At 50.8% G+C, this 140,866-nt stretch overlaps 4 protein-coding genes across 7 annotated transcripts; 1 reads left to right on the forward strand and 3 right to left on the reverse strand.

Moving 5' to 3' along the window:
* Positions 1-2,488: 2,488 nt before the first annotated feature.
* On the reverse strand, positions 2,489-40,644 carry RAB40C (RAB40C, member RAS oncogene family). The gene is made up of 7 exons (XM_049791195.1): positions 40,535-40,644; positions 40,007-40,329; positions 19,840-19,900; positions 17,575-17,635; positions 7,810-7,887; positions 7,182-7,404; positions 2,489-5,623 (listed from the first exon to the last, which is right to left on the reverse strand). Exons 2-7 carry the CDS (start codon positions 40,158-40,160, stop codon positions 5,343-5,345), a joined length of 858 nt encoding a protein of 285 aa, XP_049647152.1. The 5' UTR covers positions 40,161-40,329; positions 40,535-40,644; the 3' UTR covers positions 2,489-5,342.
* A 5,352-nt stretch (positions 40,645-45,996) lies between these two features.
* On the reverse strand, positions 45,997-83,725 carry PIGQ (phosphatidylinositol glycan anchor biosynthesis class Q). 2 transcript variants are annotated; one of them, XM_049791218.1, is made up of 11 exons: positions 83,715-83,725; positions 78,630-79,330; positions 73,416-73,547; positions 72,089-72,209; positions 66,482-66,608; positions 65,305-65,458; positions 62,628-62,739; positions 60,650-60,730; positions 59,517-59,631; positions 55,641-55,702; positions 45,997-51,253 (listed from the first exon to the last, which is right to left on the reverse strand). In XM_049791218.1, the coding sequence occupies exons 2-11, from the start codon at positions 79,301-79,303 to the stop codon at positions 51,101-51,103; spliced, it is 1,731 nt and encodes a 576-aa protein (XP_049647175.1). In that variant the 5' UTR covers positions 79,304-79,330; positions 83,715-83,725; the 3' UTR covers positions 45,997-51,100. The 2 variants fall into 2 exon arrangements, with proteins under 2 accessions (XP_049647175.1, XP_049647174.1); XM_049791217.1 differs by lacking the exon at positions 83,715-83,725 and adding an exon at positions 83,447-83,528.
* Positions 83,726-96,034: 12,309 nt separating this feature from the next.
* On the reverse strand, positions 96,035-121,296 carry PRR35 (proline rich 35). Of its 3 annotated transcripts, XR_007504566.1 has the most exons (4): positions 113,885-114,129; positions 100,464-102,175; positions 97,411-99,407; positions 96,035-97,044 (listed from the first exon to the last, which is right to left on the reverse strand). XR_007504566.1 is itself a non-coding variant. In XM_049791740.1 (3 exons), exons 2-3 carry the CDS (start codon positions 102,083-102,085, stop codon positions 98,474-98,476), a joined length of 2,556 nt encoding a protein of 851 aa, XP_049647697.1. In that variant the 5' UTR covers positions 102,086-102,175; positions 120,958-121,296; the 3' UTR covers positions 96,035-98,473. The 3 variants fall into 3 exon arrangements, 2 of the variants coding, with proteins under 2 accessions (XP_049647697.1, XP_049647696.1); XM_049791740.1 differs by lacking the exon at positions 113,885-114,129 and adding an exon at positions 120,958-121,296 and having other exon boundaries at positions 96,035-99,407; XM_049791739.1 differs by having other exon boundaries at positions 96,035-99,407.
* Positions 113,290-117,534, forward strand: LOC126034262 (uncharacterized). The gene is made up of 3 exons (XM_049791741.1): positions 113,290-113,606; positions 116,214-116,441; positions 117,131-117,534. The coding sequence occupies exons 1-3, from the start codon at positions 113,541-113,543 to the stop codon at positions 117,458-117,460; spliced, it is 624 nt and encodes a 207-aa protein (XP_049647698.1). The 5' UTR covers positions 113,290-113,540; the 3' UTR covers positions 117,461-117,534.
* Positions 121,297-140,866: the final 19,570 nt, after the last annotated feature.

Here is a 140,866-nt window from a genome sequence, read left to right on the forward strand (position 1 = left end):
CCAAGGGGTCTGGCTGGCCCTGGACGTGGAGGGAAGGTTATGCTGCCCCGGGACACTCATGGGGAGGTTGACGAGATGTTTTGCAAACAGGGAATTGCATCAGGACGACCTGGCCTGGGAGCTGCCCGGACCCATACCCTGCCTGCCCCAGCAGCTCGGAGCCCCCCGCATCCATCCAGCCGACCCCAGACATCGGCTGCCTGCAGAAGCGTTAGGCATGGAGATAGATCCCCAACACCCAAACGCACCTCGCTCCTGCTGGGAGGCAGCGTGGCAGGCTGTCACGGCACCTCGCTCCCCAAGGATGCAGTCTGGGGGCGTAGAGCCACTTCGGCGTGCCCCAGGGTCCTTCCGAGGGTGCTGGTGCAGGAGGAGGGGAGAATATCTGGAGTCCAGCTTTCGCCCATCCCCACACCGGGGTCCATGTGGTCACAGCAACGTGGTCTAAGAAGATGCCGGTGGTGGGGTTTGGGTTGACTCCTGCCCCAGCGGCCCCTCTCCAGAGCCGGAGCAGCAGTCCCTGAGGGGTGACCCAGGTGTCACACCAGACCCCGAAATACCTCATCCCCACATCACCGAGATTAAAAGCGGTGAGGCCGGGACAAGCGCCTGCCGGGAACTTTTGCCTCAAGCAGTACGAGGCCAGCCGGAGGGATGCTGGATGCCGTGTGGTTGGAAATACAGCTCCCAACGACTTGGCACCCCTGCCCGGACTCTCCTAGTGCTTCTTCAGCAGAAGATGGGAAAAAAAAAAGCAACACACCCCACTCTGGATCAAGCCCACGACAGACTTTCACCATCTAATGGCTTAAAGCAGCCATAACTTCAGTCTTTCCCAAACTGTTCACCTCCCTGTGTCCAAGCACCCGCTGCACACCAAAACAGGGATTTTTGGGGGGTTGCTTTCAAAGGTCCCAGGCACGGATGTGTTTTATGGCCGATCCTCTCCCTTCAAGACAAGGGAGCACAGGAAGCAGCTCAGTACCTCGTCCTGGAGGGAAGGGCACAGCACCATGTGTCCCCCCGCCCCGATAACACCCCGCACCCAGGGAGCACTCCTGTCCCACCAATGCACCCATGGGTAGGTGCATCCTCATTTTCAAGGATCTGGGGCGCAGTCAGATGAAGGTCACCATTTCTTCACAGCCTGCATGGTACAACCCCACAGGGGACAGCGGGACCAACCCAAGACACCTTAAAATTAGGAAGGTGGGTTCAGAGAAAACACATTCAACTAGGAGAGACCTGAATCAGCCCAGAGCAACCTGCTCCCTCCTCTTTCTCCGAGGACCAGGGACCCCTAAAGCTCTTCCAGCCTTTCCCCCGATGTTCAGGCTGTGCAGCGTGTTTTCTTGCCCCGCTCTTCCCAAGCAGAGACAGCTGCAGCAAAGGCAGCCCCTGCTGCTCCAGCGTAATGGGCTCCGGCTGTCCGTACCCCACCTGAAACCACACACAGCCTTTGTTTCAGCTCTGCTGGCGAGAGGGAACAGATACTTCCAGACCCCCCCCTGAAAAGGAGAAAGGAAAAAAAAAAAAAAAAAAAAAAAAGTAGTCTCCACGACTCTTCCCTGACCAGGCTTTCACCTTAGCTCCAGGGTTTTCCAGGCTGCAGACACTATCTCATTTCCCCCCTGCCCCCTCCCAGCCCCAGCAATTACTACTTAAGCTGTTAAAACAAGCATGGCCAGTCTGGTACGAAGTGGAAAATCTGATCCTAGGGAAGCGAGCAGGCAGGGGAAAAGGGAGGTCAAGGGGAGGTGGGCTGGGAGCAAGAGAGAAAAGGATCAGGCAAGGAGAAGTTTCCCTCCACCCCACGAGCAAACCCCCCTCCTTTGGGGCTCCTGGCCCCAGCCGATGCCTCCCAACACCAACCCCAGGGACAACCCAATGTGACACGGATGCTCCGAGCTCCCTGCGGCATCATCTCCATTTCAAAGTCACATTTATCGCAGGCTGACTTTCCGCTTGTTCCAGTCTGGGTAGGAAGGGTGAAAACTGCCGCAGCACTCAAGTCCTCACTCCCCAGGATTACCCGGACCCAAAGAGGCAATTTAAGGCTTCGACTGTACTTGCAAAACCCATCCCCCTGTACCAAGGATTACGCACAACCCCACGTGAGCTGGTGAGGAGCCTGGCTTCCTACAGCCACCTACAATACTAAATGTGTTGTAGTCTGTGTTTTCTTAGAGCTCCACCACCCAAAGCCCAGCAATTCTGTGAGAATCAAGACTTTAATAAGAACAGATTTAGCTTCTGCGTGTATAGAGAAGGGCAAAAAGCCACCAGAGCCAGGAATCATGACTTCTAAGACTCCCCAGAAAACATAAAAGGAGTTATTTTGTGGATGATCTGGAAGTGGCAATACGCACCTGCACCGCAAGCAGCCCCAAATCCCCAGTTTTGGGCAAAACTACCACCTTTTCCCTTCAACCTCTTCCCAGCCCACGCAAAAATTAACAGAACTTCTCCACCTTTCAACTGGTAGTTCAAAACAAAAAAAAGACTTTAATTTATACAAAACAAAACCATGTGTAATCAGTTGAACAACATTGACTGTACAAAGGAATAAAAAAATAAAAGGATAGTCCAAAAAAAACAACTCAGGAATGGTACAAGTGTTGGAGAGCAGCTACAGACTAGTGTTGACATCAGATGCAAGAATCTTTTCCTTTTAAATTATTTAAAAAAAAGAAAAAAAAAGTTTTTTGCTGAGCAATTCCTCTAAGTAAATCTTTCATCCTCACTGGAGACTGGATCTGTTGAGACCTTGGGGAGGGGTGTGTGGGGGGGTGGAAAATCAACTGCAGGGAAAAAGGCATGGGGAGGTGTCACACATGGCAAAGCCAAACCAAGCAGAGGTACATCAAGTTTTTCTAGACATGCAGCAGCTTTGTGATTTCAGAAAGGAAACCTTCGTCCCTCTTCACCCCACACACCGGTGCCCGGGAGCAGCCCGGCAAAGGGACCCCGCGGTGCCCAGATGATGTTTTTCCAGGAGAAGTCGCCTTTTGCAGTGCCGATCACCTGTTGGCTGTATATCCCCAGGCTGCTGAGCCAGCGATTGTCTTCTGCTGTGTGTTAAGTGATGGGAAACAGGTGCCAGCCATCCCAGACAGGTTCTCGAAATCCCCTGGCCTTCGCGCCACCGCGCCGAGCTCGGCTGCGGCTTTGCTCTTGAGCCAAACCACCACTACAAAGGATTCTTCTCCCCCCTCCATCTGCCTGGGGTTTAATTCTCTCCTCGCTCATTTGAGCTGGGCAATAAAGCACGCTAGAGATGAGCCAAGAGACCTACCCCTGTATTGTATTTTGTTCTGCAGGGCGGGGAGGGGGAAGGCTCCTTCACCTCCCAGGTCGGCTCAGAAGCAAGGGGAAGGAGATGTCCCCCGTGGAGGGATGCGCCCCTCTACGCTGCCTGAACAAAGCGGGTCCGTCGGCCGCGCGGGAGCCGCTGCGGCTTCATTCTGCCCATGCAATGCAACAAGCTGCTCTGGGGCGTGGGGGGAGAAGAGCAAGCCCAGGCCTTGAGGAGTTGCTAACAACCAGGAGGAAGATGGCAGCACTGTACCGGCTGGTCTCCTCACTGAGGAGACCGGCCCAGCAAAAGCAAAAGCAGTTCACTTTCTACTATGCTACTCAAAATCTACACGTCCTGGCCGCCTATGAGAATCTGTCAACATCGCTTAGTGCCACCGCCAAGGCCCGCTTAGCTTTTGGAATAAAGGCTAGGTGTTATTTCTAAGTTTCCAGGTGAATTTCCAGCACAGATCAGCCATGGGGCAAAGCCAGGGAAGCGCGTGCCCTTGCTCGACAGATCTTCTCCCAGAGCACATGCACATCTCAAGCTCTTGCCGCTGAGCACGCACGCCCCTCTAAAATCCAGGAGCGGTCCTACAGAGCAAAGTGGTTTGCTTTCCCAGTTTCCTGGTGCTGCCACAAGAGCCGAGAGCATTTGCCACAATGGGACCTGGGGTCCACTGTTTCCCCACACAAACCTCTTCCACCTTCCCAGTCCCTGGCTCCTTCACGCTCCAGTGGGAAAAGCTGCTCGTGTCCTTTCCCCACTTTCATCTAGGAGAAGCCACAGCAATGCTAGCTCAGGCAGAATGTCCTTGGAAAAGCAAAGCAAGAAGCAGCCAGGATTCCGGGGCTGTCACGCGGGATGGCATCGCAGATGGAGGGCTCTGGAAGCGACGGCCAAGGTTTTGCAGCAATAAGGGACAAAATTCAGCGTTCTTCCTCTGCTTTAGGTGCGACGCTTCTACCTTCTGCTCCTCAGTCCCCCATCAGCCATGGATCAGAAGGTGCGAAGCGAGCAAGGCATCAGTCTGACCTCAGAACTGTCTCTTCGTCCTGCCTGCCGAAAACAAACCCTGAGACCCTGGCCTCTCCACTCTGCCTCTCGATCCACTTACGTCCCGCCCTGCCTTCAGCACTCACAAGTTTTAGCAAATGATCAGAATAGAGCAGCTTGGGGTATGTTACACACAAATTGTTCTTTCCTTCTGCATACGTAGTATTTAAAAAAAAAACAGCACAAGCCCTGGTGGGGATTGAAAGTCTCTTAAAGCATCTGTATATTTTCATCAGAAAATCCTCCACTTCTCCCCTTTGCTGACACTGGGAAAGTTAATCCAGTGCTTGTATTTACATGGCTGCATAAAATTTTCCCTGACTGCTTCTTAAAAAAAAACCTTAAAAAACAAGTGATATATATATATGTATAATATTTACATAAATAAACGAAGAAGGCAAGCAGACTGCTTCCCTCCCCTTGCCTTGTTTTCTTTTTTTTCTTTTTTTTTTTTTTTTTTTTTTTTTTTGGCAACAGCAGGTTAACATCCTGGTGAAAACTGTCATTAATCCCCTGTCCCCATTTCTTTTTTTTCTACATCCAACGATCACTATTGCACCAGCAATCTGTTCAGGAGTCCAAGAGTTAAAGTTGCAGCAGAGACTCTCCTTGCCTACTCCCTTAAGCCTCTCAATCTTCCATTAAATCCATTTCTCCATTGAGACTGGATGAGCTTTTTTTCCCCTTCCCCCCTCCCCAACCCGGCAGCTGCTGAATTTTCCACCCCAGGCCAAGAGGCAAAGCCCAAAGCATTCTTGGAGGGTCACTTGGCAGAGTCCTCTCCCCGCCAGCGCTGTGAGATCCAGCCAGCACCACGCTTCCTATGCAAAGCCAAAACGTGAGCCCATTCCTAACGCTTGTGCGTGCCATCGGAAAAGCAACCGCGGCCCATCCGAAAGGATCCAGTCGAAAAGGGTTAAGTGTGCAAACAGCTGTACATCGGTGGGTGGGTGTGGATACGTTAGAAGCTCACGGCACGTCCATCCTGCTAAGAGATCTTGCAGTTGTTGCGTGAGCAGTTCTGTGGGGGGCTCTGGGGCGGACGAATTGATTTGGATCTCTTCAAGCTGTTACCTTTGCTGCTGCTCCCACCCCCACTGCTGGCCAAGGAATACGACCGGCCATGCATCATCACCGCGTTCATCCCGTTGGCCATCGAGAAGGATTTCAGGTGACTCTTGATGGTGACGGGCAACGGCAGCTTGTCGATGAGGTGGACTGGGGTGCAGGAAACGATGGCTCGGCAGCACAGGTCCTGTAAGCTGAACACTGGTGGGAGAAAAGACAAGACGGTCAAAGGCCAAGAGATTTCAAGGGCTGCCTTCTCCCCGCAACTATTCCTTATGCTGCGCAGCTCCTGCTCCTTTGGGGAGAGGCGTTAATAACGATTGCATAGGCACCTTGAATAGAAAGCGGATTAGTTAGGACAAAAACTTAGGAAACCCCAGGTAAGCTCTGCTGTTGGGAGGTTAGTGGTTTGCGAGACACCAGCTTTGGTGTCAACACAGGGCTTAGACACTGCCACCCCTTCTCTCTGCAGCAGTGCCTTGCTCACATTCCTGCCAGACACTTGGCTTCTCCGGCCATCGTTTGGCAACCAGAAGGATGTGCCCAGGGAAGGAGGCAACAGGGTCAGCAAGCCCTGAAGCAGGACAGTCTCACTTGGGACCTATTAAGAGAGCAGCAGCCACAGGGCTGGCTCTCTGCAGAAGACCTGCAGCAACAGAGATCCCACCAAGCCAGAAGACGACTGCCCTTTCAGGCTTCCCAGTGTCCTCTTAGTTCAGCGTACATCATGTGAGCCTGCTCTGGGAAGTCTACTTGGAGAGGATTTCCCAGCAAGCAACCACACGAGGGCACGCTTTCACCTCCAGCCTGCCGCAAAAGCCACGCTGCCTTTCCCAAGCAGGCAGCCCCTATTGCCAAGCAGGCAGCCAGCAGGTACAAGTCCTGCCTCGGGAGGAGGTTCAGGAGAGGTCTGCGAATGCCATGCAGCTCCTCCTGCTCGCCATCTGCCCACGATGGATGACCTGGAAGCCAGGTCAGGGGCAGGAGCCCAGGCAGACAATTTGGTGACTGGGGCTGGCAAACAGGATTTTCCCTCCCTTGTGAGCAGGAGATGAGGATCCATATGAAGGCAGGTCACCCCAGGCGCGCAAGTCTCCTGCTGCTCAGACTCCCAGTGGGGCACACTGCTACCTCCACCCAGGAACGTGGGACCTAAGACTATTTTGCTTCAAATGCAACAGGCCGAGACATAATGTGGAATCTGCTTGCAGTATGCCCCACTGCAGCACATGTGCCTGGATATACGGAATACCCCAGCCCACTGGTGCACGCTGACAGCAGGGACATGATTTAGTCCCTTTCAGCTCCTTGGGCTCACTCTGCTTCCACATCCCTCCAAAACAGGAGACACAGGCTCAGGCAAGGGTAAGGACAGAGGCGCTTACGCCTGGATTCATCCCACACAGCCATTTGATTGAAGTACTTTCAAGTTGTGAGCTTAATTGCCCTCAGCCTCATCCAGAATAAGTGGAGAGGTGTAGGATGCCCTGGAGCAATTCAGATCCTAGACATGCTGAACTGCCCTCTGGAGCTGCCCGTCCCACACCGCTGCCTGCTGGGTTCCTGCAGGCGTGCAGGCAGCTTGCTGTGGCTCAGCTTCAGCTTGTCCATCCTGAGGCATTTCACCATGTCAGGTGCTTTCAGATCCCACAGTTACTAATAAACACACCTCCTACCTAGGCAGTCAGTCCTATCCCTCCATTTCAGCCCAGCCAGCTCTCGTGCCTTCCCCATATGGAGCACCTCTCTCGCTACTGACCTCTGTTGGGTCTCCAAATCTTCTCCATGCCATGCCGCATGAGGACGATACGGGACAACTCCGTAAAGGACTCTATGACGTTGAAGTTGCACAGGGGGCTGACTTCAAAAAACGTCATGCAGTTCTTCTCCGCGTAAGCCCGGGCTTGCTCCGTTGGCACCTGCCGCTTGAAGGCGAGGTGAAGCCTGTTTCCCACCAGGATCCGAGGGACACCTGGGGCATGCTTAAACAAGGAAAAAAGTGGAGAAATCATGGTTTGTCCTTAGCAAGGGCAGCCTACACCCAGTATTCTGCTTACCGGCAACAGCAGTGAAGGGCAAAGAAATAGAAACTGCTCTGTGACCGACGGGGACTCCTACATGCCAAGGAAAACTAATTTATCCCTGCCACAGTCTGATTTACAGGGAAGCTTCCTATCTTTCTTGACCACTCCCAAGCCCTTTCCTACTACTCTGGATTTATACAGAGGTGGAGGGCAGACACTTGTCTCCTTGCTTATTAGTGGACTGCCATCATTTCCTCTCCACAGCAGAACCATTCTTGTCCCTGTATCAGAGGTGGCATCTCAGGTGATACCTCCCCAGATTTTTGCTATAGACCACTGCATGTGTTCTTCCATTCAACTTACCTCATCTATTTCCTTTATCCATCGGTCTATCCCATCAAAGGACCAGCGATTAGTGATGTCATACACCAAGAGAATTCCCTGGTGGAAGAAAATCAGGAGCAATCAAGAAGTTTCATAGTAGGCAAAATGAAAGGGAGACACACCTGAAAAACCGCCTCCATATGCAGAAACCAAAAGGCCAAGAGAGAGAACATTGCTCCAGCTGCACTATTCGTATGCTTGCTAGGGCAAAAATTGGGACACCAGGCCTGTAATAACTCAGTCCCAGACTACTAGGGAAAGTTCTACTCCTGTTTTGGCTTGAACATCCACCAAATCATTTCCAAAGGAACAGTCTCTACGCAGGAAGAGGAACTGCCTTGGTGACCGTGTATCTGGAGGAACAAAACACACCCTCCTCCTGCCACAAATCTGATACAAACTCACTGAGGCAGAAACATTCTTTTTCTTTTCCCCTTACACAGAACCAGCTGCATTCAGTGGTAGGATGGTAGCAGAACATGACGAAGTTCATGAAGCATGTTTTCAGCATGTTTTCCCTCTCCAGAACCTGTCTCATTCTGTTGCCTCTTTGCTGGCAAAGAAGAAGTTGGGTGATGCCAATAAGCAACACAGCATCTCTGCAGGACTGAGACCTCATGACCAGGATCCACGCTGGGCTTTGCTGAAGGCAGCCGGTGTTGTTAATTGTCACTGCTGCACTGGCAGAGAACGAACATAGTACAGCGATACCGGCAAACCCCAGAGGGTCAGATCAAAGGTCTTGCTGTAAGACGTTCCCCCAGGCCCTTTATTCTGGCAATAGGTACCTACAGCATCCTCAGGCCCACTTCCATCTTCCCTGAACACCACCCACATCCACAATTCACTTCCCAGTCACCTCTCAAGGTGCAGCACAATGATGCTGGCAACCAGGACAGGCACAAGTCATGTCAGGGAAGCTTGTGCCTGCAGCTGTGATGACATGGAGCAGCACCTCAGAGAGTCTCCCCCCTCGCCCTGAGCTCAGCTAGCAGGATGCAGGACCACGACCAGACTGCTGGCCACCATTCTGGTCTGCAGCAACTCCTACCAAGTGAGCTTTTTTTGAATCAAAGTATTTCTGAGGATAGACACAAGGAAAGTAGGCTATGCACGGCCCTGCAGGCACACAAGTCAACACATCAGGAGCTGCCTCTCAGTACCGGTTGGGCACATACAGCATTTAGAGAATTGTCTTAAGCAGCAGCCTTTCCGCAACTCTCCCATGATTTTTTTGACTTCTTGTCACTCTCTTCTTTGCAATCAAGGACATTTCAAGTGACAACAGGCACTTCAAGATTACTTCACAGAATTGCAGTTGAAGATGCCCTGAAATGGGAACTACAAAGGAACAGATGATCTCGCACTGCGAGAGGAGGCACCCCAGCTGGGAACGCAGTGCTGAGTGAAAGGTAACCCAGCACCAGTAAGACTAAGCTAAAGGCAAAACAAACCAGTCCGAGCTAGACTCCAGGATTACAGATCATTTAGCAGCATGCTCAGCAGAACCAGTCTTCTCTGAATCAGGGGTGTCCTCTAGGAACAGCCGTCCCTACGGCAAGTCCCCAGCGCAAGCAAAAGAGATCTCAAGTTGGCAAATGAAAGTCTCAGCTGGCAGCCTAGTCCTCCCTAGGAGATGCCTAGATACAGGACAGTGAAGGAATAAGCTGACAAACCGCCTAGCATCTGTCCCGGTACAAGTCAGAGACCATCAAGCACCCTCACACACCAGTGGAGTTGCTCTTTTAATTCATTGAAATGGCAGATCCACTACACAGATGGGAAACACAAATTACCCAGTCCTCCTGAAACACAGGTTTACAATATTTGCTGCTACCAAAGCCTGTGATGAACTGGGGGAAGCCTGTACAGAAGCCGTGTACATGATATATCTCAAGTTTATGAAAAAACAATCATCAGCATGAGATCTGGAGCACACGGGCATCATAAATGCCAAGACATCTGAGCAACAAAGGCACTTGAATCCTTATAATAAAGTCCTATCTTGAGCCGACACTTGAAGTGTTCCCTCCACTTGGAAAAGCAGCCTTTCTCCGAGTATGCTGGGTGTGCCTCGACTTTGTTTGCCTTTCTCCCACAGCTCTTTCAGAATAAGCACCTCTCAAAAAGCCTGCCCAATGTCTTAACTTTTAAAAGTCTCGGTTGGAACAATTTGATTCTTGAGCTTTAACCCCAACCTCCTTACACAGCTCTTTCACCCCAGGCAGTTGCTCTCTGGGAAAAGCTTACTTTTTCTGTCCTTGCTGACCCTCCAACATCTAAGCATCTGTGTGTGTACCATTTGCAGAAAGGCCCAACTGTACAAAAAAAGGGGAGAGAGTACAAAAGGCAAGTCTTGTATGGTGGGTTGGTTTTCACGTTTGACAGTCCAACATGAAGAGCGAGCCCTTCAAAGTTTGGTTGTTCTGAGGGACCTGACGATGAGTTTTCATAATTTCAGAAGTATTTGGCGGAAGGGGCACATGCATCTTCAGTTTCCTCCAAGGAAAGTGTGGAGCTCACGCCTAGACTCTGTAAATTTTTACAGTGTCATTTTTAGAACAATCAGAAAACTTCATACTCAAAAGGAATTGGAGGTTGTTTTTGTTTTGGAGGAGAAGAAAATCAGTTTCTCCTAGGTTTAGGTAGGAAAAAGTAAGGAGGAACTAATGATTTTCCATAATTAAAAAATTCCATAAAACCAAAGATACTGCTTTTCAAGAACCCAATCAAACAAATACCTACTACCAGATACATCATATTTTAAGTGCCTTTTGGGGGGGGGGGACAGGAGGGACACGGACAGACACTCCTCCCTTTTTGGAGGGAAGAGACTCTGAGCTTTCTTTTTTTTTTTTTTTCCTCTCATTTTTGTTATGTTTGTTTTGACTTCTAGCTTCCAAGGCCGCACGTGTGAATGAGTGAGAGTCAGGAAATAACAAAGCAAAAAGTTTGATGACCCCCTTCCAAGACAAACTGCCAGCAAGTTAAATGAAGTCTACTTATTTTATTTCTGGATTGACAAATTCCTTTAGCCAAGAGAAACAGACCCAAGATCTAGTTTGTGAAGACTGCTTCTGCCAGAAATATGCTCTAGGAGGAGAGAGTTTTTAAGCTTGCTGGCAGCCCCAGCCTGGATCTTCTTTAAATATGAATAAGGATAAAACATCAGCAAAAATGCAGACCCAAGTTCTCAGGAGCCCGGTGGAAGGTCAAGACCATGATTTCTAAATGCAACACAGTCTGCCAGCTTACCCTCCAAGTCATAACACAGCTCCATGCATGCACATTTACAGTTAAGACTGTCAAGGAAAGCTTCCAAAAGGTCAGAAGACATCAAGGCCGAGCTGTCTAATGCCTTGCTTCTGTCCTCATCCTCCCCAGCATGGGTATTAAGACCAGCTTTATTGTAACTCAGCAGAAGATGGAGGAAGCAGTCTTAAAAACCTCTGGCCAGCTCATGGTGCTGCCAGATAACCTCGTGCTTCTTCCAAGTAGCACTGGCATGCTCCAGACACCACGTTTCTAGAGCACACATCCCAAATACAGTTTGTCATTACCATTTTCTCCCCTAGAGAGAACAGTACACAGACATGCACGCAGACAGGGAGCTGGCTCCATCTCTGCAGACAGTTCCAAGTAAGATCTGTCGGTTTTTTCTTTTTTTTTTTTTTTTTAAAAAAGTCCTCTTTGGAATAATGTGCAGAGAATTTTAATTTACTCAACTAGACAAATGTACAGTTTCCCATTTGCAGCCTAAATTGTTCTCTAAGTGCCTAGATGGCTGTCAACACCGTAATATCTCCATACTTCTCAACTTTTAGTTTCACAAAGCACCTTTGTAAGTGTTATGCACCCCAGGTTCCCACAGCATGAAGTGAAAAGCTGCATAACTCAGGTTCTCAAATCAAGAGTATTCTGGACCCCTCACCAACCCTCCAACAGCCTTTCTTCTTTTTCTCCTCAACCTGCCTACAGGCTTCTGTGTGAGGTGGAAGACAACTGGACTCATCCCCAGACCTGTCTCAGGGCTTTTCACAATTGATTTTCAAAGTTCATTTCCACTCTGTTTTAGTTCCACACTACTGGGATTGGCACGACCGTAAGCATACCAGCAACAGAAATTTCCACATGAGTACGTTGTGTAAAGAACAAGGAACACAGAGAGATCATCTGTTATTGTATTGAGCAGCACACGTAGACACTTACTCTGCCAAAACCCAAACTTGTTTTCAGCAGGAGCTTACACAAAAATCTGTCCACATAACCGAGGGGGGGGGGGGGGGGGGAGCAGGTTTGAAGTATCATCTCTCTCTGCTTGCTGCAAGTTTAGACCAGGCTTATAAGCAATAAGCTTTTAAAAGTGAAAGAGAAGCAGCATGCTCACCCATCACTGCAAAGCAGACTCCTCCAAAGAAGCTTCTCATATGCTTTAGGATCTGGATCTCCAGCCACTTGCACAAGCACACAAGAACACTGCTGGGAGGAAGCAAGTGCTCACACGACTGCCAAAGACCTCAGCTTGGTGCAGTGCAGGCAGATGACAGGGTGGCCAGGAAAGCATCACTCGCTGGTATTCTCCATCGATGGAAAAAAACTATTGCTGAAGAAGGCTAGAAGATCCCTCAGACTGCATTTCTCAGGCCCACAGGACAAAGTAAACCATAAACAAAACAGCAACCAGAACACTTTGTCTCTCCTGCCTGCTCTTTTGGAGCTACTGTTGGTCATGGCTTTCCAGCAGGCACCTCAAACCTTGACTCATGGGCAATTACATCCTGCTGCCAAACCATTTCCCAACAGCATAACACACTGCAGGGGGGTTATTTATCACCAAGCTTTTGATAAACATTTTGGCAGGTAGGGCAGACTCCTCCAGCAGCTGGACAACCCCATCAAAATGACCTGAGGCAGGTAAGGTATTTGCAGCGATCAAGCAAGCTGTAAGGTAGAGCAAAGTCTACATCTCAGTCTGCTGAGCTGCCAAAAAAAGCCACCACCTTCCTGAATACTAAGAAGCCCTGAACAGGAGAAACGGCAACTACTCAAATCACCTGCCTAAGCAGAACTCAACAATATTTATTATTCTGTTAGGGCTACAGCTTTGCTGTAAGATGGGAGCATTTGTCAATGTTGGTTATGGCTTCCTGTAGATGATCTGAAACTATTCATGAAGGATCTTCAGTATCACACTGTCTCGGAAGAGTTGGCAAGCCACATTTCCACTGGTACATGAGGACATCAGGAATGATACTGGCACTGCTTCTTCCTCGCTAGATCAGAAAGCGCCACCACAACTCTCTCTCCCCTCCGTGATGACTCTTAGAATAGCTAGCATTTGCTCACAGCAGCCAGAAGAGCCACAGCTGCACACAACAGTTAAGATCAGCGTGCCAGCTCTGCTGTCAGTATGATTGAGAACTTATAACCAACTAGAAAAAGCCAAAGAGCAGAAGTCCAAGAGCAAAATCAAAGATTTCTGAAGCACCTTTAAGCATCACTAAATGCCTTTCACCATATGCTATGCTGCAACAATTAATATAAAAATCCTCCTGCAATACAGCAAGCTCCAGACTCCCCAGGTTTGTTCTGCAGGTTGCAACACTACTGGGTTTCCATCTCTACCCACCCCCAGCCCTGCAGTCACCATGACGTGGCTTGCACACTCTCCCTGCCTTACCAGTGCCTAGAGGCCAGTGCTCTGCTATCCCAGACACGATTGCTCCTCTTTTGCCCCAAAGTGAGACCCTGAAGCAATGTGGTCAGGACTTGCTGGCTCAACAGACCCTATGAGGGAAGGGATGATGAAAGCAGCTGCGAGAGAAGGGCAACTCAAACCCCAGGCAAGAAACAAGAGGGGGATCCCAGGCATACCAGTATGCCACAAACCTCCACCTTGAGCCAAAGAGCATATTGCATGCCTAATGAGATCAGCTAGGCAGGGAAGGAAAGCAAGACAGATCTGTGATCCTCAAAGCAAATCCTGAGGCAAAAGCAGCTGGTCTGCCTTGGATGAAAGAAGGGACTGGTCCTCATCTGAAGCCAGCTCATCAAGGACAGTGAAGCTATTTTACTTCGTAAGTTTTCAAGAGGAAGAAGTTCCTGCTGAATATGAAAGCCATATGGCTATGTATCCAGGCAAGTGGTGCGGAGTCTAAATTGGGGAAGGCATTGAGGTGCTCAAGAAGAGGCCTTTGGGGAGGGACTAGCCTGAAGTCCAGACTGAGCAATGCATGAGGCTGTGTTGGGGGGGAAAGGAAAACTCCTGAGAAAGTCTGCTCCCTATTTGGAGACTGGTTTTCCACTTTTCAACCTTTCCAGGGTTTACTTCAGAAGATTCAATTCTTATCACTACACTTGTGAAATTAAAAGGTGTGGGGGGGGGAAAGTCAGGTGCACGTGGGGGAAAGTTGGGTGTGCTTCCCTTACTTGAAGGCACTTTTCATACCAAGTATTCTCTTAAGCACTGGCTATTCAGATAGTCTCACCCTGTTCTCAGACACCCCTGTAAGGGCTGCCAGGTTGCTGGGACCAGCCTCCTGCTCTCACAGCTAACCTGTCAAAGTCCTCTTTGGAAACTCATTCTTCAAGCTCCCCTTGTGCTCTTTATGGGAAGTGCAATTCAGAGTCTCAGTCCTCTACTCAGTGAGAACCCTCTGCTAATTTTCAGCGAGAAGCTGCTCGTGGCCAGTTTATACCAAGCTGTTCTTGTACAAATATTACACTCCATTTTAAACAGTGCTTTTCCCACCCTGGCATCTCTCTTCTCTGCTGCATTAAATCTTCCTGTGCTTTTGGCTTGTTAGGTTCAAAAGCTGTTTCTCTTGCCTCCGACTGGTTTTGCATCAGGGTTCCTACAGCAGAAGTCTTGAAGTCTGATGATACCAAGAGAGGAAAGCAGAGAGCTGAAGCAGAGAAGTCAGTACAGCACGCAGCATTAGATACATTTTGAAGAAATAACAGGGCTTGTGAGCATTTTCTCTCTTTTCCCCTGAGAATACACTGGGTTAAATTGTCTTTATGCTAAGGCTATGCCAGAAGAGGTTAGCTTCTGCACAGTGAAAACAACTGGAGGTGTTGAAGTCCATTCTCACAGTCATACAGGCATTTGTTATTCAAAACAAACAGTCCTCTTGCTTTAGTTAACCATTAAGAGTTTAAATTAAGATACTTTCCTCTTCCATTGAAAGATGTGGTGAGTTATTTGAGAGAGACAGTATCTGTACTCCTGCTAATACAGGAATATTGCTGCATCGCCACATGGCGGCCAATCACTTGATGCTGAAACCAATCTAAGTTCTTCTCCAAGCTACCTGGAAAAGACTGTACAAGGACTCTAGTCATTAGTCTTCAAGAAGCATCCACTTTTCACTGTGCTTAATCTCATGAACACTTTCAGATGGCAATGGAGCTATTTCACTTGGGAACTACCCCTCTTCCTACTGGGCAGGCTTGCTATTTTGGGCTGTTTTGTTGTTTTGAAGGGTAAGGGTTGACTATTTTGGCAGATCAGGATTAAGGCATCACAACAGTATTTTGGAATAGGCATTTGTTGCACAAGCAGAATGCAGGCCTTGAGGAAAAGGTGTAAGCTACACCTTGCTGCGCAAGTAAGCTCCATACCCCAGCATTCAGCAATAAAGCACTCACATTAAAGGTCCCTCTGCCTGGCTGATGAGGTTTGTTGTCTCTCAGACTCACTCCTTGGAAGGGGTAAGCAGATAAGATGGATAAAGGCAAGCCTTGCAGAAGTTCCGGTGAGAGTTCCTAAAGCAATACTGATAAATACAGCAGAAGGGCAAGACATTGCCTCCAAAGCAAAGAAAGTCAAGAACTTCATTTTGAGAAAGGTAGATGAAAGCAATCTTCAATTTCAAACTTAAGGTCAGCCAGATACACAATACTTTATGGCATCCACTGTCAAACACTAGCATCTAGGGAAAACAGGCTACAGGAACCCAAAGGATGCACTGTGCAAGTGCCTTACGGTTCCAGTTTCTAGACAGATGTGTACCTGTCTCTCCATCCAGTTCAAGTATTCTTATCGCTACTTTTTTCACCCTTCCCGTCTGCCCCAGTTCGCTATATGGTGGCAGCAGCTACGAGTTCTGGCATGTGGGTGCAGGCTCTGCTGGGTGCAGACTTGTGGAGACGCAGCACTTGCTCCGAGGAGCTCACAGTCTACACGAAGGGGAGAAAGTCTTCTGTACAGCAGCCTGGAAAAGCAGGTCACGCTGCAGACAGGGGTAAAAGCTCTCAAATGATATTTCTGGACACATTAGTTGGGAAGCTTGCTGCTTTCTATTACCAGTTTGATCTGGGCATCTGACACAGCCAGGTCTCAGAAAAAGACTGACCAAAGCTAAGTTACGTGGTTATCAGAAAACCACACTGACTGATTCTGAACCTTTATAACTGGTAAGGGAAGTGACACGATGTCAAGCCCACCGGTTATACTAGGATTGAAGCTCTAGACTTTTCTCAAGTGTAGTAAGGGCAAAGGGAAGCTTGAAGATAAACTCAATCACACGGGACTGAGCATGCGAACGGGAGATCCCGTACTCTCCCACTGAAGGAGGCACGCCCCAACACTTCTTGCCTTGCACCTCTGCAAGCACCAGGAAATTGGCCTCCGCTTCAAAGGAGCTGCCTCAAAGCATCCACAACCCCAGAGATTGCACAAACAAGAATAAACATGACACCAGAGGAGATATCAACAGCACACCCCAGGCAAAGTGCTCTCATGTGTACAGCACAAGTGAATTTGCAGGGAAAGAGAGCATGACGGATTTTGCCAGTTAGCAAAGCAAAAGTCTACAGACACAAGGAGCAAAAAGCCAAGAGCAGTAATGGCAAGAGCTTGAATAAAAGTGGCAAAGTTTCCCAAAGGCTGGGAAGCTGCCAGGATAGTGGCACAGTCAGGAGGTTGATATATAGCTTCCGACTCTTAGTGCCTAAGAGAGGAGGAATTTTCTCCAAAGTTTTCCAAGTTGGAAACAAAAGGAAAAATACAGTATTTCATTTAGCTTAGGGAGACTTTATCCTGGAGGGATCCTATCACATTACTAAAAGGACGACAATAAAACAGTAAGAAAGCTCTATTAACTAACTGCAGTTTTTCAGAGGACCACAAGATTTTTCTGCTGTTCAGAATCTAGATGCTATTCTGGAGCAGGGCCCAAAGGAGAAACTCAAAACGTAATGCTCTGTCTCATGTTTTAAGTAAGGTACTTTACGATCCAATTGAGCTGCTCTAGTTTCAAGTCTGCTTCAAACATGCAAGTAGGAGCCACCCTATTTTTGGAACTGACTTGAAGACAACACAGACTGGAAGAACTCCACTGGGAAAGCCAATGTCATATTTAAACAATTTTGACAAACCTCAGAAAGTATGAGCTCCCACATTAAAGCTAAGGCAGATCCAGAGCTAGAATTGCCTTGTCCTCTATAACGCCATCTTCTCAGCCCTTTTCTAGAAACTAATACTGAATATAGTCCGTAACAGACCTTTTCTGTAAGAGTCTAGGAAAGTCTGTCATTTACTCCCCTCTCTTCCAGCATTTTATAAAAACAGAATACCAGGCAGCAAGATAACATGCAGCCCCTCTTGGCATTTACATAGATCCCATGCTTTTGATGCTTGATGCATTCCTCTTCAGAGCTCTTTACTGTGGCACGAAAAGATTTTTACAGCCTAAAGGAAAAGCAAGTGTGCCCCATCGAAGCACTAAGAACAGCACTTACCTGGGCTCCTCTAGAGTAGGATCTGAAAATGGTGCAAAATCTTCCTTGCCCTGATGTGTCCCTGCAACAAAGAAAAGTTACAGCTACGAAACTTGGAGAATTGAATCCCACACTGCGTATCTCCTGTTGGACCTAAACAAATATAAATAAATATCAGCGTTGATTTTATTAGATCTTTAGAATATGTGTGGTACCCACACTGCTCTGCATGGTGTTTTTGGGGGAGAATTGGTGCGTGCATCACCACCTCTGGTTACAGTCAGACACACTCCAGAGGTCCTTGCTGTCATCGTGCTTCCCATGAAGAAGGTACAAACCAAAGCCACTCAGCTTCAGTACTAGCTTATGATGTATAAGGATGTAAGTCATTTTACTCCCTTGGGCAAAGGATTTTCTCTCTAGTTCCCCACAGTCCATGGGAGTTCAAAGAGTGAGACTGCAGACCTCTTCTAGTCATGGAGAACAGCTGACCTATCGTAAAATGAACATAACCACTCAAGATATGAGAAACTGTCTTGCGCTGCCTACTTTCATTTATTTTTCCAAACACATTTTAACCAAAAATGAAAGGAAGTTATCTTTATACCCAGATCTCTGACAGACTTGGTTGATCATACCCTACAGAGAGCTCAGGAACAGGACTAGGGGACAGTGTTTCTAGCCCACTGCAACAATAAGGGACTATTCAGTCACTATCATTTGTCCTGACGGCAACTCTTGACATGGTATAAATAAGTCTGACTACATTACCAGCACCTCTCAGTGCCTGCGGGAACATCTGGGACAGTAAGCCAAAGCCCAGCACACTGATTTAACCAGTATATACTAAAATACATCAGGGTAATCAGAGACATGTTATGATGTTTGTCATATCTATTCACTAGGCCAGGATAAAAGACACATTAATGACCACTGAGAAGCCTGATGAATTCCTCAGCCCCAGATTTGCACCAGTTATATGAAAAGGGCATTAACCTCAAGTTCAGAACAGTCATTCTTCAGATATAAAGCCTTCAAAGATCATATTATTGGTCCTGGACATCAATCTAACAGTCTGTGCTTACACCTCCTTCTCCCCCAACAATCAGATATTGGGTTGCATGAAAAAGATTACACTAAAGCATCATAAACTGATGCTACCAGCTTTTCAGGTCCTGTGCTAGTTCTCCAGCTCAAGAATTACAATATAAAAAGGAGAGAGTTTCAAGAGGGAAGCAGTAACCACACATTTGGGGCTGGAGCATTAAAACAGACATCTTACGAGAGACAGAAGAACGTCAGTGGCACATATAAACATACAAGCTAGAAGAGATAAATTAGCTGCTTCTGTTCTTTTGTAAGAAAAATGAAGACATTCAGCTTCAGAGAGCAGGGGTATAATTAAACCACAGAACCACACACTGCTAGAGTCAGTCACTGAGGCTGAGAACATGGCGTTCATTCCTATCTAACAATTCACACAGATTGTTAATACTCCTGTTACTTGTCACAAGCGTTGGTAAAGGTACTATTTAACTTCATGTTTTAGGGTCTGTGTCATTCCCTACTAGATCCGAGTGAAACCCAGAATAGGGGCAGGCTACCTATCCTCCTTCTTTCACCTACAGAATTGCTGTGTCAGCTTCCCAGCAGGTTAAACCTCAGACAAAGCTTGGCCAGAAGGACTCCAGATCTCTCTCTGGTGCTGGCAGATAAGGCAGGGATCACCCCTCCCATGCAGTGTTGTCCCATCTCCATCCCAGTGTCAGGTCACTCCAGTAAGTCCTGCTCTCCAGGGATTTACCATACTCTGACAATAACTTTGAGGTCTATTCACTGCTCCTGTTTTTATTTTCTACTCAAGTCATTGAGAAATACCCAGCTTCTGTAGGGATTAAGGGCTTCACACATTTTTCTTCTCCTCCTTTCCTATTCTTTTGTTTATATTTCTCATCCTAGGATATCAGGAAAATCCAGTATTGCTTCCAAAATAGTACTGTTCCCTCAGCAATTTGAGAGCTGTATGGGAACATGGTCAGGTATGACAGAGAAAGACTGAAGTTGGACTATGCCAGCAAAGAACAGTATGCTGTTTGTGCTACTCAATCGATGGAAAGAAGTCTGGTTTGCTAGACTAACTCACTGATAAGAACAGAGAGCAAGCCTCACCACATGCCTGGGGATGCTCTGTGCCCTCCGCAGCTCAGTACCACATCCCACTAGCAGCACCACGGCCCCTGCTCACTGGTCCTGCGCTCACAGCCAAAGCAGCTCAGAAACACTCACCACAGTTCCAGCTTGACCCTTCTGCCGTCCAACAAGATAGTAGTGGTCTTGTAGTCAATTCCTGAAAGGAAACCAATAAAAAGCTGAGCAAACATTAAGCAGGTCTTCAGAGATGGACAAGAAATCTGCTCTGCCTAGCCAGATCTATCATTTCATGTTTACAGAAAGTGATGTTTTCTCCCACTTGCTCTATTGCGTGTTTGTGGAGGGCTACAGAGACTTCATACAAATAGACCTCTGCTTTAAGGCAAAAACTACTCTTGGGAAGCTCTATCCCTCCTCCCTAAAAATATAGTTAACCCCTAGATTGCTTCTTACTTCTCCATTGTTGGATAAAACATGCTAGGACTCGAGCTGTATGAGATTCAGTGGTCTGTAGCATTATCCCAAGTGACAGGGTTACACTACAGACTTTTGGGGGGCGAGCAATTTAGAAGCACGTCTGCTAAGTCAGCCTGCAGACTCACCATCTCTCAAGAAACACCACTGCCTAAAACAATCAAAGGACATTTTGGGAGGTGGGCGATACTGAAAGCCTGTCCAGGCAATGCTGTTTCTTCTTCTGAGCAGCTCTCAGCTGTGTATCATACACGGTCAGATAAGGCAGAAAGCACCCCCCCTTTATCAAGGGCTGAGAAGGAAGCACAGATGACTGCTTTTCATAGAGCCACAGGACCAGAGCAGCAGAAGACCCTCCAAACTGCAACACCAGGCTGAGCTGACAAGCAACTCGTTCGCACAAGGGGTGCCCAACATCTTCAGATACACAAAGAGTTTGTTAAAAACTGGGAGCCTGTCTCACATTCAGAGAAGTTTAAAAAAAGGGGCAACTCCACTTGCAAGCAACATGTCCAAACTGAGCCGAACACACCACTCCCCATGGCCCCAGGCACAGGAGGGAAGAGGCATGACCGTACCTCCCACCTCTTCCCCCAAAGCCTGGGCTCAGGAACGGCCAAGGGGCACCAGGTGTCCAGGAAAAGCAGCTTCTCCGCAAGCTCCAGTTAATAAGCTTCAAGTGTATTGAAGTTGCTTAAACAAAGCACCGTACACCATTACTGCACACCCACTAAAGCATAAACTAATTTACAATTGCCTTTAATAAAGCAGAGTCACTTCACTCTGATTAGATCGACTTTATTTTTTCCTCTTGCCAATAGGTATCAAACTTTGAATCTATATTAAAAACCCACCATTGTGTTACGACCTGTATTTCCCTGCTCCTGCAAGAATACTGCCCCGATAACCAAACAGACAAGTTTGTCAATAAAGCAAATGGATTTTTCTGAGTCATCAGCAGGAGCTGCCTGTTAGTGAAAAACAAATTAGATTTCAGCCTTCACAGGGTGCTATAAAAAGCAATAAAGATAATTATCTTAAATTCAAACTATTTCCAGTGCTTTATCACAGAAAATAGGCAGTTTACATTTTATGTTCCTCCAGAGATGAGTGAATGATCTGTATTTATTTTCAGGCGGACGTAAATCTCCCTCATCCCCAGGGATGGCAAGCTGTAGTGGGAGAAAGCCTGCCCTGCAGCCAGGAGGGAGCATCCAGACATCTCGCCCCCAGATCCTGAACCAGGATCATCCCCCTGGCACAGGCTGATGGGCCATTAGGGAAAGGGCTAATTAAGCCCACTGCCCTGTTTCAGCAGCAAAACCCGCAGAGACTCTGCTCCACTCCTTAGGCAGAATTGCTCCCTGCAAGCAGGAAGCCCTCAGCATCCTCTATGCCAGCAGCCCAAGCACACGGACGGAGCAGTTGCATGAAAGCACTGAGGAGGGGGAATGGAGACAGTTTTCAGGGCACAGAGGCCAAGTGCTTCCAAAAATGCCACCGTCGAGGTGAAATGATCACTTGACTATCAGCTTTTAAATGTGAGAGAGGTTCAGCTTGACTGGAAAGAGAAGAAAACTCGTTAATTGAAAGCCAAACACACAAACCCAGAAATACCTTTGTTAGGCTCCACACTCGCCAACTGCCCAGCCTACATCCCTAATGTGAGGAACATGGGTTCCCTGTCACAAATATACATGACTCAGTCACCAGAGCAACGCTTTAAATACCCATTCTCTCCATGCCCATCTGAAACCATACCACATACTTTAAACTAGAGCAACACCAGTCTTTGGGCAGAACAATACGGCCATGACCAAAGCAGGCAACCAACAGAAAACAGCACTGGAAAACTTCCTGAGCTCCTGGTCCAACTGCTCCTCACTCCAAAGATCCTCAGGGAAAAGAAATAGGCAAAGTAGAAGTCCTTCATATCCTTCATAGTGATGTCTATGCTCAGAAGAGAAGGTATGCGACATGGAGGGAACAAGCACGAGGTGCACGGTTGTACTTGCCCCTGCAGATATCCTTTCCCAGGGGACAGGGAGGGATGGCAGGGATTCCCAGCTTGCGTGGGAAATTAATAGAGCTCACCATGATGGAGCAGTTCTGGCAGACTCTCCAGGCACCTGCTGCCCACCACACTTGAGGTCAAACGCCAAATGCAAAAGCACAGAGAAAGGAAAGTACCAAATCTCTCTCTTCACATTTCCAGACAGCTGCCAGTCAACTGGTTTCGCTGCCCGGCCTCAGGGCAGCCCGTGTCTTTGTGCAGAACTTCTCTCCTTGGCATCAGAGCGCTGGAGGTGAAGGGTAAAGGCCTTTCTGAAGATTACACCCCTGCAGTACTGCCATGAAACCAGCCTGAGGAATTCACATACACTCAAGTTAAAAGCAAAGCTGTTTTGACTTTTTATTCTAGGCTACAGTCAGCATTTAAGCAGTATCTGGTAACACAGGTTGGAGGAAAGCGATGCACTTTTTAACTTGCATACACTCAAATTGGGACTAGAGACTAACTTACAAAAAGTTTTTGAGCAAACTCTACCTGCAGGCTCACTGATAATGACAAAACCTGGGCAACTGCAACATCTTTGAGAAAATGTCAGCTTCCCTCTTGCATAAACACTCAGCGCATCAGGACAGGTCAAAGGGTCTCCCTTTAAAGCTTGCACACAGTATCTTTTTTTTTTTTTTCTGGTCTGGTTTTTTTTCTTAGCTGGTTTGCACTCTGAGCAGAACACAGCTCACAAGCGCAGCTCACTCTCTTCACTGCGCAGTATGGCCATAGCTCACCAGTGCTAGAAAACTTGCATCCATCACAGATGCCCTTAAAATCGCGGGACTCGCCACAGCGGCTAACGCCAGCACTGGCCACCTCACAGCTGGTACCTTTCTATTTTAGTCCCAGTGACACACAGCAGTTTCCCAAGCTGTAGCCCAAATACGTAGTCCCTCCATTTACAGCTGACAAGGAAGCAGAGCAGCCCAGCTCGTTTTCCTAGGCTCAGCCTCCAGCTCAAGCTCAGCCTTGGCTTCCCCCTTGTCCCAGGGACCTGGGGACAGAGGGTCACAGCCCCGCCAGCCGCAGCAGCCACTAGATGCCACCATTGCACAGAGGCTGCTGGCAGCGTGACAGCCGCTGGCAGAGCCTGCCGTGGCTGAGCCGCACCAGGGCTGCTCGCCTGCCCTTTTATTTCAGGCAGCTCAGACACCAATAAGTTAAGGGAAGTTTTTAAAATTTAATTTCTGTAGTTGAGAGGGTTTTCCCCACCTGAGCATCACCTCTGCTTGCAGCCAAGTACAGCTCATTTCGAGACTGACATTTATTCTCTGCCAGAGTGTGCTTTGATCCCCCAGAAGGGATGCGCTGCTACAAACCCCACACGATGCTCCTGCGGCGCACGCAGCACCAGCAAACCAGCCGACACCAGCAAACCAGCCGACTCGTCGCCAGCAGCTGCCTCCGCCACCCCGCCTGGCCCGCGGGGCACGCAGCACTGGGGGAAAAGAAAACAGTCTCATTTAAAGCTTATTTTATATCAAGTGATCTCTTTCTTGACCAATATCTAGCATGGTGCAACAAAATGAATGAGGCTTGGAAAACAAGTCTGGGCTGCTCTCTCTAATTTAGCATTCAGGTCGACTCCTCTGCTATTTTTCCAGTCCCGCTTTAGACTCCTACTTACGCTGACGCCATCTCAACCCCACTTCTCGAGCAGTGAGCCGACCTGGCACAGGGTGCTCTGCAAAGCAATCTGCTGTTACCAAGCCTGATGTCAGACAACTGATTCCCCTCCACAGAACCGGGTTTCACGCTCCTGGGCAAGACTCCAGGGAATTCCAAACCTTTATTTCTTTTGCTAGTCGGTATAAGGAAAACCTAAGAAAGCAAGCCATTTTCCCATGAGAATACACAGGATGTGTTATAGGAAACTCTGACCTCTTCCAAATTACTCATGCAGAGCACAGCACACTTTGCATCAATATGACCTGAAAAACTCCACACCCAACCTTAGCTTGGTTAAAAATTTCACCCACAAGATTACACCTGATGTGAACAGGAAAAGTAAAACCCCTCCAAGAGAAATGACAATTTTCTTCCAGCATTTGATACTACTTTGTATCAGGCTGTCAGTCCCCCTTCCTCTTGGGAATTCACAGCTCAGTAAAGGCATCCCTCCGCTCCACCAAGGCCCTGAACTGCATCTGCACCACCAGCAGCACTCTGAAAACACAACGGAGGAGGCAGCAGGCAAGCAGATAAACGGAACTGGAAGTCGCATTGGAAAAGGTAGAAAGACAAGGGAGAAACGCATTTCATGCTACTCTTGCGCTCTCCCTTTAAACATATTAAGATCTCAGGTAAATTGCTTTAAATAGCTCACGTGAACAACGCTCCATAAATATTTACTACTGTAAGCACAGCAGCTTCTTGGCTCTGTGTAGGTCTTTGTTTTAGAGAAAAGGAGACAACTTTGCAGTTGCAGACTCTCAAGATGACTACCCTCACACCTCAGCAGGGGACCAGAAGGGTCACCTCCCCTGAAAAAGGCAGATTTGTGCAAAACCTTACAGCAGGTAAGAGCAGCATGTGCCTTTTTCCTCCTTCAAGGAAAAGGACCACCTTCCTTTCTGAGGTGATCCTCAGTGCTGGGGTGAGAGCGATGCCAGCTCTCAGTGGGATGCTAGAGCCAATTCTGCATTTTAGGTTATTGGTCCAAATCAAGTGTCCTCCTCCAGAGATGCTCTAATGATCCAAGCCCCAACTAACAGCCTCACTGCACCTATACAAATATCAAAAAGGTACAACGAGGACTCGCCCCGTGACAGAGGGATGAAGGGACTTGCCCGAGATTAAAACAAGCCATCAGCAGGTTTTCCTATGACCTTCCTCAAAGGCTGGGCTGCAGCAGGCTGGCAGCAACATCTCCAGTTTGCATCTGCAGTGTCTTTAAGAAGAACATAATTTATTCACAAATCTGGGGCAGAAGACATTCCAGGTGATGTTTAAAAAATTCTCTTCCCAAAGGAAAAAAAATATATTAAAAAAGTAAAATCAATGCACTCAAGTGAAACATTGATACAGTTCTAAGACAAGCTTGCTTTCCTTCCAAGAGATGCTCTACTTATCACTTGAAGTCATTTACAGTTTGTGTGAATCAGATTGGCCAAAGATGCTTTTGCCACCTCATTTCTTAAACGAACTGTTTTCTGCTTGTGGGAGCTTGGAATCCACCACCTCACTTTCTGTTAGTCCACCCACAAACAAAAGCCCATGCACATTATTTGAACTTCATTAAAAATATGATCAGTTCCCCCAGCTTACAGACATGTGCTGTATAATGCCACCTCAGATTTTTTTCTTTCTTTTAAAATAAATTAACCTGGGTTTCACTTATTTATAATTCAAAAGAAGTCAACGAATCCATTTGCAAAGTGATATATAAGGGCAATAGGCAAAACTTGAGGTGTACAACGATGATGAGCCGAGGACAATCCTTCACTCAATGCATTATATAAATAAGAAACTAAGATAAATCGAGTAGACTTCTGTTACCTATCTAACAAATGCTGCTTTTTAGCAGATTGTTATTTCATCTATAGACATAATTAAGCCAGTTCTAATAACAATGGCATTTGAGTCCTCAGAGGAAGACTGATAAGCGAGATGTGCCTAATCTGTTGGCACTCCTAGAGAAATGCTCTGCTCTACTGGGAAATTTTAACACTGGCTCACAAGCCACCAGCAACACTCGTCATGCCACCACAACACCTCAACCAGCAAGCCTGGCGACAGACTTCCACTTGTGCCTGTTGTTAATACAGTCAAAGACACCATGCCGCAACTGTCCAACTGAAAGTGCTGGATTTTCCCCCAAAGCACCCCCAGCCTCTTCTGTTTTCCTACAGGTCATCAGCAATGCTGATTCCAGAAAAAGGCCTAGGACTTCTTAAAAAGGTCTTCTTAAAGGTTTGTAGGCTTAATGCCACACTGACCAGCGACTGCTGGGAAGAGGGGAGAGCAGAGGGCTGGGATAAAAAAAAATAAATAGAGAATACACATCAAATATTTAACTTACTGAGATTTCACAGTGAACTCAAGTAACCAGCTATGAAGGGCTGGTCGTGCTGCATGGCATTCAAGAGGATCCTCGGGGGGAATCTGTGTAGGTCTCTGCGAGCAGCTGGCAAATAAATAACTGAAAAATTTAAAGGCATGCCATGATTATAAAACACTGTCAAGAGTATCAAGCAAACTCTGTTTCTCCTGGGGCAGCACTGAGAATACCTCCCAATCAGTGTGGCGGACTTTGCAGACAAATTGCAATGAATTCGTAATGCAAGCGTTGGTGCAATTCTTACTTAATACACAAGGAAGGATGCGAAGCCGTAATAACCCAGTGTGCAGCTGGTCTTAAATGATTATTTTCACTGCCACAAAAGTAGATAAACACCAAGAAACACTTTAGAGTGGGTCAATAGATTGTAAATAATTTTTTTCCTTCCGTTTTGCAAAAGGAAAACGTTAAGAACGAATCTCCAGTGAAGCTTCTCAGCAGCAAGGACTCCAAGACCTGCGGCTAAGCAGAGATGGGTAAATTTTGTTTTAAACCTTTATCACCAGTTCAGATAACGCTGTGGATGCCAGCAAGAACACCACAGCCAACTGTGAATTTTGAGGAGAACATAAACTACACGAGAGCCCTGTTCCCTCCTTGGCAGTCCCTTACTGGCCAGTCTCATGGGTAGCTGGGCCAGGCTCCCCGGGAAGGGTCCAGGCAGGGTGTCCCCTCCTCCAAGACCCTCTTGCAGGGCTGGCAGAGCCTTGCTGGCTATCACTTGGGCTCCTCAGCCTGCCACCGTCCCTCGGCACACCTTTGGGGATGTGCAGGCAAGTTTTTTATCACATAAGCTAGCAGTTGTCTTACTTGCATGTGCGCAAGACCGAGCTGCTGCAAGGTCCCTCCCTTTTCCTTCAAAGGGCTTGTGCAAACCTCCCAGCTGGATTAAAAGAAGAAAAACCAACCAATTAATCTATGCAAAACCCAGTATGGTGACCGCACCTCTGCTTGTACAACAGGCGTCATAACTAGAGCCTTTCTGTGCTCTGGTAAGTTCAGCCTAAAGCCATTAGCGCAGAACTTTATTCCAAATGCCAGCAATAACCGAGCAGTGTCCAAAGACGACTGTTTATTCTACCAAGTCCCTGGGTGTCACAGATGTTAACTAGACCTTTCTAAGCCATAACTGACATGGCTGGGTTTTAAAATGGAAAGCCTTGCCCCTGTGTGCGTAGGCACTGCATGAGGCTGCCCAGCACCCTTCAGAAAGCCGGAGCGACTGCACCATGCCATGCACGCAGGGAGAGCGGCCAGCGGTGGCACCGGCCAGCAAACCGACCCTGGCCAACGTTTTCATAGGGGCAAGTTAATGATGAAAAGCAATAATTGTTTCCTACAGGGCAGCAGCACCGCCACACATCTAACAGCTGAGAGCCTGAGGGGCTGGTGTGCCACAGTTTCCCCAAAAACAAACGAGTGGGGATGCCCCCATCCCTACCGAGTGTGGAGAAGAGGCAGAAGCAACAACAAGCAGCCAAGTCCCGTCCTCACCAACAAGCCAAAGAGAACAAACAAGGGAAGAGAAGTGCTGGGAGGTCACAAAATTGAGGCCAAAAGTTGTGTGCAGTAGCTCCAGGTCTGCGTTGGGATGTGAGCAGACCAGCTCCAGAACAAGAGCATCATTCCTACTTCCAGGCCTCAGCATGCAAAAATCCCACCCCAAAACCCCAAGGCAAAACCATGCAGACCACCCCCACCCCCATAACCAAACCGCCCTCACTTGTGCGGCTGACAGCAGGAATTTGGACAGCAAGGACACTGGCACAGCAGCTCACAACACCGCCTGAACCAAGACCCTCCCCATCAGGTTATTTCAGGGTGAAAGAACCCCCCACCTGCAGGGTGTTATCCACAAGCAGCGTTCCCAGGAGCAGCCCTCTCTAGTGCCCAGCTTTGGGGGTGTACCGGGAGCTATACACAAGGTCAGGCCAAGAGGGACAGAGCTACTCCAGAACAGTTTCACAGCACGTTTCTGCAACACAACCAGTGCTGTACAAACTCACCAGCTTCTCCACAGACTCTTTGCTCAAAACAAAGTAGGTACTGGCCTCCTGGGATTCATTTTCTGGCAGAACTGTACTCCATAAGAAGACAACAGTTATTACCCCCCCCCATCACCATGTTCACACGTTCCCTCTCATTGCATCCCAAATCCTGCATCTTTTCGTTTAAGAATGGTTTATGGCAGGATGGTCGTTAAATGGCAACCTACAGCTACTGAGTCCAGCAGCCAAGCTGCTCCAAGAAGCAGAATACAAAGCCAGGATGCATTATGAGCGTAGTTCAAAATGCCTTATTTTGGGGTTTTGAGGGTTTTTTCATGCTTTCACCAGCCTATGAGTAAAACGGCAACCAGGGCTGAAGAGTCATATCAGAATTGTTTGCTTGTGGGCAAAAGTTGATACAGAAAGACTTGTCATTTCATTTCTAGTCAAACAAGGCAGAGGGGTACAGAAATTACAGCCGGCCAGGAGTTGCCAGCTGTTGAACGCACATTCAAAGCAAACAGGTTTTGCACTGCAGCGTGCAACGGACTGAATGTATTAGTCAAACACCAAAATCCACTCCTAGGCAGAAGGCAGCTGCTGGGGCCAGCACCCAAGTAACGTGTGCACCAAAAGACGCAGGTATTGAGATCCTCTGACTTGAGTAATTTAAAAAACAGGCAGTAGAATCTGTATGTAGAAGACACCACCAGTGCACTACCTTCCACTGCAGCTCCTACTATTAACTTAGTTATTTTCTTCGTCATCTGTGATACTAAATCATTCAGAAAAAATGTGGTATGAGCACATAAACACTAGCTGATGAAAAAAGTGAATTCAAGCTATTCAAATAACAACTGATTAAGTCATCCGACCATAAAAAGTGTGTACAACAGCACATTAACAGCAGCAATTTAGCTAGTCAGCTCAGAGCTGTAAGCCACAGAAGAAATCCCTTCCAAACAACACATGAGCTCATCAGTTTGAGTCATGCATTCAATTACCTACTCTTTAGATAGACAAACAACAAATTATCTCCATCAACAACAGGGGTCAACAAAACATATGCTTCAAAACAAAGGTGGATTCATCATAGGTCTGCGTCTTTTGGTGTTAGGATTTACCTCGGCAGTATTACTACTTTGTTTTAAGCAGGGTGGTAAAAGTTTCCGAACAGCATGACTGCAAAACACCCCCAGCTCCTGCCTGCAGAGCTGGAGCTGAGGGTCAGAAAGCATGTGCTTTTACCACTGTGCTCCTGTCCTGCGTTGTAACTGAGCAGCTGCCTTGGGAACAGGATCAAGAGGTCTCAGTTCTTACCGGGCACATAGGAGACCAGTGCTTCTTCTGCATGGTGCTGGCTGGGGGACAGGGGTAGATAGAAGCCATCTGCTCAAGCCTTTGTCATCTCCCGCTCACACAGCAAATAAAAGATCCACTCTTGGTGCAGAAGTCAATGGGAGGTAACGAGGAGCTTCTGGTTATTTAACTGTGCAGCAGATGAGTTTGAGCTGTTTTGAGCTGAGGAGTTCAGCCCCCATGCACACAGCCAGGAGCCCACGTCCCCGAACGAAGCTCAGCACGTCACACGAGCTGCTGCCAACTCAAGAGAGCTGCTGCGGCACTTGGCAGCTCTGCGTGATACATCCAACAAGCTGCCGAGCACCTCGTACAAAGACGCTTGCAGAAACAGAGAGAACAAACACCTTTCAATTATTTGAAGTTACCCACATTTGTGGATTTTCTCCAGAAAAACATACTCCGTCTTCCACTCATATCTGCCTCATTTCAACTGAGAGTGCTTTCGATTTAGACTGGAAGCCTTCCACAAAAAAGCTGCTCAAGTCAGAGTTTGTTCCAGGCATCTTCATCTACAGCTAAGGGATTGTAGGTGAGGATCTCGAACAAATAATTGCTTGTTTGGTTTTGTAACCAGCCAAAAGCAGAATACTTATTTGGAGACCTCTAGGAAGCCCAGACTAGCAGAAGACTTCACTTGTCCGCTGCTTGCTCCACAGCCCAGCAGTGTTCCGGCAGCTACGTGGTCCTCACACAGAGGAACTCTGTTCTGGGCTCATTTAAGGATGACAACTGCATCTGAAAACAGCATTTGAAGCCAGAAGCAAATCTGTTCCTAAAGCTTAAACAATTTCAGCAGACACCCGGGAAGCCACAGAAACAGTCAAAAGTCAGTCCAGAATTGGGGATGTTAAGTGGATTTGTGCTTTAGAAGAAAATCAAGAATGATTTTATGCACAGAAGCAACAACAAACAAAAGAGTTTCTTCATGCTTTGCAGTTCAGATCTCCATAAAAACTATACAGCTGCACGCAGAAACAAAGACAGCCTATGAGGCAAATCAGAGGGCACCATAACAATCTTCATTGTTGCTGGATTACCATACAAACACCAAGATACCCTTGGAGGAAAAAAAAACCCAAACAACCCACAACACACAAATCCAAGTATTTGTCCAAAATGCCTTCAATATCAGGATATTGAAGAGGTTCACCTTCCACATTTACACCTCTCAACACTGTGCACATTAATACACGGGAAATGCTGCTCTACAGCACCAGAACTTCGTGCGGTCACCACCAGGCTGACGTGCACGCCACCACACAAGAGATGCCGGGCTCACACGTACGGCTGCACACCTGCTCCAGGATCCTGCACGTGGATCCAGACACACATGGCAGCAGTCTCCAATCGGTGGGACACCCATCCGCAGCCCCTCCTGCCATCCACATCCTGCTGCTCAACGCCAGTTGGCATCTGCAGGTTTTGCCATTTAAAAGGTCACGTTGCAACACCACGACAGAGGTAGCCAGCAGTGACGCAGCTGTCTCCAGACTGACGTTGTACACCCAAACGCCCAGAAAGAAGGCTACAGCATTTTAGCTGGGTGTAGACAGGTTAAGCACCACGTGCCTGCTGAGCACAGGTACTTACAGAGCTCGTGGAACAGCTATGGAGAGACCGCTCACCATTAATTTCACCGGCTCTTGAATTTGGTCTCACTCCACCAACTGTGAGCCCCACACTGGAAAGGGACCACTCCATGCTGTAAACATCAGGACAGCTGTTAACAGTAGTTTCGCATTTCAGTGTGCTGTTTCTGGCGATAACAACAAATGTCCAGGGACCTGACCTACAACACATCGCTGTGTGCACTCACCAGTCCCTCCCTGTCTTTAAAGGATCAGCTGGCCCTGCTAGCAGAGCAAGCACCCCTCTACACACCTGTACGAAGTATGCCGCCTCGCAGCAGCTCCACAGCACCTCTCAACAGCCCAAAAGTGTGTTTTCAAACCCTCCACTCTCAGCCCAAATTGGAGCCTCCTAGGGTTGCACCCTTCTCCTGACCTACAGCTGTTGCAGGACAAAGATCACACCCCAGCTACTCTGGCAGCAACTCTGAAGCATGACTTTTGCTGCTAGCAGAAGAAAGCAAGCATTTTGCATTTTTAAAATAGAAAAAAAAAGTATTGAACTTCAACCTTGTAATATAGATGACACCTACAAGAACACAAGCATGTCTCAACCTAAGGAGGCATTTCACAGCAAACACACGTTTGCTAGCATGATGAGCAGCACAGATAAGGTTCTCGAGTAAGATCAGCCCCACAGAGTTTCATCTCCTTGTGCCATAGCACGGACCTGCACACTGTCTGCTGTACAGATTTTACCATCAAGTTACTTAAGCAATTTGACAACAGAAGAAAAGTAACAGCTCTTGGGACAAGAGATGATTTAAGTAAGCAGGACAGGCAAAATAGCGGGGTTTTTTGGCTGTTTTTTTTTTTTTTGCTTGGTTTTTGTTTGTATTTTTTTTGTTTGGTTGGATTTTTTTTCATCTAGTTAGGTCTCCTGTCCACTCGGCCTCCAGAACCATGGGCAAAAGGGACTACAGCCAACTGCTTTTAAAACTGGTACAGAAGGAAACAGAAGACGGTAATTTCTGTGTACGTGACTGGTGGTGTGTGCAGAGAGCAAAGGCAGGAAAGATAAAAACCCCAAATGGGCCAGGGAACTCAGAAGCCGGGCTGGAAAATAAGTTAAAACGGCACCTCTAAAAAGAAATTAAAAAAAAAAAAAAAAAAAATCTGCATTTACTTGAAAAGGAGGTTATTCCAGAGATGCACAGCACCTTCTATTAAACTGCCAGTTAAGTACAGCCTTTCAGTGTCCCCTTCTGTCTCCTCCTTAACCACTGCCAGTTTAAACAGCAAATATTTTGAATTGCATGACGATTTTTGTCCAAATTCAATGCCTGATATTGAAATGGCAGCAGCACTGCACAGCACATACAGGACATTAATCATTTCAGGGGTTATATTTATAGAACAGGTGTCAACGTTTTAAAGTGATAGAATATTGTCTAGTTTCCCAATGGGGTGATGGAAATGAGACAAAGAGGAGGTAAAAAAGAGGAAGAAAAATCTAAAAAGCTATGGCTACATAAAAATGCTCTCAGCAAATAGAAACTCTATAGGAACAAACAATCCCTGAGCTAATGTTGCAACCTTACTATTACTACAACTTTTACAGAAACAGACAGACCTCTTCGATGGGGTGTCCTAGTCCTGAGCCACAATCGTCTACACCACAGGGGAATTTCCCCTTCAGGTGAGTCCCAACTCACAGCAAAGCTTTTAGCAAAACAGAGCCGAAGATTTTCATATCGGAGCTTCCTTCCTCCTCCTCTGCCTGCAATCAAATAGAAACCCATATGACATAATGCTTTTGTATGACTGCTCGTTTCGTGCCAAGCCTGGGCTGCCAGAGGAAGGTGAGGGGTAAAGGGAAAGAAAACGAGATTTTAAAAAGCAAGGTTATAAAACCTCAGCTCCAAATCCTAAGTTCATAGCACAGCTATTTTCAAGTGCAACAGAAAGATGCTCTGCTCTTCCGAGAGAGGGAGGCCGCCGGAGGAAAACATGCCAGGGAACAGCTGGAAACAAAAGCTGAAGGAGACGGGGCGGAGGAGGAGGAGACATTTTCCATGGGCTTTCCTATGCAGCTTATATACCCAAACAACCAAATAAAAAAAAACCACACACACCAAGGGAAGTGGACAATGCCATTGCAGGATCTAGGTAGAGCAAAACCTACTTGCTTTTCAAAAATAAAAAAAAAAACAGAGAAACTTTTAATCCCAGTTACTAGAAGAACATTCCACCCATTTCAGATTTATACTGCTCAGTTCACGTCACCTTTTTGCACTCAGGGCTCAGAAACACATTAACAGCCATGTAAAAGCAAAGCTTTTATACAGGGGATTAGAGGTGGTGAGAATTGCCCAGTGCAATTGAGAACTTTGTAGAATAAGTCCCCCCCCAGCTTTATAAAAACACAACAAAAGCACAACCCTCCTGAAGAATTATACATGCACAACAACCTATGGTGCTGTGCATCCTTAATCCTGATTTGAGAGTGCTGAAGACATCAAAACCTGCTAGGCACTCAGTTTGGGGTTTGTTTTCTGTTTTGGTGGGGTTTTTTTGTTTGTTTGTTTGCTTTGTTTTGGGGTTTGTTTTGTTTTAAGTTTAAGCCACAGCTAGTTAGTCCCACATCAAGCAGAGATGGGGGTTCAACATTGTACGTTTGGAAATATTTTTCACACAAAGGATAAGTAGTAAACAATGGAGAAATAAGAAATGCTGGAGTTGCTTCTGAGCCAAAGCCTGCTCTGGCGAGATCAGTTTTGTTTCCCTGATGATAGGGAAGCAAACATCCCTGAAGGACACTGATGCAAGTGCTGGCAGACACAGGGAATTGCCGCAACAACCACTCTCCACTCTGTGAGCCATTGAAAGAGATTTCTAGCAGCACGACTGGTGTGGTCCAGCTGAAGCATTCCCTGCAGATCAATTCTGCGACCACTACAGGGTTGTGATGGCAAGGCTGCACTTAGAACATTTTGCCTCAATCCCCCTCGCATCAGAGTGCTAAAACCTCAAAAGAAAACATTATTCCAATTAATACAGTCATGCCAGAAAACAAACAGCAGTTTCCACTGGCGTGCAACATCTGAAACAGCAGGCCAGCCCAGCCGGACGGCTCGTGTCTACCACCAACAGGGACAACGCTGCTCCGGCAGACAGCAGGAACGCACCCGGTGGCACGTGGCCAGGCAAGGAGGAGGAGGCAGGAGCAGAGAAACAGCACCAGGATCAATGCTTCCCTCCCCGCTGACGCCAAAGAGAGCCCTGACACACTGCAGCAACACCGTGATAAGCACAAAGCTGCAATCTCAAGCTCATGGTCAACATCTGTAGCTCTCGCGTCTATGCCCAGAAGGTGCCACCACATCAGTGCTGTCCCTGTCTGAGGTTTTACTGCACACAGGTACACCCAGCAATTGTTTCTTGTATGCTCAAGAAGGGAAGATTAGATGCTGTCAGGTATCGAGAGAGGTCCTGTCCTTACAGAAGCTGCAGGAGTTTAAAGCAGAGCTGCTCAGCCACACGCTTTGTTAAGGCTTGGGAAAAGTCAACCAGCGATGGCAACCTCTGCAGCAGCGCAGCCGGACCTCCAGCCAAACATGGCAGCAAACGCAGAGGCTGTGGACAAGAAGCAAGAGACCATCTCCCTGGTCAGTCTTGGAAACTCAACAGGCAAGGAGCAGAAGCATCGAGAAGCATCACCTCGCACGCCCTCTGTGGTGGTGAGGAAGACGAGACAAGGCATCGTCTTTCCTCCATCCCTGCGTACGCTGGTTGTGGTACAGATGGTCTCCTGGTTGGCAAGTAACTAACTTGAGGACTGCTACAAAGCAAAGCAGAGCAGTTTTACAGGTGATGTTCCTGGATGCACGCTGGTGACCGAGGGGTCACAGGACATACGGAGAGAGTAACTGCTGTAAAGAAAGACTTGAAAGGGACCTCCAAATTTAGACAGCTGCACAAAAACAACCAGAGGGAAAAGACATCCAAAGATGTGGGTCACTGAAATAAAGAGCATGGCAATTAAACAGCAGTCATGAGGTCCCCAGGCAAACAGCACCAACTGGGAGGGTCCTGGCCACCTCCAAGGGCTGAGCAGTGTCTTCAGCCGCTCTTCGTAAATGCTGCCTCTCCCTGCCCTCCCGGCCAGGGAGAGGGCACAAAGCTACACCGCCTCAGATCTTGCTCCTTGCACAGACACTGACCGTGGTGGGCCCACCACCCCTGCCCAAAAGCTGAGTTCCTTGCACTTCTGCTACGGGGGAAGAGCTCTTGGGAAAGATCCAGTTTTTATCGGAACCATAAAACCTGTCAGTAGCTATTGCAGCTGAGCACTTAAGTTGCCTTTTTCCTAATGTTTCCTTAGGTCTTTAGATAGCAGCGGGGTAACAGAGCACCTAAGGATGGTGCTCGAATAAAGGCATTAAGCCCCAGCTAAGGGACGAGGTGGAAACAAGGCATCGGGGCTCACTGCATTAGGCTGGTCACAGCACCAACCCTGCAGCAGGGCAATACTTTCATTTTATCTTTCGCATACTCTTTGAAAGGAGATCAGACTACGGACATAAAGCTTCATCCTCAACGCTTTCTTCATACAAGCTGAGGACAGGGAAAAAAATAAAAATAAAAATCCATCCCCCTTCCAATCAAAGCCATCTGCTCAGAAACATGCTCTACTCTTTCCCTAACACGTTTCTCCTTTCCTATGGGAACAGCAGCAGGTGAGGGGGAAGGCTGCCGCAGAAAAAGCCCTCCATCACGTGAGGAGGGAGCACATCATATTCACGTCTGTGTGGTGAGACCAGCCCCGTCCCTATTTCTGGTGCACGCAGGGCACCGTCTTACATGGCAACAACGGCACTCATGCCTGCTGTGTGCTCCCGTGCAAGGAGTCCTCCGGACTCACCCCGTGTTGATGCAGCCAGAGCAGGGCTGCCTTCTCACGCAAGCCAACAAACCAGCTAGGCAAGATCGCTTCAGCACAAGCACATGAACAACTAGATACATGAACAACCAGATATGCCAGAGTGGCTGTATGACACAGTAGTGACGAAGCCACGAGTCCCTCAGGTGAGGAACAGCCTTGTCTTCCTTTTGCAGGGCATGTAAGCCACCCCTACTTTCACAGGCAACTCCACCACATCTCGTCGTCCAAAACCACCCTGTGACCGGAGACATTTCTGTCCTGCTTCGGTACTTGGGGAAGGATAAGGACAGACTCCAAGCAGGCGGTTTAAGCACCGAAGTGATAAGTGATCTGTGTAGTTGACTTGTACCTGTGAGGAAGGCATGCAGTTTTGCTCTGAGTCAGCTGTAACACTGCAGCTCACAGCAAAGGGGCCAGAACAGCCCTCCCCTGTACCTCAGGAGAAGGAGCAAGTGCCAAGAGGAGAGGGCATTTGGGGGGAAAGGCAGTATTTTCGGTTCCCGGGTGAGGTCCTCTAGGTGTTAAGAGTAGCAATGGGGCTCTGAAAATGGCACCCTACCTCCACCACTGCAGATCTGGGGAGTGAGGTGGGTGAAAATTGGGAAGGAGGACAACACTGGAAGCCCAAAAGAACATTAATGTTCTCCCAAAAGCCCACATTTTCACCAAAATTCTAGCAAGGTGGCTTAATTGAGGGCCATTTGCAGCTGGCCAAGAGAAAGCAAAATGTAAGTCCAACTCAGCTGCAAACCTGCCTGGCGTGGGAGGTGACAATATCCAGCCATGGGACATACACAGGACAAACTCCCTGCTCTGCGCAGGAAGTGCTTGGCCTGATGCTCCTGGAGATCTATACACTTGGTAACTTCAGCATGAACCTAAGAAACACACAGGTGACAACTGGACCTCAAATTCCTCCTCAAAATGCTGGTTTTTTACGTCTCCAGAAGTTCTGTACCCAGTGCCCTTGCAGCTTGGGTGCAGCAATGATCAGGGGCATCACTCGTGCCTCTTACTGCAAAGGCCGACGACATCCAGGGAGTAATAACCACCTCTACTTATACAGACCAGCTTAATTTCTAACAGCAATTTAAATAAAGGACATTGCTAAGGTCTCGCTATACACAACAGGAACTCTGGTGTCTAGTTTAAGATGTGCCTGATTTAGTGAGAGGCGCCAAGCTATAAGGCTGTGTTGAGAAGCGATGCTTCTGCTCAGGGATGCTGAACATGGATGGACAGAAGCAACTACAATGCTTTAAGACAGACACAGCTCATACTGCGTCCAAGGCTTTCAGATACTGGATGCAAGCAAGCAGAGGCTGCCGACTGCTTACAGCTTGCAAAAGCGATGCTGATAGAAAAAGGGCTTTCTCATCTCTTGGTTGCCTGCTGTTCCAACACCCAGATGCCCATGGAGAAGAGAGGAATCCCTCAAACCCTTTTCTAGAGGCCAGGTGTACAGCAGAAGAGCAGCAGCAAAAATACAGAGCTTTAAAGGTATGCCTTCCCAGAGCTGAAAGGACAATGCAGTTCACATTACATTTCAAAAAACCTGTGTCAAAACAGTTGTGATTGGCCAACACAGTAAAAGCAGCAGACCCCAACGAGACAGAGAAGGCGCAATGGCTTTAGCCCTTCCCACTGGAGGTTAGGGATCTGAGCTTGACACGAGATGTCCCAATCACAAGATCAACCTAAAACATACCCCATTTCACACTGGTAACAGCAAGTTCTGTTTTCTGGACAGATCAAATAAGTAGTAGATAATACAATACTTATTTTAAATTGGGATGTGGTCTGGCGGGGGATAAGGAAGAGGACAACTCACTTACAATTAAAAGATTTACAAAAAGAGCCTCTACACAATATTCCACCATTGCAGTTTTGGGACAGCATCAGGCATGTGTCAAAAAGGAGGCCAGGCACTAACTGTTCACAAAAATCTAAGTGCCTTCATGTCAAGGGATGCTCTCTGTCAGGGCAGAGTGAAAACACACTGGCGGAGAAGCCTGCCCTGCCAGTATGCACATCCCAACTGCGCCAGAGATGGAGGGAGTTTGATTGCCAAGGCTGTCAGGAATATCAGCAGTATCAAATTCACTCAGATTTCAAAGCTACTCCATCTGATTATCCAAAAGGCACGTAGCTTCACAGAAGCAACAGAAGCAGAGACTATCAGAGCACATATTACTGTGAAAAAACAGTATGTGACCTAATTCTCTAATTAGGAATGGCTTCAACTGCCCACAGAAGATGAGGGAAGGTTCTGAAAATAATATTAGTTCACCAAGATTTCTTTTTCCAGAGAAAAGATGGTGGTATTTTGTTGTTATAAAATAGTGGGTACAGAGACAAAACTTTTACAGTGATAGCCAAAGTCACCGTTCTTTGGGTTTTATGTATATATCAAAGAACACACCGCACACTCACTTTGCAATTGTACTTATGCCTCCTGCACTGCCTGCTTCAAGACAGCGGTCAAAACCATTCTTATAAGAAAACAATTCCAACTTCAACACTTCACTTAAAACAACAACCCCGTTACACTCTTCATCCCTTTCTGCTTAGTAAATGCTAACCCCAAGGAGCAGCTCTACAGCTCCCAGATGAGGCAGGTTCTTCAGAGACACAAACTCTCTTCAGGGAAGCTTAAAAGCACCAAGCATCTCCTTGAAGGCAAACCGCACCAGCTCAGCTAGACACCAAAGGAGATGAATGATACCACAACCTTCTAGCTCCAGAATTTGCTGCTCTCATTTCACTACCAGCCTGACTTCTGAGTCACCACCTCCCCGTAAATGTCTGCGGAGCAGGTGCGTGCTTGCATCAGCTCCTACGAAGCTGGTAGTAGCTCCAAGGACTGGGCACGCAGTCAGGAGCCGAGCCACACCGCTCCTTTACGCTCTAAATTCAGCCAGCTTCAATGCAGAGCATCGAGAAGCACCCGATTCCCTCAGACTCCTGCTTACAGGGAAAGCTAAACACCACCTGCTCCAGCCCTCGGGTCGGCTGTAGTGATGATGCAGGCTCTGAACTAGATCGCTTCTGTCGAGCCCTTGGGGATGTTATTTTGCACGGAGGCTGGGGGGAAGGATGACAGATTGAAAACCACCCCAGGACCTGCACCCTGCCAGGCCGTGTTATGCTTTAACTGCAGCGAGGGGACGCAGGAAATAACGCAGCGCCACTCCTTGGCTCTTAATTATGGTCTTGTGACACTGTAGTTAATGGTCTGTCATGGGCTCCATTAGAAACCTTGATGTTTGCAGGAGGCGGACCAAGCTGCGCTCACAGTAGCCAGCTACCAAGTGAGAGCAGCTCTGGCCTGGAAATAAGGCTCCTGTTCTTTTGTTACAGACCCTGCTTCCTCTGGGTACAGCTCGTTAACCCCTGCGGCGGCCATAGGAAATCAGCTCGGCTCTTTTAAGCTGGGTGCCGAGGCAGAGCTCCCCTTGGGAAGGGTCCAGCTGCGCTGGGGGATTCGCACATCCAGGGATTACATCAGGCACCGACCCCTCTCTCCAGCCAAATTCTCCTGCAGCTCTTCAGGATTTTAAGCAACAGCCGTGGCCTTTCTGCTGCCAGCCACGCGACCCCTGACAAACCGCCCTTCGCTTCCAGTCCATACAAAAATTAAAAAAAAAATCAGAGGGAAAAAAAAGCAAAACAACGCCTCCCCCCCCCCCCCTCCCCTCCCCAGCGCTGATCTCCCCAGGGGCAGCGACCCCTCGCCCCGGTCCCCGCTTGCTGCCTGTTACAGGGACGCGGGTGCTGCGGTGCGGGCTCCCCCCGGGAGGCCACGGGACCGATCCTGCCCCCCCCCCCCCCAGCCCCCCTTACCGTTGCTGTAGGCGTAGGGGGACTCGGAGGCCCCGTCCTGCAGGCTCTCCAGGATCTCTCCCTTCCCCACGTCGCTGTCCCCCACCAGCAGGAACTTGAGGAGGTAATCGTAGCTCTTCACCGGGCTGCCCTGGGTTCCCATCCTCCCTCTCATCGGCGAGGAGGCCCGACCCGCATCCTCCGCCGCCCGCCGGCCTGAGGAGGGGGGGGAGGGGGGCTCCGGCCCCTCTCCGGGGACACCGCCGGGCCTCTCCCCCCGCCCGCAGCTCACAGCCGGCCCTCCGCCTCGCCTCGCATCTTCCGCCGAGGGACGCGCTGGGGACCTGCGGCGGGAGGAGGAGGAGGAGGGAGGAGGAAGGAGGAGGAAAGCAGCCCGGCCCCGCCGGCTCCTCAGCGCCCCCCGCCGCTGACAAAGCCCCCGCGCCCGCCCGCACAATGCGCCGCCGCCCCGCCAGGCCCCGCGGCCCGAACGTGCCCCGCCGTGGCCCCAGCGCCGGGCCGGACCGACCGACTCTCCCTCCCACCCACCTCAGGGCCGGGGAGCCCGGGGCCGGGCCGGGCCGCGCAGCCGCCGCCACCACCACGGCCACAGCCTCCGCCTGGCGCCGCCGCGCAGCGCCCGCTCGGGCCGAGGGAGAGGCGGCGGCAAAGCCCGCCCCCTCTCCCGGCTACCGCCGCTTCCATAGGCTTAGCGACGCGTCCGTCAAAGCCGGCCCCGCCCCGGCGCGCCCCTCGGGTTCTCGAGGGGCGGTGCTGAGGAGCGGGGCCGGCGGAGGGAAGGGCGGCGCGGGTACAGACTACAGGTCCCGGCGTGCCTTGCGGGGGGGGGCGGAGGCGGCAGCGCGGGGCGCGCAGGAGCAGAGCATGATGGGAAAGCGAGTCTGGAGGGGGGGTCGTGGCGGGGCCGGCCGGAGTGTGGGGGCACCCAGGTGTGGGGCGGCCACCCAGGTGTGGGGTGGGCACCTAGGAATGGTGGGCACCCAGGATTGGGGTGCATCCAGGGTCTGAGTGTGTGGGGGGATGGCACCCAGGTATTGGGGGGCATCGGGTATGGGGGAGCTCCCAGGGATGGGTTATGGGGGGTGGGAGACGCACGCACCCCACAGTCGGCGAGACAGGCCTGGGGAGGGCTGGGGCTGGAGAGGTGACATCCAGCGTGTCCCCAGGGGACCGGGATGGCCGTGGGGGCCGTGGACGCCAGGCTGAGCCCTTACCCACGAGGGGCTGGAGCACCCATAACTGCTCCCGCTGCTCCAGCGGCATCTCACCGGGACCGGGCAGCCTCCATCGGAAACCCTCGGCATCGGCCTGGCAGCAGCCTCTGGCAGATCCCGGCTCCACGAGGAGCCACTCCCAGGCCCGATCCCACGGGATTCCCATGGGAAGGTGCTGGTGCCCAACTGGGCGAAGGTCCCCTCCCTGCCAGCATCACTGACAAAATCCCTGTGCCAAACAAAGTGTCCCGGCTAATTTTTCGAGCGGGCAGCCTGCTAATTAGGTTCCCAGCCTGGCTGCCGCCAATTAGTCCCATTTAGAGTGATATGTGTGTGTGTCCCAAACCCAGGAGCGAGGGGCCCCCAGCCCAGCGAGCACCGGGGATGCTTATCAGCATGCAGAGATGCTGCAGCTCCCGTGGCTCCTTCGGGGAGTTCCCAGCAGCTGCGAGTGCCGGAGAGCTCTGGAAAGGACTGAAGAGCGTGGCAGAATCTGCAGCAAATTAAGATTTGGGAGGGTCAACCCTGTGGATGTGCTGGCGGAGCAGGAGGTGGGTTGGGGTTGGCATGTTTGGCTGGGAGCGTCAGGCTGCACGTTTGCAGCTCTGCTGCGGCATTACGGGGTGCCAGGGACCTCTCCCCACCCGCATGTGTATCCATGCCTACACGTGGGTACCCTGCTCCGTCCTCCCTGCCCAAGGGGTTTAGCCCCAGGGAGGGGGCTCAGGGACCCCACCTCACCCAGGCTGGTGTCACTCATGGATGGAGAGGGACAGGGGATGGTTGGGGGGGAGATGCTTTTCCCCTTGACCTCACTGCCAAACCGCCCTGGAAATGGCTCCCGCAGGGCAGAGGAGGTCCCACAGGAGGGTTGGAGATGGTGGTGTCCCACCATGGGGTGATGGGTCACTCCCAGTGCTGGTGGCATTGGGTGAGCATCGCCAGGGTGCTGCCGGGGAAGGGAAGAGCACGAGCTTCTACTCTGCCGGGAGCAGCTTTGTGCCATAAGCGCAAACTGGTGGCACCACAGGTCCCAGGGCAAGGACACACCTGGGACGTGCAGGGACCTCACAGATGCCGGCGAGTGGTTCAGCTCCATCCTGCTGGGCCAGCGCAGGGTGAAAGTGGTGATGGGGGGGACAGGGTGGCACCCACCACCCAGGCCCATCATGCTCCAGCACTCCTGACCTTTGTTCCTCTTCCAGCTTTCAGGCTGCAGCTCCCAGCCCAGGGCACGGTGGTCCCACCTCCCTCTATCCTGCCTCGTCTCTGCTCCTGTCCCAGTTTTGAATCCCTTCTCCTCCGCCTCATGCTGGGAGGACACCAGCATCCATCGCATCCGTCCCTGCTGCCTGCTACGAAGATGTCCCCGTGCAGCCCTGGTGCTCTCGGCCCCTCTGCTCCTGCTGCCTTGCCCCCCCCCCCAATCCCCTGCCCTTCTGTCTCCCACGTTTCTATAAGTCTTGGAGCCCAATCCTGCATGAGACACCTCCCGCTGCCCTGGCCTTTGTGTAACTGGTGCTGTAGCTTAACACAGGATCAGGGCTCTTGCCTTGCCCGGTAGCATGGAAGCCCATGGCTCTCAGCTCGGCCATGGAAGCCCATGGCTCTCAGCTCAACCATGGAAGCCCATGGCCTCTCAGCTCGGCCATGGAAGCCCACGGCTCTCAGCTCGGCCATGGAAGCCCACGGTTCTCAGCTCGGCCATGGAAGCCCACGGCTCTCAGCTCGGCCATGGAAGCCCACGGCTCTCAGCTCGGCCATGGAAGCCCACGGCTCTCAGCTCGGCGGGGCTGAGCGCAGCCCTCCCTTGGGCTGGTGAGTCAGCTCCTCTGCTCTGCTTTCCTCCAGCCTCCACTCCTCCTCCTCCTCCTCCTGCTCTGCTCCCTGGCTCGCGCTCCTCCAGTTGCAGCGGCAGCGAGACTTCTTGCTTTTATAAAATATTAATTGCTGCCCAAACCTGTCTTTTACTGCACGGCTGATTCACCTTGCTCCCTTGGGCATTGCTCTGCCATCAAGCAACGGGCCAGGACAGCCGCAGCCATGGGTGCGTGGATAACCCCCATCACCAACTCTGCCAAAGATCCCCCAAAAATGGGGCTGGCAAAGGGGAATCTGTAAAATGGGCTGAAGTGGGGTGGACTGAGACCAGGCAACTGGCAGCTGGCAAAGTCCAGCTGGCTCCACCACGCTGGCCATGCAGCCAAGGGGACTTTCCACCCTCAGAGGTGACGGACTGGCGACATGCAGCGCCATGGACTGGGCAGTGACGAAGGCATCAGTCCTCAGCTGGCTGAGACACAAGCTCTGGGCACCAAAATGCCTCATCTGAGCATCCCACGGGGTGGCAGGGCCCAGCGGCTCTGGGGACAAGGGACCCTCCGGTGCTCTGGTGAGCTGCGTGCAGCACCTCTGCCCCTTGGGTGCTGTGCTGCATGCAGGAGGGTGATGCTCTGACCCTGCCCAGCCTGGGCAAGGCAGATGGTAGAGCCCTTTCCTCCATGCTCACAGGGTGAGGAGAGGTGGCAGGGCTCTTGGGTGGGGGGGCTGCCCCTCACTTCGGTGGTCCCAGCCTGGCTCCCTCTCCTCTCCTGTGGCCTGAGGGCTTGAGCTCATTTGCTGCCTTGGAGGCACATGGTGTAAACTCCTTTGGGGGGGCTTGTTTTGGTGAGGGGTTTGTATCCCCACGGGGTGAGGGTATCTGCACACGCAGCACTGCTCGGTTTGGCTTGTCTGCTTTGGCAGCAGCCAAAACACAGCCCCCTTCTGTCCCCCCCACCCCTGCCTCCCAAACAGCCCAGCTCACCCAGTCTCTGCAAAACCAAAATGAAATAGCAGACGTCCTGCTGATTCTATCTGGAGCTGCTGCCACCCCCAGCTGCTGCCGACAGCATTCCTGGGGGAGCAGGGGCTCAGGCGAGAAACTCCTGCCCCAGGGCACAGCCTTGGATGGTGGAGCAGGGGAAGTGGAGAGGGGGGACCTGTCTGTGCTTGGATTGCCCAGGAGGAGAGAAAAGCAAGTCCTCTCATTTTTGTCCACCGGTCCATTGGATCTGAAGTGGCGGGGAGCGGGTGGGAAGAGGAGGATGGGCAGTAATCTCCTCAATTTCATTTCTCTTTTCTTAGCCTCTGGTTCTCAATCCTGCTACCCTTTCAGGGCCAAGCCCAGAGCCCTGGTTTATGGCTCATTCAAATGATTTCTCACCTCCTTGGTGGGATGAGAGAGGAGCAGCACGGAGAAGGCAGTAGGGTCGTTTCAGGAGCTGATGGCAGAACTCTGCGGGAGGCAGCAGCCTCGGCGCGAGGCAGACGTAGAGGTGCAATCCTGGCAGAGGCTCGCTGCAGCGTGGGGACATTGCCATGGCCCTGCATCCAGCTGGCTGCGCTTGACACTCAGCTGGCCTGGAGCAACGCTGCTTTGCTGCTGGGGTCCTGCAGCGTGGCACACGGCAGCCGCGACGGCTCTGCTGGTGACAGTGCTCCGGTTGTGGTCACGCACCGGCTCTGCGTGGCCTCAGACAACCACCAGCAACCAGTGGTGCCCTGGGTTTGCTTGGACGATGGCACGCTGTGGAAGGCAAGTGGAACTGGGTGCCGCTAGCTAGGCAAGAGGCAGCTGGGTGCAAATGGTCAAGGAAGAGAAGGAAAAAGGAAGAAAAAGAAAAAGGAAGAGGAGGAAAAGGAAGAGAAAAAGAAAAAGGAAGAGAAGAGGAAGAGAAAAAGAAAAAGGAAGAGGAAAAGGAAGAGAAAAAAAGAGGAGAGGATAGGATTCAGGGGTGCGACTGCTCGGATGTGAGAAGGAGAGAAGTGGCCACGAGACACCCATCATTCCCAGGCGCAGCCTGTGCTCCTGCTCGGAATGCACAGTGCACATGTTGAAGAGGCTTGTCCGCCTCATACCGAACAGTGACACATCACACAGGTAGGGTCACAGAAAACAAAGGAGCCCCTCACTGAATCATAGGATAAAAACAGAGCTGGAGGAGCATCCCCTCAACTGTCTCCGAGGCCTGAGGCAGGATCTGCTGGACCAGCTGGGGTAAGGGCTTCATGATTTGGCCTTAGCAGAACACTCTCAGCTGGACTAGTGGCAAAATACTTTGTGTGTGTGGAGAGCAGAGATCAAGTAACCGCCCGGCCAGGCCTCCGGACCAGGATGAGCAGCCCGCTGGGACAAGCCGAGCCTCCAGCAGCCACCCTGCCCAGTCGTTACGGCAGCGGCAGATGCTGCCGAGGCAGTCACACAGGTCCTCAGCAGCAAGTTAAACAAGAGGGAAGAGCTTGATTTTTCTCCCAACATCTTTATTCTAGTGTAGTCAAAATCCATTTAAGTTCTGATTAAAAGGTTTAATTAACCAAAAAATTCACACCTGTCAGCAGAACAGAAACTCTCAAACACAAGCACCTGCAACCGGTACCCAGATTGCTTCTCTGGTCCCAACTGTGCACAGACCTGCCGACACAGGCCCTGCTAGTGACGCCATCGCTCTGCCAGGCACTTCTGTCTGCAAAAACGGTACCGTGATGAGCATGAAGCACGTCTGTTTACTAAGCCAGGAGTTGTTCCTTGGATGGGTAAGCTGGACTGCTGCATTTTAAATCAGGGCTGGGGTGGGAAGGAAGTCACCTTCATATGGTGTTAACGGTGACATTTTAAAACAAAGAGTGCGTTGCTGCTACGTGAGCACTTTGCTCCTGCTTAACATTTAGTAGGTCAAACTTCCTCATCAAACTTCACAGGCAAAGACACACACGCGCACACGCACTTTTAATTAAACGGTAAATGTTTCAGTACTCTTTCATAATACTTTATTTAAAAACAGAAAACATTGTAAGTAGGAGGATTGATTACAACAGTTGTGAAGTTCTCACAAATTTCCCCAGTACCAGATGCTTAAATAACACTCCGGGCGGGACGTGCAGCCCCTCTAGGCCCCCAGTGAGTGCAGAGCAGGGCCCTGGCTCTGGTGCTTCCCTGGGCAAGCAGCACACCCAGCACTTCCATCTGCTCCTGAGCCTCATCCCCTGTTTGGAAATGAAGGGTTTACATTCTGTCGCCTACAGCATTCATAATTGCACGTACCCTCCTCATATTTAGCTTGCTGAGACAATAAATGGGGAGTTTGAGGATTCTTGGTTGGAGGTCCAGGCCCAGATGTGGATAAGGACTGGAGTTGAAGGGGACAGACTCTTGCAAGCAGCAAGCTGTTCCACTCCCAATGCAAAATGGTGAGCCAGATGCAAAGGTGATGGGCACACTCTTCTCATCCAGGAAGGCAGATCAGCTGCCCAGATAAGGTTTGGACTGCTCTGAACATGTTTTATCCTGCAGAGAGGAATACAACCCAAAAGCTCCTGAACTAGCTGGTAAGCCCTGTGGCCTCACATCATGTGGATGGATCAGCTGGGATCCAGACACATCCCATCTGTATTCACAGCACGCTGCCACCGATTACCCATGCAGAGCCTCAGAGCACCACACAAAGGCAGCTCCCTGATCCAGCCAGACTTGCACGCTGCCAGCTTAGGGGTTTCTGCCCACATCCCCCCACTCTATGCTGAATGCAGACAGTGAGCTTGGCTGGACAGCACGCACTCTCTCTGCTACCAGGTCGTGAAAAGCTGGCAAAGAGCAGGTCAGGTAACTGACTCAATGAGCAGGCAACTCTCTTTAACTGCAGAGGGCTTGGATACCCCCCAAAAGGCAAAGGGACTGCTGAATAGTCCCTGAATAGGGCTGCTCAGGAACAGAGACAACATGGGACTGCAAATCTTCAAATTTGCTAAGAGATTTGAGTTATGGTGTCTCTTAGCTCAGCATAACTTGACAACAGGACAAGAGGCAATGGGCATGAATTGAAGGACATCAAATTCTGTCTGAAGAGCAGGGAACACTTCTTTACTGTGAGGGTGACCGAGCACTGGCACAGGTTGTCCAGGGAGGTGGTGGAGTCTCCATCCTTGGAGATATTCAAAAGCCATCTGGACACGGTCCTGGGCAACCAGCTTTGAGTAGCCCTGCTTGAGCAGGGGGGTTGGACCAGATGATGTTAAGAGGCCCCTTCAACCTCCACCAGTTTGTGATTCTGTGATGGTGTAATCAGCAGGCCTAAGCACAAAGAGTAAATCACTAAGGGCTTGAGTTAAGCAAGAAGATAGATAGTGTTGTGGCTTGCAGGATCAGGCAGCCCAGGGTAGAAGGAAAGCAACTCATTATCTGCACGATAACAAAGCAGAAGATTTTCCTGCCTTACACTCCTGAGAGTGTAAGTTGACATATGGGTTATACATACGTGCAATGCTCTTTCTGTGGGCCTGAGGGAATATTCACATGTGCCAGCAGAACAAGGCACAGTCCAGCTGCAGGATCAGGGAAAACTCCCAAAACCATAACCAGAGTCTTCAGTGCAGTGTAGTTATTGAGATTTCCTTTCAGCATCATCACATGCTATTCTGGTTAGGAAAGGAAAGTATTTCTCAAAGACAGATTTTCTATCTAGGATGGAGTTTTGCATGCAGTGAATCACGTTTTCCTTCACAAAACCCAAGCCTACCTGAAGAGACATATTGAGTGTTGTGCCAGCACTGGGAACCATAAAGTAGAAGAAATAATAATGAGGAAATGCAGTATTAAAAAAGTCTGCAAGATTGCAGTCTTTGAATGATGGTTGGCAAAGACTGCTCATTGCCTGCTATACGGGGTGTGGTGGTAGGAATCAGAAGAGATCTGAAATCTTTAACTACTTCTCATCCAAAGACTGATATGGATAATATAGATCTGAGGATAAATCAGAGCCATAACCTTACCAGCAGTCTTTTCCCTGAGGAAATGCCAGCACTAGGCCAGTCTGTGCTGCTGTGGAAGATGATGCTGATCCCAACTTCTAATTAGAGAGATGACATAAGGTCAAATGTTCCTGAGCAGGATGTCTGCTAAGTTGTTGTAATGTCTCTGCGCAGAATCGGAAAAGGGTGGGGGAAGACTATTTCACAGCAGTGACTGGAAAGGAAGAGGAGAGACATGGCAAATATCCAGCAGAAGAAGCTCATAAGCTCAGATACCATCACGGGCAAGGAGAACACCGGGTATGAGAAACAGTAAGACAGCTCAGGCAACAGTTCTGTGTGACACAGGAGAACCGCACCCACAAGGGGCTGTCATTTCCCAGTTGGGCTACTCAAGGTCCTCCGTGTCACAGAAGATTCAGGCTCTTGGGTTTGAGGAGGAGCTGCTTCTCAGTTTGATATTTCTCCATCCCTGGAGTCAGTATCAGCCTTTAGTAAACAGACCCAACACTGGAACGTCTAATATTTTTGGCAGGTTCCCAACAGGAAGGTCACATTTGCTGGTTTTCATGGCTCTGTGCAGTCTCTGGGGCTTTCAGGTCACTTGATCCCAAAGGACAGCCACGATTAGGACCATCATGAGCTGTCTGGTCTCACAGAAAGATTTTAAAAGCCATGATATTAGAAACATTATTTTCACAAGACCAAAAATAAAAGTTTCTCACAGCGGTTAGTAAACCAAACTATGCAGGCGTGGGAGGAAGCAGGGGGAATATTATTTAGTAGCTCCAGTGGAAACATGAGAAGGAGGTAAAGTGTAAATCTGCTCCGCTGAGTGCCAGGTAAGGATGGGTCTCCATGACACTGACTTAAGCTGAAGTGAGAAACATTATTCAGACCATTCATCCACTAAATGGATCACAACCTGGAGAGGAGAGAAATACTTGGGCACCGATATTCCAAAAGAAGAAGATGCTGTATTTGTACATGAGTTTTAAGCACTGAGCATTAAAGATGACCAAAGACCTCTCCGGTTTCTGCAGCCAGTGGTGTCCCACCCAGAGCCTGCAGTGGCAAACAGTGCAGGGGGGGCTTTTGCCATGCTGGCTTTCTTCAATGATGTGCCCTTCTTCCCTGGATCAAGGTAATAAGACATCCTCTTTGGGTAGCAACTGCTTCCCTTCATGATGTCCTTAAGAAAAGTGTAAGACCTTGGCAGGTCCTGTGTTTTCCTGCTAAGGAATGTCTGAACTAAGAACCTGCCTACAGAGCTTATTTTCTCCTGATCAAGCTATAACTGAAGAGGTAGTGGCTGCACCATGAGAGGCTTTTAGCAGCTACAGACAAACCAAATATATCTGGCCAGGGATGTCTTAAAGCAGCAGGGCCATAACCCCTTCTCTTCTGTGACAGCTTCAAGTACATGGATGAGACATGGGGCTGGGGTAGGAAACTCTTATCCTGCCAGTGGAAGTGCCGACTGAAGGTTACTAAAGCCCAGGGCACCTTGTCACGGCTCCTTGCCCTGCCTCCACCTACTCCCCGTGGAAAACACAGGCAGACCTCCAGAGAAGGGCTGAGCACTGCAGTCACAACACATCCTCCTCTTCCCCCTCCATCCTTGGTTCCTTGGACAGACAAAGGAAAAGGGGGCAGGATCCGGCACACCTCTCAGGTGCCAGTTAACGCAATCACTTCAGGCATGCAAAGTGGCAGCAGGGTACAACGATACTACATCATTGTTTCAGCTGGGGCAAGAGGAGCTAGGAGACCTGGAGAAAGTGTACTTTTGGGTAATGATTGTATGTAAATGTCTACACAACAACAGAGTACCTAGTGGGACATCAAGCGCTTGTGTGCAGAGGCACTATCCCCAAGACAGGGAACAGAAGACTCGCGTCAAAATGAGCACACAATCAGACCAGGACACTGAAAAGCTGAGCACTGCTGCCCTGTGGAGGTAGTATCCAAAGCAGGAAAACTCTCCTAAGAGAAATGTGTCTGTAGTTTCAGGGAAAGAAGTGGCTTTAAATGTCTCATATCTGAGAGAAACGTAAAGGCTCCTTGACTATCAGAAAGTGCAAAAGATGAGGCACCACACGGCGAGGCTCTCACCCGGGCCCTGAGAATCAGGGGGATGAACTGACCCTGTAAGGGAGTACAGCACACGCTTCCCTGAGCTGGCTGAGCTGTGTAACAAGCCGGGCTGCTGCAGTCCTCTGGCAGACCCACCAGCCAGAGCTGGACTCAGCAAAGCTGCATTTGCCTTACACTGCAACTAAGCGAAAAAGCCCTGAGCCCTGGCAGAGCCCAGAGCTCTCAGCCACCATGGCTTGCTGCCACATAAACCTGAGCAGTCTGGGGTCTGAGGCTGTGTGCTCTGCACTTCAGTTCTGGTGTCAGCTCAGGACATAGCTCTCCCCAAAACAATATTTGCTTTTGAAAAAATGTAGATGGGACCATATATGCACAAACATACAGCAGTCTGTGTTTCTGGGCCTCCAGCCCCACTGTTACTATGCTTAACACCTCCTCTGGTGCTGCAGTGAGGGTGAATCCAAGCCCACCCAAAAGGAGAAGAATATGTCCTATGAACCCAGATAGCCCCACTGTACAGTCTTCAGTGTATGACTCTACAAGCTAATCCTCCTCCATCTTGGTTTTGATCAGCTGGCTTGAAGGCTGAAGCATAAAAGGTCCAAAATACCCTTTGGCAGAACGCACCTCAGCATTGTGGCTTTGAACCACCCGAAGGGATGTTTTAATACGGCCCTGTGAGCTTACATGGAAGGATGTATACATCAAACCATTCGGGAGGTACTTCCTCGATTACACTAAGTGCTGGTTTCATGAGGCACTGATGGGTTTAACCTTTTGCTTCAAAAATAATCATTAGCATATTACACAAACACAGTGTAGGGAAGTTGAAAAATAATGTTTAAAAATACTTGCCTTTAAAAATTCAGCCCCTCCCATGTTACCAAAATCTAATTAAAGGGATCTAGCAGTTGCTGGCTCTGAGATGCCTTTGGTCCAAAAGCATTAGGATTCAATATGTTTTTCTAACCGAGTCTCTCAAGCTCTTTTGCTGCCTTTAGTCCTGCTTCTCTCCTTTGTGTTTCCAAGGGTAGATTAGCTCTCCAAGGAACAGCTTCTTGCAGAGAGATGTCCAGGAATCCTTAGGGTAACAGCTGTAGGTTGGCAGCCTATATGTCTGTATCACACTGCCATATGATAGAGGGTTGATCTATGAGGAGAAGAAAGAGGGACAGGAGCAATGAAAACGTGTTGTAGTAAGAAACACGGGCAGCTGAGGAGGGCAGGTGCAACTTTTGCATAGCACCGGCCTCTGTTAAAACATCAATACTGCTACTGACAAAGCATCAGAATCCCTCTTTGGCTAGCTAAAGCTGTTTAGCCTTCTACAACATCCCAAAACATTAACAAATCAAGCTTGGCAAGGAGTATTATTAGAATCATTTTCAAGCAGAGAAGCAGACGCAAGCACCAGCAGGATTTGAGAGTGATGCTCATTACACAAGGGTGTGGAACTGTTGCCTTGGTTGTATTAGGAAGTTGCAGTGGCTGGAGAGATGGGGGCCTCCCATCACAGACAGCAATACTCTGTTGGGGGTGTACTGTGACTCTTAGGAACTCCTCTATAATGTGCCAGTTAAGCCATATCTTATACGAGCCTACTTCTTTAATGTGCTAAGCCCTCAGCCCACAGCTATGCTTTAGGCTACGCCTGATATGACCTGATACCCACTCAGTGGAATGGAGTCCTAGCAAAACAGGATGCATACCACACAATGCCATGCAGGGCTGCTCATTACCATTTTAAATTAAGTCTCCTTGTCTGAGTTCATCCTTTAAAATTTTATTTCAATCACCATCCCAAGAATGACCACGTCTGGAGTCTCTGCCTACAAAAGCTCATGGCCTCTGACTATGGTCACAAAGTTGCTGTATCAACCTTTTGGAAGATGGGGGAGGCAGACAGACATGTTAGCTGGACAAGGGGCAACAGAAGCACATTAGACCTTGGAAAATCTCATTCCAGTGAAACATTTCAGGGTAGAGAGATAGGTAAAGTCCAGAGGATTGATCCAATCTGGCCAAGATCTGATGCACAAAAAGGATGCACACCAATAAATTGTCTCCAAAAGACTAAACAGATTACACAGAAATGGTGGATCTCAGAAAACAGACCATGAGAGATGCCAAGGGGTAACTTACAGAGCTAGAGGAAGCTTGGACAGTGGGGGGAAATGAAAGGACATCCTCCTCTAATGAAAGGGTCCAGCTATGATGGAACCAATGAAGCAGCTGCATGAAAGGAGACTGTAATTCACCATAGAAAATCTAGCCACAAGAAGGAAAGAGAGACAGCAAAAACCATGCAGACAGTCACTACTTTGTCAAAAGCTGAATATTTCTTTTGTCCACTGAAGAGCAACCAGTTTTCTGGGAGTTTGCCTGTACCACCGGTTTGCTTCAGCTGTCTGGTGCTCCTGGAGAGCGGGAGGATGAACTCAGAGTGCCTACAAAGATGGAGCTCTGGGAAAGGGTGATAAGCAAAGGTTCATTAGAATTAGTCCTGGAGACTTTTGTCAAATTAGGTTCAAAGTACAACATTGCTGAAGGAGAAGGAGAAAATGCCTGTACACAGAAGCATCCCTATGAAGTTTAGGAAAAAGGCCTGGGCAGCAGCTCGGAGGGGCTGAAGTAAGCCAAGGAACAGCCAGACCCAGCATGGTCCGGCTGTGGGACACTAACTCATTAGCAGATATTAAATGGGTCCCAGAAAGATTCACAGGAAGCTAGTTCTGAATGCAATTAAAATGAACATTTGTACCAGAAACAGAAGAGCAGAGCTCATACCACCTGAGGTATGTCTAACCCAAACTCATGCAGCTCATATTTCAAACACATTCTACAGCCTAAAGGCCAAGGATTGACCACAGCATTTATGGGACATTCTGCATGACTATAACCAACCTCATTGCATTGTGGTCATAGACAGTTAGCTGAAAAAAAGAAAACAGAGAGAAAAAAAACCCCAAAGACCAAAGAAACCTGCCCCCAAAACAAACAACAGTAAAACTTGAGTAACTATTTCTGCCTATTTCCTCAGCTGTGGGCAAACCAGTATGTTTTAAGTGAAAACATGCTGGGGGAGGACAGGAACTGCTGCTATACAAGGGAGATACATAGCGTGTGTTCCTTTGACTATTAGCTACGTGGGCTGGAAGGTTTGGACACAACATTTCTCATTGAAAATCATCCATAGGCAGAGTGGTGATACCGAGCAGTAACACTTGCCTACTGAGAAATAACAAGAGATGATTTTATGCCCAGCACAATATATGCGCCTGTCTCTCCTATTATAAATGGAAACAAACAAGCAAAACAAAAGCAACCGTTTATTAGGGAAGTGGCAATATGAGTTCCTTTTATGCAATTTCTTTAGTCCAAAGCTATAATACACCCTGATATAATATACATCCTTTGTTTCATAATGGAGCTGTTCCCTTTTCCCTTCCTCTTTTGCTCAACCCTTTTCAAGGCAATTGCTGTGAAAGACAACACTTCTAGCAGAAGGTATACAGATGAATCAAACTCATCATGTCTTCTCACTGGGCTATCAGTTCAGTTGAGCAACACTGCCAGAAATACTTCTTCTTGTGCACCAAAATAAATTATTTCTAAACACTAATGAAAATACTGAACTGTGTAAGACTTCCTGGAGAAAATTAAGTAGCATTTGGAATGGAAATATCATTCCCCACCCTCTGCCTGCCTGTGTCTGGACTTTGCATTCCAGTGATACAATCTTAAAAATAAAAAAACAATCACTCGGCTAAACCACAAGCTCAAAGTGAATGCTCAAAGCCAGCATTATTGATTTCTAATCCATTACCAGCACCCCAAAGGACAGCTGTGAATGTATCAGTCACCTAGAACTTAAATTATTTTGGGCATAGGTACAAGCATACAGCCTTACTTCCACCAAGCATAGATCCAGAGGGGTACCATATGGGGAGTGGACAAAGTCACTGTGAAATTTCTAGAAAGAAAATTTCTACATCATCATGTACCATAAATAAGAATTTTAGCATGTCACTTAAATAGCCTTTTTAGATTGTCTTCTCAAAAGACCTATCAGAAAGTGGTATATTCAGCAGGATTTCTGACATAAACCCAGTTTTCATTTCCACCAGCGCAAAAAGAGCAAAAAAGTGCCTTTACTGACTCGCTGTTCATTATTATTTGAGCAGAAGGCCAAGAGAGACATCCACTAAAGCACTTCCACCTCTTGATATGATGACTTATGCTATATTCTAGATAGCAAAAGGACATTTCTGCAGTGGTCCAAGGAAAATTCATCATATTCGTATGACTCACTGCCTCTGCTCTCTAAGTCGTGATCTTTGGCCTCTGGAGAAGCCATCTACCTCATCTCACAAACACACCGATGCCAAATTCTCTGCTCAGCAGCTCCTGTGCCTCATCTTTGGTGTCTGGTTTCCTTTTTATGGAGTCTTCTGGTGACAGCGAATGACAGATTTTGGTTCTTACATCACTACCCTACAGAAAGATAGGAACTGGGAAGACAGCATGCTTATGAAATGCTAGTTTTGCCATAGAAGACATCTGTTGAAGGGATTCCCTTTTGAACTGCTGCTAGCTGGTGTGCTGGTTCCGTGCTAATCTGACCTCTGCTGAAATAGGGCTGGGGCTAGACCAGTGATGGAAAAAGCAAGAGAACTGGGAAGCTGCAGTTAATTCCTTCCCACACATTCCCCCAGCATCCAAGTGTTTTTTATAAATTCTATATGCTACTTGCAGACTCTCCTCCTAGGATGCAAAGAGCAAGAAAAGCGACCCTGTGATATAGCAGTACTCCTGCAAAGTGAGGAAATGGAAATCTCACAATCACTCCTGAAAGCATAATGAGAAATTCACTGCTACCATCATGTAATTTCTTCTCAGAAAAAAAATTTCCTTTAGTATCTCTGAAGACAGAGCATGGAAATGTGAGTTTACAAAAGCACAGGTAATCTTTTTCTGTGCACTTTGCCAGAGCAACTCAGGAGAATAAGGCGGCCCTTCCCTCTCTTGTCTCGCCCACGCACTCATCCTGCTGGCATCATGGAGCAGCTAAGGCTTTTCAGCACATCTGGAGGGGAAGATCTTTTATAAGCCCTTAACGGTCGTTCATTTTGGATGGTTTAACTACCTTCTTTTGCTTCTCTCAGTGTTCAACAATTATTAAGGTGAAGCTGCATAGAGCCAGGAAGCGAGGTGATAATGACGTGAAGTCTTAATTCCAGAAGTAACAGAGCTCCATGTTTCTCCTATCTTTCCCATTTCATTTGACACCATACAGGACACTGCATTTTCTCTAAAGGGAGGACTCAAGCAGGTATTAAAAAGAAGAGAAAGCAGCAGCCAGTCATTGCGATGTGAAACACATTTCCCTCATTTCAGCACTTCACAGCTGAAATTTTTTAAGTGGGATCTTTCAGTGGGACCAGTTTCAGAACTGCTACAAAAGAGAGAAGGACCTTGAGGTCAATCTGAGGTGAAGCCTGCAGCAGAAAATGTCATGGAGGGCACAAATGGCTTACCTGCATAAGGAGTCGAAGAGGTTTCCCATCCTGCTGCTCAAGGACTCTGAACTTCACACCAGCTGAAAAGAAACAAAACAAGGAAACCAAATCCATGCTTGGAGAAAAGACCATGCCATTTTCTGCTCAGCTGTGTTGGCTAAGCACCAATTTCCTAGAAATGGAGCCTTCGACCTTTCTTGATTTGTGAACCCTTACACACTTGCAACAGGAAGCACAGATTCTCTCTATAGTGGTTTTAAGCATAATGACAAATGATGTGTTTCTCTTAGCTCCATTAAAAGCAGCCCTCTGACTTCCAGCTTGGAAACACAGTCCTAAAGCAAGCACAAAGCCTAGAAATCAGACAGCCAGACCTGATGATGACAAAGGGATGGAAAAATCTTTCTCTTTTCCCAAACTTCCTTCAGAATGGCAACTCCATGTTAATAGCAGGCAGAGAACTCGCCTTTAATTTGTACTCATGTGGATACAGCACATGTGCAAATCTTTCCCTCTTTCAGACTAAGGGAGGAAAGTCGCTGGCCTAGAGGCATTAAAAACGTTTCATAGCAATCACTGCCTATTAATCCCAGCATTCATATATTCTTAACACACCACTAACCCCATCAAAACTGCCACTTTTATATTTCCTCTTGGATTTGCTACATTCGCAATACTGAAAGATAAATAGGAAAGATTTTGGATTCCAACGGTGACATAGTGCACATGAACATTTAATGCGATATTTCAAACAAAGGTAACAACTACGACTAGAGAGGCATTTTTCTTTGAAAGGTCTCGAATCACTTCACAGAAATAAAACCAATCCATCTTCTGCAAACCAGTACCAGCCAAGTGTGCCCCTATTATTCCTTTCTACAGGTAAAAAGATGAGGCAAGAGTAATGAAGAGATCTGCCACAGATCAAACAGTGACTCAGGAGTACAAATAGAAATAACTCTTCATCTGTGTAAGCCCCATTGCTGTAGTATCTATGTGACTCTTGCACATTTAAAACCCAAAACATCTTCTCTTTTTCCTCAAGCTTTGAATTAATTAAAATTATACAGTTTATTCCTGGGAGAGAATGCTCTTGTATAGCAGAGAGCTATGGTTTAAACTCTCTCCCTAAACCATAAAGCCTTTTCTGTACAGGACAGGAAGGATTTATCTGCATTTTACTGGACTACATTGAAACATGGGCTTCCCTGATGGCTTCAAAAAGATGTTTGAGTACCCTGGGTCTCAATAAGCAAATGTGCTGGATGACAGAAAGTGTTCAGTGTGATTCATTGAGTTTTGGCTAAGAGGAAGTGTCTAAGCCATTCCAGGAACAACTTCTCAGGCAGGCAATTTGTCAGATAGAGACAGAAACAAGTGTGCACTGAAGTTTCAGGTACGTGGTCGAGCACTCTGGAGTCTTATCCTAGGAACAGTCCATTCGACCAGAAAATGCTGCTTCTGCAGGTCAGGGCCACACACTTCCCTTCTACAGCTGCAAGCCAACAATCTCTTAGATTATTTAATTGTTCAAGAGTCTTAAACTTTTAGGAAAATACATGCACAAAAAGGCTACAAATTTATTTTAGAATAGCCTATAGATTACAACAGTGCTCAGGAGTCTGAGCAATTCACAGAAAAAGCAGGAAGGCTTGGTCTACAACAGATCACTCTAACAGAGAAGAACCCTAAACTATTCTGTAATTGCCAGCCAACTCCAGAGCACAGGGTTCTGCTTTTTCTGTACACGGGCACCATCGATGGTACAAGAAAGGTCAGGACATAAACCCATTTACTTTGTTTCACATGACAGCGCACTAAAGCGAGCTCACTGCTTGTTTGTTTTCCAGTAATCATAGAGACACCACCATGACAGGTCCTACAGAACCATGACAAAACTTGCCCCAAAGTTTGTGATGTGAATATTGGGCAAGGGGGAAAGAGAAATACAGAGAAAATGAACTGACATGTTCACAATCAAACAGCAGGTTGGTAACTCGTGTGTGGGCAGAGTTTGAGACCCCTGAACCTCACTGCTATGCCTTACTTCACACTATAAACTGACATCACAGTGTACCCATCCCAAGCAAGGTGGCATCCCTTGAGCTGACACTGGGCGGACAGAACTCTTGCACAGAGAACATCAGCTTTGATATATGTGCAAAAGGCTTTTTAAAGTCCGAAGTATTTAACTTCAGATGCATGGAAAGAAGATGTGGTTTTTGTTTCTCGTGTGCACATGGATCGTTCACTTATCCTGGCCCAGCCTTCATCAATGTAATATTTTGTCAATTCAGAAACCGAGTCAAAGAACTTGGAGGCCAGATGCCACGACTGAACCGAGTTGAACTTAAACACTGCACTAACCCCTTGCTCACAGGAAAAGCTATCCATTCACGTTGGTAGAACCATCCTGATGGTGCCTGTAAAATCAGCTGCTGTAACATATGCTAGAGGATGTCTTATCCAAGTTCTGAGTCTGAAAAGGGAGGCAAAACCTAAGCAGTGAGGACATCAAGTGATGTGTACTCTCTAAAGTCCTTTGAATTTGAGTCAATTGCTCCATCTGTTACTACTGCAATGTCATGTTTCTGCGCTGGGGCAGGAACACAGGCTGCAGAAATTCTCAGAGATGCCTCTTCATCTAGCAGGCAGCATGGCATTGCAGTGTTCTCTTTCTTCAAACGTTTAAGAGGAGCAAACAAACAGCCAACAAGGAAAGTAAGTCAGGTAACAAGCTCAACAGAGAAGACAATCCTCTGCCTGGATGGAGGCTTATTATCCTGCAGTAGGTAGCTGGCTGAACAAAACTGAGGAGAAGTAATCTAAGACTGATGGGAATATATGGCTTACATCTCTCAGTGGCAACAAGATTTCCTTCTGCCCTACAACCTGCTGTTTACTGGGTCAGTTTTCTTCAGCAGCATCTCCTGTTCTCCAAAGACAGCCCCGAAGGGTTAAGAAGTTTCTGCCAGGAAACTCATAAGAATCTGCTGAAGGCACACATGGAAAAGCAACAGAGTTGGTAACATGGCTCAGCTATACCTTCCCAAAATCAAGCCTGGCACTGCTCCAACAGACAAAGCTGTTATCAGTTGCCTCAAGCTTCCTTTGCATTTGATGACTAGCCTTGGTTTAGATGATCAAGCTTTCTTACATTTTAAATTCCTGCTGTATGCTCTTTAAATGGATGGGAGATAATAATTTAGACGTGCTTGATTTTAACTAGATTAACCATAGCTGTTTGACAGTTAAACCCATTCCAAAATGATCCTTTACTCTGGTGCCAACCATGGTTGATGCTTACCAAAAGTGGAAAAAACAACGACTAGTTTCAAAATGGTGACAGATTAGTCTCAAAAAGAGAACAATTATCTGAAATCTGCCCAGGGCTCTGTAATTAATCCAAACACCTCAGCTCAGGACTTCAGTTAGTCAAGTCAGCACAGAACTGAAGCAGTTCCATTGATTCACAGCCACTGTAGATCCAGGCCTTTGGAACAGCAGATTTTCCAAGGATTTTTGTAATTTGGCTTGTTTCAGAGCCCAAACCCCCAAAGTTAACAGCTTGTTTAACTCTCAGAATTACCTGACCTGGTGCTGTAATCAAAAGATGAACTCATTTATAGGGTGCTTGTTTGGATGTCACTTTTAGTTGCACAGGCTTTGTAAAGGTGCTCCCAATTCAGCTTCAGCATCAAATTTCTTTCCATTGACAACCTCATCCTGCTCCTTGCAGGAATTGGTTAACAGTATGGACAACTGCGCAACTTGAGCCTTGGGTTCTTTCCTGCCCCCCCGCATCTTTCTATTCAGAAGCTACCCATTGCATCAAAATTAAATGCATAATGCAAAATCCTTGAACTTCTGCATGTGCAGTGCTGAAGGACCTACCTGCAAGTCTGTAAGATCTGCAGAGCCGAAGGATGATTGAATAAAGAGGCAGAGAGTCAATCAGGTCAACTAGCAAGTGTATCAGGCCTTGCACAATCACCACCAGCAAACGGAGCTACAAAGAAACAGTTTAATAAAAAAATCTCAGAGAAACAGGAGATGCAAACACTTGCAAACTCATGAACTGGTCTGCAATCTGACATCATTGTGTGCTAAGCTAAAGCCTCCCCAAGTGGGTTTGATGTCTAGAAGTGCTGGGCCTGGATGACCCTGCATGAGGTTCCTTGACAATCTTAGCTTAAGAGTGTAACTGAAATGAAGCTCCTACAGTTGTAGAGGCTGTGACCTTCAAGGACACGAGAGCTGTTCCACTTTCAGTGGCCATAGTCTAAAAGAGAGAATTTAGGCTTCCATTTCTAGCAAACTCTAGCACTGTGTATCAGTGACTATAAATTTTTCTCTCTCCAACAGTGAGCTGAAGTAGCTTATTTCTGCCTGAAGAAACCCCATGTAGAGCATCTAAGCAAGAGCAAAGCAGTCAGAAATAAGCTTCCTACTCAGTGTGTTCTTGTCCCCCGATTAAAGCACCTCCTTTTGTCAGACTGCATTTATTTTTGCTGCCAAGCTAATCTGAAAAGAGAGGGCTCAAAAAAGATGTTGAAACCATATGATGGCCACTATCTGTGGAAAATTTTGCTCTAGGCATGCCTCAGAGAGGACTGGTCATGGTGGGGGAAGAAAAGAAAAATAAAGCAGTCCAACACTCTGAGCAAAGCCTGGCTGAAAGCATTTAGCACAGCGAGTTAATTTCTTAAAAAAAAAAGTTCTGGATTAAACTAGAGAGGCCATCACCCCAGACGTGGGATGGAAAGATAAAAAAAAAAAAGACTTCCGAGTAAAAGAGAGGGGAACAGATTGTTCTGCTGACCACGATTTGCTGGGAATTCCCTTTGGAGAAAGACAAACACTTATCCTGAATTCCACTTGCTTGGCCTACGCGGGCTGTGTGAGAACCCTTCCTGGGACACCGACAAATATATATTTTCTTTGTGGATGACAGTGAATGACTAGGAAACTTTTTTTTTAATATCTCAGAAGACAGTGTATGACTAGCTTCAAGGGTTAAATCTTACCAGGGTAAACACCAAATAATACAGTGCAGTTGTAGGCAGGAGAAACAGCAGGATTGTAAATAGCAAAGTGCCAATAAATAACTAGGGAAAAAGAGAAACACAAACAATCATGAGCAGAGCAATGGCAAAATAAAATAAAATAATAGGAAATAAAATAAAATAATAGGAAACCATGAGATAATGACAGTTTGCAAGACTCCTTAATGTGCTTTTTTATTCCCTATGTGATTAATGCTGTTACCTTTATTTTCAGTACTACTTCTCTCACTGGTCCTTTTTAGAAGGCTCCCTATTATAGGAGTATGTTTGGAAAGACAAACAAGCTGGATCCTGACGCATTTTTTCCTTTATAGACAATACTCAAGATTTCCTATTTCAGGTCAGCTTCCTTAGGAAACAAGACTTACACGTTCATGCCATTTTTCCACTCTCTGTCCCCGTAAGTTTTAGAGCCATTGGTCAGTTTTTACCAGAAAAATGTGGAAGGCTAAAAAGAAGTAGGAATTTGGTAGGGAATTTTGTAGAGAATTGAGAAGTATTTTTGTTCCTCCTTGTTTTAGGAGAACAGGCACCCGGTGAAAAGCTGGCAAAATCTGGTTGATAAACGTTCCCAGCAGCAGCAGCCAGCTGGTCAGTCCAGCCACAGGACTTCTGCCTCTTGCTCGGTGGGAAACTGGGACACAGAAAGAAGCTGGAGTTACTGGGGTGGGGAGAGCAATATTCAGAGGATGAAGGAGAAAAATCCATAGGAAAGCAGGTGTCATTAGCTCCACTGCCCACAGAAAAAGTTATTTTTATTCTGGGCCAGCCTAGTTGGCTTAAGTCTAACTAATTCCAACTGGGAGAAATGCATATTTTGGACAAATAGGGATCTGACTCCTCGATTTTCTGTTGCCACTTCCAGAACAGAGAGGCGACAGGAACACAGAGCACTGCCATTTCTGCAAAAAGAGATCATGGCTGTGGTATATTATAAAAGAAAATAACAGACAGCCATGTCACAGAGATTGATCAACATCCCAGCTTTATGCATGTAACCAGAAATAAATCAGAACCCAATCCACTCTCTTCACAGCAGTTGTCTCTCCCCTCCTCTATCACTCCACTGCAGTCGCTTAACATCTCCAAAAGTCTTTTAAGGTCTGCTTTGAACATCTCTTCCCACCCAGGCCAACAACGTAATTCCCACTGGCCTCCAGAGCAGCAGGATGAAGCCTGAAGTGCCAAACCAATTCTCCTCAAAGTACACAGGGACCGAGGAGCCCTGATGCAGTCTCCTGGCATGGAAGCTTTTAATCACCACAGAAACAGAAAAATAGCACCTCCACTTACACCTCCACTGGTGTAAGAAGCTCAAGGTTATCTGTTGCAATGGAGAGAGAAGCCCAGGCCCTGGAAGTTACCAAATATTATTGTATTACTTTAGTGATGTTTGCCACTGCCATCGTGGAGCAGTTCAGGCTCTGATGAACTTTTGCATGGCATTTTAGAAATTAAAAAGAGCTTACAGTATTTGACAAAAAACACCTCTGCTGCTTGAGTGAGAACGTGTGGGCCAGGCTCCAGTGCAACGTGAATGAAACAGGGCCTTTTAATAGAAACGCTGGCATGTCTGTTACTGTGGCAACACTGCTGGGCACCACTTCTTAAATTGCCTCCCTCCCCCACACCCACTCCCATGCTCCAGGAGCTGGAAGCATCTGCAGCACCCACTGCAGTTCACCAGGGTGCCTTGCAGGTGCTCAGCACTTGCCAGAATTAGGCCCCCTGAACATACAGAGAAGCAAAGGTGTGCTGCAGAGCAGCAGAGTCCAAGCATTTGGTTGAAGAGCCACAGATGCAGAGTGCCGAGGCATGCGCTTGTTCGGAGCACCACAAAGCCTCCCGTGGCTTCTGTCTCAATATTAGCTGAAGCAGGATAGGATTGCGTTGCCCACGGGCAGCATCCTGCAGTAAGCCCCTGGCACTGCAGCACTACCTGGTCCAAGTCATAGGAGCAGGAATCCACCCGCTGCCGGAGGACGTTCCATTTCTTCCCACGGAACAAGCGCCAGAGAGATGACAGGCCGTAAATCTTCAGGCAGTAGAGCCTGAGCAAAGAGAAGACGCTGTGCATCAGAGCTGCGAGTTCCCGAGCTTCAACACAAAACAGCTGCCATCATTACACCCCTGCACCCACTCACTTACTGACGCCGCAGAACTCAGGTTGGCAAAAGAAATCAACCCGAGAATGACGCAGATAAAATACTCAGTCAACTGTATTTGTGCTGGCCCCTGGCATGGGCAGAGCAGGCTGCTGCACACAGGTCTGGAGTACTGGAGGGCAATGGCCATGGCATGCCCCGGGACAGTGGCGAGGCTCTCGTCCCCTATGAGAAGCAGCAATCGCCAGCCCCATGCCACCACTTTCCCTGTAGCAAAAGAAGCAGCAAGCTTATTCCCCCAAGTTCACCTCTGTCTCTCCAGTTTAGATCTGCCCTGATCCCCTTGCTTCACACCCCTTCCATGGCAGGAGTGGCCAAGGTCTCACCCCTCACTCTTGAGTCAATGCAATTCAATTTTGCCTCCACAGCACAGAGAGACAAGGGAGAGGACTGGAGCCCCTGCACCTTCTTTAGTAAAGCACAGCTTCAAACATCCTTAAGAGTGGAAACAGATCAACTAAATGGCTGGTGGCCCCTACCACTTCCTTTCCTTCAGCTTTTGTAACTTGATGCTATGACACTTGGAGCTACTTCCCTCCCAAAAAAAAGGGTGAGTCCTTGGTGAGAGAAGCTTGTGGTGATAAGGGGTGGGAAATAGACATCCCTACAGAATAACATCAAGGAAGAAAAGAGCCCCTGGGATGGAGAAGAGGCACAAAGAGCTCTGGGCAGCTATGTCCAACATACGTGGATGTAAAGAAAGGGGACACAGCTAATCTGTGGGGCAGAAGAGAGCCTGAGAAAGCCTGAGCTACAAAAGCCAGACTGGTTCACCAGTCTAGTTCAGGCACAGAAGCTACTCAGATTTCAAGGCAGCATTGTGAAAGCAGAGGCAAGGCATCTTATCCAAGAGAGGAATCTGGTTTGAGGAACACCAACTGCTTCAAGGAATTGGCAGGGTGCCTCCAGACTGGCAGGCACAGCTCAGCGCACTAATCCCTAGGCAGGAGGGTGCCTGGGACAACTCCTCCAGGTTGCTGGTACACACCTGCTCTGTGGCTCTGACTAAGGCCACACACTCCCCCACACACCCTGACATGACACCAAGCGGGTGTTCCTGCTGTAGCACCTGCCCCACCTTTGCTGGATGCCTGCACACACATGCCTACCCTTGTTTCACTGGGTGGTTTATTTCAGAAGGGGTTCTCAGGCTTCACCAACACCTGAACCAGCAAATTCTTCTGCCTGCTGCAGGAACGCAAGGTGTTGTGGTGGCTGTGTTGATGTGGGTGACTGCTATCCCTTCCTGACTCTCTACTGGGGGCACCCGGCACAGCAGGGCAGTTCGGTGCCAGTGGCAAGATAACATATAGCTGCTCTATACTTCTAACAAACAGCCGAGGCGGGTAGACTGGCTCCCTGCAGCTCACAAGGGAAAAACAATCAGCTGAGAAAATGCTCGTCCTGTTTCTGCTCACTGCGCAATGCGGAGGACCAAGGCCACTCCTCACAGACCAAAACAGAAATTCCAGTAGTGAGAGGTGTTGGGAAGAGACTCTTCATTACTGACATTACTGATTTTGGGTGTAAGCCCTATGCTCACAACAGACCCAACTGATAAATCATATCTCAGTATTTCTAACTATTCCCTAAACTACCCATAACTAAAGTTCTACTATTTCTTCTGTTGTTTGCAATGTAAAGCCCTCTGCTCACAGCCTGGAGAGGAACGATGACTATTCTGTACTTTATAAGCCCAAAGGTCCTTTATTTATTACCTTGTCTCTCATCTCCTTGGCAAGAGCAGCTATTCTCCAGTGGCCTGTGTGAATCCTTGCTGCAGCACATGTTAATGGAGCGCAGGAACAGAGCACATCGGTGGGCACTGTTTGCATAGTAACCCCGACATGCCCTGGACATGCCCCAAAGCCCCATGCGCTCCCACACACTGCCTCAGAGCCTCTGCCCGTTTCTCAGGCTATGGGGCCCTCCAGTAGGTCCAGACAATGACACCAGGATGGTGTCACACCCATGCTGTAACCCCAAACCTGTCATCTGTGCTCCACGATGCAGACAAGAACCTCTGAAGCAGGGCAGAGGCAGGGACTCTGGGGCTACCAGAAGTACAAGGGTTCCCCTTTCCTCCTCCTCTCCTCCAGTTCCCCTCAAAACTACTGGGTAGGGTGCAAGTGAAAAGAGTACTGTAAGGCTGAATCAAGGGGTGGAGTAAGCTGCTTTCTTGTCCTCTGCCTGTCACGTAGTTTTATTTTTCCAGGTCACTATCACAACAAATAAATATTTAAATGCAGGAAAACTGAAAGATAGGTTGCTTGTACTACTGTGGCCATCATTTCTACATGCATAAAAGAATGCAATAAATTAATTGCTGGCTAAACTGTGAATTGAACTACACCAGGAATGAATGCTCCACAAATTAAAGACATGCCTGGAGCGTTCAGTGGCCCTTCTTTCCAAATATACCTAAGACACAGCCAAGAGAGATCAACTCACCTGGCTCCATAGACATAGAAGCAGTAAATGTGGAAGGTCAGAAGTGCAATGATGTCGGAGAGGATGCAGAGAGCCACAGTCAGGCCCAGACAAGCCGACAGACCGACATACCAGAGGATCATCTCAATGAATGGAGACATCAGGTGAATGTAGCCTAATGGACATTGCAGAATGTCAGTATTTGACTGAGACATCTCCCTCTTGACACTCCCAATCAGTCCTGTTGACCGATTCCCCCTGCCCTAGAACATTGCTTCAGAAATCATAGCCATGAAAACATGCCAGTAAAACTGGAAAGTTCCTTTAGATGCCATCTTCTGTTTAGGAGGGCCAACAAAAACTCTCTTTCCCCACAGGTTTCTGTCCAGGTGTGGCAGCTCTGTGAGGAAGGGGAAGATGTGCTCAGCTTGAACAGAGCAGTCACCTTGCTCCACATGTGATATGCTGTTCTAGATTTGTGTCCAGGCTCCTAATTACATTTTTAACTGCACACATCAACCTTTACTGCAGCCATTCCCCTTTTCTTGCTATTCCCACAAAAGCCACCCCAGCTGGCTTTTGTAAAATAAAACAGCGTGGAGACATACAGTCTCTTTCATCATTAAAGTGGAGCAAAGTCACAGAAACAAGATCATACTTGATTGGTGAGCAAAGTAAATCAGTATAATAACTAAGGAGTTCATGTCCATCGCAACTGTACTCCTTCATCAAGACACTTATCAAGGATAGCAGGGGTGTGTTATTTCAAGGAGGGACTTGAAATAATAAAATTGCACTAAGGTGAAATCAGTGATAGGACAGGGTTGGCATTTGCATCCTGAGAGCACACTTCTCATCCCTATCCTATCAGCTGCCTCTTACATGGCAAAGACTACAAAAGCCTACAGAAGACCTAAAGCCTTCCCTTGGACACTCACCGCTAATGGCACCAAATAAGTAAGCTCCATTATGATTTGCACTTCTTGCAAAGCATCAGTACAAGTGCTTTATGTAATATGCATGACTTCCTTGTGTGGGAATCCAACTTTGGCTTGAGTTCCCACAGCAGGAAGACTCACAGACAAGTTCATACTTGCAGTAGTGCATTTTGATTCATTATTCACCTCTAGGCAAACATTAAACACTCAGGAGGGAAGAGATGAAAAGGGAGGCTGAAAAGTAAAACAATTGCACTTACTAATCCAAAGATGGATGTGGTAAAGGAAGAAGCGGCCCAAAACTTGGTCCAAAGCTCGGTTCATTTTCAGTCCAGCTGGCGCTCCCATTAGCCACTGGAGCAGGTCCTGGAGCTCTTCGGCTACGTGCTACAAACACATGGAAGCAAGGTACCTGAGATAAAAGACTTCTACCACACTGAACAGGTCCAGTGCACCTGTATGTGCTGCCCCCCAAAAAGTATTCTTACCACACCCTTCAAACCAATGGAAAAAAAAATCCAAATGACTACTTTACAACTAATTAAATCAGAAATGCACCTTTATTGACTCTTCACTGAATCCAAACATAACAGCAGAGAGGAAGCTGAACTGCTTAAACGTTCTCAGTGCTGGGAACACAAACCTAGTGTTTGTTTATGACCACCTCTTGTAGACTTGTACAATATTTCTTGGTGTAATGAGAGTTCTTGAAATAGGTGGCAAATGCTGGTGCCCAAATCGACTTCTTTGGACAGTCAACTGAAATGCCAGAACTGAGCAAGTAATTTAACCACGGGGAAGGCTGTCAGAATTTTAAAAGGGCAGCGCACTCACAGACAAAAAAAGTGAATTTTTACAAACAAATAATCTGTACATGTTTAAAGTGGGGTAGAAAACACAATTATATAAATGTGTTTCATACATAAACAAACTTTCTTGATACTCTGTGGTGTACTAGGCAAGATTAACCATGCAGTACAGCACTGATCTTGCCTACCACTATCGTGTCTCTCTGCAGGCTCCATGACGAGATACCCATGGCAAACCAGTAAAAAAGCCCTCTCAATCATTGAGAAAAAAGCCTAATGGAGGTCATCCCCAAATCACTGAGGGCTTTGACTGACAACTTCTGGTGATTTAATCCCAGGCTGATGTTGTTTACTGATTTTCTCTCTCCCCCCCACTACTCTGGTGGAGGTCCCCCTTGCAGTCGACAGGGCAGAAGATGGGGTGGCTCTGCTCCCTGGTAGTTTGAACCTGGCCTACTCACCTAAGCTGAAACCAGCGGTGAAGTCCATTTACCAGGCTGTGAATTGAGAGTGGTAACTTCCAGCAAACAGTTCAGGAACATACCCAGAAGAAATAACCTCTCACACTGTCCCGCATGAACAGAGGTTGTGAGTAAAAACCTTCTACCTCTGAAAATTCTACTTACAGTCAAGTTCACGCAAGTGAATTGCACTGCAAATTGTGCACGTGTAGAAGAATCAAGACAAGCTAACTGAAGCTGATGCACTGTAGCCTACTTTCCCCATCATTCATACGGATAATTTCCCTAAGGGGAAATTATTTCCAAGGAATGATTCCATTTTATTTATTAACCAACAGGATCCTTGCAAAATGAGTTTGTAAACATTTACTTTTAGTGTGGTGGCAAAATTAAGGGGTCCATCTTCAACTTGCCCAAAAGGATTGCCTTTTTATTTCATTCATTTTCCCTCTGTCTCACTGCAAGTCAGAACTGATTTGAACCCATGGATCTTACCTCTGTGGCTGAGAAGTGTTAGCTGCTTTATAAATAGACTGGTTTTAATAATTAAAGTGTTGGACTGGTAACTTGGAAAAAGCATTTGGTGGTTTTAATGAAATATTTAAATGTTTGAAAGCAGTCCTTCAGCAAGGCTGTTTTTCAGCACTGAATACTTCTGGAGGCTGCCAGTCTCAGAGGTGCTACTAAGTTCTGACAGAGGCACATAGCTCTGGGAAGGTGCCCTAGCTTGCTGTTATTTAGCTGGGCAAGGCATTTCAAAACATAATCCTAAGGCATAACCTTGCAGGTTGTTTTCCAGCCAGATATTTTAGGACTGATCAACAGCATGTAGAATCAGAAAAGGTGACTGGGAGTCCAATTCTCCTGTTGTAGTCACGAATACTGAATGTGGCCAGTATTAATAAATAAGATACACTGAATCGGAAGTGTTTCGTAAAGAGGTGTAGTAGGGACATTACCAAACTGGAGACTAAAGGTAATACAGTTTAGATGAGAACACCGTGGAAATATTGTCTTTACTGTCATGGTCTTCTTTCTAGTCTCCATATGCAGAGGATCTAACAGTGATGTGACATTGATTGAGAAGGACACACAGCACACTGCAGGTGGGCACCGGGAAGCACAGTGCAAACTTCCTGAGCGGAGCATCTAGTGCAAGTCGGAGCAAGGAAAGCCAAAGCACTCCCTACTAGACACACCTGCCCTGCATCTGTTGCAGGCATTTGGAGCTCCAAGTTATACTATTTTACAAATTAACATCTAAGAATATTTTTCAGGAAGTGTCCTCTCCGCTTGCTTTGTTTATGGATTAGCAGAACATGACTGAATAGGAACTTACATCCAGTTATCTCTAAACCCCAGTAACATTTTTGGAGGCACGATCTATCATAAATATTTAACTGTTTCAAAGAGATTACAGCTTAAGAAAAAGAGACAGCAGCAAAGATGAAAGAGGTGAAGGAGCAAAAAACAAACAAACAACCCCCCCCACAACCCCCAAGATGGTTTATAAGCAGGTTTTTTTCAAACCAGACAAATGTAGCACTTTGAGTTGGGTATTTTTGAAAGAAGGCTGTCTCGTGGAAGGCAAAAACAAGAACAACCATTAGGAAGCCTGGTGGGATCGAGGGAAGGAGGAGGGTAGGAGTTGTGAGGGCACCTACAGGGAGAAGATTATTCACATTTTCCATTCTTGGATTTGAAAGTCTGCTCCAAAAATCAGCCCTTCATATTGCATACAGCTAGTCGCCAGTTACTCCCTAGGTGTCTCTGAATCACATCTGCCTCATTTACTGACAAAAGCAACTTGTTATTACAGTCAGCACAGCGCAGCTCATCAAGCTGTGAAAGTGGGAGCTGCAGTCAATGCTGTCTTGTGCATCATCAACAATTGCTAGCTAAGTGCTGATTTGAGAACCATTATATCAGGGGATGACGAATGATGGCTAGGGAATACGGTTTCATCCTCACATCAGCAGGCTGAGCTTGTGACCCTGGCAGTTGTCGAGAGCCAAAATAACCTGCCTGCATCTGCTCCCTTCCAGAGAGATGTTTGCTCGGAAAAAAAATGAACACTGTATCCAGTCCCCACCCAGCTACCATTTTGTCAATATTAAAATCAATCAATCAAACCAATAAGGTTATATGTTATATAAGGTTAGTTTGTCAATATTAAAATCAATCAAATCAATAAAGTTAAAATAAGGTTATGTATATAACCTTATAATATATAATAAACATTGTAATATATATAATGTTCTATTTACTAACAGATACAGAGATGTAAGGTCAATGCCATCATCACATCTGGGGCATTTCTGATATATCAAAAGCAGAATAGCAAGGAGCATTAGGGAAGGAAAAGTAACTCATTCTGCATATGGGAAAGTTTGCGTTACTGAACTTGGCAACACATAAGCACTTGAGAAAGCCCAAGTGATGGGAATAATGTGTACCAGATGGACACTCAGCAGCAAAGAGGAAACCTACTGCTGAATGGCTAAGGGGAGATTTTGCTGTCATACTGGAAAAGAAGTAGTGCTGGCTTGCACACCACATGCTGAAGTCATTGGTATATTTTGGGATTACTCAGATCTGCATTTTTTAAGGCCTGCACATAATGCATATAAATCAATGCCCACCGAAGGCAGAAAAAGGACTCCAAATGATTTTTATGTCCACAATCTAATATGCTTGAAAGAAGAAACTAAGGCTGGAAAGTAAGAAGAGTCGTAAGTGGCCTGAAGTGATAAGGCTGGAGAAGCAGAGAAGAAAGCACTGACTGACTACCAGGCCACCCACGCAAGGAGGAGTTAGCACTTCCAGGAAAGTAAGTAAACAGCTCTTGCTGATAGCGAGGTAATAAAGTCTGCACATGTAGGAGACATGGTGAAAATAACTGACACTATGATGCCTAAGCTGAGTGACAGCTGAGCTAAATTACTGAAAGAGGAATGAACAAGCAACTCTCACAAGCAAGCCTATCCAGGACAGGTGCTGGGATTGGATACACCTTGAGCACAGAGAGCATCCATCTGCCAAAGACACTGGACAGATGGAACCCCTCCTGGAGCCACCTGTGCAAACAGGAGCGCAGCCAGAAGCCACTTCCTTGCAGACTTGTTAAGAAATCAGATTTCTGAGAGCTGGACACCTAAGAGTAATCCCACAGGGAGAGCTCTAGTGAACTTAAACTTCTCCAGCTGAAATATCTGTAAGGGAAAAGACTTAGGAATAAGACTTAGAAAAATATTTTTAGTGTATAGCTCAAATACAAGAGCAAGTGTATTGCAAGAATTGTGGTCCTTTCTACCCCACCACTGCTGCTGAATAGTGTCTGCAGCAATCCTTCCTTAGAAGTTTGACTATGAAAGATAACAAAAATGGCAATAGTCACAATCCACAGCTATGCTGGACAATCCATACACACTTTCTGAAAGCACAGCACATACAAGATCAGAGACCTATGGCTTGTAACAGTTAAAAGGTTAGACACGGACCAAGCAGATCATCATCAAGGGAAATGTGAGCTCTTCCAAAGAAAGACAGCATAAGTAGGAAAAATAAATTGCTGCTGGAATTCTCTAATCAGAATAAAATTCCTCCCAACCAAGAAGCTGGAGAAAGAACCAAGAGGATGTTCTCCATCTGCTAGAAAGAAACCAGTGGAAAGGTCCACCTTCCCTCCCAGAAACGAAAGGAAAGTGGGCAGAGAAAGGATTAGGCTGTACAGCTGCATGACAGTGCTCAACATTGGCCGCACGTCTGTTCCCAAGACACAGAAGCTCTTACAACAGAGCTAACTTCAGATTACTGGTCTGGTCTCCAGCCTCTGAAGTACATTATATGTTCCTTTCTGCCACTAAACAGATATATTGGAGTACTGCACCTAAAATGAACCACCAGAAAAGCAGGATAGTATGAGTCATACTTGTTCTTCATGAATTTATGCTGATGCCAAGGAATCTTAGTGGGCAAGAGGAGTTATGTTTGAGAAAAATCACAGGACACAGCAAGTTTTCCTAGCTTACCATCTGTACACCAGAGCTCTTAGACAGGATTTCAGGTGTTTGTATCCTGACCACCTAATGCCTTTGGATTTCCCCATGAAATTCCCCTCCACAAGCACAGCTGCACTGCTTATCAAGTTTGACTTTTCAGCAGTTTATCAGATTAAACCCAGGTTACAGCTTTTTTATTTTTTTCCCCTCCAAACACCCCGTTTAGCAACAACTTGAGGATACTTCCCGTCGACTCCAGAATAAAAGTATTCTGGCTTGATAACCACTCAACCTGCAGCTGCAGAGCTCTGTCCAAGCCATAACTGTTACTTTAGGAGCTGGAACAGCCCTCCGGTAAATATCTAATTACTATTCACTGCACACGCAAAGCAGAGCTGTGTTCCTTTTGAGCAGTCCCAGCAGGCTTGATTTGAAGATTTCACTGTTCTTGAGGAGACCTAATTTGCATGACTTCAGACAGGACTCTCTCTGAAATCCTTGCGCGTAAGGCACTGCCTCCTTACAACTACCCCAGGCATCAAGAGCTGGTCAGTACCCACAGCAGGTGAAAGAGAAACAGCTTTGGCCAGACTTACATCAGCCACAGGGATAAGAGTGTCAGCAAGGTGACCAATTCGGTTCTTTCTGTACAGCCAGGACATCAGCAGTATCCCCAGAGCCACATCAATCAGCAGAGAGACAAAGATGTTGGCTTTCCTGCATGCAGGATAAAGAGAAACAGTGTTAGAGAAAATGGAAGGACAGTGTTTAATGTTTCAATGACAACTGTCGGCTTCACTTACATAGCATCTTTAATGTCCGAGGGACACCAGGACAATTTACTGAAGAGGCACAGTGTAGAGATCTTTTGACTTTCACTGGTGTGCTGCTACTTCTGTGGCCAGACACAGAGCCACTTGGAGCCTGCCACACCACAAAACCTTTTTTAGTAAGGGGAGTGAAGAGCGGGATTGAAGCTACAAAGAGGAATGCTAGACAAAGTGTGTGTGTGTGTGTGTATACACACACACACACACACACTCAGGGGGGATTCACCAATACTAAGGGCACCAGCACCTGGAGTATCCACGTCAAGATCAGATAGCTTTCCAAGAGGTATACTTTAGTTGAACCACTAGTCAATGTAATAAATAGTGTTTCTGGGTACATAAACATACCCAAAAGGGCTGCTGAACTGCCTCTTCGCTGCTAGAGTTTCTGAATGAAATTCCATGACGTGAGTTATTCGGGAAATCAGATTAACAATCGCAGTTACTTTTGGCCTTCAAATCTGCTAATCTATTTTAAGGGTTCCCTGGGAGTCTATTACTGCAGGATCAGAGAACCACACAGAACAAGACTCACTGTGTAATGGCTGTAGGGCATTCAATATCTGTCTCGGATCTCTGCCTCTCCCTGTTCCACTCCCTGCGCTGCGTGTTTACTTTTTCTGTTACAGTGACTTTGTTAGGGCTGTTGGAGTCTCTGGTCTGGAGTTACTGCAAGAAAGATTCCCCAAAAGAGTGGGTGAAAGAGGGGAACATTTAAACCTTTCTGCTCTTATGGAAAGTGCCACTGAATACTGATTGCAGTTTTTGGTTAACAGCGGCATATGTGAAAGCAATGAGCTTGTGGGAGTAGTGATAGCAAAGCACTACACATATGAGTGCAGTACAATCTTTCTGTGGGCAACATCCCAGTCGCCTTTCCCAGGCTAGGGAAAAAGGCATATATATGACAAAAAGCATAACTAATATAAACAGAGTGCAGAGTAAAGATCTGTAAACTAGCAGGGAGTAGAGCAAGGAAGGCAATGTGACATGGTGCAGTGAGGACTCCGTAGTGCTGTGTGGGCATGGGATCCATGGTTTGGGTTCCCCAGAGACAGGGCCAGACATGCATGACTTTATGTGTACTCTATACCTCATTAGTTGAGTCTGGTTTTGAGCCTTCTTGTTGCTGCTGATGACCTGGAGGTGCTGCAGGCGATGTCCCAGCTGCTCACAAGTTGAGAGCTTGCTCCATAAGAAAGACAAAGGCCAAAACTTCAGCACCCTGCAGAAACACCATGGGAATGTCCCCTTTTATTTTTTGCCATATAGCAGGCTGTCCAGCATACAAACTCCATGCAAAACATTCAGTGTAAAGTTAAGGTTGTGCAACCAGGGATGGTGTCAACATATTATGATTAAAGAATATTAGATGTTAACTACTCTCTTAAAGAGTAACAGAATTAAGGCAGCTTTTCCAGACTAAGACGTGTAAAGCAGACAACCCAACCGCTCATTTCCATTCTGTAAAAGCACATGCCTCGCTCTTCCAAGGAAGCCAGAAGACAACCCCAATTCCATCCTGTGCTTTGGGATACATCACTGGGCTTGTACACTGCTCTCAGTCTCCAGGAGACTGAAGTCAAGGCAGTTGTGTGTAGAGTGCAACAACACAATACGGTGCAACTGCTTCACAAATCCCAGTATCTCCAATCGCAAGTCTCTGTCTAGTGTGAGCTTGGTGTTACAAACAGCTGTGTTCTCCCTGCAGTTTCTGTCCCTTTTCCCCTCTTTTCTTTTCCTTCCACTTGATCCTTTTCTTTTTTTTATTAATTCCAAATTCCTTTCTCAGGATCTTCATGTCTATCTTCTCTCCACTACCTTGCCAAGGGTGACCAGCATTATGTTGATAACACAACATTTAGCATTTAATTAGGTTTCAAAGTTAACATCCACATTAGGCTTGTAGGGGAGGAAATATTCACACGGTTCTTTCTTTATGACTCAGAAGAAAAGTACTAAATGATGCTCAATTATTTTGGGGAGTTACTTGTATTACCACACAACCTATCAAGAAAGGAACGATGGTGATTTGGGTAGTCTAAAATGATACCACTGGATGCAGGCTGGTCAAAGAATGCACAGTAGCGGTACAGCAACACAAAGCACCGTGTTTGTTGTAGGGAATAAATTCTGATGTGGACATAATTTGGATCACTTCTTTCCTGTAAACAATGGTTGTTTCACTATTTTCACAGTGGTTTACTGTTTCTCATTAAAGGTCCAGGAATCTATGTTCACTTTTAGTCACTTCCTTCACCTACTCTTTCTTTACTGCTTTGGCATATTCCTTCAGTTTACATTCATTCCAAATGCTAAAATTATTCCCGGTATCCTGCTTAGCTTTTGAAATTGTACAGCTGTTTGGATCATTAGTGACCGTGGCCTGCAGACGTCCCTGCAATGTGTGCATGCCTTCCCCAGATTTCATCTGGAGGACTTCAGCCTGTCAGCCAGCAGCAGAGTGCCTTCAGGACTGGTCAGGACAAAACGCAGGATGGGCAGACTGGGGCTCCGGCTGCTATTTATACATTTTACACAAATTGCAAAGGTATGGCTGATTCAAAATCCTGCTTGGTTCGCTATGGTTGCTATTTCCTTCCTCCCCACATCATCCTGAGCCCTTTCAACCATCCTTCGTGCAAGGTTTGTCAGCTTAAAAAACCAGAGTGCTGAAGTCTCCCCTTCCCCCTCCCCATTCAAATTTCAGACACATTGGGTTTGAAATACACGCAGTGTACTGTGAATCACTCTTCTTAATTTGAGGCCTCCAAGTTACTCAGCTCTTCATTACAGCCTCCCACCTTAGAGATAAATGAATGCACTGTTCTTCAGCTGACTTGTCAGGCGGTAATATCTAAAGTGGTGGAGGAACAAGCACCATGCAGGGGAGGGAGACATGGGGGGACTGCACTGGCCGCTTATCTCAAAGACCTGGGTTCGCAGATTCACCGAGGCACAAGCGCAGACGAGTTTTCTCTTCCAATTATATCCTAGCCCAGTGGTTACAAATTCCGGTGTGGCAAACCTTTGCTAGAGCAAAACATTGCACTTGAAATGCAAAGAAGAGGGAAGGAGAAATGCTCTGCCTGTGTGGTAGAGCTACCATATGTAGAGATGACTGAAGGTGAAAAATTACTGGTCAAACCAACAGCTGCCAGACCATCTCAGTTCAAGTAGAAAGCAACGGCTCTGGGGCCCTGTGCTGAACACTCACTGGGCTGACAGTCTCCCCATCCTCTCCCAGCAACATGTGTCTCCTACCATCCATTGCCGCTCCACAACTCCCCAAGCTAGATGCAGCTAGCTTGTGGGTCACCCACCGACCAGACCACCCCTGGTCAAAGGAAAGGAAAGGCTGCTGCTCTCTTCTGCCTGAGGAATGTCTTGCACAAGCGAGAATTATTTCCAAAGCAGCTTCATCCCCAGGAGCACCCAGCGTGCACCCACTACAGCCTGCAACGGGTAAATGCATCTCCTTGATTGAACTGGATGGGTCCAAAAGACATGTCAGAGGTCTGTGCTTGTCTGTACTACGACTGACTCTCTCTTCTTTTCACTTAACATCAAGAGGACAACCTGTATTCCATTTACGTACTTTCTTTGGAAAGTATATACTTATTTACATAAATAAGTATTTACATACTTATTTAAATCAAAATACAAACATACTGCAAAAAGCTCAATAGTTGCAAGATGTGCTACCATAACTCTCATCTCCAGGAGTACTGAGGAAGAAAGCCAAAAATATTTCTTGCGTGGTCTCCTACCCCTATGCATATCGACTATGCATTGCCATAAATGCTCCTACTTGTTTACCACACAGTATACAGAGTGATTATCAGAAGTGCAATGGAAACCAACCAAATAAAACAAACAAACAAAAACCCAGTGATGTTGTGTCATTGCATTATTTAAGCAGCACGAGATCTTTAGGGTATTTCCAAATATAAGGAATTTTAGCAATAAATTAACATAGCCTGCACAAGTAAATCTCGATTTTCCAACTCAAATTTTTTTCCAAGAGTGAAAGTGGATTTTTCAGATATCAGATGAAAAGCAATCTTTCTGAATCACAAGCAAATATTAAATCTCCATGAACGAGAACCCCCAGCTGTCTTCTTGCTCAAAACTACAGGAACAGTGCCTCCCTTCTGGATGAGGAATCAGAGGTCATGGTGTTTGTAAACGGACTTCTTTTTACAAAGAGCACACAGAGTTTATTGCCTCAATACCAAATCATCCTGATGTCCCCAACAGCCCACTAGACACCTTTGGTGGTAATGGAAATCCTGCACACATGTCCCTCCGAAGAGAGAATTGCAATAGCCACCCCATAGCACAAGGTGGTGCTGAAGAAATGCCTTAATTTGAGATGTACAGGACTTGAGAGCACTCGGTGAGCTTGGATGGATGTCAGTGCTCACTTGGAGATTTCTAATGCTGCTGCCCTGCTTCCCTGGTGCAGATGCACAACAGTGGCATATCCAAAAAAGCCCCAAGCCTCCGCAGCCTGAGGTGACATCACTGACCTCTTTCTTTAGCTTGTCAATGATGTTACCCCTTAACATCACAAAAAAATCTGGGAAAGCAAGCCCTGTGACCAGGAAGAGCAAAAACCTGGTAGATCTTATTTTATAGGATGTCCTGTCCCAGCACACGGAGGAGGGGACTGGAAGGACACCTGCACACGACATCTTGAACCCTCTCTGCCTTGTGTATTTTGGCACAAAGGAGGTTGTACCACACATCACGTGCTAAATTGAACCAAATTTCATTAAATGACTGAGAAGGTCAAGCAGGAGGTTTGTTATAAAGCCAGGTACTAATCTCTGTTCTCCAAGACTGATGTTTTAAAACATCCGTAAGATAAGTAAATATAATGCTGATACTATGGGTGAATAAAACAAAGCAGAAAGAAACCTGTAGCTACCTCCCAAGGTTGAGAACAAGTTCAACCTAGGTTTACACACAGCAAGCCTTGCGTTGTGCCTGCTGGTATGTACAGCTGGCTGCTAGTCTGGCTGCTGCTCTGGCTCAAAATGTCTGTATTGGGCCTAGGAAAAGCTGAAATCAGAATAGCTCCAGATACACTGGGTAGCAGCTATCTGTGCCCAACCTGCTAGACTGAGCTCAAGCTCCCAAGTTATGCTTAGACTTCTGGAAACAAGTGAGACTTGGGCTTAACTTGACTCTAAGCCTGGTCTGAGTCCTAGCCCTGATCAAGATGGGCAAGTCTGACCTTGAGACCACGTGCCTATGCAGAAAAGGATCATCCTGTTTGTTGGTAGTCACATACAGTCCACGGACAGCCAGAAAAAGGACCTTCAGAGCTGACACCCAATATTCTACCCAACCACAAAGTTCTGACTTAGTTATCATTAACAACCATTAACTTAGTTACCATTAACAACTTTAACACATAGTCAGTGTCTACAGAGCAGTCCCAGGAACCAGTGGTTCCTGATTATATCAGGTTTCTGTTTGACTCTAAATCCGTTCCAATAGAGCAGTCCAAAACCAGACAGTTTTCCCTTTGTGTACCAAAATGCATAACCCAACTGTTCAGAAAACCTTTGCATATGAAGAGTTCCACTGTAATTTTATGACAGTTTCTTACAACTGGAAACCTGTTTAAAGACTGCATTCCCCATACCTTTAGGCTGTACTTGAGAAGATTTATCCATGAAGACATTAGTAGCTGTTATCCAGATTTCATCAATTAAAGTGTCCCCTTGCAGCTTGGAATCTGAACTCCACTCCCTTCTCTGGCACAACCTCTCTAGGCAGGCTGACCAGATGTGTTATTAAGCTTTATATGCAGAAGCTTCTCCCCTTCCAATCTGTTCAGAATCACTCTTTAGTGCAAGCACTTGCCACACATTACATTTGAAGCATCCTATTCAGTTTCATGGTTGCGACAACAGGATTTCACCAAGGATTCATGTTGACCAGCATTCCCTGTAACCTACTATAAGGTGCCAAGGTTGCAGCACCACCATCTGTTAGAGAGACTATGGATTTAGACACAGTATTTGCTGATGTTTCACAGCCACGGAGGGACTCATAGCAAACTTGGAGTAGTGAGTCCCAGCTATCAAGCCATTAAGGAGCATTAAGCCTTTAGCCTTGTGTTTTCAACGGAGCTCCCAAAAGTTTAACAGCAGCTCTGTGGCAGCCTGTTTCCAACAGAATGATTTTGTATCAACTGTATTTCTCACTGGGGTTGAGCAGGAACCCTGCAAATGCCTAAACGTGAATTATATTTCCACGCAAAACGTAAGCTGGCCGATGTCGCATTACATACCTGCTCCTGCAGATCCCAGAGATAAGTGAAAGCAGGAAAGTCAGCAGCATGCACGCAGGCACAGAGGCCTGCTTCATCAACTCCACGATGATACTGGCTTCAACGCCATCTGACTGCCAGTGGGTCAGCTTGATGGGCCCATCATCGTATCGATCCGTCATGAACAGTATCTTACTCTTTGCAACTGTGTCAAAGACGGCAGAGAGCTTTGAAGCATCATCTGCCTTGTGGTCAGTGGAGGTAGCTGTGGCCAAAGGGGGATGTAGATGGGAAAGCATGACTTTGCGCTGGTCATAGTATACTAAGATGATTTCTTCCTCCTTAGGGTTGTTGGACTGTTTCTGAAGGGTAGAACAGCTCCAGAATTTGCTGTCTCCCTCTTTGCTTATCTGAATCCATGGCTCATGGGAAAATATTGTCCCAAGGTCTTCCAAGAACTCACTCAGACTCTCTTCTTTCTCTTGTTTGCTGTTGCTCCATGAGCCAAGCACCGAAACACTGACTTTAGTCACGCGTTGGACTTCACTGAGATACTGCTTCACCTGGACAGGAATAAAAGGGAAATGGACCACAGCAAGAATAACAGCAGAGCTCTGTTCGGAGATCCAGCGCCCGATCAGAATGCCACTTTCTGCTGAAGAGCAGCAAGACGGAAAGAAGACCTTAAGTACCATGGCAGTGATCCTGGAAGAACGGTACACCTGCCAATAAACACAGAAATAAAACTTGAGAACGGCAATGAAATGCAAGGAAAATTTGAACGGACCAAAGCCACTGGGGAGGACGCCCAGTCAAGTTTTAAAACACTAAGTTCAACCATTCGCCTCTGCACTGAAACCAGATAATGACATTAGTGACAGCCAACAGGGATCTCAAATCAGAGGAGTATTTAGGAGGTTCCCAAGAATCTGCAGTCTTTAAATTGAGGGGTCATGAGTTTCTCAGCAAAGCCCTTTTCCCAGTCCTGGAGCAGTCTTTCATGATACTGCAGCGATAAGCACAACCCATCAGACTGGCTAAGATCAGGAATCCATCCAGCCTCAGATCTTGGATCTGATACTGGATGCGCTTGAGCACTTCCTAGAGAAGGGACTACATCATAGCAGACCGTGATGCATCTGGGGAATTTCCTTCTATTACCGACAATCAAATAGTGGCTTATGCTATAAAGCCAGATAATTTCAGAGCCTCCTTTACCGTCTAGGAGCGCCAGGCTGTGCTCTGCAACAACCTCACTGAAAAACCTTGGTCAGATCACTCATCTTTTCTTGTCTCACTCCCCTCATCTGGAAACAGAGATGATGATTTTGTCAAAAGGGACTATAGGGATTAACAAATTGAAGTTTACGTAGTAGTTTTAATTCATTAGATACAAGATCCTAAAAAAGGAGAAGCATCTCTGCTTTATCAGTGTTCTTTAGCTACAATATTTTTCTTCACGTCATTAAGCAAACATCTCAATGGCTTTGTAAGACTTTTACAAAAAGGAGCTTTGAGGCAGTTGACAATGTCTCTTTAAATAAGGTGGAGGTTTCTAACAGAAATATAATTGCAGTAAGGAGGGCGCTGGCGCAGAACAGTCGGCATCCGGCGCCCGTTGTCCTTTCCCGTCCTTCAGTGCTTTGTTAGAGATGTGAAAACTCTGCAGGCCCCCGAGGCTGGCTCCTCTGCGAGGGACCCAGTCAATCGGAAAGAGGAACACAGAGTGTATTTATAACACGTAGAGAGGATGCGCAACGTGAAGGTCCCCGGTGGTTTTGTTTTCTCTCTTTTTAATACAATACAATTGATCTAGTAAATCTCAGCACCTGGCAATTTGCTACGGCAAGGAGGAGGCCATGGGGAAGCAGCAAAGGCGAGTGATTAACCTACTCCCAGTCCCACAGCCCTGCCAAGTACAGCAGTAGGAAATGTCTGCTCATGGATGACTTGTCAGCCCCTCGAGGCAGCAAGGTGAAGTTTCCTTGGTGCACAGCTCGCTCCTCTGATGGGAAAAGCACCACAGCTGCTGCATTTGCAAGGAATAGTGTAGGTTTTTTTCCTGCAACTGAATTTTCCTTTTTACTGCAAAGCTCCAAAGCACACCCCAAGACTTCCCCTCAAACAGGCATAAGGGTGCTCGTAAGGGACTTTGTTCGCATCATGCTGCTGAAAGCAGTGAGTATTTGCAGGTGCTGAAGGCACCAAGCATCATTCCTTGCTGCCCCACAGACTCTCCAGCCCACGGCAAGATTTGGAGGCCACAGAGGGACTTCCATCTCCCCGTCTTTAACCAGAGGGATAACCTCAGAGACGTAGAGTCTGTGAGGAAGCAGAATCTCAGAGAGAGAGGTTCAGAGGTTCAGAAGAACCTCAAATAATATGTGTTTTTCCAAAGGACTGCAAGCCTCCAGCAGAAGGGGAAGGGAAGCAGAATGATATATCAAAGGAAGGGTAGAAAAATGGCAGATGTGACACCCCAAGACTGTAAGGGTGCAGGACACCAGGTGTGGGAAAGACCAAAGACTTACAGTACAACTGAAAAACGTTATCTTTCACCAGACAAAGTTTAATGACTACTAGACACAAATGGACTGAAAAACAAGGCATCCAAGCTTATTTTTCAATTCTATTGAAATAGCTAAGACTCAGGTATTTTTTTGTGTTTTCTTTCTGGAAGACCACATAGACATCAAAGCACAGACATCCCATCTAGAAGAGTTGCTCCTGACACAAATAGGAAACTTTGGGGAAAATCAGCTAACAGACACAATTAATTAGGTTGGTCTTTAAAAAAGTTTGAAATAAAACCGGTCCCCTACTTTTTGCTTTCTTTCTCTTAGAAAGACTGCAGTTTGTCCAAGGATACTGGCCAAAATAGTCTTCCCTTCACTGCCTCTCCTACCTCCTTGCCTAACTCAGGTTGTTAAAGAAACATTATCAGGTGAGAAGAAATCTGCTTCATGATTTAGCTTTAGGTTTGAAAAAGGATTTTCATTCTTTTCCCCTAAGACCCATTGACATATTCCCAGGAAAAAAGGAAACAAATCATGTAAATATAGGGGCTCTGAAAGGTAAATAACAGATTGAACACATGGGGATTGTACATTCGTGCATATGCTCGGAAATTATTTAAAATAATATAAATTTAGCTAGAGATAACATTCTAGCTGTATCACAATACCAAAACTTTAGAAGTGAAGTTTAGCAATAACTGAATACTCTACAAACTGAAATTGACATTGATATTTTAAAGAAACCAGAGAAAAATGAAGAAAATAAGTACTTGAAAGGTTTTTTTCAGTATTTCTTTTTTAATTATCAAAGCTACCACCAGTAATATTGAACAGATAACTTTTTAAAGTTGATTTTTTTATTATTCTTTTTCCTCAAGAGATGTCACTGTTGTTTGAGAGTATCGTTACAAGAGACCTCCAGTGCCTCTGCATGGCTGTCCTTCTTAAAGGTTTGTCCATCCATTGGACATTTTGGAGAAGAATTATCAACTGATTCCTAATTAAAACATTTATTTTCCACTAAGATTTTTTTTTTTAAAGATAGCCACAGTCATCTGGGAAAAATTCTTACAGAGAAGAAACACTTCTCATTCTTATCTTCTCTAGTTTGTAAGTTTTTCCTCTCACACCTTCCTCAACCTTTTAAATTAACTTAGTTTTATGCAGCTAACTACTTTGGCTATAGCTCAGGTTAAGTAATACCTAAGCACACCATCTGTCCTTTGGCTGCTGCAGATACGGCAGAGAAGACTGATACAATTTTCAGGCTGTGCAAAATATCTCAACAGTTGAAAACCAGCCGATCAACTATTCATATGTTAATACAGCATACGGTAGTAACCAGGGAGCCAGCCTGGGAGCTCAGGCAGCAGGGCTTGTATTCCCAAATCCACTACTGGTCCTGCATCCTACCTTATTCATTTCAATAGACTGTTTGAAATCCAAAGTTGACATTCTAAATGTCACCACGGCCAACTGTTTCACTGCTGGTAATTTTAACAGAAATAGCCTACCAATCTGCTTAGTCCCTGCTCATAAAGTGCCTAAAGTCTTCCAGATCTGCCCATTTCTGTTGGAAACCCCCAGCTTTTCCCCAAGATCCCACAGATCATCAATGCAACAATCTCGGGCGCAGCAAAACCAACAGCGGACACCACCTAAAACGCATTAGCGCAACCAACAAATGAAGAAAGTACCCCAGGGCTGATTCATTCCAGAATTTTAGCCAGAAAAGCGAAGGCGAAGAGCGGGATGCGGCCCTGGTCTCACCGCGCAGGCTGCCCCGTTACCACCTGCCCTGCCAAGGGGTGCCGACCCCTTGGCACACCCACACCTGAGCATCCCGAGGTCTTTCCACGGCCACCAGGCCAGGAGACAGAGAAAGCACCGACAAACTGGCCACGGCTTGTCCCAGGGCTGTCTCCCCGCAAAGCCCACCGACCTCTTGCTCACCCAGCTTTTTTTTGCGTTTTTTAAAATGTGATCTTAAGGCACGGGTAGGCTGAGAGACACCAGCAACGAAATACCTCCTCCCCGCCACCTCTCGTTCTGGTCTAAGGCAGATTTAATCACCGGCCCTCGGGCCGCTCCTACAACGCCTACGGGACCCCGCGCTGCCGCCCGCAGCCCAGGCTATCCCCCGGGCTGAAGCAGCCGGTAAGGGCTGACACCCGCGGCCAGGCCTCGGCGCCGGGGGGAGCCCCGGGGGCCGGGCCGCTGAGGCCATGAGGGACCGGGGAGAGCCCCGCGGCCGGGCAGGCCTGCGCACCCCCCTCCCCGCCGCCCCGGCCCGGCCCTGCCCGTCCCGCCGCTGCCGCCTACCGCCCGCTCCGCCAGACGGGCCGCTTCCGGGGAACCGGTTGCTCGGAGACGCCGCTGGCGCCGGGCTGTGCACCGCGGCGGAGCCCGGCCGGCGCCGGGAACCGGGCTCCCGCGTTCCGTCCGCCCGCCTTGCGGGACTGCCCAGCGCCCCTCTCCCGTCCTCCTCGTTCCCCCCTGGTTTTTAAGGCCGCGGCCCCCAGCAGCCTGGAGAGGGCTCGGAGCCGCCGCGGCGGGGGTCTGCCCCGGCTTCCCTGGCAGCGCTGCTCACCGGAGGCTCGCCCCAACGCCTGCCCGTGGGGCCCCGGCTGAGCCGGCCGATAAGGAGCGCCAGCTCGCCCAGCCCTCAGACACGCCATCACACACCCGGGCCTGGGGCAAGGGCAGGGACTCGCCTTCCCTCGTGGGACCCCGTTGTCCGTCTCTCCCCCCCCCCATTCCCACAGGCCAGGGACCTGCTTTTCCTCACGGGACCCCGTCATCGCTGCCGCCTCAGCGGGTCCCCGGCCTGGCAGAGGCCCGTGGGTGCAGATGCCGGTGTCCGGGAGCTTCTCTCCTGGGAGCTGGCAGTGGGTTGGGGCCATGGGGGTGCCAGGAGGACGCTCAGCAGCTTGGGGGGGGGATCCCGCATGGAAAGGGAGAGTGGGTGCGGAGGTGGAGGGTGCAGGCCCCACAGGGACGGGCTAGAGAAAAGGGTTTGGATTTTTTTTTGTTGGGAGCTGCAGGACTGGAAATAAGGTGGGGGAAGATGTGTTTTTTCTGGGAGCTCAAATGAAGGGAGGGGATGGGACAGGCTTATCCCTGTTCCTGCAAAGTGCACGGAGTCTCTCCCTGCTGCTGGGCTCGCTCCTGGGGCTGCCTCGATCTGCAGGGAGAGGGGGTCTGGGAGGGCACCACAGGGTGTCTGTGGTCTTTAGCACTCGTTCCAGGGCCAGGAAGAAGAAAGGGTCCTCTCTGGGGTTTGTTTGCGGTGGGAGGTGGTGACTGGACTCGGGTCTTGGACATCAGCAGAGGCCGAGGAGTCGTGCAGCACCGTGCCCGTGCCGAGGGCTGGAGCGGGGAAAGGAAAACGCCCTTCTCTCTGCCACCGCACCCTGCCAGCTTCTCCCTGGCCTCTGCTGATAAAGGCAGCGGCTGTGGTTTCTTAGCCCTCTCCAAGAGGAGAACAGGACAGCCTGGCAGGCTCAGCCCCAGGACATGGGTTGGTGTGAGTAATTCTACATGCCCATATGCAATTTCCTCCATGCAGTAGTTGTTGCTTCCCTGTAGAGGTCAGGAATGCAGCATGGAATGAGTTACCTTTATTTTACCATTCTCCTGAAGTCCGCTGCAAACCCAGCGTGCCAGATAGACGACGGCTGCCAGCTCTGGCCTGGCCTTACCCCACCACTCGTACTCTGGCATCGTGAAGGTGGAACAATGGCTACATAAAAATGGTGTGCAGGGAAGAGAAGTATTTATATTATCTTTGCAAAACCACACAAGGATTCAAGAGAATGGTGATAAGTTTGCCAAGGCACCAACGCGTGGCCAGTTCTGAGTAGCTCAGTCCTCCTTTAGCTACTCTGGTGGGTCCAAGAAACTCGGAGCTGGTCTAGTCCTTGCTTCTGCCGTCTGGAGAAGCTGGAGGGCAGTAAGGCAGTCAAGTATGGGGACAATGCCCAGCTACGGGAGCAGTGGAGCTCACAGCCCACCAGCAGACCCAAAGCTCAGCGGGGTTGCAGTGGAACCAACCCCACTCCCCCCCTGGGTGTTAGGCTGGGGTCACCATGTGGTACCCCAGGGTTGGCGGGCCTGTAAGGGGGCCTCACGCAGTACTTAAAGACTTTTACACAGTTCTCCCCTGCATCTGCCACAAAGAGGTGCCCAAAGGAAGAACAAGCCACGCCAGCAGGCCTCCGCAGCCCTGCGGACACCAGGCAGACAGGAGCCCCATGCTCTGGGAACAAGTGGACTGTCCGTCGCTGCTCATCTGCCACCAGGATGCTGCCATCCACATCAACACAGACCCCAGCTGGGTTGCCAAACCGGTGTCCATATTTGCTGCTGAGGGAGCAGAGGAGTTTACGGCTGCTCATGAAGACCTTGACGTCTCCACACTCCTCGCTTACCACAAAGCCTCCGTTGGGCGCTGGACTGACGTAGCGAGGTCCCTGCAAGTTGGGGACTGAGTGGATATTGAATGTCTTGAAGGCATGGTCCAGAGCAAAGCTGTGGACTTGACCTTGTGCATAGTCTGCTACCAAGATCTTGCCCATGGAGTCTACTCCAATACCCCTGGGGGAACCAACCTGTCTGATTTTTATCCATTCCCCCTTGGAGGGGCTGGTGTGAGGGTTGAAGACCCAGATGGCTCCATTCATCATGTCGGCTACAGCCACCATTCCCATCCGAGTCACAGTCACATCTTCTGGCAAGAAAGTGCCACTTTCCTTCCCTGTTTGCTGGCAGGGCAGGGACTGCAGTGTTCGGCCTGTGCTGCTGAGGATGTGGACCCAGGGAGCACTCTCAGCTGTCATGTAGATGGAGCCATCCAGGGAGCAATGGATTCCACTTACTTCCCCATAGCGGCTGCCAGTGGGATTGGGGATCCGCCGGACCAGGTCATCCTGGCAATAGTGGAGGAGGTTCTTAATGTTGTCCAGATCTCCACACAGGCTTTTGGCCTTATCCACCAGCTGGTGGACTTGGTGCTGCGTCACCATGCCCATGCCACGCTGGCTGCTCAGCAGCGGGCTGGCTGCCTGGAGTGTGGTGATTGACTTCAGCTGGAGGGTGTAGATGGTTTTCAGAAGCTTCTCCTTTTGCTGGCTGGTCTCCAGAGTGTAGTCCATGACAAATCTCTCGTCCCTGTTTGGGGGAAGCAGTAGGACCGTTACTGTCCCTGCCTGCTGCCATCTCGGGGGACATGCTCTGAGCTCAGGTGCTTGCTGTCTACCCAGGTGTTGGTATAAGTCTGGATTCACTCCAATGCAACAGAGACCAGATCATAGCCCTGCCAGCTAATTACGTGCTCAGGATATAAAGAAAAACAGGGACCATGACACAAAAATGAAAGAGTCGGCAAGCTGGATCTGCAGCTGGAGGAACCAGCCAAAAAGGTCCATCGGCCTCAACGACAGCTTGGCTGGTGCCAGATCTGGCCTGAGGATTTATGTGTAAAGGAGCTCCCTGTGTTGTGAGCACACTGAATGGAATCTCCACCTCTCCAGTTCCTGGGATTAGTGGCTTCTCTTAGGCCTTTAACACTTCTTAACCCTATTGTCTGTAAGCCTCATCTCTCCAAACCATGCTCAGTCCATGCTAACACTTGAGACACTGAGGATGACTATTCCTCCACTCCCACATGGGTTAGATGTCACACTTGGCCAGCGCGTGTCTTTGCTAAGGGCAGCCCCCTCCCCATCCAAATAAATTAAGTTATTCCTGAAACAGACTACAACTTGTCGGAAAACTGCTCTGAAGGACACATTCAAACTACACAATTTTTTCGGATGCAAGAGCCACCATGAGAACCACAATTTCTCTTTTGTCCACTCTCCCTCTGTTTTAAAACCATAAGAAATGAGTCCCCCAGAAGGCAGAGATGACAGCCTGGCTCTGCTGTGTGCTCTCCAGGGGCTGGCTGGAGCACAGCTCGTAGCACACAGCCAGGAGCTGGTAAGAAAAATGTTAAGAGAAATGTGGCCTATTAAAGTTCCTGGAGAGGCAGAAGTTAACTTTCCTTTAAATGTGATTATAATTAATATTATAATGGACACACCTGACTGTTCTGAGTTGTTTGCAAGCCACCACTCCACCTTTATCGCCCTGTGTCCCATGATTGCCTGGTATCATGTGCTCTATACTGCCTGCAAAAGTAACGCTTCCCCAAACCACAGCTGAAGGAAGCTGGGCTGGGCTAAGGCATACGGGGTGCAAATTGTCCTTCCCGTGTGCAAATACCGCAACTGTCTAAAAGTCATCCCCTGAATACCTGCAGAACTATCAAACACAAATACATGATGGTGGGGATGAGTGTGAATATGGAGGGAATCCAATTTCTGCTGCTTTTGGGACCTGGGAACAGCTTTGCCACCTTCTTCCCCAAAGTGGTTGTGCTTTGTGTCTCCGGCAGCAGAGACCTGCTCGGTGGAAGCAAGCCCTCCACCGCCCCCACCGTGACTGCTTGTTGGGGTCCTCTTTCAGACCTGGACACTGTTCAAAATCCAAGAAACTGGATTTTACAGATGGGGAAACTGAGTCACTATCAGGGAGCCGACGTACCAGCCACCACACACGCAGCACCAGGAGTGTGCACCTCGCTTCCCAGGTGCTGGGCACCCAAAGCTGCCATCAGACCCTCAATGGTGTTTCCTGAACCAAGCCTGAGCTGCTCATTTCCTCATTCGTGGGTCTAAGCCCAGAATGAGGGCCCTGATGCTGTCCCCAGCACAGCTCAGGCCAACAACCGTGTATGACCACGAGCCCAGCTCAACAGGACTTGTACCTCTGTCCTGACGTCTTGGGGGCTGCCTGTCCTTCCCTGGCAGCGCTGCCCTCCCACCGGCTCCGTCCTGCTCCCTCGCCGGGCTCAGGGCAGCGTGGCCGAGGGATATTGTGTTGTTAGTGACGGGCAATTGCCCTTGAGTCTGGGTAAACACAAAAGCTCCTTGTGCTGACAACCAGAAGCAGCGAGACAAGGGCTGATATGCGCGGTTTTTATTCCCTGCTGGTCTCATGCCCAGAGAGAAGGTGCCTTTTGTCCAGGATCGGTCTATGTCCCATCTACCTGCTCCTGCCAGAGGGAGGAGAAGCCCCAAGGTGCCCAGCTGCAGGGACAATTTGGGGTTTTTATCTAGAGGCAAAGGGGTTGATTTGCTGCACCTCAGCCTTAGCATGAGATGCAGCTGCTGGGGTGGGACGGGGACACTCTCACACCCTGAATTAGGGCTCCTGCCTCATCTCACTGCTTCTTCACTGCCTGCCTGTGCACTCCCAGCTTGGGCATTGTGTGGTTGCGTGCCTCAGTCTCCCCACTTGCAAAAAGGAGACTGGTGATTTTTGCCATGTCAGGCTTTGAGGTCCAGCAATGGAGAAGCTCTAGGAAGAGCCAGGACTCCTGGGCACAGCCCCCCTCTCCATCTCCACACTGCTCAACCCTGGCTCCCCCCAGCTGGGCAAGGCCATGTTTGGAGTTGACGGCGGCATTTGTAGGTTCAGCTCAAATGAAAAAGATCAGGAGTAAAAGCAGAGTCAGCCCAGACCAGCCTGCAAGGGGCTGGTCAGAGCCTGCCCTCCCTCCCTGGCAGTGCTTGCTGACAGTGCTCGGTCCACCCTTGCCCGCAGTGAGGTCAAAGCATCCGCCTTAAACTTGACCCAAGTGTGAAGAAGTTTGTGTCCATTCATTACTCAGCTGGGCAAAAGGTACATGAAGTTTGGATCAGACTCCCCCCACCTTCTGGAGTGCTTGGAGGGGCTGTGTGTGCCTGGCCCTTCAGACGAAGGAAGTGGGTTGGGGTCTGGCTGGCTGCAGGAGCTGTGGGATGGGGATCTGCCTTTGAAGCCCCAGGGATGGGTGGTCCTCTCTCGGTGTGTTTAGGGCCCTTCTAGTCCTGTATCAGTGTATCCCCGAAGCTCACAGCATCTGGGAGGCTGCTTCAGACCTATTACCAGCCAAAATTACAAAAATAACTTGACATGACAAGCACTGCGGCCGCTCCATCCAAGCCCCAGCAGGATGGTAGGCAGCTTCAAAAACCATCTCCCAGGGCAACAGGGTCTGACCTTTTGTTTCGCTGTTGTGTGCTCCATCACCAGGATAAACAAACACAGCCTGGCCCTGGGGCTCCCGTTCACCTTTCCAGGACCGTGGCTCTGTCACAACCTGTTTGAAAGCCACCCCGGACCCTAGAAGACGCCTGTGTCATGGCAGGGCCCTGGCACAGCCCATGCCCACGCTGACACTGGGAGCTGCAGGGTTCAAGGATGAGGGCATGGTCAGGCTCCTGGCACTGGAGATGGACCAAGGGGAAGAGTCTGGGTCCGGTTCAGGCTTTCCTGGAGCACATTACTTGCAGGCACCAGTGGTGAACTTCTCCCTTTGCGGCTTTTCTTCCCCTGACCCAGGGACAGCAACTCTTGCTTGAGTGTCCACAAGGAACGTGCAAGCCCTGGGTCTCTGCCAGTCCCCATGGCCAGGGAGACAGGCACAGCACCTGCCTGGCACTGTGCATGTGTGCAGGGAGCCAGCAGGAGATCCCATGGGATGAGCCGATGTTATTGCTACCTAGTCACAGACTTGTGGAAAAAACCTCAAACCCATCCATTGAGAATATTTCCCTGTCTAGAGCACAGTTCCATGGCTGGGGAGAGGGTCAGGGGGACGTGGATGGCCGCTGTGTCAGTGGAGTGTTAATTGTTGTGGTGCAACAAAACCCTCCTGTAGCTCAGGTCCATGCTGGATGCCAGAGCACTCCAGCCCTGAGGGTCCCAGCAGTCCCCAGCCTGCTCCGGATCACCATCAGCACAGGGAGATTTTGGCCGAGGGCTGTGATTGTTTGCTGGGAGCAGAAGCGGGTGGTCGTGGGGATGAAGCGGGGTGGTGGGCGGGTGTCCAGCTGGCTGGGGCTGGACACGGGCTTGTCATTTCTTTGCGCAGATGTGAGGCGGCTCCATCTGTCTGAACAACCGGGGGGATGATTGGCACTAATTATCAAAAAGATGCAATGTACTCTGTGTGTGTGTGCACAATAGAAAGTGGTGTCCCAGGACTGCATGGGAGCTTTCGGTGGGAAGCTGGAGTACCCGCTGCACGGCCACACGCAGAAAACATGATGTCCAGCCCGAGCAGAGCCCCTGTCCCAGCTGTACTCCCCCACTGTCCCTGAAATGCCTGCAGTGCCCAGCTGGGAACATGCAGGAGCTTGGGGGAACACTGGGGGACAGTGCTTTCGGAGCCTGATCCCCCATGCAGGCTGGGACTGGGGCTGGGGTTTCCTAAACCCAGTTACATGGAGGAGGCAAGAGCAGGAATTCAACTCTTCAGGCATCACAGGAAGCCCTCCAGGAAGGAACGTTGTAGCTACTCTGGTCCCTAAAACTGCCCTGGCCCTGTCCTCTCGCCAGCATGGGCACCCCGGAGTCCCCGCTGCCAGTTAGCTAACCTGTAGAGAAGATTCTCCAGGGTCTGATAAGGGCTGAGCTGACGTCTAGGCTTCTCCCTTGTTGTGTTCATCCTCTGCAGCCTCCTGCTCTCACAAGGCTCACAAGAGGATTAGGGAGTTAATCCTCTTTGAGACATCAAGCTCCCCATTGAGCCTGACCGAAAGGGCCAAAAACTGTGAAGCACAGCGGGGTACTGGCACAAAGCCTCTTTCCTGCCAGGAGCAGCCCCATGGGGGAGTCCCAGCTAGCCTTGGTGGCAGTGTCACCATTGCCACCCCCTTCCCCACCTGCCCCAGACACCAGCCTGTCCTCAGGGCCATGGGAGCCAGGTGGTGGTCCCCCCCAGGCTGGCTCCCTCCATCCTGCCCTGGCCTGGCTCCTGCAGGCTCTCCACACTGGCTCCAGGGGGGTGGTGGAAGGAAAGCAAAGTGTCCTCATATCCTGGTAGGGGACAGCATCCCAAGGCTATTCGGAGCAGAAGCTTTCTGCAAATACAGCCCCATCCATGCTCAACCTGGTGGGGAGGACTCTGGAGGTCCAGGGGCACTGCTGAATCCCAGGGGTATGGGTATTACTGGAGCAAAACTATTTGCCAGAAACATCCTCTTATGGATGGTACCGGGCCATTTGGTCTTCCAGGAAGGGTCACTCCAGCTCTTGGCGAGGAAGCGTGCAGGCTGGCGTGCTGGTGTGCTGCAGGCTGATGGGCACTGGCTACATACAGGCGAGGGAGCAACTGCACTTTCTGTTCCCCCTTCCCGCCCCAAACACGAACTGTCTACATCCTTGGGTAGCCCACACCTAAAATTAGAGAGGAAAAAGCACTGGCTGTGGGGGTTTGACCCCCTGCAGCCCCAGATCTGGGAAAATGATGTGGCTGTTTTGGCTTCGCAGCGGCTGCTGCCTGGGATGGGGGAGCCAGGGCTGCCCAGGCACCATACCTGGCCGTGCAGGCACTCCTGGGTCTTCAGGCGGCTTCTGCCTTGCAGGAACGTTTCCTCCTTCCCTCTCAACTCTTTGACCTTCAGCATCTTCCCCCGCACCTCAAGAGTGCAGCAGCAGGGAGCACCCAGCCCTGCTGCTTCGGTGCTACTCAGCATCTCCTGCATTGCCTCGGTCCCAGCAAGCGCTGGCCCCCTTGCATGCACCCTGCAGGCAGGGGAGCAGGCAGGCAAGGCAGGAGCTGATCAAACATCATTGTCAGCAGGGATCTCAGCCTGCCTTAGCCTGCGGTGCCCGAGGGAAACCCTCTTCCCACTCAGCTTGGCTGCCTTCGGGGAGCATCAGCCCTGGTGAGAGCCAGAGCGCTGTTCTCCTCGGCTCCAGCTCTTTTAATTACTTAAACCCTCAGTGCTTCCCTCTGTGGGCCTTTGATCCAACTCCAAAGCCAGAATGGTTCTGCCCTGGGCAAATACCCAGGGAAACGATCCGTTTGGAGGCATCCAGGAGCAGGGAAAGGAAACCTCCAATTGCAATTACAGATGGGCAGGGGGAAAATGCAGCAGGGAAATTTTGTAGCTTTTTGTACTCTTTTTTTCTCACTTAAAACTGAGGTGATGGGATAGCCGCTCCTTTGCGCTCGCTCATGCTGGCTGCACTGCATGGAGTGGATGGAGAATACAACTGTTACCCAAGCAGTTCTGGAGCTGCAGTCCCCCAGGACTGCCCTGCAGTTTGGTGTTCATGGCTGCTGGGGGTTGAAGTGTTCATGGCAGACTCGAAACACTGCAGCAGTGTCCCGGCAGAGCCGGGGGACGGTCACCAGGGCACGGTGAGATGGCTGGAGGCGGTGATGCCACCATGGTGGTTGTAATGGTGAGAGTGGTGAGGAACAGTAGTGCTGCTGCCACAAACAGCTGGGACCAGAGGATCCAAGATGAGCCACAGGCAATGCATGGAGCGGTGCCTTCTGGGCTGCCTGAGCTCTGCTCCTCTTCCTCCTACAGAGAGGATCTGAGGAGGATGAGGAGGACTTGCAGTTCCTCCACAAGAGCTGCAGTTTGAGTGAAAGCAGGCAGCATCGCAGGCTGGGCTGTCCATCCATGCAGCTGCATTGCCCTTGCAGATCAGCCCCCTGCCAGCTCTCAGCACATCTGTGCTGCTTCCCTGGTGTGCCACCAGCCCTGGAGATGACATTTCTGCCTCAAGGAGAGTCAGCATCCTCCCCTGCTTGCTCCTAGTGGGCAGATGCTTCCAAGCAAAGGGAGGGACAAGACTGAGAAGAGGACTGAGGAAGAGACAAAGAGAATGGTCTTCCTCCTGACACTGCTAGTACCTTCTAGCACACTTTGCTTGGAACTTCTGAAAACACCACCACTCCTTACTTAAGGTCATGGGGAAACTCCCCGCAGCGTGCAGTCATTTGGCAGAAAGAAAACCTTGCATGCCTTTCCCCAGGTGGGAAATGCAAGTTGGGCTGGGACAGGGTCCCTGGGACGATGGGGACCCTTTGGGAGCAATTCCCGGTTTGTCTTCCCAGCCCCAGAGTCCTCGCAACCGGGTATCTCCAGCTGCCCTTAGCTCGCAGTTAAAGAGCGCACGCTGCACTCAGCCCTGCCGCCACTGCAAAGCCGGTTCATTACCTCCCTCCTGCCCGAGACAGAGCAATTCTGTTCCAGGTTGTCTTTGCAGCTTCACACGTCTGCTCAGAAATCTCCTGGCCGACCTTGGCCCTTCTTTAGTCCATGTTTGGTAACTTTCCACTGCTCCAAGCTCTGGCCTGCCCACATTGGGGTAAGAGAAAACTGGTTGTGCTGAGCAGGAACCACTTCTTGTCCCCAGCTGGTTCCACCTGGTAGCCCACTGTTACGAGTGAGCGCCCAGCTCCCCGGCCCTGCCGCAGGTGGGTCGCGGGATGCACTGACACGGACCGCCGGGCAAGACACAGCAGGCAGGGCACCTCGGTGCTTGCCTTCCCCCTGTCATTTCAGCCACGCACAGCCTCCGGATTTGCATGGTCCCAAATTGCTTGGATATCCCCTACCCAGCTGCCGATTGGTGTGTGCAAGGGGTTAATTCGCCCCGGCATCAAACACATCCCCATTTCTTGGTGCCACAGTGAGCACCCTGCCAGTGCTTGGCAGCACCCTCTTCCCCTGAACATGGGGTTGGGTCTACCCCATCTTTAACTTGTGGGCAAACGCAAGAGTGTTTGCAGCTCCGTCCCTTGGACTGTGGTTTCCCTTGGCAGGCTGGGCTGCAGCGGGAGGAGGCGATGCCCACCGCAGCCCCTGCCGTCCTCCGTGCAACCCTGGGACTGTGTCTCTGCAGCGACCGTCCTGTTCCAGCACGGGATCCATCCCCAAAATTTGCTACTGGCCCTTTGACACCAAACCAGGGAAATCGGAGGACACGGCATTTTTGTGGGGTCTGTGGGGTGTTCCGACCTCATCCTTGGGGCTGCCCTGCTCACGAGAAGCAGCCTGACATGATGTCTTGCCACCCTTCCCCACAAACTGTGGCCCCATCCCTGTGTCCCGGGGTGCCTGGGTTGCCCCTGCGCTGTCTCCCCTTGCTGTTCACCCCAGCAGTGCATCAAGCCAGAGCTCACAGCCACACCAATGAGGCTGGAAAACTGGTTGGGGATGCAGCAAACCCACCCTCAGTGTCCTCTGCTCTCAGCTTCCCTGGGGCCACGTCCTTGTGCTGATGGGACGGGGAAAGCAACAACCTCCTCTTCTACAAAGAACCTTGAAATCTCGTTCCTTCCACTGCCTTGCCCAAGATAAGCCTTCCCTGAGGGTTTGTTTATTAGGAAACTTTCCCCCCCTCCCAATCCCTGAGCTGTCCTTTGCTCTTGAACCCGGAGGAGAAGGAATACTTGAGCAGCTGTACCCACCTGGGGTTAGGAACCCATAAAAGTTGTGCAGCTCCATTGACCAGGAGCTGCTGGGCTCCAAGCTGTGCCGGGGACCTGCTGTGACCCCACATCCCCCCAGCCCTGGGAGAAGGGGGGCTGCTGGCCTCAGCAGGGCAGGGGAGGGATTTGGCTGGGTCCTCCAGCTGTTGATTGGGACTGGTCTTGGCTTGGCAGAAAAGTGGGGGGGGACATGCAAGCAGGGGGACTTTGGTCAACCATGACCAAGAAAGATGGCTATCAGGTGGGCCTGCCGTAAAGGGCAGGTAATGGCTTGCTATCAGATGCCTTTAGGGTGACCAAATAGCAGTGTAATGGGCCCTGTGCTGGAGTGGGCTGAGGGCCCTGGGGGTGCAGATTGCAGACTGGATAAGCCACCCTGGTAGTTCAACTCCCATCCATTATTTAAATGCAAAGGTAAATGCTTTCATCTTTTCAACTGGAGTGGTGCCACCAGCTCGGCCACCTCCCGAGTGTCCCATCCTGGTGGCCCGTAGGCAGCAGTCCCTGGGCAGGGGACTGCCCTGGACAGCCATGGCAGAGCAGAGAGGGGAGCCATCCCCTCTGCGGGGGTGCCACCAGCACCCCTGGGGAAGAGGTGCAAAGGCTGAGCGGCAGGGTGGCATGGGGGACGTGGGACTTTACCCCACACCCTCCTATCTGCTCTTCCCTGCACCAGGACCCAGGTGTAGGTGCTACAGCCCCACGGCCAAGCCATGGGAACTTGTCAAGGGAGCTGGGCTGCCTCTCTCCAAAGGAAGAGGCTCTGTGTGTGTGCAGCGACTTCTGCAGGAGGAATTAGGACCCTCATGGCTCCTGTGAGGGCATTTCTCCTCCTGACGACTGCCTTCACACACAGCGGACTGCCCCTCTCCCCAGCATGGGACAAGCCACTGGGGTCCCAGTGCTGATCCAGCAGAAGAAAACATTCAAAACCCACCCATGTAAAGACTGACCATGTGCAGCCAGCATCAACATCTGGCCACACCCTGCTGGTGGCTAACCTTGAGCCTCCAAAATGCGGGGAGTGCGTGGCTCTGTGATGGAAAGCCATGGCGTGGGGCTGCTGCAGGATCTGGCCAGAGCAGGCAGGGCTTCCCAGAGAGGAGAACAAAGCAGACAGCAGCAACTTCCATTCCAGGTTTTCCCTTTAATGGTTTGGTTTTTGTTTTGTACATTCGTAAAACTGTGAACAATAAATACTGTGTGATCGGCCTCCTCCTCCCACTTGCCCTCCCGGCTTTCTGCAGAGGTGAGGGAGACCATGAGCAACGCGACGAGGGCTCTGCTCGCAGGAGATGTGCCCAGCTCACAGCGTGGGCATCACGGAGCAGGGCAGCATCCCAGCTCAGGGTGGCAGGATGGAGTCAGGGGCTGGGGAGGGAGAGGTGACTTGTGTGCAGGCAATATCTCAGCTAAAAAGGGGTGAAAGGCAGCACTGCCTGGTAGTCTGGGCACAGACCTTCTGCTGAAGCCCAGGGCTGCTGGTCACAGAGCTCAGCTACCCCTCTGTTGTCTTGGACCTCCAAGGTGCCCAATTTCAGATGGGGATCTGCTAAGAAAAACAGGGATGGGAGGACATGGGGTTCCCAGATGGGCGGAGGGACCTACACGTCTTGTTGTTCCTCAGAGGAGGTAAAGGCCGGGTGGGCAGGGAAGGATGTCACTGGAAAATGGGGCTCCAACTTCTTGGCTGTGCCTGTGGGTGCCCTGCTGTGCGCTGGATGAGGGTCCTGGCATGAAAAATGCACAGAGAAGCTGGTGTGGGAGAGAGTAGGGAGCCCTGAGATACAGGAACAGGGAGGTGCTGGCATGGGGAACAGCGGCTGCCAGGACTGTGTGAACGAGGGAGCTGGGAAGGGGTGGGTGACAGAGGGGCACAGGGTGACAGAGGGGCACAGGGTGGCAGAAGAGGCTGGAGAGAGACTGGCAGGCTGTTGGCAGTGGGTAATGTGAGCAAGGTGCTTGGTATGGAGGTGGCTGCTGTGCTGATGGTGTTACAGCATCCAAAGATGACAACACTATTCAAACCCAGAAAGGAAGGCCCAATGCCTCGTCCCCTGGGCTCTGGGGTCAAGGATCCTGCACCCAAACTCAGGTCTGTTCTGGTGGCATCTCATAACCTTCACTTGGGCCTTATGGGGCCAGGGCCATGCTGGGAAGCAGGAGGACATGGCCCATCAGGAAGATCTGGACCTGGCTCAAAAGGGCCATGATGCTGAGCTGAGCATCCGTCCTTTTGATTGCCACTCCCCACCCCATACTTTTCGAGAGAGAGAAGAGACCAATAACTCCGCAGGCCTGTGTGCCCTAAGCAAAGTCCTCGAGTGAGAAATAAACCACTTTGATGAGGTGGAAGCTTTGTCCAGAGAGCAATCAGGCGAGAAGAGTCAACTCTTCCTGTTGTCTGGGTCCATTGAAGTACTTGGGAGTCCCAGGTCCTATGCATGGGCTTGCCTTCTTCAGCCACCTGCATTAGGATTGTCCACTTTGTGCCCAGAGAAGAGCCAGCTTCTAAAGCTCCCTTGCTGTGTAGGTCCTTATTTGTGGCTTTGCTTGCTGTCCTCTTTGTCCTGCCCTCCTGCCCTGCATCCCAGCTCTTCTCATTGCAAAGAACAAGCCACCAGGTCAAGTCAGTGAAGGCCCTGGGTGCTAACAGGACACCCCACCACCTCTTTAACAGGGAGTGTGGATGGGAGAGGAAAGGATACTTGGCTTTTCCAGGCTGAGGAGAGCACATTATACCTGCCACAGTGGGAGGGAGTCCAAGAAATCCTGGCCCAAGCACGGGGACATCCTGAGCCAGAGCAGATGCTGCTCAGCAGGGTGGCAGGGGACAGGGAGGTGTGACTGCCCTGTGGTGGGTACCAGCCTGCCCAACAGAGGCAAGAGCCCCCAGCGAGCACAGGGAGAAGGTGGCCTTTTGGGAAGGCCAGCACTCATCCCACAAGGAGCAGGCACCTACCTGGATGGGTGGCTCTCTGGTGCTCTGGCTGAGGGGTGACTGCTCAGCATCGTTCCAGCTTGGGATAGGTCAAGCTTGTCCTTTCACAGTTGTTTTTAGGGTCTTTGCTCCTCGAGCAGTGGGGTACGTGGCAGCATCGTCTCACCTATTTTGCTGTCCCATGTGTCATCATTTGGGGGATTAGGACTAGTGGGCAGGAGGTCATGGGAGCTGTACTCTGCCTTTGTGAGGAATGTGCATCATGTCTGCATGGGGAGAGGCCATCGGAGCAGAGGGAGGGAAAGTCCTTTCTGTGTAAAGGCAAAAGAAGGAGCCGGACACTGGAGAACCGGTGGGCAGGAACAAGTCCCCACAGCCCATCAGTCCCTACACGTGGCAAATGCCCTTGGCAGGAGAGCTCATGATCCAGGTGTGGAGCTGTGGCAAGGTGGCTCCCATGTTGTTTTGTCATTGTGGCCGGGAAGATGTTCTTGTCTCCACAGTGCAGAAAGTACTTGGCCTCTGGGTCAGTCCAGCTGGGCATCCCTGCTGCGACTCTCAAGCCACCATGGGGCGAAGCCACCATGTCTTTACTCTGTACAAGGTGACAGCCACAGTCTGAGCACAACCACGGCTGGACCAAAGCTTGGCCTTGCAGATACCCTGTCTGTGGTTCCTCCCCTGTCCACAGATCATGGGAACTGGGCTGCAAAAGTCCCTGAGTGTCTCTGATGAGACAGCTGGATTAGCCTTTTACCGAAAGCTTGGTGCTTTCAGCAGTTTTCTTTTTTTGCCTGCCAGTGACTTCCCTTTCGAAGGGAGCTCCAGGACCAGGGAGCTGAAGCTGTGGAGCATGCAGAGCCCAGAAGCACTGTCCTTGACACTGGGGTAGGACAGGGACTGGTTTTTTTACACCTTGTGGAGTCAGCTGGGGGAGCTAGCTGGGACCCCACTCAACGTGGCCCCAGCCAGGCAGTCATTAAGCTTTCATCCATGGGGAAGAGGGAGAGCGGAGAGGTGGGACACTAGAAAGGTGAAGCATGAGGTGGTCAGTGAGATCCAGGAGCTTTCGAGCAAGGTGGACTTAGGGGTCGGCATGCAGAGGGCTGTGGACACACACTGCGTCTGTCTCGCTGGGAAGGCTGCAGGAGAGGGAACGTTGCATGGCCCGGCAGCCCAGGGGCCCATCCTCAGTGGTGACTGAGAGCTGAGGGCCCTGGGTGGTGCTGGATCTGCCATCGGAGCAGAGCAGGACGCTGGAGTCTGCCTCGCACTTGGTGGTACGGCTGTAGTAGGGCTCCATCACGTGCCGGAGCTCCAGGGGCATGGTGAGCGGCAGGACCTCAGCCTTGATCACAGTGCCCAGATGGGCCTCGGAGGAGGATGCCCGGAGGCTCTCGGAGCGGCTCATCTTGATCAACAGGTCGATGGTTTTGTTCTCTGCCTCAAGTAGGCAGTTTGGCAGCCCCTCCCCGTCTCCCGCCTCCCCGGTGGCTGTACATTTGTTGAAGGTCCCTTGGTCTTTGCCATGGAGCTTCTCACTTCCCAGGTTCATGTTGCAGGGGTCCTTCTTGGCCTGCTGGACCTTCTCCAGACCTTCAGAGGATCTCTTCACCGAGAGGTCCAGAGGCCCCTCATGGGGTTTGGTGGCTTTCTCCAGTGCCTGGTGGATGTGGTAGAGCTCCCTTCGGATTTTGACCAGCTGGTCCCTCAGCTCTTTTTGCCCAGGGGTGTCCTCCTTTGCCAGATCAGACAGTTGCTTCTCCACCTCTTGGTACTCTTCTAAGGTTTTGGACAGGTCCCCAATAAGCACGGTTGTGGCCTCAGAGTCCATCATGGTGGCAAAAGTCTCTTGGGGTCTGCTCTGCTTGCAGAGACCATGGTCTAGGCCACTACCCACAGAGGGAAGAACTTCAGTGTCATTGCCCCTCTCTGGTTCCTCAGGCTGGCCTGTGAGGACCTCCGCGTTCCAGTGGTCCAGGGCCTTGGGGAGGTGGCCAGGGTTGGCCCTTGAACCACTGCAGAGAAGAAGTGGATACAATCAGTAGGGAAAGAGATAGGAAAATCCTTGGGCATATGTCCAGGGCCAGCATTACCAGATTCAGCCAGGGTTCCTCCACTGTCTGTTGCCAGCATGAGGCCCTTCCAGAGAGGACTTTGGTCTGAGCATGCAGACCCCTGGCTGGACCTGCTCCTGGAATTGTTCTCCCAGGAGGTGGATGGACCCTGACACAGGCTATTTCATGACACCCACCAAGACCAGTCTGGGGAGAGGGGGGCTGGTAAGTGATCCCACCTCAACTAGCCAAACCTGGATTCTCCTTCTTGGAACACTGGGGAATGTTGATGGAAATGACCATCCTACAGTCCTGAAGGCCCAGTTGGAGGGGATCTCTCCAGCCAGCCTGAGAGCAGGGAAGAAGCAGGTGGAGATGGGAAACCATGGAGACCTTCTCCAGAGAAAGCTCCTCCGGGTGCCAAAAACAGTGGTTTTACAGTGACATTTGTCTTGGAGCCACAGCTGGACTTGCACAACCAGGGGAGGAACTGAAATTTTATTAAAAGGAGCTGTGCACATTTCTAGCCCCAGGTAAAAGGAAATGTTTGGAAACGTGACCCTCCCTCCGGGCTTTGAAACCAGAAGGCAAATCAAAGGAATGCAAATGTGTGTGTTTAAAAATAGGCAATGATTGTTCCAGCAACCCTGGGATATCTGGGGACCCAAGAGGAGATTTCCTGGTGCTTGGGGAGTGCAGGTCCACACCACACAGACACCACCTCACTTCTGGCTCTGTATAAAACAGGGGAAAGTGAGGGACAGCAAGTGGTGACATAGCCCAGGTGCTTGGATGCATCCGAAGGCTATTCAGGTCCTTTGTTGTTGGAGGGCAAAAGCCCTGCTCTGAGTGGGCATTGGTATGGACCAGCAGCCTGGAGCGCGCTCAGCCCTTGGAGACTCATCTCACGGTTTACAAGCAAGGGGGGGGGGGGGTCAGTAATACGATGGGGTATGAAGATGGTGTTTAGGGCCAACCAGATATGAGGAAGAGGCAGAGAGATCACAGGCACCTTACCTGCTCTGGTAGCTGAGTTTTCCAGGCATCAGTCTTTCGGGTCCTATCAAGTCCAGACCATTGGCAGTGAACTTCCTCTTGAGAGAGCTGCCTGGAGAGCTGCTGGTCTCCAGACAGGTCACCACCGGTAACTCTGTCTTCCGGATGCTGCTGGGGGCAAAAGCGCCGTCCTTCATCCCCACCATGTTTTGGTAGATGTCAGTGGCTGGCTTTTTGCGTAGGTTGTTGAGGCCCAAAGCTGGGTTGCTTTCCTTCTCTTGGGACAGCCATTTCTCCTCTTCTTCCTGCCCCAGCATGGCAGGGTGGCTGAGCTCGGAGGCTGGCTCCTCTCTGACACCTTTGGACCAAGGAAAACTTGTCTTCAGAACGGGTACCTTCAGCAGCCCTGGTTTGGTTGGCTCACTGGGAGGTTTGGCTTGGGGTGGTGTGGGCATGACAGAGCCCACCAGCTGCTGGGCTTCTGGCTTACTGGAGGACATCTTGCTTTCAGTGGAGCTGAAGGTGTGCTCGAAAAGCAAGGGGTAGTAGAAGCGGGGAAGGAAGGCTGAGCGCTCAGGGCTCTGCAGAGGCTGGAAGTGGGAGGCATGTGGATGCATCAGCTGGGCCGTGGAGGCCAGGAAGGGCAGTTGAGCCAAGTGCGGGTGAGTTGTAGCACTGTTGGCCATGGTGGGGCTCAGGTAGGAGAAGACACTGGGGTTTAATGGGTAATTAATACCCAGTAGTGAGAGGTTGAGGCCCTGAGGTTCGTGGTAGTCACTGTAGGCTGGAGGGGGGTAGCACGGGATGATGTTGCTGTCAGTACAAGGTGGGGAGACCTCAGATGTGGTCCTCCTTTGCCCATTTGCCACCAGCTTCCACTGCTCCATGAGGATCCCGCTGCTGGCCAGGCATTTCTTTGGCACTTTGCAATGCTTTGGCTTAGCATCTAGGTCTGGGGAGGCCATTTCCCTGCTTTTCATGACGTGGTTCTTGAGGGAGAAGACGTCTGTGATGATGAAGTCGGGCTCTACCTCCTTGCAAGGCTTTTCCCTCTTGTTCTTGAAACCAAAGACCAAAGTGTTCACTTCTGGTTCAGCTGGGTCACCTTGGCAACCTGCCTCTTCATTTTTCTCTTTCTTCTCCCCCGCATCCATCTCCCTCAACAGGCCAGCAACATCCTCCTCCTCCTCTTGGAACGGGCCACCTTCTTCACCAGCCCCTTCAGCAGGCAGGATCTCCACCCCTGACATCGGCTTGTCCTCACGGCTGTCCCTGACGGAGGTCTGCTTGATCCTAACTGACCCTCCCGACATGGCCGAGGAGTCGCAGGTCTCCTGCTCATCCCGCCGCCCGCGCAGGCGGGAGGTCTCCGTTGCATGCAGGAGTCGCAGCTCCGGGTGGAGCAGATTGCCCTTCTTGTAGGGCCAGTCGGACTCGATGAGGAGGGAGAGGGAGTTCTTGCACAGGCTGTACTTCATGTGGTTGTAGAGGTGGGACTTCTCCATGCAGGTGAAGGGGCACTGGAAACATTTGTAGTTGTATGGCTTGCCCCATGGCCTTGGAATGTAGTGAGGCTTTTTTGGCTTCCTCTCCTTGTGCTTGTAGACCGAGGTCAGCTTGCAGCCCACGTCGTCCTTGGACATGGTGGCAGGTGCCTGGAGATGGCTCCTTGTGGGAACAGAGGGGCACGGCACGTGAATCTTCCCACACCTCCCTGGGAACCGCTGTGTGCCCTGGAAGAAGGACAGCATGGAGCTGGTGAGCTGTGCCTGCGGCTCCCCGGACAGATGGCTTTGCTCTGTGGGCATCTCCTGGCTTCAGGGGAGTGGAGCTGCTGGGACCTCAGTCTGAAGCTCCCGTGTTTGGGATTTAAACCCAGGCCAGTGATGGAATTTTTGCCCAAACCCTATTGGTGTGCCCATACATGCTGGCCCCATTATTAACCCTCTTTTGTCAAACCACCTCAGAGGAAAAGGAAAACAAACACTATTAAAGGCGTTGAAGCTAAACCACCTCAAGCTGACATTGAAGCGCCCAGGCGACCTGCCTGCCCAGCTGGAGCCTCCCTGGGGCAGCCCCAACCCAGCCCAGAGATGATTTCCCTGCTGAGGGCAGGAGATGAAAGAGAAACCCGTCCGCAGCCCTGAACGCTGTGCTGGGCACGGAGCTGCGCGGCTTTGCCGTCTCCTGGGGTGCTGCAGTGCCAGAGCCGACTGAGATGTTCCAAAGCTCATGCACCAAAGCTGGTGCAGAGCTGGGCTAAATGTAGATACCTGCAACCCTACACATGAACGTTCAGTTGTGGTGCAAAGAGGACAGTCAGATGGACAGACAGGATGGGGAGAGGCTGCGGACTGACTGCCTTTAATCTGGCATCGCTGCTGGTAAGGTGGTCCTGCCTCCCTGGCTGCATGGGACTGACCCTGTCCTCTGCCAGGACAGGGGTAAAACAATCCAGGCTAAAACACACCTCCCCACTTCCAGGTGTCTTCCCCAAGATTGAAATGTCTGGCAAACGTCCCCCGCAGCCCCCCGACGCAGGGCTGGTCCTTGTGTGCTTCCCACCGCAGCCTCCCTGGGGACAGTGGGGTCAATGCCTCTCCTGTAGCCTGTCACCCTGCCTGCCCCAGAAGGGGGCAAGTGAGCACAGCACCCCGACTCCTTGCCTCCCAGAGGAGCCAGATCTGCAGAGGCTCCACGCTGATGAAATTGGGCTCGTCCACAGATGGCCAAGCAGCAATCTCCTGCAGTCACAAGGCACCCAACACCAATGCACACGCCTGCGTCACACCCTCCAGACGCCGCTTTGCCCTGGAGGAACTTGCCGGCTTCCCCATCAGAACAAAACCGTGTGTTTCTCCTGGGGAGGGCAGCAAATTTGAGTGCTCATTTGGTGTGGGTGGTGCTCATTTCTCAAGGGCCAAATCCTTGCCCTGCGCCGCAGGTCCTGGGGCAGAACTCTGCAGCCAGGCTAGCGTCGGGATGCACAGCCTGGGAAAGAGAAAGAAGCAGCAGCATCTCCAGATTGCCACCGATGTGGCAACAGGAGCCACTTGGGAAAACAATCTGCTCCCTGGCTTTTGGGGAGAAGGAGACAAATTTTGCAGGATGGGAAGGGAAAGAGCACGTCTCCGTGCACTGGGACACACTGCAGCTTTGGGCAGCCAGGACCAGGAGCTGCCCAGGGGCAGGTCCAGGCAGTGGCTCAAGGATCTGACAGCCCCTGCAACGGGCATTGCTCCCCACCGGCCCGGAGCCTGCCCAGCCCAGCGCAGTCATAGCCCGCATCCTTCTGCACATGGCCTGGGGGGGCTTGTGGCCCTACGATGCTCCCCGCCTCCTGGGGCTGGGTTGCATGCTTGCTGCAGGTGGCTCCCTTTGGTGAGCCCACATCCTTGGGGCTGGCTTCTCACCTCAGAGCCCCATGATTCTTCCCCTGAGCACCCCGCTCCAAGTACACATCACTGATCTGGCCGTAGCCTGAAATAACCACGTGCCCGGCAGGAGCGGTGGCCCTGGGGACAGTACTGCCAGTCCCATGCCCAGGCTGTGGCTGTGCTGGGCTGAAAGATGCTCCATGCTCTGCTACCCACTCTCCTCACCACTGGCACCAAGAGGCAGCACCTTCCTCTGGGAGCACGGTGAGAGCATTTGGGTGACAGGAGAGGGAATTACCTGCGTAGGACCCTTTCCACTTTCTTCCTGAGGTTTGTTGTCAAACAGCAGAGAGTATCTCCTGCCTGCGATGGGGAAAGGGAACAAGCAGTGCTGTGGCTTCCCCAGTGCGGCACAGGAGCCTGCGGGGCAGGCTGAGCTGCAGGCAGGGTTTGGGGACAGCCCTCTGCATACCCACGTGTCAGTCGAGCTGGAAGCTGACCCTGCCGCTAAGATCTGGTCTTGCAGAAAATAGGCAAAAACATCCCCTTGTAATGAACCCCTGTCCCCTGGGATTTTGAGGAGAGCTCCAGGGGTGCAGACCTGACCTGTAGCAGCCAAGGCTGATTTCTCCCATCGCAGTGGGATGCGCAGGCAGAGCTCGGGGGCCCCTGCCTGCAGGTTCACCGCAGCGAGCGACAGCCTGCCCGCCTGCCCAGAGGGACACGCTTGTCCTTGAGCCCTCAGACACTTTCTGCGTGCGTCACGCCTGTGAGCCGTGAGAGCTCTGCACACCCGCTGCGATGCTCAGGGGAGCAGAAGGGATGCAGCAGCAGCTCTGCAGGATGGGGTCCCTCTGAGCATCGCTCCCTGGCTCCAGCCACCGAGCCTGGGGTGCCCCAAGCATCCTGGATGTCGCTGTGCCCTCATCCCCTGCCCTATCTCCCTGTACACCCACCCTGCTAGAGGGCAAGAAACACGGAGCAGCTGAGCGCGGAGCCGGGTGCCTCGGCCCGGCTGCAATGCACGCCGCCTGTTTGCAGGTCAGTTGAACAAACATTTGCTGTTTATATGCCAGAGGCAGATTAAATCTTTGCTGGGAGACTGGAACTGGTTGTTCCATTCCTGCACACCTGATCCTCCTCCTCCAATGCTGCTGTGAAAGCTGTTTTTTGCCCGGTGGTGCGGGAGACGGCAGGGAGCCGTCCCGCGCGGGGACAGGCAGCTTGGCTGCTTCCACCTTCCTAACGCTGCAGAGAGGAACAGCAAGGGAGGAGAAGAGGAAAGAGCAAAGAAAAAGAAGGGGAGAGGGTGAGAAAGTGCCCCCTGTGTGAGCCAGGCAGGCTCTAGCGGAGCGGAGGCATCCCCAGGGCCGGATCAGGCCCTGCGGAGCTGGGAGACAGGCGTTGCGGCTCCTGGTTGCTGAGCAGTTCCCGCACCAGCAGATCTTCGTGGTCTGCTGAGTCTCTCTCTGCCACAACACATTATTTCCAGTGGGCTGTCAGCTGCGGCGGTGGGGGCCGTGCCTGGGGGCAGCACGCGGCGGGGACCGCGCACCTGTGCCTGGGAATTGCAGCATCCCTGCTCTCCTCCCCAGGACTGCTGAGGAGAGGGGGGGCATGGTCAGATGGAGGGAGTGGAGCGGCAAGGGGAGAAGAAAGAGAGGGAGAGACAAAGGGAAGGAAGAAGGGAGAGATGCCCAGGAATGAGATCTACAGTCCCCAGTGCTCCAATATGTAAAAATTCCCCAGTCCCAGCCTGAGCTCCAGACACAGGGATGCAGGGGAGTACATGCAACCATTGGGGCAGCTGAACCGGATCACATCGTGAGTCCATCTAGCTCCATGTCTCTAATCAAAAGCAGATGCCCAGGATGTAGGGCAAGCATCTGTGGTACTGCTCCAATTTTCCTAACCCCTCAGCCATCACAGCGCATCCCTACAGCAGACTGGGTGCCGCAGCGTGCAGCACATGTCAGTGGCCCTCCCTGCCGTGAATCTACCTGGGCTTCTCTTGAAGCTGTGGACACGTTTAGTCCCCAAAGCATCCTGCAGCAGGGAGTTCCCGGCACACTTTGCAGAGCTTCTTCCTTTGGCTTCCCAAGCCTGCTGGTCCCCACAAGTTCTTTTGATGTCCCCCAACTCTTTGGCTGGCGGAGGCAGCAACCATGGTCCCTGTCCACCCTCCAGCCACATGGTTCATCATCACACCCCTGCTTCACTGTCTCCTTCCCAGGCTGAAGCTGGACGTAAGGCCAAACCCTTCCAGACCTCTTCCCCTTCCCTAAGCCTCCTGCCAGTCTGCGGCAGCTCTTTGCAGGTGGGGGCTCGGGCTGCCAGGTTTCCTCTATCAATACAAACCAGCACTGCAGCCCTCTCCCTCCATACATAGGCATAGCTGCGCCCACCGCTTAGGGGAGGGAGAGACAAAAAAACACTGTCGAAGTGCAGCAGTCTGGTTCAAAGACAGGTCTTCTGCAGACTGTGCGCCCACCGGAGGAGCCCTGCCGCTGTGAACTTTTCCTGATATCAGCTTTTTCAGACCCCCAAGAGCTTTTCCGGCTGGAACAAAGACCCCCATCTCTCAAAATGATGTCCTCCTTTCTTTGTCGCTGTCCTCTGAATCCTTCAACGCCGCGTGTAGGCTGCCAGGGACCCGCAATGATCCCATGGAAATTGGCTGCCCTCAACCTTTCCCAGATGGCCGTAGGACATGGCATGGAGGAAGGGGCTCAAGAAAGCCGCTGAAGTTCTCCACTCAGTGATGCTGGGATGAACCTCCTGCGTCTCACATCGTCCTGCAGCTGCGGGTTCCCTCGGTCTCTCATGAGCTGGTCCTACCCTGCACATGTGGGAATTCATTTGCGGTCCCCTGCACACCCAGCACAAAATGCAGGGACAACTATTCCCTCTCCCTATGTCCACCCAGCTTCTTCCTTCTGGGCTGTCCATGTAGCTCATGCTTTTGGGGCTCAGCATCATGCCAATCTGTGTGGTCCCAGCATTGCTATTTGTCAGCAGCAATTGCCATCCCAGGGAGCGTGCTGCCCTGATGACTGTGCTAGCCAGGGTGGTACAGTGGGGACCGGGGGAGGGTGGCTTTTCTATGGGATCTCACACTAACCCCACAAACCATCCCTTTCCTGCCATTACCCAGACTGTCCTGTACCGGTGCTTCCTGTGGGGTTTTATCCCTTTTTGGCCAGTGCTGAGGCTGGAGCAGCCAGATAGGCATCGCAGGGAGGGGAGCGGGTGGCAGCGGGGAGCCGCGGATCAATGCAAACCACTTTCCCTACGCTACATGCTTTTGCTGCAGGGCCTGCCTGGCTATTAGTGAATATCGGGTCCCTTTTCGTTTTCATAGCCTGGGGTTGTGTGATTTAAGCTTTTAAGCATTTATTGGAGGCTGGGAGGAGGGCAATTGGCCATGGCAAAGCAGCAGGCACTTGGCAAGAGGAGGAAAACCTGGGCTGATGAGGCCTGGGAGCTCTGCACCTCCCAAACCTCACCCCATACAGCAGCTGTATGCTGTACAAGAGTGACTCTGTGAGGCTGTCCTGCTACATCCACCTTTGGGGGTCCCTACATCAGCGGCTTTGAACTATTCCCATCTCAAAGCGTGCCTTCGTCTGGCTTGGTCTCTATTGTTGCACCAAAATCTCACCTCTTCCCAGAGCCACATAATGTCTTCAGAAAGGCCTGGTGTTTCCCATCTGCTCCCAACAGCCAATCCTTCCATGTTTGCCTACCTACCACGTCTTTGCCTGTGAGGCCCAGAGGCTGTGACCCGTGTCCTGTAGCTCAGTGTGACTCTGCTGCCAGGAGGGTTCTTCATCACCACTTGCACATCTCCACGTGTGGGGTCACCAAACCATGTGCTTCACATCCCGGGGGCAAGCCAAAGTCAGAGTCATGATCTAAAAATCTGATAGCATTTGGATTCCCAACCTTTAGTTTTCCAGCATTTGGAGGGATCTGGAGTTTCGGGTTGGAAAAGCTCACGTTCCCTTCCCAGGCAGCTTTTGGTGAGAACCAAAGCCAGTCTGTAGCCCTTCCCAAACACCAGCCCAGACATGAGGTGGTTGTCTGGGATCACCTGCCCAGCCTTGGCGTGTCCTTCAGGCCAGATGATGAACCCACTCCCTGCTGTGTGCCAGAGCCACGGCACCTTCACGTGTACAAGTCTTCCCTAATTTTGCGTCAAAACCTTCTTCCTTCTGTGCACTTGTTCAAGAGGTGTTTCTATGTCTCTGATCTCTCTTGAGCTCCTCTGCTTCTAGCCTCCATCCCAAAAAAGCAGCTGTCTCTCCCTGAATCTCAGCTAGCCTGAAGACTCCCGGGGGCAACACCAGCATCCTATGAAAAGCACACGTGGTGGCAAGCGTTCAACCAAGTGACAATGGGTTGGAGTCATTGTCTTCTGCCTGTGACACACACAACCCAACTCACAGGCTTCTTGAGAGATGAGATCAGGCCGTCACAGCCTCCAGGCTACTCTCCAGAGATGTGAGGGTCCTTCACCGCAAAAGGCTTTCCTACCACAGCCTTTCCTGCCGCAAGCCCTTCAGGGGAAGAGATGTACATCTCCTGGTGAGGAGATGTAAGACTGTCTCTCTACATTATATCAACCACCCGCACAAGCTTGTGCCTGAGCCCCACTACAAGAGTTCCCTACGCCTTCCTCCACCTCCACTTCTACCTGCTAATGGAGCCCCAGGAGACCCCAGGCTCCCAGCCGTGGAGTCAGTGGCACAATGGCAAACAGACTGCCAAATCTGTGAAGCCTCAGTCTCCAAATGAAAACGTGCAGCTGGGTAGAGGGGAAAGTGACTGTGTGAAAGCTAGGAGGGTCAGCAGTGTGGCTGGCACCCAAAGGTATGCAGAGGAGATGATGTCCAAGGCTGGCATGGTGAGCAGGGGAAGAGGATGAGCGTCTGGAGAGAAATGGGGGATGCTTGAGAAGTGCATGCAGCTGGAATAGGAAGGTACAGTCCAGCTCTCCTACGTGGTAAAGTCTGTGTCATGCCTGTGATGTGCAGGGCTCCTGGAGGTCCAAATGGCACTGCAGCGTTACCTTCCCTGTTCCCAGGGGCTCGAAGGGTGCTTGATGTAGTCACCTTCATGCTGGACATGATATGCTGCTTCTGAAAAATTTCCGTAACTTCTTCCAGTTTCTGTGACCTCTGAAGTTTCTTCCCCACTCACAGGTTTCTCCTTCTCTTGCTGGTCTGACAGCCCAGGATGGCGTCCCACTGCCTGTGACCATTGCCCTGGGAGATGCCCTCTCAGCCTTCCACTGGGCAAAACTTTGGGAATGGTGGCACATCTCCAGAAGCCCCTTCCTCCTGGTCACCCGGGCCCGTCCCCTCCCGTGTGCTGCAGCACACAGGCAGCAGTCTGAGCAGGCCAATGTGGAGCTCAGCTTTGCACTGCTTCCCAAAATCCACTTCTTCCTCCCACCACAGACCAATCCACATGAGGGTCCTCCATGTGGACACAGCCATTAGGTCATCTCTTCTGCCCTGTTGTAAGTACAGGTTTGCAGGCTGGGTAAGACCACAGTGCACTCTGTCACCTCCCCTGCAAAGCAATGAGTTCTGTTGCACAACGAGGTGCATTTTGACACCCCTTGTCCCACCAGAAGGCTCCTTGACTTTCCCAAACCTCTGCAGTCAAGTTCCTCAGCACCAATACTTTAAAACGTTCTCCTCCTTTTCACTTTCCATTTATCTTTGGACAGTTCACACTCCTTAACTGTGCTGGGGATGGGAATGATAGGAAAGGAAGGAAGAGCTCTTATCATGTCTCCTAAGACACTCCAAAGGTGGCCAAAGGTTCCTGTCTTGATATAACCTTTCTCACATCCTGAGCTCTCTCCCACGACATACCTGCTGCGCTTGTACTAGCTGCTCACATGTCTTGCTCTACTGAATCAGTCTCCATTTTGCAACAAGAAAATTCACCTTATTCCAGTTCAAATCCACCTGATTTCCTTTGAGGACAGGGCCAGAGAGCCTTCACTCCTCCTCTGCCTGCCCACCTCCTCCCTTGCAGTCCAACCCTCTTCTGCTCCTGTTATATGTCCACTGCAGTATCCTCAGTTGCCTCATTGCCTGTGCTATAGGAGAGGATGTCCTCATACGGACATCACAAGTATTTCCCTCAACCTTCCCCGTCCATGTCTTTGTGTTCCCCATTCAATGCATCCTGCTTTCTTCAGGGTCTTTCCCATCCTCTCCTCTCTTGGTCCAGCTCTCAGAAGACAACCTTCTGGTTCTGCTCATGTGATGGATTTGGCTCCTTTCCTGCAAAGCTGCCTCTTAGCCAGTTGGCCCTGGATGTGTCCTGCTTCACAGGGTTACTCCATCCCAGATGCAGGACTTTGCACTTTGCTGCTCTCCGGTGGGTCACTGCCAGCCCATTTCTCCAGCCAGGAGCTGCACTTTGCATTGCTCAGCGCAACCCGTTGAGCCTGGCAGTCCAACCAGGTTTTGACCCACCTTGTCCTTATGTTTCCATTTTGGCCATGAGGATACTGCAGGAGAGCGTGTCAAGGGTGCTGCTAAGGCCACATAAACAACATCCCTTTCCCTCCCCTTATCCAGGCAGCTAGTCGTCTTCTCACAGAAGGCAGTCATGCTGCTCCAGCATGGTTTGCTTCTGGTAAACTCACCCTGGCACCTTCTCATCATTCTCGAGGCTGGAAAGGACTTTGAGGACTTGCTTCACAGCCTTCCCAGAGACTGACATGAGGCTGGCCCACCCTGGGTGCTCCCTGATGGGTCTGAGCTCCTTGTGCCGCAGGGTACCTCAAGCCAGGGGCCATCGCGTCCTTTCAGGGACCTCTGCATATCTCAGCAGAGCGTGGGATGGAGCAAGCAGTGCCTGGGGGATTGCTTGGCTGTCCGACAGCTGACCCTCTTGAGAGTTTCTGAGACGGGTCAGCGGCCCTGGGGGCTTCCCAAGCAGAGCCCTGCCAGTGGCAGCCACCCAGCCCTCATTTGGGATCGCCCCATGAAGCCAAAGAGCCTTCCTCAGCGCATCCCCGGGACACGGACCTGCTAGCAGACACACTGATTCACTCCCTCCCTCCTGCTGGACCTTCCTGCCAGCCTGGGAGGGCAGGGGTGGGCAGGGGAGGGCAGGGCAGGAGAGGGGACCGCGGGCTGTGGGGGACAGACCTTGGCACAGACAGAGTACACCCCTCCTTCTTCCTGGCTGGGATCCTGACTCTCCCCAGGGCAATGCCTAAAAGATTCCCCCCTCTCCTAGGTTAGAGGACAGGTCTCTTTTTAGGCAAAACATGGCCAAGATGGGGCAGTGACTTCAACCACCCCTAGAAAAGGGGGCTGTTGCAATGCTGTGCCCACACCCAGGAGGATGCGGGCTCATCCCTGCTCCTGCCTGCCCGCTCCCGGCACTGGCTCCTGCCAGCGATTTTAGGATGCAGCCATGAGGAAGATGTTTAAATCACAACAAGGTCTAACCAGCCACCAAGGAACTGCCAACTGCAAAGAAATGAGTATATTTAAGGTAAAAGCTGATAAACTAAACTGGGCTGGGGGGGGTTGATGCACCAACCCGGCAGCAGTGCGTGCAGTACAGACTGTGGCACTGGTGCAGTTTGGTGACCACGTCCAGGAAATCCAGCCTGTTGTAAAACCCATTTCAAAACGGCCCCAGTTAGGAACCTCCCCTGCTTCTCCCTCTCCATCCTTACATAAGCAGCAGCAACTCCACCTGCTAAATAAAAAAACTAAAGGGGAAATGGTTTGCTGCTGGTTGGGAGAGCGTGGGAACAGCAGGGAAATCGCAGGGTGGGAGACGTGGTTGGGATCGACTCCAGTGAAGGTGCAGGAGCTGAAGCAGCCAGAAGCCCTCTTGCAGGGATGGGACCGCCCTGGCTCTGGGCCAGCGGGCAGGGAGACCTGCAAAGTCTGCAGGAGAGAAACTCTGTTTTTTTTCCTGGGAGACAGCACTCTCCCAGCAGAGAGGAGGGAAGCCGGAGGGACACGGCTCTGGGAAGATGCTGGCGAGCCGGGACCTCGAGCACGCCAGGCAGCACTCTTTTTGCAGCTCCTTTGGAGGCAGATTCCTCCCCCCCACCCCCCAAACACATATTTAGTCTCAGGCAGGAACATTTGCGATGCTGCCGGCTCACCTGCAGGCAGTGGACACCTCTCTGCCTTCTGCCTGTTTCTTGATAAGGGTGTTTGGTTGTTTTTTGTTTTTTTTTTTTTTTAAATGCAGATCAAGGCAGCTCCCAGGATGCTGCTACCTGGTGGTCTTGCTCCCTGTGTTTCCAGCTCCTTCCCCCCACCTAAAAAGGGTAGAGCAGTGTTTGGGCTGCAGCACAGGGACAGGAGCCGAGGGATGTCGCTGAGATGCTGAGCGGGCAGGTAGCGCTTGGCCACAAAATCACCCAGCGAGGTCTGTACTGGCCAAGGAATGACCAGGAGGAGTAATAACGGCCTGAGGCAAAGCCACGGGGACTTTACGCAGGGATGTTATTAGCTGGTGCATAAAGTGGGGAAGGCAGCTCATTAACCTGTGCTGTGCCGTGCCGCAGGACCACGCGAAATGGCTGTGCAGCCACGTTTTGCAAGTCCTGGGCTGCCCGGCACCGTGTGTCAGCAGCACTGACGGGTGCCGGGCCGGCAACGTCAGGAGCAGCCGCTGTGAAAGTCCCTGAGATGCCTGTGGAGGAAGGGGGGTGACTTTCTGCCTCCCCCCCCTTCAAACCTGGGTGCCCCCCAAACTGCCCGTGGGTCAGGCAGGGCTCTTGAAATGCCTGGGGGCATCCAGGAAAGGGTGAGAAGACCCAAGGGGATGAGGGGGTAACACATCCACAACCTCCCATCCCAGATTTTCATAGGGGGGAGCCCAAATCCTCCTTGTGGAGGTGGGTGAGCAGGATGGGTTAAGAGCGGGGTGACCCCATGCAGCCGTGCAGGCAGCGCCTGATAGATGCCCAAAACCTCTCTCCATCCAGGTCCCAGGATTTGCCACCACCATGATACACATCTGGGACTTACTGACCTGATTTCCTTGCCCTTATTTTTAAGAAGGCTCTGACTGCTGTGAACTGTTCCTTCTTACATGACTTCTTGATTTAATTGCCAAAATTATCGTAAACACACATTCTGTGGTGTGAGGAGGTATACTCCTAGTCGACGCATTTCGATGACTAACCTCCTCCAACAATTCAGCAGCTCAGTTTAGTTTGCGCTTCCATTAAGAGGGATTTAGAAGAAAAAAAAAAAAGGATAATATTGTCTTACTGTTAAATTTCACCCTTCCCCTCTGTTTGAATTTCTTTTTTGCAATTGCAAATACTCATCACATCTCCAAGCCTGCAGAAAACCATTGCTCTTCTTTATTACACGAACACGGAGAGGTTAATACGTTAAAATTAATCTGTGCTCTGTGCCCGCCCAGGCTGTTTCCTGACACATTGCTTCATTTTTCAGTGGGAAGAAAAGTCAGACCTCTGCAACCCACCACACGGTTGCGGGGAAACCATCCAAAAATCCACCACAAACTTTCTATTGTCAGAGACTCGCGTGAGCAAATTCCCAGCGAAGGCAATCGGACATGTCATTAGGAGAGCAACCCAAGCAGAAAGGCCCCATATGACCTCCCTGGTGCCGAGCGCCTTTAATAAGAAGGAGTTACAAGGCTTGCAAAGAGACTGGCGACTTGGATCAAAGAGCATCACTTGGAAATGATCGCGTCCCTGCACCCAGCGGTTTCTCTGCCCGTTCCCACAGTTTGCACATCCCCTATCCAGGTACCGGCTCCTGTCTCCCGGCTGAGCCCCTGCCTGCGGCATGGCACCGGGTTTGCCCGGGCACCATAAGATGGCTGGGCTTTTTTTTGGGGGGGGAAGAGTGCAAAACTGATGGGAGAAGGCAGCCTTTAACAGGGGGAACGTTTCCCCCGTCCAGGTCCTTGGTGGGTTTTTGTGCCCTGCCCGGCCCTGCAAGTGAGACCCTCAGCCGCCCCCAGCGCCTTCCCCCCCTGCCCACCCCATCCAGCCCCGAAACAGATCGAAATGTCAGGACTTACAGCTCGGCCCCCTTTTCTGTCCCAGCTGGGTCCCCGCTCGGGGCCGGGAGGCTGCAGGGAGGCTGGGGGAGCGGGGTGAGGGCTGTCCCCCCCAGCTGGGACCCAGCGGTCCCAAACCCAGCCGAGGCGGGGGGCAGGTGACTTCCAAAGGCGCTCCAGAGCGTTTACAGGGTTGTTTGCAGAAAATATCAAACTCGGGAAGAGAAGAGCCAACCCAGGAGTCATTCCGCCCCCCCCTTGCCGTCCCTCCCCACCCTCTTGCTTGGTCTCATTTGTACCGATTTGCCCCGCAGGCTTCTCGCTGATTTGCCATGTCCCTGGCAGGGCTTCGACCGGGGAGGGGGAGCAGGAGCCAGACGGGGAGCGGATGGGGGGGGGAGCCAGCCATGGGGAGGGTGATGGGGAGAGGGATAGGCCAACAGGAGCCTGGCTTGCCAAAAGCAGTTCAGACCTAGAAAAAGCTTTAATGTGCACAGACGGAGCAGGCTGGGAGCAAAACCAGCTGGGCTGGAGGAGAACGTGCTCAGCAAGAGGCTGGTTTGGGGCTGGGTGCGTGCATGGCTCGGAGCTGGCTCCTTGCTCCAGCCCTCTGCCCCCGGCGGGGAGGCAGAGGTGGGAGGGGGAGGTTAGACGTGAAAATTCCCCTCCAACTTTTCCTATTGACGAGTGACGGGCAGGATGCCAGCCTGGCTTTCTCCGGCATTAATCATTTACCTGCTCCAGCCGCCACCCTTGCCCTGACAGCTCCTGCACCACATTTCCAGAGCAAGATGTGCCCCCCCTCCCCTACCTTTGCATGACGTGATGGACACCTTGAGCTGGGACAACCCCATCATTGTCCCTACCCCATGCCCACCCTGGAGCTCATTCCATCATCCTCACCCTATGCCCACGCTGGAGCTCGTGCCCTGAGATCCCTGTGTGGGGCTGACCACCATCATCTGTGGAGAGAGAAAGAAGCTTCCGATGGGGGTGATTCAGACCACGGGTGCCCCTGTCTCCTCCCCTTGCAGGTCCCTTTCTCCTACAATAGTGAGCCCCAGGCCACCCAGTTTTGGTATCTGGTACCCACCTAAGCGTTGGCCCTGGCTGGAAGGACCAGGGGCAGCTGTAGCCTTGAAACCCCTTGCAAGATGCTGGATCCAACCAAGACATCCGTGTCGGGCTGACCCTGCATGGCATTGTTGAATGAAATTCCTTAAAATCGGACCCTCCCAAAACTGCCTGATGCTCTGGCCCGGCTCATCTCTTTGGGGGCCAAGCAAGGGGACCGTGTGTCCCCCCTCGCTGTTGACCCACCGGCTCCCCATCGCCTGGCCGCATCCTTGGTTTAGTATTTTACAGGACTCTGGTGCCAGTGCCAAAGTCCCGGATCTGGCACCGGGCATGGCAGCGCGGGGACCCTAAGACCTGTCTCCGGTGCTCCCCTCGGCTCTGCACCCCCTGTGTCACGGGGGGGGTGGCCCTGGCTTTGCTCTTATCCCCAAGCCGTGGTGGGGACGCAGCCCTTCCCGGGCGCATTGCAGGCAGCCAGTCCCAATCTGCCGTGGCACAGGGCCACCTGTGCTGGCTGCCCATGCCATCTGTGAGGGGGGAGGTCGGGGGGGAGCCGGCTGCCATCCCCCCCACCCGGGTCAGCGAGCAGGGGGACAGCCGGGAGTGGGAGGGGGGGACGACACGGACGCCTGACTCGCTCCATCCCAGGGTGCTGGCACTGCCACCAGCACCCGGCGGGAGGAAGAGGAGGGGATGGCGGCAGCCCCCTCAGGTTTCTTCTGAGGTCTCTTTGCCACAGGGCTGGGGGGACCCCTTCAGTGGGGTGCCTGGGGTGGGGGGGACAGGCTGCACCCCGGTCCACCTGGACGGCTGCAGCACCACACTCCCTACTGCCTCTGCGTGTCCCCTTGTGCATGGGAGCAGGGCTGGACCCCGCCTGAGCTGTGTCTTTGGGGGTCTCTCAGATCCAGACCCCCCCCATACTGTGCACATGGCTGAGCATGGCAGGGGGGGGGGTCCCATCCCCTCCAGCCCAGGACTGTCCTGGCTTTGGCAGAGGGGTGTCCCAAGGGATGCAGCCCTTAAGCAGCCCCAGGAGCCTGTTAGCAGGCAGGGGAGCTGGAGCTGGCTCTCATCTGCCCTCCTGCTCATGCTGGTGGCAGCCGCCATCTCCTCATCCCTCTCTGCTTAGCTCCGGGGGCATCCTGAGAGCTCCCGGCCACAGCCAGAGCCCACCGTGTGTCTGGAACTATACAACTCCCGGAGCTGGGCACCGGCAGGTTCATTCCAGGAATCCCCACAGGCGCTGCGGCAATCGCTGTCCTGCTAGCAGGGGACGTCGTCCTTTGATGAGACGATAACGGAGCCTGCCCTGCGCCTTCCTACAGGTAGCCGGAAAGTTTTATTCATCACCGGCTGCTGGAAAGGTCACGGCGTCCTCCTCCCCCTTCTATTTCTGGCCCATGCCCTTTCGCCATCAGAGCGGGGAAGCGCTCCTGTCCGCTGGACCCCGGACAAGCCATCTCGGTGTGGCCGCAGCCCTGATGCCTCGACCCTGGAGGTGCGTGGGAGGGCTGCGGGGAGGATGCTTTCTGGCTGCCCCCACACTGCCCACACCGGCTGGGCTCTTTACGGACCAGAAAAACTGCTGTGGGGCTATAAGAGCTGTGTGCAGGCTCGGTGCCTTTAGCTCCAGCCCCAGCACAGGGAAATAATGGGAATTTTGGGATGCAGACAGTGCACGTGATGCTGCTGGAGTCTCCTTGCTGCAAAACCCCCGGGGACAGGGGTCTGGCCCTGGGTGTCACAGGCAAAGATGTGCTCCCAAGGTAATGGGGCTGAAGCAGCCTGTGCTGTGCCTGGTGTGGTGTGATAGGGGGACTGCGGGTCTAGAGGGACCCCGGGAAGCACCAAGCCCTCGCCCGGGGGATCGGTCCTTCAGCACACACACACTGGCAGGCAGGCAGGTGCCAGGGGCTCTCAGCATCCCTGCACAGGCTGGGCTGGTGCTGGTGATGAGAGGGAGAGTCACGGGAGCACTGGCGAAGCATAGGCTGTGGGATGCTCGTGGGTCTTATTGGTACCACCCAAAAATGGGGAGCAAAAAGGGAACACCCCTCACAGCCAACAGGAGACAGAGAAAGGGGATTCGCCCTAAAAATTGCCCTTTGCCTAAACTCCTGCAGGTTTTTTCCTAATTCTGGGAAATACCCAAACCTTCATCTGAGCTCTTCTCTCCTGGGGGACCAGGCAGGACCAGCCCAGGGATCTACTGGGCTTCCCAACCACAGTGGCCTGCGATCACCCCGGACGCAGCTCTGCATGCATAGATCAACTTGCAACTGTATGAGAAGCCCCGGAGACCCTTTGCACCCCGGGGAGGCAGCCGCAGACCCCCATCGCTACCCACTTCATCCCGGCACATCTTGGGAGGGCTGTGAACCCAAGAAGAGCTGCAGAGGAGCCCAGCTCCCATTTCCAGCCTCCCCAGCTTGCCCAGACGGTGTTGTATCATTAGATCTGGCCTCGCTGTACAGAGCCCAGCCTTTTCCAGCTCTGGGCCAACCTGAAGAGGCTTAAGAAAAGCCCCGGGGAGCTTTTTCATGCCTCTTTGTTCGTGGAGCAAAGATATTCCCAGCCCTGAATCTATAGATTGGCCCTTAAACTAAAACAACCTCCGGGGACCAGAGAAACAAAAGTAGATTTTGGTTGTGGTTTGTTGTGTTTTGTATTTTTTTCTTTTTCTTTTCCTGCGTAGACAGCCTTTGCCCAGGAGGGGTTAGCATGAAAAATGCATGTGGGGATTGGGGGAATGGGGGAGTGTTAGGAAGAAGCTATCGATCAAGTATCTCTGAAAGCCACACAGCTGTGCCAGCCCTGCTGCCTCTGCCAGCCCTTCCCAGTGCTCCCAGTGCCGGGCTGGGTGCCCGCCCCGGGTTTGGGCTGGGGGGGCTGATGTCGTGCCCAGGAAACCGCCTCACATCCCAGAAAGGAGCCCGTGCCAGAGAGCGATTAGAAGCCTCTGCAATCTCTGCCCTGTCTGCGGCTCCCTCTGGCCAGGCTTGCAGCTTGCTCCTTGTGATACGGCACGTTGGAAATGGGGTTGGTCCCTTTTCTCCCCAGATCTGAAGGATGCTTCCCTCAAGCTCTGCAGGACTGTGCTGAGGATCTATGGAACAGCAATGGCTCTGCCCTCTGTGTCCATCAACCCACCCACCAGCCCCACACCGCTGTGATTGGAAATAATAATAATTGGAAATAATAACGAGCCCAAGCCCGATGCAAACACAGACAACAGTCCAAGCGCCAAGGTGGGCAACCAAGCCCACCTCTCGGCACGAGAAGAGCAAGCCGAGGGCATCTCCGGGTACAGCAAGCACCGGTCCTGGCAGGAGACCAGGGACACGGGTCCTGCTCGCAGCTCTGGAGCTGCACTTGGTCTGATCCCTGCAGGGCTGGTGTTCCCATACAGGCGGTACCTCGCAGCTGCGTGGGGGCTGTAGGTGCCGCCGAGAAACCCAGGGTACGATCCCTGGTGTAGGGCAGGGCACTGCAGGAGTAAAACCTTCTGCAGATGGTGCTTATCAAGAATGGGAATATGTAGGGATAGAGCTGGCGTGGATGCTTTGTGCTGTTGATGTCCCCGTCATGAAAACCAACGCTGCTAGCCAAAACCAGTCTGGGGGATGGGAGAAAGGGCAGGGCTGACTTTAGGCTTCAGCTTGGCCAAAAGTACCCTGAAATTTGTCCCAGATTTGAAATTTGGGAACGGTCGGAGAGGAGAAAAGTGGCGAGGAGAAAAGCAATGGGAGATGGGGATGATCTGATCCTATGAGGGGGAAAAAAAAATCCCTGACATCTTTGCTTCTCCTTCTGGCTGGGCACTAGTGTACAGTGCTGGGCACCTCCAGCTTCACCAGGACTGGGACAGGGGCAGCCGGTGGTACCTGCTTTGCTACCCCTTCGCCTGATTTGGCTCTGCTCCTGCCGTGCGTGCACCTCCTGGCCCAGGGGGTACGGCTCGGTGCCCTGCTCGTGGCTGGGATTTTTGCAGTGGGGAAGCTGAGTGCAACCAGCTTGGCAGGGGAGAGGAGGGGCCTCAAAAAAGCTGGGGGGGTGGGCATTTGCAGTGCTCTCATTTCAGTGCGGCAAATCTGACAGCATTTACCACCACGAAGGGTTTCCGAAGGTCCATCAGCTGACCCCTTCCCGCAGCCGAGGGGACACAGCCACCAGCCAGTGTCCTCTCCTCTCCCAGGGATGTGGTCCAAGCCATGGGCAGGGGACTCCCTGAGCCCCTGCCAGCTTTTCCTGCACTGCCTAATCCTGGCGATGCTGAGCTATTGAGAGCAATCAGATTTCCCTCCCCCTTGCCCAGGAAAAGCTCGTGGTAGCAGAGAGAGAGTTTGGCCCAAATCATTGACCGCGTGGCAGGTCGCCCAGGACGGACCCCCAGCTCCCTGCCCATCACTGCCAAACCCTCCGGGCACAACTCTGGCCCTGTGTGTCATGGGGGCATCAGACCTTGGGTCCGTAACCCAACTTGGTCACACACGATTGCCTTCAGGATCAGCAACTCCAGCCATGCCCAGAGCCCTGGCGTCCATGGGCAGGGTGCAGGGTGCTGCCTGGGCTTCCCCCCATCCCAGTCCGGTGCGGTGGGGACGCAGCCGTCGCTTTCCCACCCACGCCACCCCGCAGAGCTGGCTCTGCTCGTAGACGTGCCTCAGACTTAACGTTGCAGATTTTCTGAGTCCCGTCATCTAATTACAATCTTAATTACGATGTGTTGCTAGATTCTGATGCCCCGACAAAAAGCTGCTCCCCTGGCACAGGGGGACCACAGCAAACGCTACTGCACGGGGCTGACGGGCAGGACTGGGGGAAGGTGAAGTGCACAGACGGGGAAACTGAGGCACAGAACAAGGGAACATCCTCAGCCTGGTCTCCCCCTTGCACACACAGAGCAATTTTATCATCTATGCACTCGCTAGGGGTGTATAAGCAGAAATGCCCCCGAACATTCATTTTAATGATTTTTGTCCCTCTGTAAGTCATTTACGATTACAGCTGTCCGTTTTGCCTGGGTCCGTGACAGCTTGCCCAAGTGTCTGGGAGTTCACGGAGGTTCCCAGCCCCTAACACAGCCAGGACTCTTCAGTCCCCACATCACTGTCAGACACAGTTGATACCCCAAAGAAAACCAGAAAAAAAAACCCCAACAACCCTGCTATAAACTCTGCGTGGCCATGGAGAGCACGTAGCTGTTGCTATGATTATTTTCCATTCAGCAGGACGCAAACTATGTCAGGCACGAAGTCTGTTCCCCCACCGTGAGGACGGGTATATGGTATAGGGAAAGCCGCAGCAGGTGGGCTGTATAGAGCCCCCCCATACATACCCACACAGACACACGCACACACAGACGCTCGCCCGGCGCGCTTTGTTTTGCGTTTTGCCGCCGCGTTGCCTCCAGCCCACGTCCCCCATTCAGCCCCGGCTGGGAACAGTTTCCTTTGCAAAGGAGATTCCAGCACAGGAAGGTGAAGGCAGCCAGGCAGGCGCTGGAGGCAGCGGGCTGAGCAAAAGTGCTTTTTAAAGTTGTTTGAGAATTCTTTTTGCTCCTTTGTAAAAGGCAAGGGGAGCCCCAATGCGGGCAGGTGGGACGGGACGGTGCCCGGGTGGGAGATGTGTGAGAGCAGCCAGGCAAGAGCCGTGCACTGCCTGCAGCCCAGGCAGACGTCGACAGCAAGAAATACGAGCAAACGAACCCGCGGCTGGTTCGGGATCCTCTCCAGCTCACAGCAGTGGTGTTTGCAGGGAGAGAGGCTGAGGCTGGGCTCTGCCTGACCCAATCTCCCACACTCCCGACCGCCATCCCGAACTCTGACTTGCACAGGCACCGCTGGCCCCGAAAAGGGTTAAAAAAGCCCCACTAATAACACTAATAACTGCCCCGTCCTTCCTGCCTGCACAACAGCCGGGCGCTGCGGCTCACCGGCAGGAGCGGAGTGGGTCCCTCGCACCTTCCCCCTCCCCGGGACAGCCTCCTGGGGAAGGAGACGACGAGGACTTACCTGCACGCAGGACTCCTCTTCCCTCGCTGCGGCTCCGCTCTGCCTGATGTTCACTCTGTGAAAGTGGGAAGCGTTTTAGATCATGCAGTAGGTTATATATTGTCTGCAAGTCTGGCCCTAGGGCGTCCATCAGTTGGTCTTGCTTTGCTCCTGCCCCTATATGGAAGATGCATCACATGCTCCGCGGCTCCCAGCTATCAGCCTGGCGAAAGGGGAAAAGAAGAAGGAGAGGAGAAAGGGGGAAGAAAAAAATTAAAAGGATCTTCATCATCATGAAAGAGGCAGAGAGAATTTCTCAGTGGAAAACCCACCAGCCAGAAATCCCTGCCTGACCCGAACTTTCCCCGCTCTCCTTTTGTTATCCCTGGCTCCCAGTGGCCCCCTTTCATCTGCTGTTCAAGGCCAGCGAGATGTGAAGGCGCCTTCGCCTTGATCCTGCGCCTGCCTCGCCGCCGAGCAGGTGAGGGGCTACGGCTTCGCTTCCAAATGCCGCCGTCCATCTACAGCTCTCTGAGTGCAGAATATTTATCCTTCCCCAGTAATGCCCCCGGTGCTGCCAGGCTGGGCAGGAATGGGGTGCTCCCAAGGCTTTCCAACCATCCTTCTCCGAACATGCCTGGAGACCAGGTCCTGAGGCATCAGGGCCACCGTGCTGGTGCAAAGCTGCCGAGATGGCATCTCCTGGAGTGGGATGCTGGCCAGGAAGAGCTCTGTGCAGTGTTTGGGACCGGGGCAGCCCCCTTCACCTATCCAAGGCAAAGAGGTGTAGGGAGGGAGCTGCTGGCACATAGGCGTGCATAGGTGTCCCAGCCACCACCGTGGTGGGGACCGTAAGGCCAGGCAGGAGGCTGCTGCACCTACAGTCCTGCCAGATGTCCCCAATGGTTTGAGGACGTTTCCCCAGCAGGAGCAAAGAAGTTTCCTCCTTTTTCTCTATCATCTCCAGCCTCTCCAGCAGCTGGGGTGCACACCTAGATGTGCAGAGAAGGGGCTGCAGGTTGTGGGCAGAAATTCCTGTTTCACCGCCTTCTCCACCCAGTTTTACCCGGTGGCTTCTCAGCCCTTGGTACCACTGTCACCATCCCACCAGCTCCCCACGGCAAAGCACCAGTCCTGTTTCTCGGCTTACATTCTGTGCCTCTCAGCTGGGAGCCAAACGGGGCAGATCAGTCTCCTATTTTGGGTAGGGTATTCCCAGCCGGAGCTCCTCCAGGAAAGCACACCCCAGGTGATATCTCTGGGTCAGCACAGGAATCGCCAGCCCAGCACTGTGGCTCGGCGCTCCCAGCAGCCATACGGGTGACTTGGCCCCCATGCCAAGCAAGCCTGTCCTCAGAAAGGGGACACCAAGGTGATGGCGTCCCTCCAAAACCCAGGGTCTTCCCTGGAGCATGCCGTCTTCTGGTGGACTTGGTCATGTACAGCACATTACAATCCTTTATCTTCCCGTAATTATGGGTTCCTGTTTTGCTTATGAATATGGTGCTTCTTTTTCCAAATGTTTTTCTTTTTAATTGTATTTTGTTAAGGTTCAAAAACTAAGAATTTTTTATGAAAAACTTGTTTTGTTCCCTTCCCAAAACATCCCAGCTTGGACTGACTGGGCTGACAATGTGGTCACAACTTCTGAGACCCTGCCCGCAAACCTGTATCTTTTTCTGACCTGCATTTCCTCCTCCTTCAAAAATATTTGGGGGAAAAAAATAGCGTTGTGCTACACTACTTAACTGAAACAATGCTGGAACCTTGGGTATGCTCACAACTGAATGTGGGAGAGGGACTCTCCGTTCTCCAGCTGACACAAACATGGGGAATTTGACTTTGAGGTGGCATCTAATAGGACCATCTAATTACACGGCATCTGGAACTGAGCCCCATGAGGTCGTGAGCAAAGATTTCCTTATAACCATCTTAGGAGCTGAAGGGCCAAGGGTCAGGCTGGTAACGTGTCTGCACAGAAGGGTCTGTCTGAGCCAAAGGCATCTAGCAGGGGTTGTGTCTACTGCCCTTGGTTCATCAGAGCTGGACTGAGTTGAGGTCTTCTACCTTGGAGCTCGTTCATCCACCCTGCTAAAGCTCAGAGAGCTCTTCCTTAGGCAGCCCAGCCTCACCAGTTCTCATCTTTCTGAGGATCTCAGGGAAAATCCTGGAGATGCCAGTGCCTGCTCTGACCATGCTTTGTCCAGATGGACCATGATTTCCCCAGAGCGCCACGTTCTCACAATATAATTGCTTCTCATGTCCCTGCATGTTCTGGAGACTTGTGATGCCACTGTAGAGGGACCCATGGCAAGGCCAAAACCTCTGGTCTTCCCAGCCCCATTTAAAATAGCTGTGTCAGAGTAAAGGATATGACCCTGGACCACCATTCTCCAGGGACTCGCTGCCGTGTGGCAGACCAGGCTGAGGGTACCAGCTGAGACCAGAACCTCCTCAGACTTTGTAAGAGCCCATAGTTCCTTCTCTCCATCAGAGAAGCACAGTCCCCTCTCAGGACCCTTTCTCACAGCCACTGCTACTAGCTTTTGGCCTGGGAGGTCCCATCTTCTAGGGTCAGACAGCCCTACTTAGAGATGGCTTGATGGAAAGGTATAGGTGAATTATTCCAGAGACAGAGTACGTCTTTGCCTTTCTGGGGTGCTCTCATCACAGCACTGCTCTTTTCTTCTTAGTTTCAACTGCACTTGGTCCATTTCAGCCTCTTCTTAAGGTTGTCAGTGACTCTTTCAGCAATCTTGAACTTGCAGTTCTGATGATGGAGTTTCTTGCTGCATCCATACTTTCCTTAATATTTTGCCACACACGGAGATGCTTTGCCAGCTTTTGCGCTGGGTAAGTGCCCCATCTTCCCTCCCAGGATCACCATCCTATCGGAACACAAGCCTTCATCTCATGCTGATGCCAGCTTGGCATGACCTCCCACTAAGCTAGAGGTGTCCTTGCCCGGTTAAATGAGCTGCATTCAGCCTTAAAGCTCAAAGGCAACACACTTGCAGCACAAACCCTCTGTGCCTGTAACCTGCTGACCACTTTGAAGCACTACACAGCCTTCGTGATGAGCTTGATGGGAGACACCATTCCTGTTGCTGAAGGACCCAGGAAAGCTGAGTCCTGGTGCAAACTTACACTTTCTCTGTGTCTTGCTGATCAGGCTCCTCTTCAACAGACTCAGCCTGCTCTGAGGGGCTGGGAACAGGAGTCGAGGGATCAAAGCAACCGGGGTAACTAATGTCCTTGCAGTTCTGTAAATCTTACTAATGGCTCGTAAAGACTTTGGAAGGAGATGAATGAGCAGACCTAGTGAGGCACTGCTGGGATAGGAACTCCACCAGGAGTTACTACAGAGAAATCATGCCCGGTTCATAAAGTCCCTCGGCTACGACTGGTCGAAAGATTGGAGAGCATCCAAGAGAGGTGTCATAAGTTTGCTCTGCTTTTGTCCTCTTCCCAGGATTTCTACTGTTGAACACCACCCAGGGACCTTAACTAGAAGGACTTTTGGCATGACCTTGTGCAGCCACCGGGTTCTTGTGTAACGTGGGATAGGGCTCAGATGCTGAACAAGATGGGGAAGTCTCAGGTCAGTTCCAGAGGGGGCCCAGGTGATATTCTCTAGACCTAGTTCAAACATTCTGTTTCCCTTTCGGGAAGACCTATTCCCTTGACCACCAACTTCCGCAAGTCAGGACAATTAACAGCTGTGTGTATCTGTTTTTTGGAAGGAAGTTTTTTCTCTGAGGACCAAAGGCAGGACCAGTTCCCATTCCTATGGAGTCTAGCATCTGGAAGATTTTGTTCTTCTGCCCAGAGGTAAAGACTGTTTCCTCTGTTTTGCTTTGTCTGTCCAACTGAAAATCCCACCAGAAGGGTTTTGTTAAAGGCCTCAGAGTTGAATACCCTGTCTACATGTGCGTATATGGCAATGCATAAGACAGGTATGGGTAGTTGGGACCTGAGCCTCAGCCTTGCTAAGGGCCACGAGCTTTGTTCTCAAAGGAGCCAGCCTTGCCTAAGTCAGCCTTACCTTTGCAGCTGGTCTCAAGCTGGTGAGAGGAACCTCCATAAGAAATGTCAGAGTCCCACTAGGGCAGCCTGCTCCACTGCAGTGTGCAGTGCTGGGGTGGAGAAGTGGGGGGAAACCCCCTGCCGAGAGGGGGAATTGCCATATTGCCGTGTGGATCGTAGGTGATGGAAACCATCATAGGTGATGGAAACCATCATCGGTGATGGAGGCCACCATAAGTGATGGAGAAGACAGAGAGGCCTGAAGGGGCTGTTGCTGCAAAGTCTATCAGCTTTTGCTGTGACAGAGGAACTCAAGAGGCTGGAGGCAGCTGCTCTGACAGAATGAAACTGGAGCCCATATCCCTCCCTCCTGCAATTAAAAAGGCGGAAAAGGGGAAAAGAGCAGCATCGCTGGTGACCTTTCCCTCTTGCAAATCTCAGCCCGCCTCACTTCATACACCAGCATCAGGAGCAAACAGCCGGGCTGGGACCTGGCAGACCAGTAGTGGCACAGAACTACCCAAGGAGGTTGGCCGTGTGTGTGTGTGTGTGTGTGTGTGCACACACCGGAGTGCTTGCTTTCTTCCAGCCTGCAGGCTGCTTCGGGGAGGGGGAGCGGGAAGGGTTAGCTTGCCAGCTTCTCCCGAGGTCCACTGAGAGGTGTCTGTAGGGCTCATCTCGAAGAATGTCAGAGTGCATGTGCTCCGCGAGACGGCCTTTCAGAAGGCATCAGTCCCGCTGTCACGCAGTGGACCACAAATCGGGAGTGACAGCTGTCTCTGTGTGCACCATCCATCTGTGGCAAATGTGTCAGCTAGCTGAACACTCCCGAGGAAACTGCTACGGAGCCGGGAGAGGAGGAGGAAGAGAGAGAAAGGGGGAGTGAGAGCGAGAGAGAGGGGGGAAAAAGCAGCAGCAACAGGGGCGAAGACCAGCAACATGTTAACTCAGCAAGGCCAAGGGTCCTAAATGGTCTTGGAAGAGAGAGGCAAAGGGCCGTTGTGTGGTGGGCACCTCCACTGCTCCGTAGAGACGCCCACTAAATAACAGCCCTTTGCCCTCCCAACCCAAGAACCTCAAAGCTCTCCATAAACATTAATGATCCCATAAAGCTGTCCCAAAAAGTGGTGTTAGCAGTAATGGTTCAACAGTGGAGGGAGACCACTGTTGAAGACAGTATGGCTCCAAGACCATATTGTCCAAGACCGTAGCTGAAGGTGCAGCAGACCTGGAGAGAGGACACAGCGGTCCCAGTGCCACCCCAGCTGCTCGCTGCTGCTCAGGGCCAAGGAACAGACCAGCTGTTGAGGACACGGCGAGACAGTGTAGCTGTTCCCTCTTCTCCTATGGATATCGTCTTCCCCTTTTCTCCTCTCCCCTCTTGTCCTTTCTGTCACACTGAATTCTTCATCCTGGGCGAATTTGGTGCTGATAGGAAATCGCAGCCGTGGGCACTGCTATTGTCTTACCATTCTTCTGAAGCAGGTACTGTATGGTTAACAGAGAGATGTCACCACTTCCCTTGATTTTCTCCACTCATCCCATTCAGTTGTGCTTGAAGAGGTGATTTCTTGGGCTGGAGGAAACTTGGTACTTGTAGACCACTTGCTCACTCTTTAGATGATACTAAGAACGTCCGTTCGCCTCACTTGGCATGTGTTTTTGATGTTTTTGCAATAATACCTATTGAGATCCTCTATCACAAATTTACCATGGGTACAAAACAACCTTAGGATTGTTGTACCAACTTTTGGGAGCTACTACTAAATTATGCATGAACTGGAGTCTTCCTAATGAAAAGCTCCTTGGAGTATTACCTATCTAATCCCAGAAACTAAGGAACTGGAAACCCCAGGCCACCAGCCGTAGCTACCCCGGCAGAGACACACATCTCGTCACCAGCTCGGCCTTGAGAACCAGCAGCAGCGTGAGTCTTTCTGCAGTTGAAAGGCCGGTCTTCATTTTTGGACAAAAACTAGGTGTAGGCACCTTCAGGGCTGTTTGGAAGGGGGCAGAAGACTTGCCTCTTTCCAGTGGAGGTAGGAGGACAGAATTAGAAGAAGGGTGCATAGGAGATCAAGCTACGGGTCTTTGTAGATACCTCTACATTATGGTCTCAGCCACGGACTCCAAATTTCAGCTGACAATGGTAACTGGGTTGTTTCTGCTCATGGATGGGAGCACAGGAACAATTTAATTTCCAGCCTTAAGTTTTCCAGCATGACATGTGTGCTGTAGAGAGGAAACTTCACCAACACCAGGCCATGGGTTGTGTAATGATAAAAATATCAGCTTCCCACCCCAGGTCCCAAACTTGGGCCAGACATCTCCTCAAACCTGAGGGGATTTCCTGGCTCCGAGTGCTGCCACAATCACTATAAAGGACTTTGTCCATCCTCCAGAATAGAATAGAATACTTCAGTTGGAAGGGACCAACAACGACCATCTAGTCCAACCGCTGTCCTTTCAAACATGCAATGTCAGGAGCTGGGAATTAGAGCAAGCCAAAGCTCCTTTTTCCTCTGAATTCACTGAAGTTTCAAGGAAAACTTACCAACAAAGGAGGCATGAAATCCCTGGCACCGGTTAGGACAAGCTGGACACCTCCCTCACTGCTATGGCGCTGGCGAGGAAGCCCTCAGAACGCAGGCACTGACATTTCCATGTTGGCAGCCCCGTGCAGTGGGTTGGGGATGCTCACAGGAGTGGAGGAGCACAGCCAGCAGGGCAGGGAGGAGGATGCTGGGCTGCCTGGGGAGAAGAGCCCACCAGCTGGGAAAAGGCAGTACCGTGATGAAGATTGGTGATCTCAATGGTTTAGGCAAAGTCATACAAGAAGCTAAAACCTCAATGCAATTGAAGCTCATCGCAGCTAGTTACGGTTCAATTCAAATGCCAGAATAAGCAACGTAACACTCGTCCTGTTGGATTTGAACAATAATCCCTCTAGTAGTGCTTATTTATAACATTGCTTAACACCAAACCAAGCCGTAAACATAGCTATAATGACTTGTTTAGGAGATAAGAACCCATCAACCAACAAAGCTAGTGAAAGGTGTTTCCATAGGGAAAACAAGGCAAAGACACTCCGGTAATTCCCAGCTGGTTTCCAACACCCAGGGTCGTTGGAGGGAGAGTTGCACACGAGGATGAATCAGTAAGTTCAGTGACTGAGCTACCAAAAGCCATGTTTGTCTGGCAGAGGTGAGTCTCCACTTAAAAACGGAGGGGACAAAAACATTGAAAAAGCAAAATAGTTTATAGAAGGGTTAATTCTGTATTTCTTAGCCAACTAAGGACAGTTGGAAATCAGGGCAGATGAGTTAAAGAAAGCTGTGGAATAAAAATGATCCAAGGAAACGTGGGAAGGTGAGAGCAGAAGCAAATATAGTCCCAGCATAAGCTGTCATGGGTAATAGACCATCAGGAATCAGGCTCTAAACAAGTGACTTCTTCCATATCATTAAAATTGCAGCTTCTATGATTGCCTTGCTGACATTCAGATGCTGGAGTGCTTCATCCCCATCCTGTATTCGTTTTGAACACGTACAAATGATCGCGTTAGGGACAAAACACAGGAGAGTCAGGCTGGATTGGATCAGCAGAATGCTGCTCGCTCGTCAGTCATGTCCCAAAGATGCTGCAAAGAATAGATATGCCGATGTTCAAGGGAATTCCAAAACAGCAGCGAGTGGCATCTTAATTTGATTAGGGAAACCTGAGGAATAGGGTGGAAGAATGAGGACAGTATAGTAGCATTCAGGAGGAAAGCATGCCATTAATTCAATAAAGTAACAACTGCTCTAATCAAAGATGTCTGGGACACCAAATTGAGCAAAGGTAGCATAGCTAATGATCTGAGTAATAAAAAGTGGAAAGCTGAAGTCTTCGTTCCGTTTGTGTGAAGCTGCTATATCTTGTACCTATATCAAACATGCAGCCAGAGTTATTTCATAATAAAATCCGGGCAACCAAGACCACCAGAGAGTATGTACTTGCCGGGAGAGCACATCAGCAGTGCGGGTGCAGACATGCTTAGTGACTCAGAGAAAGGAACTGTTGGCTTTGCTTTTCTGTTCAGGGCTTGGTCTCTCCAAACTCCTCCAGGAGTACAGGAGCTGTGAGAGGCTCTGCACAATACCCAGTTCAGCTCACCTGGTTGCATCATCACTTGTACGACGTCTTCCAAAAGATGAAGCTGGACACAGAGATCTGAAGCATTTTTACCCATCTGATCTTCTGTTTCATTGCTGTTAAACGCTTTCGCAGATGTCCTGGTTGGCACGGGTCTTTTTGGTCGGCAGGGTTTCATGGGGGCATGTGACTTGCATATCAGTAACTTTCCTCTTGGGAGGCCTTTTAACTGCTTGTTCTTCCTTTCTCCTCAAAACTCTCCTGGGACTGAGCTTTGGTCTGTGTTTGGTGGCATGGCCATTTTCTTGGCAGCTGGGAGAGATGGAGCCACCAGACTGCAGGATTCTCGCTGCAGACAGATCTGTTCCTGCTGTCTGCCTGTTGGGATGCTCCCACCACTTGCATCGAAGCCTAGCCTTCCCAGGCGCACCTCTGCCTTCTGGATCTCACCACACTCGCTTTTTGGGAAAGCGCTTTTCACTAGCCCAGTAAATACCCGGACCCCTTTCAAAATTGAGCACGTGGCAGGGCACGGTCTCCTTCGCCCTTGCCTTCCCTCTCTGAGTGTATGGATCTCACACAGCTTGGTTTTCTAATGAGGGACCAAGCTGGGGTCTCACCTCCCTTCCTTGCAAAGAAGTGTCCTTGCTGGGGGACATCCCTGACCGGATCCTAAAGTCACGCAACGGGGACCTATTCCACGTGCTCATTTCCAGCCCCTTCTTCCAGGGGTCTCCTTGTCAGTCCCAAAGCCACAAAATGAGGGCTTGCATTTCTGCATCCCCTTCCAGAACCGCTTCCCTCCAGCCTAGTCAGGAAGCTCTGCAACATCTCTTGTCAGCCACGGGCTCAAGCGTGTGCCCCTTGCTCCTGTCTTCTGCCGCACCCCCAGTTTTCTGGGGATGGCTGGCACATGCCAGATGCAGGATCTCCAGCCAAAACTCAACAACCCAACCGAAGGCAGAGCAGATGGGACCCTGGCCGACAGCAAGGCAGAAACAAAGCTCTGAGCCCTGTGTACCTGCCGCAGACCCCATCCTCCCCAGTTTACCTGCTGCCACGGACAGCCTTGGTCATCAGGACAGACCCTTACGATGCCTCGCAGTGACAGCGGCAAAGCTGACCCTGAACGCAGGCGGGTCCTGCCTGAGGGTGAGGGTGTCTGGTCGATGCACAGGTTACTCTGCGCTGCCTTATGGAGTCAGGCTGCCTTCAAGAGCCATTAACACCACGGCAGGGAGAAGGCAACAACAAAAGGCTCTGAAGCCGTCCCTTTTGTGCCTGGAAAAAAGTCCTCCCTGGGCTGGGGGTGCCAAAGCCTGCAGAGGTGAGGCTCTGGACGGGAGTGAGACTCTCACAGCTGAAAAATAAGAACAAAAAAAGAAAAAAAATCAGAAGGAGAAAAATGGCAAGAGCCCCTGCAACCTGACTGGGATGGTTTTACCACCCAGGTAAGAAGAAGAAGAAACCAGGCTCAGAGGCCAGCAAAGGTGGTTATAAAGGAAGGAAAAACCTGTGGCATGAGCAGCTCTCTGGGTTCACATCCCACTCTCTTCCCAACTCACTTTTGCTTCCCAGCCTCTGTCCCCCAGGACACACTGCTGTCCTCCAGCCCCGTTCATCCCAGCTCCCCCAGCTCTCAGCAGGACCTTCCCATCCCTGTCCCCTGTCGTATCCTCTGCCCGTGGGACATGAGGCAGCATCTCCTGGGCCATTGGTGCTGGTTGGCTGGCCATGCACTCACTGGTTGGCCTGGTGGTAATTCTAGAAGATACTGGTGACTTCACGTGGCAGCATTTCTTTGGAAATATGGGGCAGCACTGTGGGTCTTTCTCTCAGGCTAAGCCAAGAAGCTTCACAAAACCTCTTACTACTTTTGAGATTTTGACTATTTTGTCCAATTCGGTTGAAATGGGACCAAGCACTTGGGAAGCTGAAGGCTGGGACAGCCAGCGTGACCACGTGAGCCTTTGCTCATTTGTGGCAGCAAGCTAAAGCCACGGCACTACGTTTAAATTGGAAGAGGGGCCAGTGGATAAGCAGGAGCTGGGAGCAGGGAACGGGGATGAACTGGCAGGAGCTGCCAAGTTGCTGATCAGATGTCAGTACCTGGCGAAGTCAAGGGTTGCTGGAGCTGTACAACAAGAAATTGGAGAAAAGTCCGTGTCAATTGACATGATCTGGGGAAGAACAGATTTCCTCCAGCTCATCTGACACATTTTTGGAGAGGATGAAGTTTGGCCAATGATGAGAATAGCTCTGTGGCAAGCTGCTTTGGAAGTGCCTGGTCTGGTACCATGCAACATATTGATTCAGAAAAGAGGGAAAGAGAAGAATAAACTGCTGGATGTTTAACAAGCCAAACCCTGGCTCGGGAACATCTCCCAAGCAGGCAGTCAACTTGTGTCTAGGTTGTCACCTTCTCCCACTCCACCACTCACCCACTTTTTAAATTGAACATGGAAATCAACAGAAAAATGGCAGAGTTGGAGGCAAATGTGAAGATGTGAGAGCAGCGGTGAGGGAAGAGGGCAGGTCCCGCTCTCCTAGTACTAGGTGCCCAAGACGGACAGCAGGGAAGGAAGTCTCTTGGGAGGGGAAGGATGAGGAAGGTCTGGGTGAGGGTCCGGAGGAACCCGCACTTGCTCACCTGGGCTGCTCTCAGCGGGGCCGATGGAGGCACCGGCGGTGTCTGCAGGGTGCTGGGAAGGGTGCAGGGAGCGAAGGGGAGAGCTGTCATCCTTCCCTGTGACCCACCACGAGGGACAACACGCACAGAGCTCACCTTGAGTGTTGAAGGCAGAGCCCTGGTAACTTCAAAGCAGCAAACGTGTACAAGATAACGGCAAGAGCCGCAGACAAGAGAGGGATGGGAGAGTGAGCATCCCTTCCAAACAGCCAGGGAAGAAAAAAAAAAAATAATCAAAACTAGCACGTTGGCTAGAAGGTGCTTTACAAAGTATTTATGAGGTGTGCTCTTTAAAAATGGATAAGCTGTGCAGTGAGGCTGCAGAACTACTGCAAGCGCCAGGGACAGGCAGCTTTGCTGCCCAAGGAAGGCCAGGATGAGCGAGCCTGTGCTTGGGGAAGCAGCGTGCACATCGTGTCCTCGCTTCTGTGCAGCCCCCAGCGGGCTGCGGGACCTGCACTGCCCCTGTTACACAGGTTTACTCCTGCTCAGGATCCGGATTGAAAGGGAAACTGTCTTCCAGCTCCTTTCTCCAGGAGCTGGAGTAGGTCCTGACACCAGGTTCATGTCCCACCTATCTTGAGGGGCTACTGCGTCGAGGGTGAACCTGCTGCCGGCTCTGCAAAGCTGCCTGCTCCCTGCAGGAGAGGGCCGGCGTGCGAAAAAAGGAGTAGGCTTGGACACGAAGTGGGGGAGCACTGGACACCTTCTGTCTTCTGCAGCAAGATGCTGCAGGCCAGAACTGGCCGCAGGCTGGGTGAGCCAAGAATAGCAAAGAAAAGGTACAGCGTGCTTGGATGCAGCTTTGGAGGTGGAGGATGAAGAGCAGGGAGGCAGAGTTTTGCAGGGCACAGATGAGGGTTGGCAGGCAGGCTGGGACCAGCGTGTTGGGGCAACACAGTGGCTGGGTGAGAGCTGCCGCGCCGTGCGGAGACCTGCGGGCTCCTGTCACCCCTTCTGCAGCGCCTTCACACCCCGGGTCTCTGGCAGCGGGATGCATCCCTGCGCCAGCCATCCTCCCCAGGCACATTCCCATCCCACCAAGCTCCACGGCTCCCGACACCGCGTCAGCGGTGTGAGTGCCGCGGCCCATCGGCGCGGGCAGCGCGACGCGATGTGATGTGGAACAGCTGCTCGGTGCAACGCGACATCCCGCGGCGGGTGGTGGGCGGCGGTGGGGGGGGAGGGGGCAGCGGCATTGTATCCGCATGGGTTGGGTCCCCCCGCTTGCAGCCAGCCGACGGGTCGTGAGAAAAAGAGCAGCGCTGTCAGGGTCCATCAGCCGTCCCGGCGCTGACGGCCATGGGGGAAGCGGCGGCGCGGGGAGCTGGGACGGCAGGAGCGTGCGCGGCAGCGGTGGCAGTGGGAGGGTGGGTTGGAGGGGGACGGTCGTGGCTTCTCACCATGCCTGGGGATGGGATGGGGGTCCCTAAAGGCAGGGGACATGTCCTAGCTTTGCGTGCCGCGCTGGTGGCTGTTCTCACACTTGGACAAATGAAGCTCGTAAGAGGTAAGACAAGAGTGGCTTTGGGGAGGAGGAGGGTGAGGGAAAGCCAGCGGGGTCTGCCCAGGCACCCCCACGTCCATGGGGGTGTGGGGAGGGCAGAGCATCGCCTGGCTGGATGCTCCCATCCTGTTGCTAACCACAGGACCATGTAGCCTGGGTCTCTCGTAGAAAGCCGGACCCCTTGGAAGTCTTTGGGTCAAAACCCGTGTGGTGTCCCATTGCAATGAGGCACAAACGCACCATTTCTCTTTGCTTCTCGTTTAAACAGCCTGCTTTGTACAGGGCAAGTGCTCCAGAAGAGAAGGTGCTTCCAGCTGTAACAAGCCAAGCATGCTGGTTAACAGATTAGCTAAAGGCATGGCTCAGCCTCCTATCAATCCAAGCAAAGAAAAGAAGAAAAAAAATCACATATCGGTGGGTGAGATCCTGCCCTCTTGCCCTCAGCTCGGTGACAATGCTATGGCAGTGCGGAGGAGTTTGTTTCAATAGCTGCTGTAGCAAACGTCTGGAGAAAGCAACATATCGGAATGCCTTTCTGCAGTTGTGAGCTCGAGCTGGGTTTTCTGCAACTGGAGCTGAGCTGGGCCACTCAGAGCATGCTTGCAGCATGATGGTCCCCCTGGCAAAAGCCACAGGAAAAATACCTGAAGGAGCCAGCACGGTGAAATTGCAACCATGGAGCATACAGGCTCTCAGATTTGGTTGCTGAGGGTGAGTAACAGGGAGCATCCTGTAGCTTTGCTGCGGGAATGTTGTCCCTCCCGCTGCCCTGGGGAAAAGTCCTGTACTGGGGCACTGCGTGTTGTTCACGTGCCAGTTGAAACGACCCCCAGACCACGGCCTTTTCTGCTGGGGCTTGTGGAGCGAGGAACAAGAGCTGCTGCTCAGGGAGGGGTGGACTCAAGGGAAAGAAAGTCCACCCCATCTCATCTCCATAAAAATATCTGCTTACCCCTCCCAGCTGCCTCTCCCAAGGGTCTGCTCTCAGCCTCACATGGGGATGGTTCCCAGGCAGGTCTGGTGAAAAAATCTCAGGTTACACATGTCAGACAACTCCCCAAAAGGCCTCCAAATATTTTCTGAGGATCCTGGAGTCTGTATTGTGTCTTCACTCAGGCAAATGTTCAACCCTCACCGGCACCAGAAGAAATGTAGACTCCAAATGATGGCCCATGAATTTCACCTCCAAAAGACCAAAATAAGTGGCATGCTGTCTCCTGCCTCTTGCCTTCCTGAGCATAATAGTCCTTGTAATCCAGGGAAGCAACAAGGTCCTGCTCCATGCAGGGACAGCAGTCTGAGGAGTTGCGCTCTGAGCCTCCTACAAGGGAAGCTCAGCAGCTTGGGGACACCAGCTCAGGAGAGAAACATCCTCATTTATCTGGGTGAATTGCTGTTGCTGTGGTTGCTGGATGGGCTGTGCGTTCTGGCTATGTCTGGCCAAGCTTGGATGAAAATTATTTGTAGAGACCCTGCAGCCAAGCCCATGAGCAGCCTTTATAGTCTCACTTGGGACCACGATTTCTGTGGAAGGGCTGGATGTTTAGGTTTCTCCATACCTCTGTCTATCTGGTCCATCTTTATCATTAATCTTTTCACCAGCTTAAAGGGTGAAATCCTGTTGAGCTGGCCCATGACAGTCCAACTTGTAGAGATGGGTGTGATGATCCAGAGGCGTGAGCGACACGGAGACCCTGGCCCTTTTCCTGCAGGCCACTGAAGTGCCTTCAGGTGAGCAAGAACCTCCAGTCATTAGGAAGGCTGGATTGAAACTAATTGCCCCCAAAGGAAAAAGCTCCATGTGCCATCCCCAGACTCCCAGGCCTTCAGGATTTCTGTGGGCAGCATGAAATTAGTAAATTGCTGTTTGTGTGATTTCCTAGCCCCCTGCCCATAGGACATTTTTGTTCTGTCATATAATGCAAACTGCTGGGTTTGGCTGCTCAAAGAATCATAAGTAACTGGAAGGAGAAAAGCGAAATGTAACGTGGTCCCTGGGAGAGCTGCATGTCCCCAGAGCATCTTCAGGAACACAGCACTCACACGCAGAGCTGAGACAAACACCCTGCTGCAGCACTGACCCTTCTTTATCTGCTCCTCTTGAGCACATCAGTTTGCCCCCACCTCCTTATTTCTAGGAAAAAAAGTCATGATTAACAGCCAATTTTATTTTTTTTTTTAAATTATAACAAATGGATGGATTTCACAGCAAACCAGGTCTCTGCAGATCCTGATCGCCTGGTGTCCACTGCTCTGGCCACTCAGATCAGCCTGGCACCATGTCCCTCCCCAGACGGGGATCATGCTCAGCAGTCAGTACTGATCCCTTTTCCAGTGAGCGAGCAGGGCAACCAGCCAGCCATGGTCAAGCCCCCGTTACACTTGGTGCCGCGCAACGCTCCCCAAGGGACGGATCCAGCCCCAGAGCGCTTGCGACCTAAGTGGGTTGGGTAAGGGCATGCCAAGGGGTCTGGTCACCCGGCTTTGGCACAGGTGGTGCCTTTGCCGAGCATGGTACAATGGCATGGCACGGGCCAGCGGTAGAGGTCTCTGCTGGAAGAGTGAAGACATGATGGGAAAATGCCCATACATGCTGGTGAAAGCCCTCTTTGCCCCTCTCCTGCCCTTGTCTATCTTCTTTATTTCAAGGTCAGCCTACTCAGGTGCACTCTGTATTTCTAGCACCTTGCTCTGGCCAGCGCTGAATTTAATGCCCCCCCACCTCCCTCCCCCCATGGGTACAAATAACAATTCACGCCACTGAAACTGGGATGGACAAGCATGATTGGAAACAGTTCTTGAAAGCAACTCTGAGCGCAGGGATGTTCCTCCTGTGGCACTGGCCACAGACAGGGGAAAATGCTGGCTACAGACAGTTCTCTGCACCCCTTCCACTTTCGGACATGAAGCTGTCTTGTCCCCCAAGGAGCTCACCAGGTAAACTTCGTTCCAGCCTGTTACCACCAGCATTAGCAACAGGCCACCATCTCATCCACCATCACATCCAACCCTTGCAGAAACGAGACCTGAGATGTGGACCTCAAGTGATCAGTGGAAGGTTGACATAGAATCATATGTCTCTGCAGAACCAGCTTCTCTTGACCACAAGATACCGCTGGGGAAGCCTTTTTGGAAAGCCTGAATGTCCTCACCTCTCCAGACACCTGTCCTTGACTTTGTTTCAGAGCAATTCAAAACAAAAGCTAGAAATTCCCCAGCAGCTCCTCTCTCACCAGAGCACGGCCAAAAGGACAAGCAGACCATGACAGCCAGTAACCATGATGTGTTACTGCACTGCTAGTATTTGCTGAGATGGTACAGACAGGGCAGAAGACACAAGAAACATCTCTTTTCATCTCTGATATGGTGGTGTCAGAGAAAAAGGAATGACGGACTGGACGCACATGCTGTAAAGGAGATCTCCAGCAGATGTCTGTCTCCAGTGAGTCAAAGGAGATGGAATAATTAATGTCTCCCAGGGTGCGGTTCATAACTCAGCCCTCAGCAAGAGGCCATGCTCCATCTTTTCAGGTGGTTCTAATCTCTGCTCTGGAGGCTGAAGAGCTGGCGGCAGGTCAGGACCATGCTTTTGGGGACAAGGTTGTGGATGGGTACTGCTGGGAAGGGGGAGGTCAAGGCGGCTGGCTCTCTGATGGGTGCTGGTATGGGTGGCTGATCTGCTGGGGCTGGTGTTAGAGGAAGCGTGTTAGCGAAGGCCGGTCTGGGTGGGGGCACCGAGGCCCTGGGAGAGGTGAAAGCAGTTGTCCCAGGCCTCGATGAGGAGCAATTCTGGTGTTAGTGCGTGTGCTTCAATGTCCCTGGGCATCAGTTGCCTTCTTCCATCCCAATGGACAGGGGACTCCCAGCAGTGCGGCCTTTGTGAAGAGCAGCTGATGCTAACCCAGGCGTTCATGTGTGTCCCACCACGCCGAAGAGGTGCAGAGGCAGCTCTGGAGGATTTGCAAACAGTGCAGGGTGAGGGAGGTGGGAATGGGCTCAGGGATGTGCAGGTGGTGTTCCTTCTCAGAAGGCAAAAGCAGAGGGTGGAGAACAGCAGGAGGAGATGCTTAAGCGAGGGGAGGAAGGTGATGTCCTCCCATGAACTGTTCTCCCAGGTCCAGCCTTGCATACATGCATATTCAACACATACCTTCTGCCCTGGCTTCTAGTTCCTGAAGGCAAATAGAAAGGGGCTGCCAGATTAGCATCCCAGGCAGCTGTGAGTGGGACAGTTCCCTAGCCAAACCAGAGAGATGCTGCTATGTTTTCCCAGCAAGCATGAAAACAGCCTCAGAAGAGACTCATCTCTTGACCTTCATGCAGTGGACCCCATCCGCAGAGCCCTCCCACTGCCACCCCCACTCTCCATCCCAGTTAGCCTGGAGGTGCCTGGAAAAAGGTGAGGAGCAGGGAGGAAGAGCTCTGGTTCATTGATCCCATCTCTCCAAGGCACAGTAGGCACCTCGGCACCATTAGAGTGGCTGGTTGTTATTGTCATTGCTGATTTCTGTACTCTTCTGCCTCTTTCTCCCTGACTGGTTTGGTGGCTCTGTCATTACCAGGTTTCCCCAGCTGCCTGTCAGGGTCCTACTGGCCTCAGCGTTGCCTCAGGCTCTCGGATAACAAACAAGGCACAGAAGAGTTCTTGGGCTTCCACGGCCTTAATTAGCTGGTGTCATTTTAGGGACGTGTGTCCTGCTGGCTGCAAGGAGACACAGACAGCTCAGGAGGCATCTTTAAATGCATCCAATTAGAGGGGGCTTTAGAGATGAGCCGTCAGCTCCCAAACGCACAGAGGCCCCTGCCAAAAAACCTCATGTCCTAACCGGAGACTGATGGCAAATTGTTCTTCCCCTGGTAAACGCGATCCTCCCTTCAGCATGACCTGCCACTGCGTTGCTCCTGATTTTACAGCAGCGCAACTGGTGGCAGAACCACGAAACCTGCAGGTGAATGCTAGCATACTCAAAGCTTGGGTAGATGTCGATACAAAATCAGTCTGTCTTTTCCTTGGGCTATGCACACCAGTCCTGGATCTCCAGAGGAACTGGTGTAACTGCTGCCCGGTGTCTCTGGACAAAGTACAACCCTTCTGTCCCTTCTTCGTTGGTAAGATTCGCCTGTGTGATGACAGGATGTGCCTGATATGCCAAATTCTCAGCTGGTTTCTTCGTGACCACAATCGTCTGTTGCTGAGATGAAGCCCAAGGAGATACTTTCTTCCTAAGAAGCCATCACACATGAACGTCCTCTGCAGGCTGTCCGCCACAAGCACCCCCTCACCACAGCAACAAGCCCATTCCCAATAGGATCAACAACGAGAAGGCACCCTGAGGTCCCACTGAAGGTTCATGTCTCACTGATTTCACACGGGCAACTCCATTGGCATTGAAGTGTCCTAAGTTATGACACCAAATGAGATGCCAATGGTGGAGCAAAGGAGGGACGTAAAAACCATGAGTGTTACAGGATGGACTCAGAAATGTGGTTGTTCTTCAACAGCGGGTGTTTGCAAAGCCCTTATGGGGAACTCTGCATCCCAATTGACCGTGAACTTCTCCAGCCAAACATGAACATGCTTGGACTGCCAGAGCCTTCCTGCTTAAAAGGTGAGTTTGTCCCTTCTCCCTACCCATATCCTGGCTATGACAGGTCACCTCTGGCACCTGCCTATCCCTCAGGTCTGAGGAGGTGCCTTGGAGGCACCCATCCTCCACCACCGCCCCAAGCCCTTCCCTCATGGCTGCACCAGCTAGCTGCATCCACCACCATCCCTGAAGCCTCCACCCTTCTGCTTCCCCAGCCTCCTCAGCAGAAGGCAGCTGGGTCAATAGCCTCCCCCTGGGACTGAAAACAGGCAATTAAAACCACCTGGAAACAGGGTCACCATCCCCATCCCACCCCCAGTCCCAGACACGGCGCTGGGGAGACCAGGGTCCGCTGCAGCCAGGCTCCGCGGCGGCGGTGGCAGCCCAGCTCTGACCTCTGGCTGGACTCTCAAAGAGTTAATGCTGAGCATCAGCCATTAATATTCTCACTGATAACCCCAAATACCAGCACTGCACGGCTGTCGCTTTCATTAGCGCTGAGAAAATGAGCCCTTCAAAATAGGACAGGCGGCTGGGGGGGGCGTGGGGGAGGAGGGCTCTGGGGCCAAACATGCGATTTTCCGTGCGATTGACGGATATTAAACTGCCTTCCAGTGACGTCAGGGGTCACTTGGGTGATGGTGAAGGATTCCCCAGCCCCCTTTGGCCCTGAGCCCCCCAGCCCTCCCCAGGTGGGTGCCCCCCGCTCCGGTGCTGCCGAAGCCCTGCTGCCACCCGCGCCCCGGCACCGGGGTACCGCGCTGGCTGTCGCCCCGAGCGGCCGCATTCGGGGAGGTGTGCGGGGCGGCTGTCACATCGCATCAGCATCCCAGCCCCGGCGCGGTGACTCGATTAAGGTCTTCGCCGCAGAACCGGTTAAAGAGTCAGCGATTCACTCAACCGGCTGGGCAGAGCCAGGGGTGGCGTGGGCACCGCCGGGCACAGGGACCTCCCAGGGATGGGGCGGAGGAAGAAAGATGGGGTTTAGGGTTTTTTTCCTTTTGAAACACAGAAAGGAAAGCGTGTGGGAAAGTTCATCTTCCAGATAACCCCATGTGGTGGTGCTGAGCCTGCGGCACCTCGGATCTCCTAAATTTTGCTTTGCCATGTGTATGCCCTGCAAAGCTGAGCCCTCGGGGCAGGGCTGGGGAAGGACGGCTCAGCCAGGGGCCGGATCCATTCCTCTCTCCATCACAGCCTCCAAGGGCATCCTGGGGAAGTTGCCAGTCTGGATTATTTTATTCAGCTGTTGCATCTTCCAGTGTTTCACCTGCAGTTGTCCCCTCTGCACCCCACCTCCCCGCACCTGTGGGATGCTGCTGAGGCCAGAGAAAGTGCTCTGATGTGATGGGGGAACCGAGGCAGGGGCCAGATGCTTGAGCACACACACTATCCAAAGTCACGGTGGATGGGTTTTAGGACGGTCATGAAGCTGTTGGCTTTGTTAGCACCAGAGGAGCCACAGAAGGAGCTGCTGTGGCAAGGGGAAGCACAGCTCATGGCTGGGCACATGCTGCTGTGACAGTCTGGAAGGACTACACCAATTTGTGGCACCGTGTCCCCATCCTACTCCCATCGCCCATGGTGAAGAGCAAGTAGTGCAAGATGCAGAGTGTGTGCCCAGGACCTTCTCCCACCTTGCACCTAGGAAGCTTGGCTGGTGAAGATGCAGGAAAGAGGGGCTGTTCTGGTGACAAACCAGCCTCCTCACCACTGGCAGCCATCTATACTGGGCTCGTGGTCCACCTCTGGTACCGAGACATGGAAGCAACATGGCCATTGGGATCATCCTTCCCTTCCTAAATGAAGGGACTGAAGAAGCTTGTGTTCATGTCAGGCATAATCTGAGAAATGAAGACCCACTTTGACCCATGCAATGGGGAGGGCAAGTCTTGGGTTGACGAAGACAAACCTGTCACTGCCCCAGCATGACATCTTTTAAGGCAATGAGAAGCAGTCACACTGCAAGCTTTCTGGTCTATGCAG

The sequence above is a fragment of the Accipiter gentilis genome, chromosome 33 (assembly GCF_929443795.1).
Source record: "Accipiter gentilis chromosome 33, bAccGen1.1, whole genome shotgun sequence".
NCBI lineage: Eukaryota > Metazoa > Chordata > Aves > Accipitriformes > Accipitridae > Astur > Astur gentilis.

Excerpts from the sequence above, each read along its gene's own strand:
- RAB40C (XM_049791195.1), bottom strand. The coding sequence starts at position 40,160 with ATGAGAGGGAGGATGGGAACCCAGGGCAGCCCGGTGAAGAGCTACGAT. Across the intron at positions 19,901-40,006 it reads CCCCTACGCCTACAGCAACG|GAATTGACTACAAGACCACT; the intron begins GTAAGGGGGGCT and ends GTTTCCTTTCAG. Across the intron at positions 7,888-17,574 it reads CCTACTCTAGAGGAGCCCAG|GGAATTCTCTTGGTGTATGA; the intron begins GTAAGTGCTGTT and ends TTCTTCCACCAG.
- PIGQ (XM_049791218.1), bottom strand. The coding sequence starts at position 79,303 with ATGGTACTTAAGGTCTTCTTTCCGTCTTGCTGCTCTTCAGCAGAAAGT. Across the intron at positions 60,731-62,627 it reads GCTCCTATGACTTGGACCAG|TTATTTATTGGCACTTTGCT; the intron begins GTAGTGCTGCAG and ends CTTTTTCCCTAG. Across the intron at positions 59,632-60,649 it reads ATTATTTGGTGTTTACCCTG|CTCCGTTTGCTGGTGGTGAT; the intron begins GTAAGATTTAAC and ends GTTTCTTTGTAG.
- PRR35 (XM_049791739.1), bottom strand. The coding sequence starts at position 114,109 with ATGACTCCTGGGTTGGCTCTTCTCTTCCCGAGTTTGATATTTTCTGCA. Across the intron at positions 102,176-113,884 it reads ACAGAAAAGGGGGCCGAGCT|GGCACACAGCGGTTCCCAGG; the intron begins GTAAGTCCTGAC and ends TCCTTCTTCCAG. Across the intron at positions 99,408-100,463 it reads AAACTCAGCTACCAGAGCAG|TGGTTCAAGGGCCAACCCTG; the intron begins GTAAGGTGCCTG and ends TCTTCTCTGCAG.
- LOC126034262 (XM_049791741.1), top strand. The coding sequence starts at position 113,541 with ATGATCGCGTCCCTGCACCCAGCGGTTTCTCTGCCCGTTCCCACAGTT. Across the intron at positions 113,607-116,213 it reads TTTGCACATCCCCTATCCAG|GGGACGTCGTCCTTTGATGA; the intron begins GTACCGGCTCCT and ends TCCTGCTAGCAG. Across the intron at positions 116,442-117,130 it reads CTGATGCCTCGACCCTGGAG|GCAGGACCAGCCCAGGGATC; the intron begins GTGCGTGGGAGG and ends CTGGGGGACCAG.